General features: G+C 39.7%; 5 protein-coding genes across 6 annotated transcripts; 2 read left to right on the forward strand and 3 right to left on the reverse strand.

Annotated features, from left to right (window-relative positions):
- Positions 1-26,737: 26,737 nt before the first annotated feature.
- Positions 26,738-44,967, forward strand: glis3 (GLIS family zinc finger 3). Its single transcript, XM_060896521.1, has 11 exons — positions 26,738-26,948; positions 27,920-28,322; positions 29,558-29,735; positions 29,854-31,021; positions 37,439-37,600; positions 37,694-37,804; positions 40,003-40,135; positions 40,216-40,321; positions 42,482-42,630; positions 43,140-43,319; positions 43,431-44,967. Exons 2-11 carry the CDS (start codon positions 27,971-27,973, stop codon positions 43,550-43,552), a joined length of 2,661 nt encoding a protein of 886 aa, XP_060752504.1. The 5' UTR covers positions 26,738-26,948; positions 27,920-27,970; the 3' UTR covers positions 43,553-44,967.
- A 1,150-nt stretch (positions 44,968-46,117) lies between these two features.
- On the forward strand, positions 46,118-64,557 carry rfx3 (regulatory factor X, 3 (influences HLA class II expression)). 2 transcript variants are annotated; one of them, XM_060896166.1, is made up of 17 exons: positions 46,118-46,465; positions 52,562-52,686; positions 52,770-52,858; positions 55,042-55,309; positions 56,107-56,181; positions 56,651-56,832; positions 56,920-57,039; positions 57,187-57,311; positions 57,397-57,512; positions 57,670-57,785; positions 57,870-58,024; positions 58,294-58,391; positions 58,561-58,710; positions 59,399-59,607; positions 59,874-60,027; positions 60,507-60,549; positions 60,696-64,557. In XM_060896166.1, the coding sequence occupies exons 2-17, from the start codon at positions 52,567-52,569 to the stop codon at positions 60,935-60,937; spliced, it is 2,262 nt and encodes a 753-aa protein (XP_060752149.1). In that variant the 5' UTR covers positions 46,118-46,465; positions 52,562-52,566; the 3' UTR covers positions 60,938-64,557. The 2 variants fall into 2 exon arrangements, with proteins under 2 accessions (XP_060752149.1, XP_060752150.1); XM_060896167.1 differs by lacking the exons at positions 46,118-46,465; positions 56,107-56,181.
- Positions 64,558-65,172: 615 nt separating this feature from the next.
- Positions 65,173-74,997, reverse strand: smad4a (SMAD family member 4a). Its single transcript, XM_060896168.1, has 12 exons — positions 74,853-74,997; positions 72,279-72,627; positions 71,543-71,717; positions 71,432-71,458; positions 71,088-71,297; positions 69,569-69,691; positions 69,269-69,376; positions 69,136-69,186; positions 68,185-68,368; positions 67,639-67,807; positions 67,353-67,491; positions 65,173-67,031 (listed from the first exon to the last, which is right to left on the reverse strand). Exons 2-12 carry the CDS (start codon positions 72,516-72,518, stop codon positions 66,820-66,822), a joined length of 1,638 nt encoding a protein of 545 aa, XP_060752151.1. The 5' UTR covers positions 72,519-72,627; positions 74,853-74,997; the 3' UTR covers positions 65,173-66,819.
- Positions 74,998-78,566: 3,569 nt separating this feature from the next.
- Positions 78,567-80,977, reverse strand: LOC132863383 (bone morphogenetic protein 10-like). Its single transcript, XM_060896169.1, has 2 exons — positions 80,362-80,977; positions 78,567-80,101 (listed from the first exon to the last, which is right to left on the reverse strand). The coding sequence occupies exons 1-2, from the start codon at positions 80,711-80,713 to the stop codon at positions 79,107-79,109; spliced, it is 1,347 nt and encodes a 448-aa protein (XP_060752152.1). The 5' UTR covers positions 80,714-80,977; the 3' UTR covers positions 78,567-79,106.
- Positions 80,978-90,945: 9,968 nt separating this feature from the next.
- Positions 90,946-94,636, reverse strand: npffr1l3 (neuropeptide FF receptor 1 like 3). The gene is made up of 3 exons (XM_060896031.1): positions 94,360-94,636; positions 93,642-93,741; positions 90,946-91,888 (listed from the first exon to the last, which is right to left on the reverse strand). The coding sequence occupies exons 1-3, from the start codon at positions 94,622-94,624 to the stop codon at positions 90,946-90,948; spliced, it is 1,308 nt and encodes a 435-aa protein (XP_060752014.1). The 5' UTR covers positions 94,625-94,636.
- Positions 94,637-103,963: the final 9,327 nt, after the last annotated feature.

Genomic DNA, 103,963 nt, shown 5'->3' on the forward strand with positions numbered 1-103,963 from the left:
CATAAATGCTATGGAACCTTTGGCAGCATGTACAGAGGAGAAGAAAAACCATTAAGCAAAGTCAATTCAGACCGACTTATCTAGGAAAGAAAAAAGTCAGCCTAGACCGTAACCCGTTAATTAGAAAGACAAGATGGACAAGTCATTACTTCGAGTGCGGCAGCTACCCAGGTTTCCTCCCCCAATCGTTTGCGTGAAAAGTAAACGACTGATTCATAAGGTTATTGACTGGGTGACATTATTGAACAATGGCTTAATGAGGCAGACAGCTTTGATAGCTGTGTGTGCAGAAAATTGTTGTTTATAAATTGCAAAAGGAAGACCATTTTCTCACTAGCCCACTAGCTAGCACTTCCCGAGAAACTCATCTATAACCGTCCGTCTGTCCTTGCCTGCAAAAGTCCCTTAAGGGCCTAGCACAAATGTCACTTTCATTCCAGTAGCCTGCGCACACACCTACGGAAATCCACACACACACAGAGACACACACCTGGGGGTGAGTAAGGATATGATACAAAAGATGCCTACGGATATCTCCTTCACGATAAGGCAGCATCAAGGTTATACGTCCATGCTTCAGAGGACTTTGTCGTAAATCATTGTGAAATTGCTATGATGGGTGTTCACAGAGGCCCCCTCCCCTCGTCTGTGTGTGTGTGTGTGTGTGTGTGTGTGTGTCATAAATAACCCACTAACCTGACCATTTCATCCATTATCATGACTCGTGTGCCTCTGACATCTCTCCTCATTAGCCCCATCTCTCTTTGTCTCTTTTGTCTCGATCTCCTCATCAGTGTATGTTTCCTTTGTGTCTCCTGTTATGAGGCCACGCTTTTGTCAGCCATCACACTTGAGACTGATGACAACAATGGGACCAAAAAATGCGAGGGGGAACTTTTAGGTCTTGTTTGAGCGTGAAATTTGATCCGTGTGATCAGCTTGTTGTTGCCCCGGTGCATGCTAGCTTCAAGTGAATACATAAACACACACACACACACACACACACACTCACCTGTCCTTATGTTTCACAGCAGGGAACACTTGGTAGCACTGGCAGCATGTGTGTTTGGGTCCTAGTGTTAGGGCTGTTGTGTGTGTGTGTGTGTGTGTGTGTGTGTGTGTGTGGAGAGAGAGACAGAGAGTGAGATCACATGGAGCTAGCATGGACTGAGGCAATGACAAGGTGTTCACATTGCACATGTCAAATATAAATTGCTTTGACCTTTTCCCTTTTGGACTCATGGCTCAGTGTCAGCAAGGGGCATTTTTTCATATGAACCAAAAATAGTGCTAAAGTCTGCAAAATATTAGCAAGACGAGGAAAAAAATAAGGTGCAGCTTGCCCTCAAACTCGTAGGTCATGTAAAAAGTTCACATTGAACTATTAAATGTAACGCAGCCTCAGCTAGATGACGACTAAACACTAAATATGGCATTAAACCTAACGAGAGCGAAATGAAATAAACGAAAATTGTGCTTATCGGGCGAATACCAAACCAATTAGAAATAGTGACCACAAAAAAACACAATTTATCGATATGCTTTGTGTCCAAACGGGTGCAGAGCTCTGAGCACTTCTCGAAATGAAAGGCCATTTATTATGTATCTATATAGATCTATATTCTTTTCTTCTATTCTGATGAAAAATGCTTGCCCTTGATATCCAGTGAAATTCTCCTGAAATGAAGCCACCTTTTAGAAGCCCATTGATTTGAGTGCTGGAAAAGCCAATACTAGGCTTCGTGTTTAAAGGCTGCAGAGGAAGCCTTGAAAATGCAAGTGTACAATGTACAAATGGCCCATAATTTAGGAAATTGCAAGCCTTAAATCCCCTCGCAGGGCCGCGGAAAATTTTTTGCTACTGAATTCTTTTGGCCGGGTTGTTTTGTGTGTCGGGTTATTCAGAGCTCTATTCACGAGAAATTATACCGAATTTCAGACTCGGGCTTTAAATGGGTAGAAAGTCGTTTGGGAAGCCGATTAAATCTCATATATCAGTCAGGACCATACAAATAGAAATGGTGGTGAATAGGAATGACCTCTGGACGCCAGCAACAGAGCTTGTTAGACCTTGAGTTTGTCTGTGATTTGGCTTTTGTGTCTGCTGAGAAGGGCTGCACTGTAGAAGCCTTGGGCACAAAGGAGATGAGAGCAGAACCAGGTTGCACATGTGAGCCTTTTTTCCGGATCGTAATCCGCTGTAATAAATGCATAATAGAGTACGTCGCTTCTGAAAGCGAGTTTGTCATGTCTTCAGACAAACACCCGAGCGATTGTTACTCCACTTTTGTACTGAAGCCGTTTTCCCCACGATTCACTTGTCTTACGTTTGTTCCTGTCATGTTCAGGGGTGTCTGGTCTGAACGTACTAGCACGAGCTAAAAAATCATCAGAATAAGGTTTCATTTTAGGCAGGATGTTAGCAGTAATGATGGCTTTTCAAGCTTCACTGCTCTTCAGCTTCGTGCACCACTCTCTAAAGTCAGATCTTTCCTGACCGTGTATACTGCTGTGCTTTATGGCTACAGTACATTCATTTGACATGACTTACAGTATGAAACAGCACAAAAGAAGGGAGTGAAGACGTAGTGCACTTGACCAGTGGATGGCTGTTAAAGTGGCCTTCACTCAAGTCTGGCTCTACAATTACTACATAAGTGTTATTTTCACTCCCGGGCCCCTGTGTCCGAACACACAGCTACACTTCTTCTTCATGCATTACTTCCATTAGGCGCAGTGCATTCTCGCTCCTGCAAGTGCAACAAGCTTTTTTTCCCCACTCTCACTCTCTCTTTGCCATGTGTTGCCATGCCAACATAAAATCCCTCAACAATCTAGGGAAGATGGATTTGTGACGAGTGTTTGAGGAAGGTTTGCATACAAGGCCAAGACTAGAATCGTGAGCATTTCGTTTAAAAAAAAAAAAAAGAAGAAATACATAAATCCCCTTTCTGTCATTTGGATTTTGGGCATCTTTTTATCATTGGGGGGAAAAAAAGGACCCCCCCCCAAAAAAAAAGGTAAATGACATGAGCCCTGGGAGAGACTGATGTCCCGTTCGATGCACCTCACGCCCCGTGTTCAGCGTGACCCTGACCAGGATAAAGTGTTTACTAAAAATGAGTGATAAATGGATTAATAAAGCAGCTCGGCCAAGTCAATAAGATCAGCTGAACATTTCAGCTCACATAAGGAGCCAACTCGTGCTTCCTTTAACAGTCCAGAAGGCCATGACAAGAAAGTCTTTAACAAGCCAACAAGTGTTGGCAGCGAAACCTGTATCTTAAACTTTTATTCAAAGTCTCATAAAGCCCTGACACAAGTGCACTCGTAGTCTTCTGTGACCATCTGGTCCAAACAGCCTCAGTATGAATCCATCCAGGCCTTGCTATGCCTGACACTGTATTTATCAGCTGCGATTACTGCCATGGCCTTATACAATATTCATGCAATAGACCAGACAGACGCCGATGCTCTCTCCTTCTCTCGCTCTTCTCGTGTTGCAGGCAGTAATTGAAATTTCTGAGGTGAAACGTGTTTAATAATGGAATTAATTTCCCATGAAAAGAGTTCAGACTGACAGTCAGGAAGAAAAAATGCTCCCTAGACTATGCACGGATTAGGAAGAAGGAAGAGAACTGTAAAGACTTTTGTGTTTTGTTTCTACCCCGTTGGTTGTGTAGGTTTTTTTTTATTTTTTTTTTTTCCCAGTGAATATTTTATAGAAGTGTTTGCAATAAAAGGGGCGGAAGATGGACTCTAAGTGAACCATTTCCTTTCTTTCAACTTTTATTGTGTTAGCCTGTCTGCTAGGAAACGCTCGACTCAACCCGGGCGTTTAGAGCGGTCTTGTAGACAGCACATTAATACAACAGAATTTACCGGGAGTTCATCACCTGCTCGCTCGCATCAAAAAAAAAAAAAAAAACAGGCACGATGGAAGGTTTTTCTCTCCTTCACTCTCTTGTTGCACTCTCTAGACTAAGATCCCTCACGCACCAGCAATACCCATGAGGACACTTCAAAGACTGTAATACTAACTCTGGATACTAACCCCAGGATCTTCTTTTACTTTGTTCCTATCGCACATTGCCATTCATCTCAGCAGTTGCAGAACTCAATCCGATATCCTGGTAACTCGTGAACTCGCTTTCACCAACCGTCGTCGTGGCGATCAAGGTGAAATCTGATACGATGAAGGATGGACAGCTGATGAAACGAGCGCAGGGAAGAATTCGTTGAAATGATGCGTTGAGGAACGAACGCTATGACCCGTAATCATTTGTAATGTTTTTTTGGTTTGACATGATTTATAGGATTGCATGGAAATTCACAAGCCTGGTCTGGGAGAGGAGCAATTCTGGGGCGCTGAATGACAGATGAGCTCAACTGTGTGTGTGTTCAACATGCTTTTTTTTTTTTTGCTCATGACCAATCAGAATTACTGGATGTGAATGTGTGAGGTGTTTTGTTCTGTAGGGTCATTCTACAGTATACGGAGTTGCTCACATTTGCAGGTCCAGGTTCTAGCCAGCACATAAGCACATGGAAGTGGCAATAATGAACTACATTACAAATGCCTTATGTGTAAAGAGGCTCCTTATTTAACCAAAGCACTGAATTAATGAATCATGGTCGTTTGAAAAATATGCCATTACCAGTATTTCTTCATAATACTTTTATTCAAGCTCATTTACAAGAGAAATATCATTCCAGATACAGGAGCTTGAGGGTTTTGCTCAGAAGTCCATTAGTGGCTCAGTGCCAATACTGAGTTATGAAGAAACCTAAATGGTAGCTAACAAATCTGGCATGGATGATCATGATTTTTTTTGTTTTGTTGTTGTTGTTGTTTATTTTTCCCCCCATTTTTCTTCCAGATTTGGTCTTGGCTAATTCTCTCTGTCCAGCCAATTCTACCAATCAGACAACATCTACCAACTGTTGTTTGGGAAGATGAAGGCTAACACACGCTTCCTTGTGAACCAGCCAGCCACATCTTTTTGAACTGCTGCTCATGCTGTGTCACGGGGCGGCATAACAGTCTCTGAGGAGGGAATGTATGCCATCCCTCCTGTCTAGGGAGCATGGCCAGTTTTGCTCTTTTGGACTCCTGGCCAAAGATGGATGGCGTATCTTGTGTGTGCAAGTAACAAGCGTTTATAAAATACATAGATTATTTAGAATTCCTGTATATACATTTTCATTCATTCACTCATTCATTCATTCATTTTCTACCACTTATCCGAACTACCTCGGGTCACGGGGAGCCTGTGCCTATCTCAGGCGTCATCGGGCATCAAGGCAGGATACACCCTGGACGGAGTGCCAACCCATCGCAGGGCACACACACACTCTCATTCACTCATGCACTCACACACTACGGACAATTTTCCAGAGATGCCAATCAATCTACCATGCATGTCTTTGGACCGGGGGAGGAAACCGGATATATACATTTTAGAAAACAAAAAAAGAATTGTCCAGTGTCTTGAACTGCCAGCCTCAGGTGACCATTAACTTTGCTTTTTCTCTGCATGTTGCAACTCAGACTCAAACTCAGGCCTTAAGTGCTGTGATTTAAGCAGCACCCCTAGCCTAGAAGCAATTCTTATAATAAAACCAAAAATAGGTATCTGAGTGAAAGCCTCGGTCCCCCACAACCGAAGCTAATAATCAAATTCACTTGACCTTTTGAAACAGTTAATTTCAAGCAGCTTTTTCCCTCCTGTGTGAGTGCCTGCGATGAATAGAGTGCAAATTAAAGAGCATCAGCATCCTGCCAAGAAAAAGGAGCGCAGCCTACAGAGGCTCTCGGCACAGCGTGATTTCTGAACAGGAGAGGATTCTGGGAGGGGAGGGGGGGGGGGGTGAGTGGCTGGGCCTTGATAAAAAAAAAAAAAAGTGTAAGAAACCTTGAGAATCAGTCTGCATGCAATCACGCTCGCACCTTAACTTGTTTAGAAAGCAGAGGACGAAGCCTTTTTCCTGCCTTTTGTTTACTCACCACCTGTTATTTAACGCTGATGGCTCATCTAATGTGGCAGCATGGTTAAGCGGGCAGCAGAGAAGAATAGGTTCCAGCTGGGCGATGTGTTCACAGCACTTTGATCCCACACAGATATTAGTTTAATGAAATGTGTGCAGATTGTAATTGTGGTAATGGAGGGGCCTTCCCCCGAGGAGGCCGGAGGAAAAGGCAGAGGCTCCCATTTATAAATAAACAAGCGATGGAGGGTGGAGAACAGAGTGTGAGCGTATATTTGTGTGTGTGTGTGTGTGTGTGTGAGCGCGTGTGTGGCAAGATGTGTGTGAAAGAAAGCAAGACTGAAGTAAAACTAATGCTAATGTAGAGTTTATAAATACCCTGCAAACACAGTCAGCGAATGAATCATCTCGCCAGGCTTCATTAATGCGAGCCACATGCAGAGAGGAATCGAGTGCTTTCTCCTCAGCATTCATACCTTTTGGCTTTGAATATGAGCGTTTCACACTCAATTGAATCTTTAGTTAATGTTTAATAAAGCAGAGACCTATCGGATGTTCAACGCTTGTCGGAAAAGTAATAATAAAAACGTATCTTCTCCTTCTGCCTTTTCACAGCGACCAGTAAATTCCACAGTTCATTTTCCTCCGTAAAAATAAAATTTGTTAATCTAGACAGATTCACTGCATGGTAGATGCTTGTTTTTTTTTTTTTCCTACGGAGAAGCATGTGCTACACACTCCCACACTCAGGTTCAGTTCATGCAATATACCTAATTTTTTACAGAGGGATAAAATCACAGGATCTGCTAGAAACTGGCTGAAGTGGAAGAATTGTAGAAAAAGAGGTGGAAAGGGAGGGAACGAGGGTGCAGGGAACAAGAGGGTGAACTCGGTCGCATCCTAATGCATCGTGATTGCATCTCCTCGTAAAATGTCAAGTGCATTTCCATTTAAAGTGCTTGGCTAAACACCCATGAAGTGGGACACACACTCACACATATACACACACACACATACACACACATACAAACACAGACTTGAGTCGTAATGCATGAAAGCATTATTAGGGAGTCTCTTAAGCCCCCCGTGCCCATAAGCAAGTCAGATTCTCTTCTCTTCGTGAACAATGCCTGCTAAAGTTACACATCTCCCTTAAGGTATCAAGGAAGGTTGGCACTCTTGGATCCCCAGCTGACTGAAAGCAAACGAATAAAAACGTTGAATAAATCTAAAATGCATCGCCGAGGGCAAGCTCTCGAGCCGAGATGAATCATCCGTGTTGATTTTGTCACCCGAGAAAAGGGACATCTGTGGTCTTAACATCATCTAACAACAAAGAGAACAAGTAGTGCTGGGTCTTTTGATGAAATTCTAAATGCAAACATGCTGTTTGAGCAACGGTGGCTTAAAACAACTGCAAATAAAGCAATTAGTAATGCATGACATTAAACGGCCAGCCTTGGATCGCGTGCGTCCGGAATGCGAAAAGGGCCTCTCGCGCCATCCATCACGCAACAGCGTCCTTCCACCTTTCCTCCTGCAGTCCGTAAACAACATAAATAACACGCCATATGGACACATCATAATAGAGATTTATTCAGCGACACAATTCAGTCATGCATCAGCATCCTCGTTTGATTCGTTCCATTTAATTAGTTTCTGCGTGTAAGAAAATGTCGAGTGTAATGAAAAGGTAAAGAAGAGCACGCACGTGTTATAAATAAGGTAGGAAGGGCTAAACAATGACAGGACTTTAATGTTCAATTAGGTTAAAAGGGTCTGGGAAACAGTGGCAGGATGGCAACGGTGTAAGCACGTCGCTCGATCAGGCCCTGAGCGGCATTGATTAAAAGCTAAACGGATCCATTACTAGCGTCAGCGCATTGCTTATCAACAGCTCTGTCCATCTTAATCACCATCTCACTCACCTGTCTGCTGTGTTCCTGAGAAAGACACTGAGCATGGCAGTGCTGCTTTAACACCTTGTGATGTCTCAAAGTTTTGTAGCCTCCAGAAAGAAGTAATTAATGTGCTGATACTCAGGACATCATCTGACAGAGTCCTAGGTTTCAGATGCAGTTCGCTTTGCTTCATAAAAGCAGAACGTAGTAGTTAGTGGTCATAGTTTTTGTTTTGCATGTAATCCGACTGTCAGTTTCCCTCTTCACGTTGTGGAACACAGGCGCTCGTGTATTTGTTTTGGTCACCGGTTTGTTGCCTGATTGTGTTTTGTGCTAGTTCTTGATTAGTTTGTCTTCTCTGTGTATAATTATTGTCCAAGACTTGTTTCTGTGCCTCAGAGTGATTTCTAGTCCATTGTTCTTTGTTTCATCATTCGTCCTGTTTTTCATTATTCATGTTTATAACCACAGCAGTCTTGAATTCTGAATTTAATGTGGTCAAAAAGCACTGATTACTTTCCTATAAAAACAGCTCTGACGGTTGTTTAGGCTCCTATGATTATATAATGCGATTGTTCTAATGTGTTATTGTTACAGTAAGAACAACTCACACAGGGATTTGCATGGGAAAAGCTTTCTTTATCAGAGTGTAAAAACATACGTGGAATTGTTAATATGCTGTAGTTTTTTCTTTTTAATGATGAAGAGCATCATGTCATCACTTTGTGATGGTTAGCAAGTTAGTTGTGCTAGCATGACAGCACTTATTCTCTATATTTTTATATAACAGCATGCCCTCGTTCAGTTTTATTCATTGCTCAACTTGCCTTTGTTTTGACCCCCATTATGGTCTTATGATCCTTGGATTTGCCCCAGTAAAGCATCTCTTGTCTGTCACATTTCCTATTAATTTTGCATGAGATCGACTGCATTCACAAATATCTCTGCTTGTATTACATTTTGCGAGTGTCGTACAACATATTCTCAGTAATGGATTGACCTCTAAGAAGTTTTCTCCTCTCCAGCAGCCACTTCCATTTCTCTAGCCTTCTATGATCAGGTCTGAAAAAAAGATTCTGTTTCTAAATGTGCTGTTTGCATGTGGCCAGTTCACCAATCAGAAGGGTCAGGCTTGAAGCAGCTTGTATCGAGCATATGTCCCTCACTGGGTTGATGGAAATGGAAATTGCATGGCCAAGTCTCTGTGCCCCTTCTCCTCCGGCTGTGTCGGTCTCTTCTGTGCCCCTGCTGAGTGATCGCTGCCTCCCTGGCGCGGCCTGTCAACACCTCCTTCTAATCAAATGGCTGCCTGCACTTCTCCAAGGAGAGCTCAGAGGAAATGGACAGCATTTCCCAGCAGCTCCAACAAGGTGTCCAGAGCTTCCGCTGGGAGAAAGCAAATGAGCTGTGGGGTCCCTACAACGAAGAAGCCGATGACACATGTTGTGCTAACACATACTGCGCAGCATCTGCTTCAGCCTTGGGGGTAGCCTACAAGTTGACTGGAGAATTTCTGTCAGAAGTTGACTTCGAAATCTCGGCCTACTTCCCAGAAATAAGCTTTCTCATCAATTTACATTCTTTTTTTTATTTTTTTTTTTTAAATAAAAATCAACAGCATAAATACAGTAGTGACTACAACCAATAGGGAGCAAGTTATTCTTAACTTATGAAAAGATATCAGTTCACGCCATGTTAGGCACACATATAGCTGTTACCGTTAGAATGAAATATATACGGTGTAGTATGTATACTGTATGTGTATCTGGTGTCCTGTGATGGACTGGATTACCATTCAGGTACATCCCCACCTCACACCCAGTGTTCCCTGGATAGACGGCGGATCTACCACCACCCTGACCAGGATAACGCAGTTAGTACGGATAAATTGGTCCGATAATATAAGTGTAATGAAAGAGACTCGAATCCAGAAGCAGACAGGTTTAATCCAGGGTCATAATACAGAATGTGGTGGGGAAAGCAAGTGTTAAATCCTAACAAGGCAGAAACAGAAAAAACAGCCTTAGCACATACTGAACACAGAGGAAAAGCTTTGTGTGTGTGTGTGTGTTTTTTTCTGTGTGGGTGATGTGAGAAGTGCAAAACCAGACCTGTGGTATGACATTTCTTTTAAATAAGATAAATATTAACAAACCGAGTATACCAGGTGAATGGCGTTTCCAATACACACAACACACAAGTTTGGTTTAGACTAAAAACAAAACTAATGTACTGACACGTTCAAGTGTAAATCAGCCCAATGTTTGCAAGTTTGCAAGCGAAATTAGAACATTTAACATGACATAAACCCACGTCTGGTGTTATTAATCAACTCCAACTTTTTAAACTCAACAGATAATATGGATGAAAAACTAACAGCCCAAGAGCTCATTGATCTTTAGCCTCACATTCGGTTTCCTTAGAGCTAGAAATCTTTGGGCCTTTTTACACCCGGTCACTTCATGTGTTTTCTCTGATCCGATAGCTATCTGATTTGTTAAAACTGTTCCATTTACATTAGGCCACATAAACGCGTCTCGGCGAATCGGATATCGATCCGATCTTTCTGCTCCCGCCCAAAATGCAAAAATATTTTAGCTCATTTCCGGGGTAATTGAAATGGAACACGCTTTGGTGTATGTGGTTTTCAGAACGCGATCAAAAAGAAGACAAAAAAACTCGTAGCTTTTACTGTTTGCTCCATTTTTGCTCCAACGAGACACCTGGGTGAAAGATCACCTGCGAGTGACATACGTCCGTTTGGGAGGAGTATAGCGCTGACGTATGTGGCTTGAACAACCACATTCATTTACACCTGTCCAGTTTCATCTGAAATGCGTCCCAGACCACCTCCTGAAGTGGTTTGTACCATTGGATTTATACTCAGACGGATATAAATATCCAAAAAGGATATCCAAAACGTTTTGGGGGGCATTTAGACCTGGTCTTTTTACCATCAGGTAGCTATCGGATCACAGAAAACGCATGAAGTGACCAGGTGTAAAAAGCCCCTGTGTGTAACGACCAGTTCGTCCAAGATTTCACAAATGTGCAATTGTAGAAATAAACTCAAACTCCACAGAATTTGCAGAAGATTGAAATTTTTCAAATTTTGCGTTGTCACACTGCACATTTAATCAAAGCTCACATCACATCACGTGAATCCAACATGCATACAACTCTTTAAAAAAATAAAATACACAAGGGGCAAGTAAGCAGATAGAAAACAACCACAATAAAACAAATGTTAATTCAATGTAAATTAAATCTCTAACTAATAATGTTTAGGGATTTCTGACTTCAGGATTCTGCTCTATTGAATATCTTTCCACTACCTTCTAGCAATACCCAGAGTGCTGGAAGTTAGCCGTGTCAACGCTTTGCTCATGAATAATAGCAGAACTGAGCTCAGGATTCACCACAGGTTAGGTACAGTGTTGGGAGTAATGCAGTTCCATTGCCAGATCATAGTCATAAAGAGAGATCTGACTCATACCTCATTACCGTAAGCTTTGTCATGAGATGTAAATTCCCCAGAGGAGCCTGAAGTAAAAGCCAGGATACCAATGGGAAGCTGGAGGAAGTTGGCAGGGACTGAGATAGCTCAGCTTTCCTACTTCTGTGACCCTGAATAACGGTGACATGGAAGATGGAGATTGTTGAGAGATCATTTGAATGGCAACAGCCATCTGTGGCCTGGTGTTCAAGAGAGCCATGCAGCCTACGATGGAGGCGTATCGTTCTTCATTCTCCTTTAAATGCTGGTTAGTTACAGACGTCTGGTAGCTTGTGTACTGTATACAAACTAGCAGTCAAGCATGTTCAGCTGTCTTGTGCTGTATGAAAAGACGAAACCAGCTTTAGAAGTGCAGAAATAGAAGAATAAAGCATATATTAGCCATGGCTCTTCAGGAGTGTTAGATGTAGTGTGAAAGAAGAGTATTTTGGGTAGAAATAAAATCAACGGCACACACCATCACCCTTTTTTCTCTGCCTTTCTTTGTTGGTTAACAAACCTAACTGTACTAGTCTTTCATTAGATACTTAAACTGCTTACAAGCTAAGAAACACACACGAGCTTTAAAGCGTGCACAATCAACAAGGAAGGTTTTTTTTTCTTTTATGGATGAAGTGTTTTTCATCTGTGGCACTCTACATAGTCGAGATTTTGCCTTCATCCTTGTAATGGCTCCTGGATTCCTCTAAGTGCATTGTGTGTTCTTACTGTACCTCATGTGGCTTCACATTGTTCCTGCTATAGACTACATCAGATATTGTCTAACAGGACTTTTTTCTTTTATCAGATCCAAGGCAGTGACTCACATCTCTAAAAATATCCACAATCATCATTAATTTTGTCATGCCAGAACACGAGCCGTTGGCACAAAACGAAATAACTTATTTCTAAAATTAGCCTCATGATGAAACGTCTCATTATTAAAACGGATGAGTGTTCCATGCAATGCCATAATCTTCACTTCAGAAGCAGATCTTTGCAGGTCCCAACACTAGAAGAGGCGACGAGAGTCCTTTAATCGTAATATTCTAGTAATTAAGCAGCACGTCCCATAGGATGCTTACTAAACAGTGCTTCATTAAACGAGCAACCTGGGCTCTGACACCGCAGATCAATGCACAGATGCACGTCTTCCTTTTCCTTATGATTACCCGTAATGGGTATAAGAGCTGCAGGGGGACCTACAGTAAGTTTCAAATGCATTGTCAGTTAATTATTCTTTGTATAACAGCCTTGTAGATGGTGCAGAACTAGTTGTTAATAGCTGTGGAGCTTGCGATGTGAAGTGGGTTAATTACCACTCTCGCTTTATTCATATCAGCTCAGACAACAGGCCACTCCAGAAATCCTATAAATAGCATTGCACAAACAGAGGCAAAGGGATTTTAGGTCTGCATTTGCCATCATTTGACCAGATAACTCAAGATGACATAAGAACTGGGACCCATTGGCACAACTATTAAAGAGGACTGGTACTCCTGGAACCACGTTCATCACCAGTCACAAGGAAATCTGAAAAGCAGCATGTATACATGTAGAATTATACACTAGCATAATCCCTGAGAGCAAATGGTGGTAAACTGATTACATCTCTTTCTTGTTTGTTCCTTTAATGCACTTGGATGAAAAATAATAAGCCGTGACTCACAAATGCCATCTCCTAGTCAAAAATCTTGTCTTGTTAATCAGGCCTGACAAGCGGTCGTAAAAGACTTTATCATTTGGCCGCAGGAGCAGAACAAGGCGACTTGGGGATAGGAAGCATCTTTAAGGCCTGCTGAGACTCCATAGGGGATATCGAGCGTTTGAGATGGAGAAACATGCAATTCAAAGACGGGTCGGTGGGCGGCTAAAGTTAATTACCCAGGTAAGCCTGAGGGCGAGTGCGAAATGCCTGTGGACGCAGGAGCGGCAGACGGCAGATGACCCCGAGCTAGCACGGCCCTGCTTACCCAGTCAGAAAATTTGATTGCTTTTTTTGAATTTCACTGCAAATGTTCTTATTTTAGCTCTGGGACATGGCATCGCCCAGAACATATTAGAATAAGTGCATGTTCCTGAAGTGGTGTTAGCGAGGGAAAGGCGGAGCATTGCTAGTTGATGTGCAGCACACGTGATGGAAATAACAGTGAAAGCATTATTAGAAAGGAATAGCAGACAAACTCAAACATGGGATGTGAGTTAATAGTCAAAGGGTCTCATAGAGAATATATTTAATAATCTATAATATGAGAATTGTGTCATTGATGATACATCCATTTAAACCTGATTCTATACCATTTATTCTGCAAAGGGTTGCAGGGAACCTGTAGCCTCTCCCAGGGGCCATATATTACTACAGTATTTATGCTAATATGTAACTCAAAAACCTTTCCCAAAACCAGGCCTGGAACAACTTCCTGTTTTCCCCCAAGTTGACAATGCTGAATGATTTATCAGGCAGGAATCAATGTAAAATTCAGCTTAAAAACCTTTACCAAAAACCCTTATATGAGTGTGCAATGGGAAATATTTGAGCTATTGATTCTGTAAGTTTTAGCCAATTTAGCATATAGAAAATACCTTTATGATTTTTGTCTCTTAAAAAGAAAAGAAAAAGTGAATACCTGCCAACAAAACCCGTCCCATCAGACCCTTATGACCTGAGCTCCTTGGTTCAAGGTAAGCAACATCACAGAAGTGAAAAACTCTGTTATTACCAATGTTCATAGTCATGCCCATACATTTCTTTGTTTGGGAAAGGAGTGATAACAGGGCTGAAACAACAAAAAGGAAAATAGAGAGAAAAAAGAAAACAGCCATGGGTAATCAATGACCGCAGGCCAGTAGGAAGAAAACACATTTGTAAAGTGTGTTCAGTCATCTGTAAGTCCATCTCATGGACAAGATGCCAGTTTGTTTCAGCCAGCATTTAAATCCACACCAGCTCCTTTAAACACTTAAGGCGTTCTCAAAATGATGGACGCTTCAGACGTTTCTTAAAAATATAGCCAATGTGGTTTATATCACCTCTGTATAACAAGAGCTTAAGCCACTATACCCACCCAGCCTTACTACATTTTGACATGTGCAGCAGCATACATACATTTTAAACTGCAAACATCCCGGTTCAAAAGAAAGACAAACTGAGAGAAACTCACTTGTGGTGTGTGCGTTTATAGGCATCTGGATGCAAAGGTTTTATCGCTTCTGCTTGGAGCTCGCTCCACTCGTCCCTCACCTCACCTGCTGCGCTCGATGCTCCCGCATTGTATTTTCACTTCCTATTGACTCTCCCTGTTTGGCTTTATCATTTACAGTTGTAGAAGAGTAATGATTTATAATCCCGCTATCTGGTGTCACCCAGAAGAAGATGGGTTTCCTCAATCCTTGAACCTTTTGAAGGTTTCTTTCTAATATCATCTCAAAGAGTTGGCTTCTGTTGGCTTCTGCTGCCCCTGACTTGCTCCGTAGGGATCTAAAGGTGTGTAACGTCCAGATTTCCTGCAAAGTTGCTCTGTCACAGAGTCTTTTTTTTAAAAGCATGACCAAAATATAAATGTAATTAAATCGGCTTGTAGAGCGGTTGTTTTTGGTACAACGGCTGTTAAATTGTTGATTTGTTGATATGTAGTAAACACTGTGATCACTGCAATATTTTTATAAAATGGGAGAATCAGTATTTTCCATCACACTGTTTGCAAAATTCACCTTTTACTGCATTCTAAGTTTCTCCCTTTAATTCTGCTCCTCATACCTGGATGTAAACAACCCATGTCACCATGTTTATGTCCCTGAACCTGCCAGCTCTTGGTTGTCACTGTGATCTTAGAGTAGTTGCCAGACATGTTCCTCAAACAGTCCTACATAGCCAGAAGAAGAGTGACTTGGATCTGTCTTGTCGAGCTTCATCAATTCTGAAAAGCAAAGGACTTCACAAGTCCCTCGTCCATCAATGCGACAGTGCGCAGAGCAACGAGCAAAAAAAAAAAAACACATCAGCCTCATGGCCTCCCCTGCAGTGAGAACACTGACACCCAGCACTTTGTGAAGCCTTAACAAGCCGAACTCGCCTCGCGCTGACCTCAAGAGTCTGTCAGCTTCTCTGGGATTTAAGCGTCACTCACTCGGGCTAATGCAGAGAACGTACAGAGGGCAGACTTCCATCTGCTGTAAACTAAAATAGCTGATTAAGATGGAAAGCTGACAGCAAGGGCGCCTCGGTCTCGGCCGACTTATGATTAAATAAAAGCAAAACAGAAAGCGAACCTTCAAGAAGCTTTTAAGCACTTGCAACATTTGTAGTGATTACCAAGAATGATTGAGGCTCAAGTCCCTGCAAACAATTTGACATACTGTACTGTACACTCACTGGCCAGTTCATTAGGAATGCCTGTGCATCTGCGCATCCGATAATTTATCAAATCAGTCAGCTGCACAGTGCATAAAACCATACAGGTCAAGAGATTCGGTTAATGTTTACATCATGCATCAGAATGGTGGGGGGAAAAAACTGACTTTGACTATGCTGTGCTTGGACCGGTTTAAGTTTTGCTGAGATTTTCTCACAGAATACCGCACAAAAACATCTCGCAGTTCTGAGGGCAGAAGTGCCTTTATAATGAGAGAGGTCAGAGGAGAACGGCCAGACTGCAGGTTTGTAGGCTTACAGTAAATCACAAAACCATTCTTTGTAACTCTGCCAAGCAAAAAGCATCTCAGTACAACGCTTGAGTTGGACGACCACATCAGTGAGTGTGTTCCGAATTTATTCCATCCATCAGCATGCATTTATTTTACGTTAAGGTACAAGGTTCACATCCTGGTAATTGAAGGGAAAGCATAAATCATTGTAGGTGAGGTGTGAATTAGTAGCACATTAAGCTGACCTCTGAGAAGGCTGGGGTCGGGTCAAACGGGGCGAAAAAACAATTAGTCTTTCAGGAAAATCCAGAGTTGACGAGTGAGGTGCCAAAAAAATAGTTTCATTTAGTCATTACTCTTCAAGCACTGCCTTCGCCCCGTGTGAACAATGTACTCCTATGTCCTGGAACAGCCTTAGGGCCACTCATCATGCCTTAATTCAGTTCCTGCCCTTTCAGTTGCCCTCGCACACCTGCCACACACACAAGTCCATCAAAAAGTAAGAGGGAGAGTGTTCGAGATCAGAGATAAGAACATTACGAAATCCATCTGAGGACGGATAAAGTCTAGACAGACTCAATGCGCTTCCACTAAGTCGTATAAAGTCTGCTTCTATCACTCATCCCCTGGATTACAATAACATGCTGAAATTTTTAAACGTCAGCAAAAAAGACGGGGAGAAATTTTTTGTTGTTGTTTTTTTTTTCATATATTTCCAATATTCTGGAAGACAACTGTAACTAAATGAAAGCGCAGTACACTACATAATGCAGAAAGAAAAACAAGGCTCAATGTATGAAATTGGGTGTAATGTGTGAAATGGCTTTACAGCACCGTGCTGCTGAATTCTCAGTTCTGATTGGTCAGGAGGTATTGATTCATTTTCTGTAAAAGCAGATCTGACAGCAGTGCTGGCTGGAATAAAAGTCACTGTTTTATATTAAAGTACTCGTTCTAATATGTTTCTATAGTGACAGCTCATTCATAAGGCTTTGTATGGTGGAAGCTCTAAAAGTGAATAATACATCTAAATAATTAGGCTCCATGATGTAATAATTAGGGTTGCAAAATTCCGGGAATTTTCAAGGCTGGAAACTTTCCATGGGAATTAACGGGAATATATGGGAATTAACGGGAATATATGGGAATTAACGGGAATATATGGGAATTAACGGGAATATATGGGAATTAACGGGAATATATGGGAATTAACGGGAATATATGGGAATTAACGGGAATATATGGAAATAAACTGGGAATTTAAAAAAAAAATGCAGAGTTGCCTATAACAAGGAACTTAATTGTAGTTAAAAAAATCTTAACAGCATAATTTTGTTTAAAACTACGGAAGCGTATTGCATTCACTTGAGTAAAAAAAAATCTACTCTGTTTTTCTGAATTAACGACTTAATTTTTCAGGAAAAACATTTTTTTGCTCTGTTTTTCTGAATTAACGACTTACTTATCTCAAAATTATAAGATAATTTTTCAGGAAAAAAAAAATTTTGCTCTGTTTTTCTGAATTAACGACTTAATGTGGATTGCATGGAAGTAAACATGTCCCGCCTTTCAAGTTTAATCAGTTGAACCGATATGGTATGCTTCACGGATATAAGATGATGCATCTGAAATGCATTCAGACTGGCTATGTGGTGACACAAGAGACAATCAGGCAATTGTTGAAAATACTGGATCTCCATGGAGTGCAACTGAGGCGCCGGAATCGTCTTCGGCGACGTTTGTATCATAATCCAGGCCCGAACTTTTTATGGCATGTTGATTCATATGATAAACTCAAACCATATGGGATCTGCATGAATGGTGCAATCGACGGGTTTTCATGAATGGTGATACGGCTACCGTGAAGCAGACCATATCGGTTCAACTGATATAGAAACACAGCAACGTCAAGCAGATCAGAATGTTCTTTTCGTCTGAACAGGCGCAAAGTCTTGAGGTGTCTGCGCAAAGTTGATGCACTAATAACAACACCATTTATATTACTTAAAGACAGCAGTATCTCCCAATGTCTCAAACCCAAAGTAAAATAAAACCGGATTAAACTTGAAAGGCGGGACATGTTTACTTCCATGCAATCCACATTAAGTCGTTAATTCAGAAAAACAGAGCAAAAAAATTTTTTTCCTGAAAAATTATCTCATAATTTTGAGATAAGTAAGTCGTTAATTCAGAAAAACAGAGTAAAAATTTTTTTTCCTGAATAAAACAACAAGATTTAATGCAATTTAATTTGTACCCTGCATTCCTTGGTCACTTGCACACAGCACACTGCTTACTGGAGGGCCATTGAGGCCAAACCCCCTGCATGTACTTGCATTCTCCCATAACATGCACAGTAACACTTTATTTTAGGGTCATTTAACTAGTCGCTTATTAGCATGAATATTAATAGAATATTGGCTATTTATTAGTACTTATTAAGCACATATTAATCTGCATTACCTTATTCTACATTCTTAATTGTACCCAATACCTAAACTTAATAACTACCTTACTAACTCTTAATAAGCAGTAAATTAGCGTTACCACATCCACAGATAATTTGATGTCCCTCCCTCCCCCCCTCACTCACACCCCCCTGAAATAAAAAAAAATCCTCTATACAATAATGTTTATTACAATTATTAAGTTTAGTATGTTTATTACAAGCATAATAATGTTTATTATACTTTTGTGTTACTCAATGAAATAATCAACTAAAGTTCTACTTACGATTAAATCAGTCAAGACGTCATTTTTAAAATTTGTATTACCTTGCATGCGTCTCTGCTTATGACCAAACAAAACGTTTATTTATGTTTGTATATGCTATAGTTTATATACATTTCCCTATATTTCCTGTAAATTCCGATAAATTCCCGTAAATTTCCATAAATCTCCATAAAGTTCCCAATTTTTAATTTTTCCGAAATTTACCGGAAACTTTCCGCCCCTTTGCAACCCTAGTAATAATTAATTAGCATGAACGTCACACTTGGGATCACTAGCTTCATCTAGCTTGCAGCTTGATCGCAGTTTGACTAGCTTTTGCCATCTGATAGCTGGACAAAATAGGCTGGATTTTTCAGAAGATTTAGCTAATGTGCTCCAGCAATAACCCCTTATTTCATCTCTACATATTCAGTGTAATCGCTAGTTAGCTAGCTTAAACAAATCTGGCAACTAAGGATGATTACTACTGTATAGTACTACGTGGACATTTAGTGTAGTGACGATCACCATGATGGTGATTTCACCCAATGAACAGGATCTATGAAAGGCTCGTCAGCGCTTGCTAGCACCAAGTGAATCAGTGCTGAGGCTTTCAATCCTGAGGAAGTTTTATCACCTACTGAATGAGGAAAATGCTAAAATAAATGCTGTTCCCATCCTGTTATTGTTGGATAGAGCAAGTAGAAATCTGTTGTGTACCCTTGAAAGGTCATGAAAGGTGTTTGACTTTATCTTAGCATTCATGAAGCCACGCATGAATCTGTTTAGCGGTGCATACCCTACATTATCATATTGGAATAGGGAAGCAACATGTCTGACAGCAGACACCACAAGTCAAAGTGTGAAAGATTTCGATGCAGTTTTCATGCTCTTTGCTCCCCGTTATACGTCCTGCATGTAAGTAGTTCCCAAACAATTCCTGCCATAAATTTTCGCATTGAGAATGAATCGTTTTCATCAGGGCTGAGTCACAGGGCTTTCAATATCGTGATTAATTCTGAGGCTATAATTTTGTGTCATATTTTAACTGCCTTATTAAGTGTCCATCTATTCCTGTCATCTCTTCTGTTTTTCTATTTACTCTGTCCATATCTGGATTGTCGCTTTGCTATATTAAACACTGACAGACCATTTTATCGCTTTTCTTGTTGTTGTTTTAAAGAAAGTGTTCGAATTGATTGTCAGCTTGCTTGTACAGACTGCATATTAGCACTCAAACTAATGTGACTCACCTGATTAGCTAGGCTATAATTATGATTTAGTTACTTAGATTAGATACGTAGTTAGCCCTGGATCTTTATACGTGTTGTAATTTGATCTCATGCACTAATAAGGATAAATTACATGGAACTGTTGCTAAGGAAACTTTAAGAATTGCTAAGAATGTTGAACTTTTACATTGTACTGTAATATATAGTGTAAGGAACAGAACACTTGTCAGGTCTTGTTTCTTCGCTAAACGCTAAGATCCGTATTGGGTTTAAATGGGTCTAAACAACAGTCTGGCTCATTTACCTGCTAAACAGCTCCTTGGGTACGAGCCCAGATGTACTTAAATGCTAAACCTTTAGGCACAAAACTGGCCGGCTGTTGAATGTCTATGCAATATGTCATGCAAAGAAGATATCTGGTAGATATCCCAGTGTGCACATGCTGCAAATCAATAATTACTCAGTGACCTCATTTCCAGTATATCTGAAGCAATCATCAGCCCTCAATTAAAATCATCTGTGCAAAGGCTTGTAAAGACAACAATTTATTTTGGCATTAGGTCAGAGCGGTGCATGCGTATGAGGTCCGATTGCATTCCAGCGGTGAGGCGCTATGGTACCGCAGCGTTCTCGGGGTGATGCGTGACCTCCAGGTAGCGTCCCCTGGCCAGAGTGGGCACGTTAATGACCATCTGCTCAGTAAGACCCAGTCAACATCTCTTTAATGAAGACGAATGGGAGGACCAGGAGGAAGCCAGCAGGGGGCTAATGACGCACCTTCATCTGCTAACCTGCCACCCTACTGTGAGTGATGGGTGGATGCACTCCGTGCTCTATACCACTACTTCCAGAACCTCTGTTAAAGTCTCCCAACTCTTCAGGTCTGTCTGTTTGGACTACTCATGGACTAGGACTGTAGTATTGAGAAGATTAGCTGTTTTCTGGAACTTGCTGTTTAGTAGGTTTGCCATTTCAATTCTTTTAGAAGAATATTACTGGATCTTATTGTAATGTACAGGACACATAAACATTAAGCATATAAACACAGCATGGTATTTATTAGGTCAAATCAAAATATCTGTAGAAGAAATGAAAGAAAAACAAGCCTCGGACTAATGCTGCCCTCACATGCTATCAGAATTATAATAAATACCAGTTACCTACTAGGATGTTACCCATGAATGACCCCTCACATCGTAATTATGACTGGGAAACTTGAAGATCATTCTGATATGGAGGCGTCCAAAACTCCTAACGTGGCAAAACAGAATACAGGTTCTCTTCTGAATTAAAGGTTTTTTAGTTTACTGAATGCAGCTAGGGGGCACGGTGGCTTAGTGGTTAGCATGTTCACCTCACACCTCCATGGTTGGGGGTTCGATTCCCGCCTCCGCCTTGTGTGCGTGGAGTTTGCATGTTCTCCCCGTGCCTCGGGGGTTTCCTCCGGGTACTCCGGTTTCCTCCCCCGGTCCAAAGACATGCATGGTAGGTTGATTGGCATCTTTGGAAAATTGTCCGTAGTGTGTGATTGTGTGAGTGAATGAGAGTGTGTGTGCCCTGCGATGGGTTGGCACTCCGTCCAGGGTGTATCCTGCCTTGATGCCCGATGACGCCTGAGATAGGCACAGGCTCCACGTTACCCGAGGTAGTTCGGATAAGCGGTAGAAAATGAGTGAGTGAATGCAGCTAACTGTTAGCACTTGGAGGACATACTGTATAAATGTCATAATCATTTATGTAGAGCAGAAACCATTCCATTCATCTTGTACATTTTTACACAATGGAAATAGCTTAAATTTATTATCAGCACGATAGCTAATATGAGTTATAGTGTTGAAAAAAAGAAAAATGTATAAATGAACCCGGGCTTCATCCATGTTTTGTGTTCTTTCTGATAGCAAAGCATGTGAACAGGACAAATGAATATTACATCGATCGTTCTGATTTGACTTTGCAACAAGGAACAGAAACAGCAGAAAAACGGCTCAAACACAGCACAGGTGAAGACATTAAGAAAATCAACCAATGGTTCAGGAGACAGAACTAGAGCAGAAACAAAAAGGCACGGCTTAACAACCACATGACGTGTACAGATGTGCCGTGCTGCACACCACACACTAGAGAGGGGGAACCTGATTGTGACACTTTCCAGACCTCATTATGGGGATTAAGGTCACGACTGAGGGAAAGGCTTCCGCTCAGGAAACATCGCATTGCTGAACTACGGATAAAGTAACGATGTAAACATACTGTGAACATTTCTTCAGCGTGAACCTGCATTATGTTACAGTATACAATTAGATCACAGAGCAGTTTCTTCTATAGAATCTTCCAGAGTTTTTCTGTGCAACATTGCAACAACCTTCTGGAAATTATTGAGCCATATAAAGTCTAGCACAATAGCGTGTGTGTGTGTGTGTGTGTGTGTGCTGTGTGTGTGTCCTCAGTACAATCACATCATATTATTCCTACATACACTCTATGTAAAAGGAGCAGCATTAATCTTATTGTTGTTGTTGTTCTAACCCTTAACACCTCAGAAATAGCATGTTGATGGTGAAGGAATGGAAATTGCAAAGCATCGCTACTGTTTGGCTTGAACTCGAGTGATTTATTTTAATGTTGATTCTGAGCCCTGGTTCACAGATTTGGACCTCTACTTAGCTGGTAGAAAAGCTGTTCTATTGTCTGTGAAATATGTGCCAGAAATATGTGTCTGTTACATTTTGTGCCAGATATCAACCAACAGGCAGATACAAGGTAATAGCTAAGAGCTAATATCTGAAATGATAATATGGTTGTTTTTAATTAGAAATAAAACGGCACCCAAAAGTAGAGAGAGAGAGAGAGAGAGAGAGAGAGAGAGACTTACAGAATGTGTTCTGTCACAATATTTGTGATAAACAGCCCCCACCACACACACAAACACATCTGTCCCGTTTAAAATATCTGTCTACTTTATTGCATTTTATGAAAAGTGCACTGACATGTATCTCAGAGCTTTATGAGAAGTGTCAGAATTGAGGCAGAGAATTTCACAGGATGTTTACTGTCATTCTCAGATTTCAGATTTATCGCTTCCCCCCCCCACAAAAGTAACCACCACAAAGCATTTCACTGCTAGCAAAGTGACAATGATCTAGCAGTGGCACATATATGACTAGCTAAGCCTTATGATATCGCTGTCATTTTCATTTATATGTTTGATCTAAAGTGAATCTCCATTCATTTGTTTCTGTCCGCGAGTGTGGCGTGATTGCGCGCGGGTTACTTTGTCATTTTCACATTGCTCACGCATTGTTGCAAATCCTTTCGAGTCAAGAAAGTCAGCGGAGAGATGAAACTATAATCGCTGGTCCATAGAATGAGCTTTAGAACATCAAAATGGCGGAATTACTTTCGAACTTCGGGGCAAAACCTGTCAAATGTGTCCTTCAAATGAACAGTAACGACTATCTAAACAAGGGAGATAATGAGTCAGCACCAGTCCATCAGTGTCATGCACACTGAAAGACAAAGATAATACATTAGGTAGCATGCATGATAGGAGAGAAGTATGGCTTCATCAGTATGACTGTTCGCCGTGTCCAAAAACTGTCTGTTGCTGCAAAAAAAGGAAAAAAAAAAGTTGTCGATTAAAGGAATTCTTTACAACCAAAAAATGCTAACATGGCTAGATAGTATGGGTGTGTTAGCTCGATCGCGTATACAGAATGCAAACTGGACAGTATGACTTCCGCCGTTATTAGCAAGCTTAGATATTTTTTGCAGACTGACAGAAAGAAAGAAGGCAGGGAAACTTTCTCGTTTCTGTCTTGATGAGACTATCTGAACAGAGCTGCTGCTGCTCATTACCTTGACATTCACACAGCGGGTGACATTAGCCATGCTAGAGAGAATTAAGCTCTCTGAACCTTTAAAAAGCGGAGGTTTGCTCGTACTGCTAATCACTAAACCTGACGCTGTTTCTTCTTGAGAAAATGGTGCATCACAGACACACAGGTAATGAGGGAGAGACCTTTGGTTGTGAAAGGCCACGGGCTTAGCCGACGGTGGTGAGGGACGTTCGAGAGGTCACTCCTAAAATCCATAGATAATTTCACAATCGCATCATGACGAATCTCGATACACATGTTGCTATCAACAGCACATTCACTGAGGGCTTTTACAGCCCAGGTGCAAAGAAATGAAAAAATTAATGAAAGACAGAAATTGATTAGCCACCTCGCCTCTAGCACCACATGGCCCAAAATAGAATAACAATTTGCATTCGATGCGGACGCTGCTCCGGACTGACAATTTGCACTTGATGTGGACCGGGGAAAAGAGTTGAATAATAACAGCCTGCTTTTTTTTTTTTTTTTTAAGTGAACTCTGCCACATGAAGACTTGCCTGCCAATTACTAGTGGTCGTTTTCATTAGCACAGAAATAGATGAATTAGATGATTGGCCACTTCCAGAAATAATACAGTAGCTATAATGACCCCTTGCTGTCTTCACCCTCGCTGTCTCGCCCCCTAACACAATCATAGCACAGCCATCCCCTGCTGAGGCATGTGTGGAGCTCGGGATTAGATGGGTGAAGAGCGATCACAGTCATCTAACAGACGTCCACCGTGGCTGGTTTCTGTACTTATACTGCACTCTACTGGACAAGGCCTTCAGTGTCATCCTTCATCTTTGAGGATCATGAAGTAGAAAAACATATTTCTGTTTTCTTACAGCAATGATTAAATCCATGCCTAGTAAAATTACAGAGGAAGCCTGGAAAACACGAATCAGCCCACCGTAATAATACCTTCAGCGTGAAATCTGACAGCAATATGGCATCTCCAAAGAAAAGCAACCATGAATGACTAAACATGTAATAAACCTTCTGCCAGGCAATTTCCATTAGAGGTCAACGTTTATTTTAATCCCGTATCATCATCAACATAATAATCAACACCACCATGATCATCATCATCATCATCCTCAAGCCTACAAGCGCACATATACCATGACTTTCTCCTACAATCATGCACGTCAAGCATCCTTCATATTATGACAAGCTGGAGTCTGAGAGGTGCCTGTTTTTTATTTCCTTGACTTTATACAGCCTTTGTTCATGAAAAAGTCCTCACAAACCACCATAGAATAAACAATGAAGTTGCCATGACAACAAGGAGCAGCAATCACTGTGCAAACATGCAGAAAGGCAACAGCAGCAGAAAGAAAAGGACCATTAAACAGACATCATTTATCTTTGGAACGCCAGTTATGCTTTGGGGGGGAAAAAAAAGCACATCCAGAACATTCCAGGGTTATGAAATTTGATGTGAACCTTGCTGTCATGTTACATAATAATTAAACACTACATAGTGTATATATTAAACACTGAATGTGTAAGTGTCTAGCAATGGTCTCTGATTCAGTCAGAATGTTTAATAGAACCTGTTGAATGAACACCTACAATGTTTACATGTCTACAGTGTAGATCATGTGGAAATGTCTTTGGTTGTCAAACATCCAGTTCTTCAATCATTCCATCATCTTCGTGAACCACTTATGTCCTCATCAGGGTCAGAATTTTTATGGACATCAAGCTTTCTGTTCGCATGAACCTGTCATATTAATACAAATCTAAGGGCAGCTCCATCACTGACTGGTTTGGGAACTGCACCATCTCTGATCGCAAGACCATGCAGCGGATAGTGAGGACAGCTGAGAAGATCATTGGAGTCTCTCTTCCCTCTATCATGGACATTTACACCACACGCTGCATCCGCAAAGCCAACAGCATTGTGGATGACCCCACACACCCCTCACACACACTCTTCACTCTCCTGCCGTCTGGAAAAAGGTACCGAAGCATTCGGGCCCTCACGACCAGACTGTGTAACAGTTTCTTCCCACAAGCCATCAGACCTCTCAATAACTGAACTGAACTGTACAGAGCACAACATACACACGCACATCATCTGTATGGACTGCACAGACCTACAACAAATACACACACACACACATCAAACTGTTTACATGCTGTTTCCATCCATCAAACTGTTTGCATGCTGTTTTGCACACTTTTTTGCTCTTTTGCACATACTGTACAATATCTCAGTCATTTTGCACATACTATACAATATTTCAGTCGTTTGCTGTTTTTGCTGCTAAGAAACTGTGTTCATTCTAGTATTACTGTCAATACAATCAATATTGTTTGAATATTCAGTATTCTGTTTCTGTTTATTGTCTTTTGTGTATTTTTTGTACTTTTTGTACTGCCTTGTAACTTTTTGTCTGCACTATCTTTTGTCCTGCACTGTCTTTTGTCCTACACTGCCTTGTCTGTCTTGTCCTGCACTAGGAGGCACTTTATGTGGCTAGGACTGACAGTCCTTAGCCCTGTCTTTGTTTTATGTAACACCAAAATCCTGGAGAAACGTTGTCTCATTTCAAAGTGTACTGCAACAGCTACATATGGTTGAAATGACAATAAAAGCTTCTTGACTTGACTTGACTTGACTTGACTTGACTTGAGATGCTGCACAACTGTCCTGAACACCTTCCATTCGTGTCGCATTACAGGGAAATGGATCAAAATCCTTGTGCATGATCATCATAGTGTGCGGTTTTTTTGGACATGAACTTCACTGAGAGTAAAAGGTTTGTAAAGTGTAAAAAAGTGACCGGACCTGGAACCCTGAACTCTTTACCCGCCCCTGGCAACGGCGCGCGCTTCTACACACACATACACACACACACACACACGCGCGCGCGCATAGCTTAATGTTTCATTACGCAGAACCTCATCAGAGTTAGCGATAAAACAACAGCCGAACTTTTCACTTTCCGAGCTTTCTTTCTTTTCTTGCGACAGGTGAAGTAACGTGACACGTGACCGCAGCTGCGTGAACAGGGACCGACTCATGATGTTCTCACACGCGCTTTCACATGAGAAAGTTCATCTCCAGGCTTCCTGAAGACTTTCGCGGGTGAGACATCTTTATTTTTATTGACTTATTTTTATAAACACTATTTGTCCAGAACCCTTACTAAGAACCCCTAAAATCTGTTTATATACACTTGTTGATAATTGTGCACTAGCCAGCTAATTAGTAAAGTATTATTATTATTATTATTATTATTATTATTATTATTATTATTATTATTATTGATTTAATTTCAGTTCCAGAAAATGTGAACAGTAAATGTATATAAATCAAAAATCAAAATGAATTGAGGCAAAAGTAATGCCTGGCTTCTTCGCTCCTGAGCTCAGGTTCCTGTCCATGAGAAGTTTTGCACAGTTCTTCATGTCTGTGGAGGCTTCCTAAGGGTTCACCAGGTTTCTTCACTTTTATATTAAAAAAATGACATTTGTATATTTGACATTTGTGCATTGTGCCCTGTGATAGACTGCTGTCACAGATGTTTTTTCTGCCACGCACCCCATGTACTCTTTCCTAAGATCCACTAACTCAGGCTCTAGATCCACCACAAGCCTGACCAGTATTAAACAGGTCCTGAAAAAGAACGAATGAATAAAATCTTCATTCTAGAATGATACTTTCAATGATTTAAATATTGTTATGCGTGAACACATCGATGTGATTATAGTTCACTAATTCATTCATTCTGGTCAGGCTCGCAGTGGATCCAGATCCTATTCTGAGAACAATGAACATGAGGCAGGAATACAGCTTGAACCTTGAATATGATACCATTCAGCTGTGGATATGATACTATTCTATACATATTTGCAGACTTTTACACATCTAGGAGCAATTTAGTGTAGCCAATCCACACGCGTTTTGGGCAATGTGAGGAAACCTGGAAACCTTAGGAAAGCTTAGGAACAAATTTGAGCTCTGAGTTAAAAATGCTTCCCTCTGCATCTTAAAACCCCAAGAGCATAATATCCATGTGTTACAATGGCTGCTGTTCTCATAACGTGTCTTCACAGCATGACACCTCTGGGACATTTGTATCTTTGCCTGAAGTGGAACTAAGGGAAATGAATGGAAAAGGCTGCAACCTGCTGGTCTCTCCAACCAGCATGCCAAAGTCTCTGGGTACCACAACTGGACAGCAGGTACCTCACATCCGAGTGCATGCTGGTAGTTCCTGCGCTTCCTCTCAGCAGAGAACCCCATGTCCTGGCAGTGAAATGTGCACCGGAGCTGTGACACCTGGGAGTACTGTGTTTCTACCTGCTCTGAGCCTTCACAGGCAAGTGTTGACCAATGGGAAGCATCATGGCACCTTCAGAGTCCCACAATCTTCATGGCAACAAGTGTCTTCACTTCCTGTCCCAACTTGCAGTTCCAATACAGCGAGATTAAATGGCTCACAGAGTGTTAATAAAGGTACTAAACTGAAAAACATATGCTGCCATAAATATTTTTTTTTATATATGCAAATGACACTGAAACATCAAAAATGTACCTGTGAAGGAAGGACAAGCTTTACAGGGATTTTCATGATCAGACATACTGTATTACCATGTTGGGCTACATAAAAGTGTAGCTGATGTTTATAATATACTGTACATATAATTCATAATTCAACAGAGCCTAATTTCACTGCTGTTTTCTGCTTTCACTGATTCATCACTGTTACCATATTTCTCAGCCCAGTGAACTGGAACATGAGACACACTTGGTCCCCCAGAGATATAGGACAGTTCAACATCCTCTTTTAAAAAAAAATAAATAAATAAATATACCTTAAAATTTACCACTCAACAACGTAAATACATGTCAGGCCACCAGAAAGCAAAGTGGCTGTCAAGATGTGATATATGCACCGGTATATAACTTTTGAAAACAACAGATGCTGAAAGTATTGAGCTCTGTGAAAAGAATTTCCCTGACATTTCAACTTTAATTGTGTAACTGTAGAAATGTTTTCCATCTAATTTCAGATCACAAGTTTTTTCTGCCCGAAACAAGTGCATTGTTGAGTTATATACTGGAGTTTATGTTTGACTTCATTTTAATTCTACCCCACAGCCCAGTTTCTTTTGTGCAAAATATTATGTCTCGAAACTAACCAAGCAAAATGCTTTCTACAGTTTTTTTTGTCTCTCGGGCAAAAGAGAGAAAGAAAATTGGTTATTGATTAACAGATCAGAAAGTGTTTGCAAGCGCTACATCTGTAAGTCTGCGAATTTCATGAGTATGTGCGCTTCTCTTTAAGGGAATTCAAAAAGGCATCCTGTTGTGTTTAATTCTTCTAGTAACATTTATGTTAAATGGATATGGTCAAAATCTGATCATTTTTGTCCTTTCTAAGGCTTTGTACCTTATTTAAAGCAAGGTTAGAATATATAGGTTGAAACTGTTTTGTTTGATATTCGTATGTTTTAAAGAATGGATTAAATGCCGCATCCATGACCTTAGTAAAGATTATGCTAGTTGATGGTTGCATTTTATTCAAGGAGCATTAGGTTTAACATTAACTTGCATAAGTTGTTTTTCTTCTCTATTACTCTACATTCTTAATCATTAATGTTTAGGATGACAGACATTTGTAATGTAGAAAGTAAGACCAACATTAATTTAGTATTTTGTGCAATAAACATAACCTCTTTTATTTGCAGGTTCTCACTCATTGGGGACCAGCAGAAAGCTGTTGAGCGAGTATGGCAGATCAAACCTGCAAGTGACAAGCAGTGCTATGGTTGTACAGAGTGTGAATCCCGTGTCCACTATCCAAACCTCTGCTTCGCACTGCCCTCCTCCATCTCTGGGCCTTTTTGTGCCCTTCACAGATGCCAGGTAAACTAGTTCAAATATGAAAGGGATGCAAGATGTTAAACCATATTCAACTGAATTGGATCAGTCATGGATGTAACTGAGGAACAGAGCTCATAATTGTGTAAATGTGCTGGCACAGGTCTGTGTTGTCCAGAGAGTCCCTGGCTTCCACCACCCTCAGCATTGCAGAGAGCCAGTCAATACGCAGCAGCAAGTTGGACTGGCCTTATGGCTATCGTGTGCTGCCACCACTTGGACAGCAGAGCAGCTTTAGCCAGACAGCTGAAGGTCCGGAACTTCCAAACCTTCCACCAGGTACTGCCATGTCTGGAAACACCAGTAGCTCCAATACAACGTCACTTCCTGCTTACCTGTTCAAGGACGACATCAACAGCCCCCGCCAATCCAGCCGCTCCAAAAAAAGAGCCCTCTCCATCTCGCCTCTGTCTGATGGCCTTGGCATTGACTTCAACTCCATTATCCGGACATCACCAACCTCTTTGGTGGCATACATAATTGGTTCCCAAAGTTCCCCGGCCTCACAGCCTACTCCCTCACCGCTGCAGTCTGACGTATGTGGGCATCTCCTGGGTGTCCGAGGAAGTTGTATCCCCAATCCCAGTTTTGGTTACCCAGCTTCCAAAGCCAGTTCCACTCTTGATCAAACCATATCAAGAAACCACCATTCTGAAAGACTGAGTCTCTGCATGCAGAGGTTAGAAGAACAGGGTGCACGTTACAACCAAACAGGAGGAACTAATTTAGTAGTGGAGCATCAGCTTCTGCCAGGACAGGAAATCCTTATAAGCAACATTGCAGCAGGAGATAATGTTCCTCATTTCAGTCTGGAAAGCACTACACACCTTCAGTTTGAAATTTCAGCCACCGTTAGGTCACCAAGCCCACGTAGGGGACCTCCACCTCCCTATCACTCCCACCATATACACCGACTACCAGGTGGCCACATGGAGAGTGCTCAGAATCCCGCAGACCCACACTCTACACCTCCTTCAGACAAACCCGGTGTTCTGCCCCTGGCATTGTGTCCAATGTTAGAGGAGGAAGAGGGGGAAATCGATGATTTTAATGGGGTACACTGTTGCCGTTGGCTGGATTGTAGTGCCACATACAGTCACCAAGAGGAGCTGGTCAAGCACATTGAGAAATTACATATTGATCAGCGCAAAGGAGAGGACTTCATCTGCTTCTGGACAGGGTGTCCACGCAGACACAAGCCTTTCAATGCTCGTTACAAACTCTTAATCCACATGCGGGTACATTCGGGGGAGAAACCTAACAGATGTACGGTATGCAGAGTACAGCTGAGTGTTAGCAGAGTATTAGATGATTGCTTGTTCAATTTTGGTTCTCCTGTTATTCACATTAGCACATATAATGTCGTAGATCTTAAAGACACGGTGTGCAAATATATCTTTAATGTCTCTGAATCATGTCTATCGGAAAGGAGTGTAGAAATCTGACATTAATGGTTCTTTAGAGGGCCAATTTAACAAGGCTGCCAAAGCATCTCAAGGGGCTTTCACTTTAAATGAAAGTCTGCCACTCCACATCATTTAAGATGGTAGTTTAAAGTCTATTGTACATTTTGATGTGTTGTCATTGCTGGGCTCAGGCAGGATGCTTCGACTGTGTAGGTATTTTCCTCTTGTATGTCTGGCCATCAGCTTATTAAGAGTCTCTTATAACTGACAAGGGAGCTCTGGCAATTATGTCGTTATTAAAAAAAAAAAAAAGGCACAAAAGGGCCTTCACTTAAGCACTGGCAGAAAAACGGTCTGCTTCCTTTTAGCAACTTTTTTCAGCTGGAAAAGCTGTCAGCAGTCAAGTGGCTTCCATAGGGCATGACATAACCTGAGATGGATTGTTAGGTACAGTACTAGTGCTAGGTTACCTCTCTCCTTTCTCACACACTTTTAGTAAAAGGCTTGCCTGGACACTGCAGATAAGAAATTGCCACTGTAGCGCAGTCCCTGCTGTGACATTCCACAGGTTCAGGTTAGTAAAGTGCCAATATACAGCCATTCCTTTTCTCATCTGATCTCGGCAATCATTAATGGTGCACATACCTATGGTCGACCTTTCACTCCAAACACTTACTCATTACTTAAAACTGTTCCTGTTGCCATGGAGCCTGGAACAGTTGAATGGTTTTGTCGAGCACATAATTATAGACCGAAGAGGTAAAAAATACATGGTCACAGTGAGTTCTTGCAGAAAATCTCAGAGATTTCATATCTGCCAACCTTGAAAAGTTTTCGCTTTTAGAAACCTACTGCAACATGGGTATATATATATATATATATATATATATATATATATATATATATATATATATATATATATATATATATATATATGTGTAAGAAAATCATGATAAGCAGGTAATGAGGCATCAGGTTAAATATTACTTTTATGACTAATATTGGTTGGATGGAATAGGCTTTATATGGTGCAGCTTTCAATACCCATTAAACCAGAAACTCAGAGTCATAATGCAACAAGAAATAAAAGAGGTTGGGATCCATTTTGGTTTATGTATTAAATTTGGCTGAAGGCAATGAATACCAGCGTATTTTCAAGAACACAGAACAGGGAAGCAATTAATTCCAGATAGGCTGTGGGGAGATTTACAACGAATACAATGCATATGCTCTGTGTTTACTCTAGTTCCACCACTGTGTACCATAGTGTAATGTTTATATTATATAAATAGCTTGAGACCCAAAATGACCCAAAAAACCTAGAAATATCACTTAGCGGATATTTTATCAGGGTTGGGTCTGTAATATCTGTAAGATATCACCTCCATGATAAAACTATCACATTCGGGGTACTAATTAAGAGGGCATGAGAATGGGTTTCTTTAAGGTTTCTTTTGCCGTGAACCCAGATGTTTTCACATGGCACATGGCGATATGATCACGGTTTAACAAGAGCCGATTAAGAAGAAACTGAAATTCTTTTGTGCCATGTGCAAATTTGACAAAAAGTGAGGCTATAAGCTCGCAATAAAATGATCAGTATACAGTAATCTGGCATTAAGATAAACATTTTTACTACTTGTCGAATAGTACTTGACGATTGCAAACAAATTCTGCAAACAAACTACAGTATAACTGCTTGTGTTCCCCATGAATTATACAATAAGAGCCGCTAACGATGCACTCGCAATAAAGAAAATAACTATGTTCTGTTTACATCATTAGTCAGGGCGAAGAATATGTTTATGATTAGGGATTCATAAAGTCTACAACAGCAAAATCAGGCTGAAAATTCTACAGTGTAAAACCAGTCTGCCATTTACTTTCTTTTTCCTTCTAATGTGCTGCGTGAAGACGGCATGTAGCAGATCCGATTTATACCAACTATATTCCGAACGACTTTTAAAGCAGCCATTATTCTGTGACTTGTGGAAATGTTTACGAGTTGTTTTCGAGTCTGTAGAAGATGCTTGGAACAACCTACCAGTCCATTTCTTTATAATACTGCACAACCTACACAATGAACCAAAGAAAATTCAGTTAAACGTATTAGAATGTCTTCCCGCCCAAGACTTTGACGCTCTGCTGAATAGTTAAACCACTTCTCTGAAGACTGAGTGACAGACAGACCGTACAGGAAAGACCAAGCTGATATATGAGATTTAGGATCATAATCAAACAGCTCACGTTACACGTTACAATTGAAGGGAGGGAGGCAAAGCACGTTTCAACTTGTTCTCATTCAGCTATAACTGACACCGTTTTTAACCGTTTTCCCTACGGACGCAGTTTCCGGATGTTTCACCTGCTGAAGCGTTTGATTTCGTGTGTCCTCCTGACTAGACGTGATGAAGTTTGGCGTTGCCTTTTCAGGTGCAACTACAAGAAACTTCCTTTCTTTGAAGGTTGTATTTAAGCTGTAAAATTATACCTTTCCTTCACAACAGAAATATCATATTAGTTATTATATTTGTTCCCTGTAGCTTTTATGAAATTATAGTGTAGCAGACAATAGACCGTATTTAAGAACTGACAGCTAGAGATTTATACCCGAAGAGCAGGTATTGGTGTTCAGAGTTACCATAGTAGCAGAGAGAGAAACTCTGGCCTGTTTGCCAGAAATAGCAGAAAGCAAGGATCTTTAAGGATTGCTTTTAAGTTGTTTGTCTCTTCCAGGAACTCATGTACTGAGTGCCTTGTGGATTTTTAGTCACTTTCAGCAGCCAGGGTTAGTCCTGTTTCTTCACCATTAAGGAAACACAGAAGTCTTGCTTTTCTCAGAATTTCAAACCAAAAAGATTTGAGGTAACGCAGTCAAAGCCACCCTGAGACACTAGAAATCATGTCTGGAACTGGAAAGTTTAATGGCGTTAAACATATGTATGGCAGGAAGGGGAACGTCATCTACAGACACCGTCGTGCTTTTTCTCTTCGTTTGTGATGTGCCTTCATGTGAATACAGGGCACGTTGTCCGTCAGACAGTGTTCTTATTGCCAAAACAGCTCACCTCTGGATAATTCTGCTTCATGTAACAGTCAGGACTAAAACACGAGCATGCTGTTATAGGAAAATAATCAGTGTCATGTGGTGTGATATAATGTCCTCTGCACTCTGATGTAACATTACGGTTACCACCCAGATGTTGTCCTATAACAGCATGTGCCGGAGAATTAGACTTCTCGTTCCACAGCAGTTTGCCAACAATTACTATATGCTATTTAATCAACAGCTAAAAAGTTTTACGTTTTATCCGTTCGTAATTACGAAAGTTGGTTCCTATTATCATATAGATAAAGGTATTTGTTCTGTGACCAGACTTTAATTTAACAAAAACATGCAGCTTGGCTTGTCACAGAGAAATTAGAAAGTGCAAGAAACTGAAGATGTTCTGATGGTGGACCACATACTGAGTTACAATGTGCTAACTCCTTGAACAGAGCTTCACCAAGAACTGTTTCTTATTAACAATTTTTTTCATCTGCTCACTTTTAGCCTTCGTTTACACGGGGAGTCCGTTTTAAGAGTGCCTGTGAATTAGTTGTTAATATAGAAACATGTTATTAGAGTATATGCATTAATGTAAACCTGTGATTTGAAGGATCGCTGCTGCTGTAGAACATTCACCAAGCTTCCAACAACCTTACAATTACCTTATTATTCACAACAATTGAAAATTTTCCAAAGAGCGCCATGGCGCTAAAAGAAACAGACAAAAATGCTACTGTTGTGGTAGAAAAAGGAGGAGAGGGAGAGATGTTACCAGGCTGACTGCTGGCATTGGGATGGCACTGGCATTGTGTGGCAGCGTGTGGCAGGCTGCCATAGTTATTGGACTGACTGCAGCTTTGAGGAGACACACTGCTGTCTTTTCAGACCTTCGGTCTCTCAGAGGATCCAGCACAGTCCGGAGCTTTATTAAATAAACCTGAAAGGCTACTCCGAGTGCACCTGTTTGATGTTGCACGTGTTCTTGGCCATAGCGCTGAGCTGAATTCTGACTGATTCGAGTCATTTCTTTCACCTTGCGTTCCACTTAGGAAAGATTTTTTAGGGTGTCCTACGGTGTAAACGGTGATTAAAAAGGTATTTCTATTCCCAGCACCTTTTGAGGGGTCTTGGGAAGAAACAAGAAAATTTAGCACAGAAGATTAAGCACTTTCTTTAATATTGTTGTTTTTTTTTTTAAACATCTCAGTCATTTAATGTCACATTTTCACTGCAGATATTTATTTGTAGTTGTTATTTCGAAGTTAGACCTTGTGCGTAATTGTTGCGGGGATTTATTTTATTGATGCTTTGAAAAATTGCTCTCCTTTTGTGAGAAAGGACTGTGAATTAGCATGTGCTTCCCTTCCCTTGGCTCCTTTGACGACTGATTGTTTAATCCCAGTCCAAGACACTCAGCATCTCAAACAAACACCGTGTAATGAGAGGCCATTTGACGCAAAGCCACAATGGAATGGCCAAGCTAAAAAAATAAACGCCAAGTTGTAGTAGTACCCACTTTAACTTCCGTGCACAAAGGCTAGCTGGTTATCATTAAATGTCAACAGCACAAATGGCAGTCTAAAATTATTACACAGCTATAATTTGATGCCATTTCTTTGAAGAAGAAAAAAAACACTTATTGACAAGAAGATAAAGGGATTGTTCTTTTTAGAGTTAATAATAATTGCGTACCAGTTGAGACTAGTTGTATTTGGAGGATAAAGTCCCACAAAAATTGTGTATTTCTCCAGAAAGATACAGATGGATGACAACAGCGGCTTTGTTATAGGGAGCATTTATTTTTTAACACTTCGAACCAGTTTGTCCCCTTTGATAGGCATGTGACTGAGTTTTTCTTACTTGTTGACAGGAAGGTTCACTGGCGACATGCTGTGGTCTTCAGAGTCCCCTGATCTCAACTGAGTGGAACATTTATGGGACGTTTTAGGTTGATTTGTTAGACAGTGCTCTCCATTACCATCATCAAAACACCAACTGAGGGAAAATCTTTTGGAATTACGGTTTCACTTATTACAATTGCTATAGGACAGCTTCAGAGACTTGAGGACTGATGCTTTGGCAGCTTGTGGAAGCCCAAAACTTACTTAGGCCATTTATGGTTTTGCATGAATTTATCATCTATGTGTTGTTTCCTTTGCTTTAAAAATCCGTAGACAGAAGAGAAAGGGCAGTCCGAAGTGGAGTGTTTTCTTTTCCAATAAATCATAATACATATATAGTCATTAACAATAATATAAATCACAACATTATTTAAGATTTGTAAAAAAAAAAAAAAATTGTTCTGGATGTGTCAGGATTCCTATTTGGCGATCTAGATATTCCTGTAGATATCAGCGTTGCCAAATGGGATTGACGTTTTCCAGTCTAATCGTGGTTGAAAGCCTTTCAAATTGACTCCAAATGTCGAACTGAGGTTTGTAACCCAATTACAGCAACTAAATTGTATCTATCAGTAGCAGGTTATTTGTGTCCACACCAAAAAGGGGATTTAAGGATTTAATGCCATCGTTTGGAGTTTCTCATCTCGCTACTGATCACAGCCGTTTGTGCTGCAAGCGTACTCTCACACTCCAGATATTTCTATTCATTTATATTTATATATTCCTGTCTTATGAAAACAGGAAATGAAGAATATTTGACAAAAGGATTCAAGTCCAAGCAAGTGTAATGAACACTTAAGAAAGAATCTCAGCCATCCTGATTGTGCACATGAAAACGATGAGACGTCACATCATAATAGCCAGTTCTGTTTCCACTGCATGTCTAAACAAGGTCATCAGTTCTCAATAGCTTTTATGCACTCACAGCCAAGTTAATAGACATTCCTCACTTGACCATGGAGAGGACAAAGAGCAGAGGCTTTGCATACCTTAAGGGTGAGCTCACTGTAAAGCTATCATTGTGGGATTTTTTTGTAAGGAAAAGGGAAAATGCAAAACTTGCTCACTAATTTGTCACTTACATTAATGATAAACAGTAAAATGACTTGGAAATGTCTTCACCTCAATGGCAGAGCACTGGCACTGTGGGTAGTGGGTAATGAACTCATCAAGGAGACAATTAATTGATTTGAACAGTAAAATACTGACCCCTCCTGGTTGAAGCATGTGGAGACAACACTGTTTGGTCCTCGGGTCAAGTTCTTATTCTGTACAAAAAAAAAAATTTGATGTGAACATTTCAAATGATGTCTCCCTTTTTTTTAATACCAGTTTGAAGGCTGTCAGAAGGCGTTCTCCCGCCTAGAGAACCTCAAAATCCATGTTCGGAGCCACACAGGAGAGAAACCGTACATGTGTCAGCACCATGGCTGTCAGAAAGCTTTCAGTAACTCCAGCGACCGTGCCAAGCACCAGCGCACACATGTCGACACGGTGAGTCTACACTTCAAATCCAGAACACATTAACGTCCAAAGGTGCTGGAGGTCCAGTTCTGAATTACTGCAACTGCTACCTGTGTGTTACAGAAACCGTACGCATGTCAGGTTCAAGGCTGCCAAAAGCGCTACACCGATCCCAGCTCTTTGCGAAAGCACGTCAAATCGCACTCCACCAAGGAGCAGCAGGCCAGGAAGAAGGTGAGAATAAGCACTAGGGGGAACATCACACCTGTGCTGCAGTTGCTAATCTTATACGTCAATCTGAAGAGAATTCAACGCAAACTAAATCATTCCTAAACACGTCGGCCATCGCTTAATGATAAGTCTTTAGATAATGTGCTTTTCCGTTCTGCCGACATGCTTGTCTTTTAATATACCATCATATGCTTATGATACATAACAACCGTTTGCAAGGGCAGACTTCGAACTCGTGTAGGAGCTGTGCTCATTATCACGGGAAGGAAAAACAAATGGCATCACCATAGATACAGCTACTTAGAGTATGCTGCTTTTGGACTGGAAAAGAAAACAGAGTTTTTTTTTTTTCTTCAGCATATGTTTTCTGTGGATAATGTCACTGATGTGCTTGAAATAGCTGCCGTTAATTCTAGCATGCATGCCATGCCAAATGTCAAACTGTTTATAGAGCTTTCATGGAATCTATACTCATGTCAAACTGATAATATCTTAAATAGGGTTTAGGAATTAGGAATCTTTAAAATCGTATTAAGTCTTAAAGTTTGACATAGTCAGTTGTTCCTCAGGGTCAAAATAATGCTTACTTGTACAAAAGAGAAGCAATCAGGCTTCAATCAAGTCAATCAAAGGCTTCATCTATCTAGTCCCCAAAGCGCTCACTACATTACGTACTTCAGCATAAATATATCCTCCATCTGTCTATTTATTTGCTTAAAGTTATTAACCAGGGGTTCTCAGGATTGTCTGCATAAGGCTGATACGGATTTTCATTCCAATCGAACAGGAATCACATTTGAGTAATACACTTGTAAAGACCATGATCAGTTAAGGAAATAAACGGAATCCGACAGGCAAATGTACAGCCACACTAGCTCAGTCTGACTAGTTCAGTCATTTTAAAGGTACATTAAATATGTTTGGTAAACAAAAGTTTTCTATTAATAATCCATTTCAAACAAAGATGAAACAGGTTAGAAGATATAATGTGATATACACCGTGTAGCTCAAATGTGAACTGTGAAAGCAGCTGAAAGTACGTTTATTACAGGCTGTAAAGCCTGAACGTACAATTTGGTGAAACCAAATTTTGAGAAAACGTACAATTTGGTGAAAGTTACAAATGTAAATGCATATTAATACACTCAGATAAATCCAGTGTCATTTCGATGGTTTGGGGTTTTAGAGGATGACGCCACCAACAATCAAGCAACCAATTAACCAACATGATAAGATCACATGTTTTTAGAACCCTGAATAAAATCGAACACTTTGCTCACACATTTACATTTACATTTACAGCATTTGGCAGACGCTCTTATCCAGAACGATGTACATAAGTGCTTAAATCTCTAACATTGAATACATTAATGCTGGCTCACTAGGTTACATACTTAAGATACCATGAGTTTAAAACATTTGTTCAAAGTTACAATGAAAAAGTGTCAAAGGTTGTGTTTGTTTTTGGATTTTTGATTTTTTTTTAATGCAAAAGATAAGGAAAGAAGTGCTAGTTGAAGTGTTTCCTGAATAAGTAGGTCTTCAACCGCCGCTTGAAAATAGCCTGAGCCTCAAACCCACAACGCTGGTGTTTTACCACAGACACATTACCGCTGCCTGTATATATATATATATATATATATTTACTTCACTTATAATTCCCATCAGTGTAACTGGTTTATTTTAATACCATCTGATTTAATGAAACTTTTAATCAGACTTCAAGTGAATAGAAACTAAATTAAATTTTGTTTAAGAAATGAACTCATGTTTTGTTGAGTTGTGCTTTAACTGTAGTCAGGATTTAAATAAAACCATTTCCACATCATTTTGGTGAATATACGTAGAAGGCCCACAATAACCTTGTTTATTTGTTTTTGTTTGTTTGTTTTGTTTATGACTACCACATATTCACTCTCTCACATATTGATGTCTTTCCAACCTATTCCTGCCTGGCACAAATCAGGCGTCTTCTTATCTCAGTTTATTCCCTTTCGTATCATTTCCTCTTCTTTTCCAGGTGTTTTTGTATTTGAAGTACAGCTAAGCTCGTCTAAACAACATAATTATCCTTTAGAACATCAATATTAACATTTAGCTTTCTGTGGAAAATGAATAATGCTGCCTACTATACTATGCAGTACTATAGCCCTTAGAAAGTTCATTGCATAATTAGTTTCTCTTTACTACGTATATAACAGCTGAGATCCAGCACTGAGATCTGCCAGGAAGGACTTTCTGAGTGTTTAACTATCCAGCCTCTGCAGCACAGCCTGTCGCCTATGGAGCTGATCGAGAGCCGTTCTCCTTGTCTTCCTGCTGACGTGTACACAGGTACAACCGTTCTGCTTGCACTGACTGGGACTGTTTAAATGTGCACTGGAGACATTGGGTGTGTTTCGTCTGTTTGCTAGGTTTGTTCTCCTTGGACCAGCCCAGCCAAGTCACTCCTGGTCAGATTCAGCATTCCTCCTGTGGCTCTCACGTCCCAATATCTGCACTACCTCCACCTAACAGCAGGTACTTTATCATTCTAAAGGATAATAGAAACACCTAGAAAGATATAGATGTTGCCTGAATGAGCAGGTGTTCTGGTGTTCCTGTTAATGCTGAGTGGTGAGTAAAAGTAATTCTTGAACCCGAACGCACAAGTTGTAGAATAGTTAACCCTAATAACGAGTCCATTCGCTGTTAGACACAGGGATAAAGTGTCTCTATAAATCACAAACAAATTTTGCTGACAGGAAACTGTGAGTGAAATTTAGTGGAAGTTTAGTCACAAGAGAACCTGAGCTATAACTAATAAAGGCTGGCACTTAAAATTAACACTCTAATGAGGCCAAAAATTTGTCACTGTCAAATGGAACAATGTGTAATGACTTTGAATTCTGCCCAGAAATTCATTAATTTGTTCACTCACTTGTCCCCAACGGGAGAAGCAGAACATTTCCATTCACAGTGGCCATTATAGCAAATGAACAATAATGAAGGTTTTAAAATGAGTACTCTGAACCGTAGTAGTCGGTGTTCCTCCAAAAGGTTCCAGCTGGGCTTAAAGCCGCTCACTGCTTTGGAGATAGAAAGAACTAAAGGAAAGAAAAATAAAAAGGAAGAGTCTGCTCATGTTAAATCACATCAGGTACATTTTTATTCACTCGGCTGATTAGAGCAGGCACAGAAATATTAGTTGCCACATTAAGCTGCCTTTATTTCTATAGACCAGTATCTGTGTATCTTTGCGAAAGGTGATGAATTAGTTCGCATAATCCTCGCTTTTCTCATCAGTGCCGTATGTTTTTACACCCCCGCCCCTCAGCAGTACACAGTGTTTTGGTCCAATCTCAATGAAGGAACCTGCAATGGACAGAATTGCTATTTAGTTTGCATTCTTCTTGCGTTCACCTTGACAATGTGGGTTGCTATGACAGATTGAAATGCCCCAACAATCTTTCTCTTTCTCTTGCTCTCTGATTTGCAACAAAGTCCTTGGCCGTTGGTTGTCATGGATTTATGGCAGCAAGCTTATAGAATAATCTGGTCAAAATAGAGTGCCATTTTTCTGCCCTGTGAAAGACACCAGACAGGCTTTTGTGAGTCGTAAGCGTCTACTATAGCAAAGCTTTTTTGTTATGAAGTTTACAATTTGGGATTGCCAGCGACGCTGTTAGACAGCCAGTCCATAGAGATCTATTTCTTCAGTGCTGCAGTTCAAAAGCGGTGAGAGGGAACCGCTGTGGTATTACTAGGGCCAGATGCTCATGGTTACGCTCGACACCAGCGGTACGTGTGCCATGCAATGTGCGTCTCTATAAAGAGAATCAGCTAGTAAGTGCAAATTGTCCTCTGCCTCATTGGTCTTAAGACTCTGTTTTCGTTGAAGCTATAACCATTGACCAGAGTGAAGCCGAAATTCAATCATTTACTAATTCAGACCATTAGGACACATGGGATGAGGCAAGCAGATTGGTGTAATTGCTGTTCTATGTGTTAAATCAGTTGTAAAATTCTTCTTTGTGTCCAGTTGTGCTTCTTTCTTTCCCATTATCCACTATATGTTCAGCTCTAAATCTGTAGTTCTAATATTGTAACACAGGAACCCAGGAACACAGGAAATGCAGGAACCCTGAAAAAAGTCATACCATAATTTCTCTCATTAATTAATCATAAGACTCTAGAACATTTTCGGTCTAAGAGTAACTCATGAAGCATTTCAGCAGGTCCCAAACTTAAAATGTATGACAAATCCTTGACAAATTGCCGTGGTACAAAAAATAAAGAGATAAAGCCAAAGAGGGTGTTCTGTTATGAGAAAATAATCAACAACAGTCTGATGTGTGTGGCTCTTTTTTTTCCTATGACAGTATGTTTTACACCACGGCGATTCATCTACTATTACATTTGTTTTATTTAAGTAATGATATACTTTTTCTCAGTTTATGCGCACACTTAAAGCTCGTTCCTGTCATCACTCATGCCGTAACAGCTACAAAGATTTGTTGTCTCTTTTGTGTCACTTGCAACCTCCTCTGCCCTGAAGAATCCCCTGTGGCGGAAAACGTTCAGTTACAAAGCACCGACACTGGAGACTCCTTTGTTAAATATGTTAAACAGACAATCTTAGATTAGATTATATGGAGCGTTTTAGAAGTTACTACAGACAGACGCATTCATTTTTTGTAGGTTTGATGCTCCTGTTGCACAGCATCTGACTCACCAGGCCACGCCTTCAGTTCCTCATTCGCACCACCACATGGTGGCAGCACAAAAAAACAGCAGACTTCCAGGATACCCAGAGCCCACGGCAGCATCGCTTCATCCACCTCAGGAGAGTAAGTTCATAGTCAATGGCAATTTCTTGTAATATTTCTTTTTTACACCCAGTATAGAATATTATTTTGGAAAAAAAAGACTATTTATTCAGATTTCTAATCATTTTCAACAAAGGATCTCAGTAACTGTAGGGTATTTGCACCAAGACTAAAGCGAATGCATATTCAACACAGCTTTCCTGATGCATATTGACTTTTTATGGCCAGGCCGAAAAAGTTCAGCTGAATGATTCATGAATTTGTGCTTCCATTTCAGGAGCAACAGATGGCTGTCTGTTAGGCAAAGTCAAAAATAGGTCTTCTCTGATCCAGACTTTATCTCGTGTTGGCTAGGATGACTCCTAATGTTTTCCAAGCTCAAAGGAAATAATCTGTTCAAATTCATGCCACGCTTGTGCTGATTTGAGAGGCATGGCAAAGTGGTGCTTAGATAAATTAGAACGAGCTGTTTAAAGAACAAATTTCAGCTCCCAAAATAACTAATGTGTGTTTTTCACAACACTCCTCAGGTTTCCCGAGTCATACCCAGACGGTGTGCTCGCCCTCGTACGGCGAGTCGCCACAGACAGGAAAGCAGATCTCTGCCTGTTCCATGATGCAGATCCCCTTGTTCGAGGACAGTCTGGGTTCCTCAGGCACAGCTCAAAAGGAACCTCAGCTGATCCACCAAGCTCTGTCGAGTATCACAGGTGTGCATTCATTTACCTTTTTTTTTTTGGTAAGAATTGTATATACGTCACACAGATACCATACATATTTTTTCATTCATCCTAATGACCCGTGTGTGTGTGTGACTACAGAGTTTGATCCACAGGATCGATCTGAGGATTCTTTAGGTCAACGGGAGCATTCGGCATCAGACGATAACTACCTTCACATACACACACAGCACATGGTGCGACGCCTAAACCAGCTCTCATGAGTCCACACCGAGGGCCAGCCTTGATCATACACATATCTATACGGAGTTCTTTGTGGTTATCTTTTAGTCATGGGATCAAAAATTAACAAAAGAATTTGTACTTGAATTTATCTAAATTTTTATAACTGGATGGTGTGAACTACAGTTCTGGATGTTTCATATTGCTGTTTTTATATGTTGCAACTTTTGAAATTGTTTTATTTTTTTTTTTTAAAAATCGAAAATCTGAGTCCTGTGAAAACTTGTTTGTATTTTGTGACACAGGAAGGCAATACACACGCTGTGTGAGAATGCTGGACAGCTGAAGCTAGATATCCACTGAGATTAGCAGCATAGCTAGTTAGCATGTAAGTATTTTATACTGTTAATGTAAAGATATGTGACAGAACATTTTGGAGTAACAACATTTCACTCAGCTTTGTTGGTAAATTAATGGCTTACACTCATTACGCGTAGCTTAAACGTTTGAATGTAAGTTTAATCCAGTTATCTTTGATAACTATCAGTTATAAGGTATTTCTGTGTGGAAATGTATGTAAACAACAACAGTGCCTCAGAAATGATCTATCACATTAAGCACTAATTAAGCACATAATGAAGTCTTCAGATACCGTTATTCTGTATTTTTTTTCATTTCTTTAAGCCGGCAATCATGGCAGTACCGATACTGAACGTTTTCTGTCTCACACCCTAGAAGAACAGTTTGAGGGCATGCGGTTCAGCTAAATTACACTGAGAAAACCTTACATGCAAATGTCGACAGTGACTAAATGAAATTGCATTTAAAAGCTCTAATTACAATGTTTTGTATAACCAGTAGCATTAGAGTCAAAACCTCCATTATCTTGGCCCTGTTATATCAGGTGAATCTGGGGAGAAAAAAAAAAAGCATTTAAAGATGTAATCATCAAGATCATGGATGCACGACTGTGTCTTGTAAGGTGTTGTTTTGCTGAAGGGTAATTTTCACATCATGCAATTTCACACCTTATTATGAGCCAAATAGTCTGCTTGTTATTCTGTTATTCTGTGCTAGTGACCAGAAGGTTATTTCAAATCATACCAAATGTTTGTGGGGTTAGAACTGATTAAAATGAAAGGGAGGATATGGGGGAAAAGACTCTGTACTACTTCTGTACTGCAATTTTCACACGGAGTACAGTTTATTCTTGCCAACAAGAGCAGATTGCAACAACTTCAGTCAATAGTTGCTGGTTTATATAGCAGTTTTATGTGAAGAGGAGGATGATGATGACGATGATAGGTCTTGAGAGTTCTTCACATGAATGCTTCATGAGGCTTTCTTTATCCATGCAGTAGCCATTGCCTTCTAGTCAACAATAACTTTGATCTTGCCTCAGCAAACCTTTTATTGAGTCTACTATATAACATGTTTATCTTACTTTCGTTTAACATTTGTAGCTCATGCAAGTACATGCTAGTACCATATATATATACAAAGCACCATATATGCATTTATTCAACCTGTTCCAGTGTCACAAATTAAAATCTATTCAAAATTGAAAATCGTAGCTCTCCTGAGAACCGGTGTCATCTGTGTGTGTGTGTGTGTGTGTGATAGAGAGTTTACTGCCATGCATGTTTTTTATCTCTATGGGTTGTAGATAACCTTGTCTTTCACCATGGTCTATTTACTATTTATCTGTAAATCTATTTTTCCAAGCTTCTGTTGCCAAATTATGCAAAACACTGGAGTCACAATGGCAGCAGAAATTAAGACAAATTACATCCTGTGCTCGTTTGCATGTGTGTTGTTTCAGTCACAGTGTCACGTGCTCTTTATTAAACTTAGGTCAGTTCTCTGTATTTTTTCAGTACAGCTTTAACCATGATAATCTAATTGTTTATTAAATGTGTTGAATTAAGGATATTAGGATTAATGTATTTGATGCACCCAGAATGGTGCATTAAATTACTGTATGATATATATATACATATATAAAATAATACTGTATGATATTTATATGATATTATACACACACACTTTATATATACACTATATACACTATATATATATATATATATATTTTAATACCTATATATATATATATATATATATATATATATATATATATATATATATATATATATATATATATATATAAACACGTGATGTTTATAGATATATAGATATGTAATTATCTATACACGGATTTTTTTATTTAAATTATTTATTTATGTACTTTTTGGAGAACATTCTCTTGAGAACACTCCACTGAACACTACACTGTACACTACACTGTACACTACAACACCTAACAGTATGCACAGAGAAGCCCAGGGCATCATTGGCTGGGCCACTGTTTAGTAGTGAAGTGTTCAGTGCTCGGGTTCTTTCTCTGTTCACTCTACCGACCTTGATGGTGCTGATGACGTCACTGGGGACGTCCCGCCCTGATGGAGCTAAAACAAACAATGTGGAAATCACAAACAATTCTGGTGTTAACGCACATTTATGTTATCGGAGTTTCTGCTGCTGGATGACGTTTAGCCGTTTAAATTGTATGTTTACGCGTCTTTTTTGACTGCGTTTCCGAGCTGTGTTTATAATTCAGTCACATCAATAAAGCCCATAAATTCGGATTTTTCTTTCTGAAGTGTTGGCGATTTGTCACTTTATTATTTATTACGTTCACTAAAAGTGTCCGCGCTGTTAATCGTGTTCTCTTCCGTGCTTCGTCCCGTCGTGACGTTTCATCCCCTTCCATCTATTGTTAGGTTGTGACCACGATGCGCTTTATAGCAACCGTTGCCCTGTGATCCGGCGCCATAGTCACCGTAGTCGTGGCGACTGTAACCCACCAACAACAACAACCAGCACCTCGCGCTCCATCCTTACCGCCTCTGCCATCCTCATCCTCATCCTCATCCTCATCTCCACGCACCGTCCAGGTGAATATATCTTCCTTTCGTGTGTGTGTTTGTGTGTGTGTCGTGTCTCCGTCTGTAACAGCTTGCGCACGCCGACGCTTTGCTACCCGAACGAAGAATCTGCCGTGTTGTTGATCGTGGCCACGTTTCCAGATGCTGCTAAGTCGGCTAGCGACGTGGATACGGTTTCATCGCCGCTAACGCTAGCTTAGCCGCGCGCGTACGTGTCCGTCTCGTGCGCCCCTTTCTGTCGAACACTGTGAGGAAAAATACGTCTTTCATCACTGAATTATGATTCGTATCGAATATAAGGTCTGAACAGAACGTGTTTCACCTGTTCCCGGTGTATTTGTGTGGATGTTTTGAAGCTCAGCAGCTCCCAGCATCATTACTCCCTCAGGCAGGAGCAGGTGTTCGGAGCAGCAGCTCGAAAGCTAAACTGCTAGCAAGCTGAAGTTAACGGATAACGGCTAGAAAGGCTAGTTTTGTTCTGTTTGACGCCTTTTTTTTGCTCCGTGTAACGCTTTAATTCCTGTAAAATGGCTGCTTTTGTCGGTGTACGTTGTCGCGTTGACGTTTGTCATTCCTGTAGCTAATACTCTGACTGGCTAACGTTCAGGAGCAGGTGTCTGAACCAGGCTAATGAACCGGCAGCGGGTTTTTGTTAGACATAAGGACGTTACATGTACGTGTTCGGGTGAAATGACATTAATAGACACGGTCTAATGTTACAGAGAAGTCAGGCAGGTGTCTTGGGGGCAAAACTAGAGCAGTATTTGCTCGGTATCTATTGTTACAGCGGTGTCTTATCGCTGCTGTTAGCTTAGCATAGGCTAGCTACACAGAGTTCACCGTTTGGTCTTTTGTTTTGGTGCTTGACAAATAAGGTCGTGTTTTTGTTTCTCTGGTTTGTTTGTTTGTTAAACAGTTCGCAAGATTGTCAGAAAGTTCCCGAGGGGTGAAAGCTGGAAGTTCTTTAATCACATGAAGATGATGATGATTGTAATTTAATATTCTCTAGATCACCTTCACAGTCTATGGATTTTGTTCCTGTGCTTTTATTCTTGTGTTGTTGTGTTTTTTTTTTCTTTAATTCTTTGTTCTGTGTGTGTGTGTGTGTGTGTGTGTCTGTGTGTGCGCATCTGCTCAACAGCTGGATCGTTTACTAGATGTAAATACCAATGCCAATACCATTACTTGTGCGATGAATGGATCTTCTCTGTGTCTCTTTGGGTTATAACTTTACACATTTTCCTAGCAGTGAAGGATGTTTTTAGTCTTCAGGAGTTTTGGTTCAGTTCACATCTGTAATGTTCAGAGACCTAATTGTGTTTGTAACGCAACATCTGGATCATTAACAGTGCAATAGTCAGTATTTTTCCCCTTGTTTGTACAAATAATATGGATGATATGTGAAAACTACAGATGAACCCTTAGCAAAAGTCTATAAAGTTGCTGAGAGCTCATTTAGAAAATTGACATCTGGTTGGTTATTTATTTATTAATTTTATTTTATCTTAATGCCCCTCCTGTCAGTCATTTTATAGCCATTCTACTCTAAGTAGGCCACTGTAGTTCATGGGGGCAGGACTTTGTGAACATGGGTATGGATTATTCAAATATCCAACACACCTAACCATAAAAATGACTAATCTTACCTAATGCATCTTTAATACCACAGTGGATAAAACATACTGCTACTCTGGCTCATGGCGTTTCTACGTATCAGTCGTTCTGCAACAGAGCCAATTCTGTGTGTACAAAATTATCGTTTGAGATATTGATATATACGTGTGTGTGTGTAATATACGCATTGTAATCTGTTGGATAAAACCTCATTTGTCTCACGTGCTTATAGAGATTGTGGAATCTTTGGCACTTGAATCAAAGTTTCTTGGCATCTCGACAGATCCTGATGTATTGCACACATTTCCGTTCAGTTATTTATTTATTTTTCACAGATCAAAATTCCTTACCATCTCAATTTTGCGAACGGTTTCTCGGGATTGCATCATAATCGTTAGTGAGACGTGCTGCCGCCTCTTCGGTCCCCCTGTTGTCTTCATTAGGCGGAGAAACAGCTGTGCTCCACGAGCAGGTTGCAAGGACCTCGACAGGTGCTCACTAGGCCTACCTGGAGGGGGAGGACTGGCAAACGAATCATTCAGACCCTCTATTTCAAGTGTGTTGCTTGATTCTCAACAGTAACAGCATACCCCTGTGGGGTCACGTTAAGCTAGGGTTCAAGTTGTTCAGACGAGGACTAATTTAAAAAAAACAACAACAGAATGTACCGCTAGTGATGGCATCACACAATTGTTGATTTAAATAGAATAGGATTGGTTATCTATAGCACTATAACTAATGAGCAGCTTTTATATCTGTGATTTGTCTCACAGAAAGGTGAGGAATAAACTCTTTTTTTCTTTGCAGACTAAGCATTTTTGGGGTGATTCAGGTTTTTCAGTCCATCACCTTCCCCCACATGTCCATACCCGAGGACAGGATGTGAGAAAGGGCTAGTTATCAGATCTCATTACTACTCGCCCCAAAGGCAGGCAGATGAAAAAACAGGTGGCATGGCCCTATTTTTCTTTGTATCCCGTTCCTTTTTTCGAATCACTAAGAGCCCCCGAGTTCATATTTATTATTAACCAGTTTTGAGCTTGCACGTTTGCACGACAGGGACATGCTAAGTTAGGTGAATCTGCCTGATCTCTTTTGTAATGAGGTGTAAGAAGAAATAATTGTGCAGTTAGGTCATCGTTAAGTGTGTGTGTGTTTTACAGGAGCTCTTGTAAGATTCAATGTGCTGGAGTAAGAGCCTAATGATGTAAGAGCTTTGAAGGCAACCTTTCCAGCAGTGGTAAAAATTGGTCAATGAAGGGGGTTGCACATGATGAAGATGTGTGTGTGTGTGTGTGTGTGAGAGAGAGAAAGAGAGATGGAGGAAGGGAGGGAGAGTAAGAGCGAGCAATGCCCTCCTCTTGGCCCTTTGTTAGCACTTGGCTTTTGAGGCAGGCTGAGTTCGGGATTTAAGTGGGCCACAGGGGAGCGCGTGAATGCACGGAAGGTGCAGAAGGCCTTGGGGACGAGGGGGGTGCAAGTAGCATGCTGGAGAACCCGGGCAGGTGCCTGTTTGTGGCAAGTTTTCCATCACTTCTCATCAGGGTGAGCCAGGGAGCAGGTGGCCTTTGTTTGGAGGCTCTAGTTTATTGTACATGAGAATTCTGCAGGTCAGCCTGGCTCTGCTTTCATGCTGTTGTTTCAATAGCTTAGAATCTGCTTTTTTTTATTATTTTTTTTATTTAATTTGTTCTGGTATTAGAATAAAATCCCATTTTGTGCACGCTCCTAAACACGTTGCGAAAATGCTTTCCTGAACAAATAAACCTCCGCTATTAACGTTTGCCTGAACACAACAGCACCTGTATCCTCCAGGTAAATGATAAACAGGAGGTGAGGAGAAGGTGGAGGGAGACGTGTTGCCATGAGCTCAGCCTCTAGGGAAAGTCTTTCGGGCTGTCTGTAAGCAGAGGGGGTAATTATCCAGGAAAGACCTAGAGTGTAATAAGTCTTTCCAGCATCGACGTAAACTTTATTCCTCGTGAAACTCAGGATGAGGCTACAAAGCTTTACGCTACATGGTTTCATAAAGGTACAGTGCTGACCAATCCTGATTGCAGGTCCAAACCCAGATCCTTACCACCATCTGGGTTCTCTGTAATTTTAGAACAAAATAATGTTGTGTGGCAGAACGTATCCTTACTCTGCAGGGTGGATATTTTAAAATACTAAATCCACACTTCTCTAATGAAGAACAGGCAGTGGTCACCGGTCATACAGGTGAGCTGAAGGCGATACGTGCAGCGTACACGTCCCCTTATTCATATCCTCTCTCTTCCAACTGTTTGTATTGGTGTGGCAAGTGCCTGAGAGAGACTGTCTCTCTCACACGAGCGCTTCATCGAAGTGAATCATGATCCAGATTTTTCATACACCCTGCGCGCAGTAGGCTGACTGATGAATCACAGGGCTCTGTGATAATCTTGGATTTTGTAGACGTGTAATTTCGGTTCGCCTGCAGCCAGTTAGAGCAAGGGTTTATAAAGGCTGGAGCGCGAGACCCAAGGCGCGGAAACGCTTAATTATTAACTGCCTTTATTACTGGGGACACCGCGACAGGCTCCATTCATTCCCGCATTCAGTGTGTGAAAAGAAGCCTGGTTCGTTTTCACTTATTTTATCCATGTTCTAATACCTTACAGCTTCCTTCTACACACCAGTTCTTGTCAGAACCAACACATGATGAAATATTTCACGGTTTGAATTTCCAAGGCTGCTCTTGCAGAATAATGGGTGAGTCACGGTTGCCGCTGCACTCGAGTAGCACAGCTGGGCCAGGTGTCGGTAACGTCACAGATACAGCGACTCTTCAGGGCTTGAGCAGATGGACACAAGCTGATAAGCACTTTCTCATTCTCAGCCATGCGCTTTCTGCTCCATCTTCTTTTTTTTACCTAACATTTACACGGCGTTTGCGCTCACGCGTGCGTGCGTTTAGACCGCCGCTTCAACAAGAGATAGAAGCCGAGGCGTAGGCAGCGTAGGTAATCTTCATCATTTCATGCACCTAATTTGATTTTAGCTGCAAACTTGTAGCTGCTTTTCCAGATTTAGTAATAAAGCAGCGTCAGATCGTTAAGGGAATGAGTGTGGGGTTTGTGTGCAGGTTTTATTACGTGCTCCTTATGAATTGGAGTCTTTCTGGCATGTATTTTATTGTGCAAAGTGGTAGTGAGTTAAAGATAAGTAGTAAATTATGCAAATAAATCTGTGCTAAACGAGTAAATGAGATGCTTAGGGTCACGCTGGAGCCAGGAACTCTGCTGGGGTGCTAGATTTCACATCTTCACTTGCTGGTAGAGGAGATATATATACTTTTTGTTTGTTTGTTTTAATCAGAGCTTGAGCATTGCTACAAACCCTGTTTATCATAATGCATGACTTCTTTTTATATTGCATCATGAAAATAGGTTTGTAAAATAGCTCTGACTGTCTGGCTCTAACCCTCCTCCAATAATGAAATTATTGATAGAAAAATGGATTTCGCAGCTTGCCACTGTATACTCTAAGAAATAGGCTTATTAGATTTAAGGGCCGGATCAATGTACTGAAATGCCACATATTCTGATAATCATTTATCACCAGGTCACAATTCCAATTGTATTGTTGCATTGCCCAGCAGTAAATGACCCCCTTCTTAAAGACACTGGGTGTTTATCTCAAATTAAAGAACCCCTCAATCTATTGTGGAAAAGCCTTTGATCACTGTACAGTATGTATTGTACTGCCTCATAGAATCACAAGACATCTTTTGACTATTTATAGCACTTGATGCTGCAGTAAGCCTTCAAATGAAACACCACTAACCTGCTTTATTTGCTCACACATGTAAAATTGAAATGATTATGTATACCATTCAGCCTTAAAGACCGCATCTGTGGATTCCCATAAAGTATAATGTGGTGTAATTGGTATACAGACAATGTTTGATTCACTGAGGCAGCCTTGTATAAACCCTCAAAATAATGGCTGTCAAGAGCCCCGTTTACACCCTGCACTAACGGAGAGTAGCACTGCTGCTGAACTGGATGCTTAAGCAGATCTAAACGCAGTCTATACAGAATGCTCAGAAGGAGACGGTCTCTGATACGTTGGAATCGTGGACTTGTTTTTACGGTACAACAGTGTGTACAGTGCTTGTGGTGATGTCAGGTGAGATCCAGTCACATAAATGTAGATAACGCATAATAATAGCACGTGTGATGATGCATTATCTTGATATATCGGTTTCTAACCTGTGTTCTGTGAGCTTTTAGACCAAAGTGTTCTTCTAAACTGTGGCTTTGATGTGTTTTTTGGTTTTGTGGTCTGGCGCCATGAACCTGTAACAATCCTACGTCCTCGGTAAATTGTGTCATATCACATACGATGTGCGGTAACACGAGCTGTACAATTTTTGTCAAGTGTCATCGTGTTAAGAAGTCATTTTAAAACGGATGATATTTAAAGGTTATTAAATTCACCACTACTCCTTCTCCTTCTCCTGCGTAGGCGCCATGCAAACCCCAGAGGCTGGCGCTGACTCCTCGTCCACAGTGCCCCTCCAGACCAGCGTGCCTGTGCAGCCTGCTGTTACTACCCAGCAGGTGCCCACTCAGGTGCCAGTACAGCAACAGGTCAGCTGTTCCACCACCTCTGGTGCTGCTACTAATCAGAGTATATTAAGTATTTAAATGCTTATATGCATGTTCTCTCACAGGCACAGACTGTTCAACAGGTCCAGCATGTGTACCCGTCCCAGGTGCAGTATGTGGAGGAGAACAGCGGCGTCTACACCAACGGAACCATGTAAGTGGGCCGACGTGTCCAAAACATCTCAATACAAAAGTCTCAGAATAGGAAAAGGAGCAAAAACTGCTCCTGTGTATGATGGAGTCCATCAGGCAAAAACAAGTTGGCCAAATAAGAACCTGGTAGGTTATTTAAAATGATCAGATTTGAGGATCTGCTTGACTTTGCAGTTAATACAGAAGCAAACGATAAAAAAAATTAGCCTACCTTTCATAGTATCTTAATTGTCTCTGAATATTCATGCATATAGATGGTAACTGTGTGCTAGTCTTGTATGGAAGCTTTGTTTCGCACTTTTTGTTGCATCAGCATTTCTACATTCTGCATGTTCTTGATTCTCAAAAGATTTCCTGTCATCATTTAATTAATTAAATAATTAATCTGTCTAGTAAAATTCCCACACCTGCAATCAAACCTACTGTATCCCATCTTAAACAGGGATAAAAGAAAGAAGTGATCCCTAATGCACTAATACGTGTCTAGTGAGAGAATGTTTGTGTTCCCATGCACCAGCATAGCCCTGTTAATAACACGATAAGGTAGGTCAGGTGTTAAACCTTGTAATTGAACAGCACATGGAAAAATCCTCTTTAAGAAAATCTTTCTCCTATAGAAACTTTTAAGGCGAACGTCTGTTTCCGCCATCAAGCACAACATCAAATAGAGTCTGATCCACCACTCGGTGCCCAGCTTAAGGGTTTGTTCGATTGTCCAACGACAAAAGATTGAGACATTCGTTGCATTTGGCTTGAGTGTCTTTGCCTTCTTTTTTTTTGAGCGGGGGTGGGGGTGGGGGAATGAGGAAGGCACGAGGAAGGCGAGAAACCGTCCTGTCACTAAAACATGTTGGCGCCGACGCCACTTCAGCCCCAGCGGGGGTGTAAAATTGTGCAGTCACCTGATGCTGACTGCAAGTTTTGACGAGGTCTTAAAGAAGCTGAGCTGCGTTCGAGAGCTGGAGAGCACTTCACTAAGCTTGTGCGCATGAAGCGAAGGACATGCAGCAGAGTTACACCTCGTACACTGAAACCTTTTTTACCAAATGGCACATCTGACCTCTTTTTTTATAGTGTATATATACTACGGGGTATCATAAACACTTCATAGAGGTTATTTTTATTTAATTTCATTTATAGCAGTCCCAGGGAACATATCAAGGATACGCCTTCACTGATACTGGGCCTGAAGGCAACAATAGACAGAGGCAATACAAACAAAAAAAAGTCACACCAGTTCACAAGCGCACATTTCTTATAATAAGAAGCAGTTTTTAAGCAAAATGAAAACATTATGATGATAAGTGCATGTTGTAAATATCATAAAAAGGTGTCTGACAAAGCAGAGTGAGAGCAGGGATTAACACGCACCTTGAGTTCTTTATGTATCCATGAGAATCAGAAACAAAGCCTTTATTAAAATGCAGCTAGATGCTTTCAAAGACATCATTTGTGCGAAGAGATGTTGTTTTTATTATTATTAACATCGTTTGTTTGTTTTGGTTATTTTCTTTCCCTTCACACATTTTTAAATCCTCATTGCATCATCTTTTATGGTCATAGGTTAAAATAGTGCCCAGCCTACTGGTGGCTGGTAAAGTGAGAGAAAAGAGATGCCAATTAAATTGTCAGCTGGTAGAAATGTTCTGCTGTACTTGAGCAAAGCTACAAGGGAACCTCATGTGTGCTCTAAAATGTGACTTGGCAGAAACGTACTGTTGCAGAGAGCTGGCGTCGTGACTGCTTTGCTTTGTGCTTTTCACATTAATATTCACAATAATGTGTGTTAGGCACAAGGAGAAATCAAAACATTTTCTATATATTTTTATGACATTATTTACAGTGCACTATGTCCATACTACATGTTAAACTCTATTGACTCCCAAAAGAGATGGAGGAGGAGAAATCCTGAAAAATGCAGGTTTAAACAAGCAAAACACCCACCGAGACCCAATGTTGTGGTGGGAGCTGGATCACAATTCCATAAAAAAAAGTGTGAGACTTATATGCTATTATCGTCTAAGCAAAATCTAAGCAATATCAAGACCTATCCGTGGCACGTTCCCAGTTGAACTCGAAAGTGATATACTATATGTAAAATAGATGCAAAGCTAAATCCGCACAGAAAGACGTTTGACTTCTCGTTATATTGTATCATATCTGCTCCGTTTTTTTTTCCTTCAGACGCGCGTACTCGTACTCTGAGCCGCAGCTGTACAGTCAGAACAACAGCGGGAGCTACTTTGACACGCAAGGCGCCGTGCCCCAAGTGAGCACAGTGGTGACGACTCACAGTCTGGCCAACAACGGCAGCACTAACGGCGGCCTGGCTATGGGCCTCACGGGGGGTCAGATCATCAGCAGCTCAGGGGCCTATCTGATCGGGTCCAACTCCATGGATGGCTCTGCCCCTCACGCCGGAGCGCAGACCACTAGGGCTTCTCCTGCTACGGTACAACAAAACCCAGTGATCAAATCCTCATTACCTGCTTTCTCTCACTGTAAGGGAGGATGAACACTTAACCCTATGTTCTGTTTGAGTTCAACAAATCTAGTGAAAATTGAAACGACGCAAATTGACGTGCAAGAGTTTCACAAAATTTGATGTATTTTAAAGAGATTTCTTCATTCTCTTCACAGCTGTGTAAACACAAGCATGAGAAGTGATTGGTGAAAAATTTAAAATAAGAATTGCATTTTTGCAAATGTATAGCCAAAAAAAAAAAAGAAAGAAAGAAAAAGATTCCTGGGGAGAACATGAGGGTTTTAATGAATTAAGAACACGTATATCTTTATACTAATTTCCTCCTGGAGCAGTGAGCTGGAAGATGATTACTAGATCAGTTTTGACCTCTGGTGGTAAGGTGCGGTAGTGTTCTGTGTAAGATCAGTGCGTGTGTTGCTTTGCAGAAATGTTGCACTGTTTCAAAGGAGCACTTCTCCTAAACATGTTTATCTGAAGAAAACCACACCTGCTGGCACCATTCCCATTTTTGGGTGAATTATTCCTTTGAGTAGTGTGTATGTGAATGGTTTTACTGACGTGAATCTGCTGTGCTGTGTTGCTCTGTGTCACTTTTGGTGGTTGGGAAGCTTGATGCGGTTTTATTTTTCTGCTAATCTGTACTGATTGCTGCATATCTTAGTGGTTTTCAGTACGGGTCTCTGTCGCTACAGCCTTTGTTTTATTTCCCCCCCTTTCTTTTTTGTTTTCCCCTCCATTTTTCCTTTTGCTCTTTGGTCTATCAGATTGAAATGGCGATTGAGACGCTCCAAAAGTCTGAGGGTTTGTCCAGTCAGAGAAGTTCACTGCTCAACAGCCACGTAAGTCACAAAAACATGCCGATGCCTTGTTCCTTCTTCATTGTCTTCTTTCCCTCCCCCGTTTTTGCGCTCTTGTCGATTTCTCCCTCTTTAGGTGGTGGGGCTTGGGCAGCATTCTTTCTTTTGTTTTGACACTTTCTTGGATGTCTCTTATCAGATTGTAATCTTGCAAGTAATGCTGTGTGATGCACTAATATAAGATGCTTTGATAACGCGAACGCAAATGACTGCAAATTCAGCACTTATTTACAGATTTATTATGCCATTACTTTCCACAATTTTAAAGAAATTGGGACAAAACTGAATCGCCCAGCCCTACTTGCAAAATTGAGAGTAATGTAAATAGTCACTCTAGTTTTTCCTCTCCTTTTATGGCTTCTGATGTTGAAGTGAAAGTTAGAATGCTTTACATTTGTGAAGCTGTTTAACTAAATAAATAACTAAACCTCATGACAATGTTGTCCTACAGCTGCAGTGGCTTCTGGATAACTATGAGACTGCAGAGGGGGTGAGTCTGCCTCGTTCCACACTCTACAACCACTACCTGCGCCACTGCCAGGAGCAAAAGCTCGATCCGGTCAACGCTGCATCATTCGGGAAACTCATCCGCTCCATCTTCATGGGCCTGCGCACACGCCGCCTTGGAACCAGGTACTTTCACCTGAAGCCTCCTCACGAGCCTTTTCTGCGTTAATGCAGTCCACAAGTCGATCAGCTAACACTGCATTTTGAACGCAGGGGGAACTCCAAATATCATTATTACGGGATACGTGTGAAGCCAGACTCGCCTCTGAACCGGCTGCAGGAGGACATGCAGTACATGGCACTGAGACAGCAGCCTGTGCATCAGAAACAGAGGTGTGCTCTTTTTAACTATTTTTCCCCCCTTATATATAAAAAAAAAAAAAAATTGGTGCTTCCTGTTACTACTTTAGGTAATACTATGAGACTCCAATAAACTTTTATAAACTATTAATAAACTATTAATTTCCTGTGCTTTTACAGGTTCAAGTCTGTTCAGAAGGCAGATGGCTTTTTAGGAGACAACTACGCAAGCAGCGGCCATCACAATCCTAATGCGGCCGAACAGACAGTCCTTGCGCAGAGCCAACACCATCAGCAATTCCTGGGTAAGGAGGCCGAAAAGAAGAGTAGATTAAATCTATGATGATTTAATTATTGAATGATTTTAACGGACACGTTTCAAACGTGCAGACGCATCTCGGGCCATTCCCGAGTTTGTAGAGCTCGATCTTGGAGATAACGGAATGGACGGTATCAGCATGGAAGACATCAAAGCTCTTCAGATACTTTACAGAGAGCACTGCGAGGTAAGAGGTTTTGGAGGTTACACATTTCTTGATTTAGTTTTTCTTTTGTCCTTTAAGTGGTAGGCATTACTCTACACCATGGTACAATAATGACATTACCATCCACTGGCCTATTTTTTGTTTATTCTTTTGTGCTCGTTTCCCATTTGGCTCGCAGGCAATCTTGGACGTAGTGGTAAACCTTCAGTTTAGCTTGATCGAGAAGCTCTGGCAGACATTTTGGCGCTATTCCCCTTCCAACTCAATAGAGGGCATCACTATGACTGAAAACGGGTACGTTGCTCTACATTACTACCGGCCCTGTACCAGTAGCACATAAAAACACACAGATTAAAATTGTGTGTTTATAATGTACAGCGGGATGAGTGAGATTGAAGGACGTCTGCCACGTGCCAGACTCTTGCTGCTGTGCCACAGTGAAGCTGTGCTGAAGTGGATGAACACCTGCGATCACCTGATGTACCAGGCTCTAGTGGAGATCCTCATCCCTGATGTCCTCAGACCCATTCCTAGTAAGCAAAACCCTTTCCTCTGACAGAGCTTCTCAGGTTGTGCACCAAGGGACTACTTTAAAGGTACCTTAAATTCCACTAAGCCCTCATGGCGTTATTGATGATCTGAGTAATTAAATCATTGAATGGGTTTAATCCAAATCTCAAACAAGCTAATAAGCACTTTAATGGTTTTTTTTTAACCACAGACACTATGTGTAGCAGTGCTGAAAATAATGACGAGTATATACTGTACATAGTCATCATACATAGTTTTGTCACCTCTCCAGGTGCCTTGACTCAAGCCATCCGTAACTTTGCCAAAAGCCTTGAGGGCTGGCTCACCAACGCCATGAACGCCGTTCCACAGAAAATGATCCAGACCAAGGTTGGCCAACACTGCTGTTTGTTCTAAACCAAAAAGATGATGTCTATTTCTCCCGTACACACCTTAAACCACGTGACCTTGGCTAATAGCTATAATCACAGGTTATTTGACATTTGATGTACAACACTAGCACCATGTTCTCAGTGTAACTCTGTTGTCTGTGCCACAGGTATCCGCTGTTAGTGCCTTTGCGCAGACCCTGCGCAGATACACGTCTCTGAACCACCTGGCCCAGGCAGCACGTGCTGTCCTGCAGAACACCTCACAGATCAACCAGATGCTCAGTGACCTGAACCGTGTGGATTTCGCCAACGTGCAGGTGCATCTCAATTCACATCCCTATAAGCACATGCTAGAGGAGTTGTTAACAATTCAATTTCTGGTACATCACACACTCGGACTCCAACTATGTTGAACTATAAATAACAATAATGCCCACATCTGAATTTGATTCATTGCTTCTATATTTTTAATTCTCCTGCCCTTGTTATTAATGACTCCTTCAAGAATCAATTAGCCATGTAGAACAATCCTCCAAAGGAGACAAAGTGCATCAGAGGGCGAAATTTGAGCTGTGGTGATGGCTTCAAAATGGATTTTGCCTCTTTGCCAACATATTCTTTATAGTGGAACCAATTTTTTTTTTACTGGAGTAACACTAAAACTTTTCAGTGCAGAAGCATACAGCAAAACTGAGACCATTTATGCTCATGGTTTAAAAAAAAAAAAAAATCTGGCAAATGAAATGGAAAGAAATACACTTTTACTTTGTTCAATAAATTGATGTCATTTGTTTTGCACCGTTTATTTTCCTTGTATTGAATTTAAGATAGTACTGAAGTAAAAGATGCTAAAACATGATAATACATTTTAAATAATTGAAATACAGAGTCTACTTTGCTTCTGGATATGTCTGGCTTCTTTGTTCATTTCTGTGAAAACGTGTCAGAAGTAGGCTGTAATTGTGGTAGAGGTACCAACATGTTTGTGTGGATTTGGTTTTGCAGGAGCAGGCATCATGGGTCTGCCAGTGTGAGGAGGGCATGGTGCAGCGACTCGAGCAGGACTTCAAAGCTACGCTGCAGCAGCAGAGCTCCTTAGAGCAGTGGGCCGCCTGGCTCGACAACGTGGTCAGTCAGGTCCTCAAGCCCTATGAGGACAGGCCGAGTTTCCCTAAAGCGGCACGCCAGTTCCTGCTCAAGTGGTCCTTTTATAGGCAAGCTCCGGCTCCTCATACTACACAGGCTTCTATCTACTCCTTCAATAGTGTCGTTGTTGCCATTATTTTCCGGTTAAGTTTCTATTATGTGAGTGTATCAAGCCAACATTATCGAGCATATAACATCAGGGACTTGTGTTCTACTGAGTTAGAATGCAGGGAAGTGACCTACCATGATTTCTATGCATAAGATGTATATATTTAATTCTGACCAACCCAAAAACTGGAAGATACAATTTAAACAATTTTTTGCTCCTCTGCAGCTCGATGGTGATCAGAGACTTGACCCTGCGCAGTGCTGCCAGCTTCGGCTCCTTCCACCTGATCAGGCTGCTGTATGACGAGTACATGTTCTACCTGGTAGAGCACCGTGTCGCCCAGGCGACCGGAGAGACACCCATTGGGGTTATGGGAGAGGTTTGTAGTTACTTTAATTTTGGCCTGTTATTATGCCCCAGCACTGTTGAATTCGTCTATTTAATTGGTCAGAAGGTCTTGATTAGAACTGATTATTCAATTTAAAAGTTTCTCAATAAACTCCTTTTAATATGCCATTGCTTCTATGGCTAATTCAAACAGAATCTTGTTCTACGAATGTCCTACAGCATTAAATGTAATAATAATCAACTTTTGATGTGTTAAGCACCTCATACTGATTATTCTCTTCAGTGACTGAGCTGTTGGTAGACATGATGTCAGATATTTTTGTTGGCGCTCTTACTACATGAGCTGTAGTAAGACTTTGTCTTCCAAACTTCTGTCTTCAATACTAACTGAAGGGTCACTCATTTTTATGCATGTCAATCATAATTAAATGCCCCGTGTTTGCAGGTCTAAGTGTTGTAAAATCCTGTGCACTTTTATGTTTCTTTATTTAACTGTTATCCTTGTTGCAGTTTGATGACCTGAATACCATGTCACCCACCAACATTGACAAAGGTAGGCATGCTTTACAACCATAGCCTATAATTTGAATTCTGGTTTCTCCTGCTGTCTGTTTCATAAATGGAATTTGCCAGCTCAGGTAAGAGGCACATTTTAAAGCAAGAATTTGGCATAATTGTTGTGTGTGTTCCATATATCAGACGAAGTAAGCGAGATGGACAGTGAGCTTGAGGAGGAGATGCAGGAGGTGGGTGAGCCGCTGCCCAAGCAAGAGAAAGCAGAGGCTGAGGTGATTCAGGTGTTGCAGGTGGGGACTATGGAGGACGGAAGCAGCGCTGTGGTGGGCGTGGTGCAGCCAGAAATGCTGGGTACTATAGGGCTGCAGCAGCAGTCCACCATCCGTCACTGCGGTGGGGCCGGGAACGCCTATGCCTCTGTGTGACACTTTCACCAGCTCTCTCTAAAAAAGTTTTTTCTTATCCCTCCACTTGACGCCTCTTAGTTGTACTCATTTACATCTTTCTGTCATCATGTAACATGCTCTCTTATATTCAGCAGGGTCTGATCACAACACTATAGCAGCAGATACTTCAGTCCTGCACTGCCATTATAAGAACTTGGTTTATGTGGTCAGTCTGTTGGAGTCAGAGCAACCCTTGAAGCAAGAAGGTGCTCAATGTTAACGTCTGTATGCTGAAAAGAATGGGTCAGTTTTTATTTTTTCCTTCCCTCAGCTGACCAAGAACCCCAATCCAAGCCACTAGCTCCACAGGAAAAACAACCACCACTGAATTTCATTGTATTTGTATTGTTGGTCATTGTTTTTTGTTGTTCCCTATGTGGCTTTGCATCAGAGTTGGAAATCTTGCTGTGTATTGTGCTGCTATAACCTCAAGCGAGCTGTCCAGCCTCTTCCTTGAGCCGTTTTCCTTGCCTTCTGTTTTAAATCAGTCTGGTCTTAGGAGAGAATTCATTTTACATCTCTACGTATCCAGTGCAGACCTGGTGAGTTTGCTGGTTTTGGTAGATTTCGTTTTTTTATTGAGTGATTGAACCAAAAAAAAAAAAAGTAAAAACAAAACATTGGAAGTGTTGAGATTGGCTGTTCCAGGCTGTTGTATAGCTTCATGTCCTCGATTGCATCTGTGCTGTCATAAAACTGAGCTAATGTCAGGGATTTAATGTACCTCGGGTTCATGCTAGTGCCTTAACCCAGCAACAGCTTTTATATTTTGTCGAAGCTACTGCAACGCACTGAGGAGGGCCATTTCTACTAGAACAGTTGCTGCCAATAAATAAATAAATAAATAAATAAATAGTCACTGCTAGATATCTAACACTGGATCTGTAATCCGTCATCAGTGTGAGTTGTCGATTATTTGTTTAGTAATGGATTTACGTGTGTGTCTTAAATTGTTTGTGTAACAGTCACCCTACCTCACACCAGTGGTGCCAGCTGTTGGACGAACGCCTCAAGTTTTGTTGTGCGTTACGTCGTACTGTTTAAACTTGTCAGTTCATCACACTGTCATTCCCTTTGTTTCACACTGGATATCTGTACAGGGGACCAAATCTTGCGCTGATATAAATATTGCTATATATATATATGTAGGCTAAATCATTTCATACTTGTCATTTAGTTGATACGACGCAGGTGGTGTTGCTTTGATTCATCAATCCGTGCACTGACTGTGAAGGGAGTTCCTACTGTATGCCAGTTTATTCAGTAACAGGAGATTTGGGGGAGTGGCTGGTTCATCAGAGAGAGAGATATTTAAATATATTTAAAACTGAGAAACTAGTCTGTGTAATAGCACTCCAGTTAAAGGCACAGACCATATTAACTGACTGCTTTATTAATGATTAATAGTGGTATTTTGGACTTATTGATTGTTCTGTACGTTTAACAAAAACCCACTGGAAAACAATATTGCCTTTACTACTTTTTTTTTTTTTTTAATTAAGTACACTAGCTTTCCTGACTCCTCTAGAAGGCGTTAAAGTGTCTGTCAAACTAACCGAAGCAGGAGCTTTGACTGTTTCTTTTCAACTTGCTGTGCAATCTATGAACTGGAATAGGAAAAAGTCGTTTTCTATACAGCAGAGAGCCTAAATCTAACCAAAAGCAAGGCAGCTGACAGGAACATATAGAGATTGTGTAATGGAGTGTGGAAGTCTCCGCCATTGAACATGTTTTAATTTAGATCCTTTGTGTGAATGTGACATTTTGTCGTATCCTCTTGTGCCTGGAGCGAGGAGTTTTTAGCCATGAGTTAGTTTTATTTTTTTTTTTTTTTAAAAAAGTGCTTTTGGTCTTGCATGCTTTTTATTGTGCTGCTAGAATGTCAAGATTTTGCAGTTGTTTTTTACTTTTATTCAAGATATTGTCAGTGCACAATAATTTATTTCTTGCCATATTAACAAGCCTACTATTTTTAAGTCAAGTTACAAAATATTTATTTGATTTGACTGAAAATGGCCCTACCCTTGGTTTGTCACACTGAAGTTGGCCTTGCTAGATTAGCTTGCACTAGAGGGGTTAGTGAGGCGTCACTTTTTTGTTTTGTTTTGTTTTTTTAATGACACAGCTAAGTTCTAAGCAGTAGCTTTACTTGAATTTAACCCTCAACGCAGTTTTGGATGTATCCAAGCTATGAGTCATCCCTTAAAAAAAGCCCCATCCCAAATTGCATACCTCTAGTGTTGGATTATGTTAAAATCTGCCACCGTACACTGTCAAGAATTAGTAGCAACACTTACTGATTTTAGTGAACGCTTAAATCCAGCAACCAAACTAATACAGTTCATGTACCATAGAAATGTTAAAGTATTGTTATATTTGTTGTCTTTCCCTGACTAATCTGAGTTTCAGAAATATGATGGCATATTGTTTGGGAACTAGACACTGACTCTACTTCACAGAGCTTTTTTTTTTTTGCCCCCTCCAAAGCCAGATGAGTTTTGGACATATGCCACATAGCACCACTGTGTGGTTTTTAAACAGAGCCAGTCCATCACTTAAAGGCTGTGACAAACACAAACATATCAAATACCCCGAGCTGGAGTGAACAGGAAAAGGCTCTTCTAGTTCTAGCAAGGCAGCTTCACTGGGAAAGAGACTTCAGTGCCTTGAATTTTACTAAGACCTCCAGGAGCAGACAAAATGTTTGCCAATTTCTGCAATTATCTCAACTATAAGTGCAGAAACACAGAGGCGTTTATGCTGCATGCTTAAAACAAGATCTACTCTTACATGTGGTTCAGGTGCCCGTACTGTCCAACGTCCCTCCCCATCCACACAGACACCTGCCACAGATATGCACACTTGCATTTAGAGGTACATCACTGACTTCATCTCACTATTGTGGTGACTAATAACTGTATTATTATCTTACAATGGGAGTCTACCACTATGACCGCTGCACTATCCCAGTCATCACAACTTTTCTTTCCTCTTTCTATTATTTGTAGTGTGATTAAAGTCTTTATGCTTCGGGAATATTTTAAGTGCCATTTGACAGTTTACGTAGTGCACCGTGGCCTGCTGTAGCGCGTTCTAATGCAAGCACAAGCGTTGTGGTACTCTCGAGCGACTCTGCTCGGAAAAAGCAGTCGCAGTTGTAAATATTGAGCTTAAACGGATGGTTATTTATTTACTTACCCTTTCTTTAACCACTGAAGTGTACATTGTGATTCTTTTCTGCCCTCTTTCTCTTACAATGTATTGTACTTTACATTTTTTTTTTGTTTTTTTTGTGTTTGTTCCAATTTCTCTTAGTAAATTATATTCTCTGAAAACTTGGTAAGAGCTAACCACTATGTGTAGAGTGATTTGTATTGTGTATTTTACATGAAGGATGAGAAAACTGGGGAACTTTTATATTTATAAAGGCATATATTAACAACATTTAGTGTGTCGGTTACGAGATAAAAATAGAACTATCCAAGACACATGTAGTTTGGTTTTTCTGAATATTTCAGACTTGAGCTCAGGCTAGCTTCTTAGTGTTGTTTACTTACTTGTGGCTTGTCTTTCAATTAATAAACTTTTCCTCGTTGAAAGCTCTGTCTCACGGCTGGTGTTGCTGGCATTGCACAATGCATAAAATGCTACACAACAATATTAAAAAAAAAAATTCAATTAACATTTTGGAATGATTTGTGACCCATGTACACTCACCAGCTAAAATCTGTATTCTTAAATGCTTTTCTGCTCACCGGGGCTGTAAATAGTGGTGGCGTTACCATATCCTTCCTGTCTGCTTGAACCAGTCTGTCCATTTCCTCTTACATCACTGCCACTCCCTGGATGGTTTTTGCACCATTCTGTGTAAACTCCTGTGAGAAAAACTTGAGCGAATACTCAAATTAACCTGTTTGACACCAACACCACTGCCAAAGTCATTGAGAGCACATTTGGTGTTTCGGGTGAACCGAAGCTCTTCACCTGCCACAACTGTGTACCCGGATACATAAAGGCTCATTAAATCGGATCCATTTTTGAACGGTCCAAATTTGACAGCCACAGGACTTCACCTCAATGTTAATTCATCTGATATATTTTCATACACCACGTGCTAATTGGGTCTCTCAACTTTAGCTGAGCAGGAACGTGTATAAAGTGTAATCAAACAAACAAACACACGTTAATGACAAAAACACACGAGACAGCAGAAATTGTTCATCCTATTTTGAAATATATATTTCAGTTAACTGATAAAATCAATTATCTACCTGAAAGAACAAACGTTCCAATGGAAACTGCAATCCACATTTTAATACAAATTGCTATAGGACATATCAGGCTGCATATCATAAAAGTAGCAAAAGGTAAGAGCACTAAAACAGGCCATGCCAACGGGATTGTCTAAACTGTCAGTGTGTACTTAAAGCAAAAGAGCCGGGGCGTACATACGCAGGCTTTAAGTAATACTGACCTTAATCTCGGTTCTCTCTCTCATATGGCTTCCTGGTTGCATAGAAAACATGTTTGTTTTCTAGTTTCATTCTTATTAACATATGGATGAGATTTAATCACAGAACAATGGGAATTTTAAAAAGATATGAACTTGAGTTTGGTACTCCAGCGAGAGAAAGAGGTATCCTTTATGAGGCTTGCTTCAAGGCCAAGAATGAAGTGGAAATCACTGCAAGCCCTTTCAACAAGCATTTAGACATACAAAGCGCACATGTATGGGTATTACTCTCAAAAAAGAAATCTGGTAATGTTGAATAATGAAGCTGTGAATGAACCCTAGTGAAGGTAGGGAAGGGGGAGAAAAAAAAAAAACACATTGTGCCCAAACAAACAAAGTTAAAGTTTTATATACTGCAATCAGCACAATCGTTGCTTCCCCTCAAATCTTCCTATGTCTTACCTGTAGTACACTGTGTTATATCAGGGTCAAAACAATGCTACATGGTTTAATAAGCTAAGGGTGGCTCGATTTATGAAACAGCAGTTAATGGTACAGTCGATCATCTCAAAGTGTGACAATGCCGTATTTTTATTTCTAAGGATATTTTTAAAAAATCTGCAATGTTGTCATCGGGGCTAGTTTGTTTGTTTTAGGCATCTGCTTATATAGGGTACTAAGTTTTCAGCCCTTCCTAAAATGTTACTCTGAAAGCAAACTTGATCTCGAAAGAGGATGTGGGTTTGGTCTGGGTGAAAGAAGCAGAAAGCTCAAATTTACAGACAAAAAAAAACTAAAGAGTTGTATAGTTAATGAGAAGGGCCTAGTTCCTGCACTATTAATACACAGGTCAGTAACGTCATGGCCCAATATGGCATAAATGTAATTCATTAAACATTCCCCTGTAAAGCAGTGATTAGTTATTGGTAGCACAGACATGCAAAACTGTCCCTGAACGTCTTTGTGTTGCACGCTGTGGAAACTACATCCATGAATTCTGGAAAAACACCTTTAGTCTGTATAAAGAAATGATGTCCGTTATGCACTTCCAGATTTTACAATACCTGCATGTGAACTACGTAAAGCATTACCTCACATAATACACAAAACTCAATTCCTCCTTTGTTAATACAACTTCTGCACCATTGTTAGGGCCTTGAGAACAGCTACAATAAGGTGTTTGGATGAAATCATGGAGCATCTTTTAACTATTATTACTTACAGAAAAAAAGTCAAAATTTGTGTTGTGCCAACATCCTTGATCTCGCCTTTTGTTTAACAAGAGGTTGAGGATCAGCTTTGAACTCATCCACGCTGTCGCACAGTTCAGCGGCATTAGTTACCTGATTGTTGAAAAACAAAACCTCTCAATTCAGTGCCTGGCTCTAACAGGGAGACAATGCTGTGCTCAGTCCAGCGGCTGTGGGTCGGCTATGGGCATTGTGTGCAGCACCTCGTCCAGCAGCTGCAAGGCTCGGTGCAGGTGAATCTCGATCCAGCATGGTGTCTCCTTAATGCTCTGCCTTGGGTAATCAGGACCCCAGCCTTTCACGAAGCTCATGCGCAGGATGCACAGCCGCCGCAGATCATCCACACCGATGCCGGCGGCAGCAGACAGACCTGAGACACAGCAGACACGCAGTTATCAGCAGTAACAAAACAACGTATATGGGAAACGTTGGGGAACAGAAAATATATTCGTAGCATTGTGCATTTCCTGTTGTATTTTTTGGCACACTGCTCGTTTCAGTTCCTAAACATTAATTGCAAAAAAGGAAAAACATTTAGACACTTTACATTTAGAAACGTATGACACTTTGGTCTGAAAGGGAAAAGCGTGTAAAAAACATTTTTTCCTTGTGAGTGAGCACTGTAAAGGTTCGATGTTAACGAGCTTAAATCACTAACTATTTTAGAGAAACTGAAGAATGTTTTACTTACTGATTGCCGGAGCGATACCACCCACAGATCCGGGCCCAGGGATGTTTCCAGCCACCGCTGCTGCCTGCGCCGCAGCTGCTGCCTGAGCCGTAGCCGCCTGCTGCTGCATCTGCCGGTGGCACTGACGTAGGTCAAACACCTGCATTACAGCAATAAGGGAACAAAAGCAGTGGCAGAACTAATGAGCCAGCTGGCTATGTTTTGATCGAATTTTTAAAAAAATCCTTTAGTGAGAAATTTTCTACATCTGTCCAAACTTGGACAAGTAGGGACAAATAAAGCTCACCTTGATGTATGCACTTGGGTAGATCTTATGCACAGCATCTCCAGGGGCACGGCCGGCCTCCCGATCTAAGTAGTAGCTCTGCACGAAGACGGCATGGTCACTGAGGCAGCGCACCCACACATCACCCTCACCTTTACACTCCAGCTGAACACCCTTACCAATGTGCAGCCTGGGAATAAACAAATGTGTTAATCCTCCTGCCTCTGAATGTATTAAAATGTACAATAAACTTGATTTTTACAACGTGAAGCCTGAGTTGTCTTAGAAAAATAAAGGATCTGATCTACTATATTCCCTCCACATCTCATAACATTATATACATTTTTGCCTGGTTTAATTTTCACTAAAATTAATATACTAAATATTTTAAAAAGTCTCAATTATTTTCTACCAGGTCAGAGAGATGCTGGCTCAAGTTTCAAGATACAACACAATCGAGAAAATTCAAAAGGCAAAACACATCCTGCTCACATAATAATGACGGAACTCTGCAAAACACATAACAGTTGATATCATTTGAAAATGAGGGGAAGCCATTACTCAGACCTCGCTCTTTCAATGGCCTCAGTCCTGTGCACGTTGCTAAGCTGGCCCAGACAAAAGCGATCTCCTCCTGATGGGTCCACATAGCCATCCACGGTCACAACAGGGCAGTTTGAGGGAACTTTAAAAGTCTCACCGACCTGCACGTCCATCTCAAAATAGGCAATGGAGCACCAGTAGTCAGGAGCTAGTCAAGAAAAAACATGCAATTAAAAACAAAATCCAGTAGACGTCTTGCTACTCATCCCAGGGGTTTTATAATCACTTTACAGTTAATTCCATTTACTATCAAATAATCCATTAACCTGGACAGCTGAGACCCATCATACTCATTAACGACTGTACTCTAAGGTACCCAATATTCAATTCCAACTCAGAGTGCCATGATCTGATTATTAATGCATTCCTTAAGCATCCTTGTGGAACTCTGGATGTCTTGGATTTCTATAGCTTACGTTGTCTCTCTTCCCCAGCAGAAGTATTTAAGCTCATCAATCATGAAAAACACCAGGCATATTTCCATCAGGGCTGTTAAAATAAATTCTACTGTTCCAGGATAATCTCTCATGATTTGAATTACTTTGTTTTCTGAGTAGAGTTTATCTGTCTTCTCTTAAGATGCCTAAAAAAAAGCAAAAAATATATACTGGTGGTATAAAAGCTATTAAGCTAATTCACATCTGAACACAAGAATGTTGCATCCCCATCCCTTTATTTATTTACTAAATGTTTGGTACAATTAATATTATTAAAATAGTCTATTAACGTCCTATAGGTCTATGTTGATGTCTGATCACATTTTACATATTCACAGACGTGTGATTTCATAAAAGAACAGACTTCCCTCCCTTTTTGAAATCATAGAACCAAACTATACAGTACATGTGTGTCTATAAATGGAATTTACAAACCTCTGTAAAGCTTAAACAAGTAAAATCTATTGGAAGTGGTTACCTGGGTGGTTTGATATAGGTGGCTGAAATCCTATTTCATTGTGTACAGGCCCTGAGGGGAGGAAATAAACAACAATCAGATATACTAGACTGAGCTGGGATTCTACTTGAGCACTATAAGAGATTGAGCTTACAGTAGTGTCCTGGATGGTGCATGGGTGGATGATGTTGTATATGGCCATTTTGTTGTGGAGGCACGCTTGGGGTGAAACTGCTGCTTCTTGCCCAAGTGGAGGTTGCGTCTAAAGAGCACAAGCGAAATAAACAAAGGCAAACACACAATTTCCTCAAGCATGTGTGTTTTCAGATAAACAAGCCACCAAATCAAATTAAAAGAAAATGAGCTTGCATAAAAGAGGAGAAAAAGGGCTACTGCTAGAGGAAGTTGGGAAAGGAGATGGTTAGTGGAAGGCTCTGGTTGGGAAGAATCTTACTGTGATGATAAGTGGAGGAGTTTCCTGGTGGGAAGCCGTTCTGTTGTGTCCCCTGCCCTGTCCCTGATGCAATCTTTAGCAGCCCCTCGCTGCTACGGCTCCCTGAGAGAATACTGGGCTGAGCTGAAAGAAATTGGGATTTTAATTCTTCTACATGCTTCAGAAAACAGACCTGAGAGTCGCAGAAAATGGCAGGATTTCAGTAAACAATAACTTCAGAAATATGCAATTTTCAAAATATTGTATTTAAATACATATACAAGACCAAGAACATCATCCATCCTAATATAAAAGCTTTTCTGAATGACCTTTGTATTTATAACAGGCTAAAAATTACACTCTATAGGTGTTTCTCAGTAATTATATATAAAAAAATTATACACCTCCATAAAACCCGACGCTTTCAACTCGTCACTCAAAAATAAATAAAAGTACTTATAACAATCATTATCAAGGAAAAATGTATTTAACTGTGCTCAGAAAAAGATTATTTTACAGTAAAGATATGCGGATGCCTCCAAATAAAACTGATAATGCTACAAGATAATTTATGCCCTTTTCCAAACTAAGGACAACAAATGATTAACAGGAAAAAACTAATTAACAAGAACATTAAGAGCACTGTATAGAAGTACAAAACTCAACTCAAACTTAATAATGATGTGCTGAAGTTTCTGAAGTCTATAAAACTTGCCTATGAGAACCAATAGACTGACAGGTTGAATATTCAGTACAATATGTTCATAGTACATATATAATCATCTGTATAGTACATAAACATCTCATAGTACATAAACATCTGTAAATTACTGTTTATAGTAATAGCCATATATTTTGTTACAGCACATATCCTTCTGTAAATTTCAGTTTATAGTAATAGCCATCTGAATATTATGTTCATAGTTCATACACATCTGTAAATTACTCCTATATTACCATTTTATTTAATTTATTTAGCTCATGCAAACACTGTATATCCTGCTCTTGCTGCTATTGAACTCTGGTTAGACCTAAACTGCATTTCGTTGCCTTGTACTTGTACATGTGTAATGACAAGGTTGAATCTAATCTAATGGAACATGATTACAGCAAACAAATGCATCTTCTGAGACATGAAAATGCATTACATCTTTTCAAACCGCTGCTGACATCACACAGTAGCTGGAGGTGATTCTGCTCTGATACCCATGATTAGGCAACAACGCACTGGAAGAGCAGCGTTATCCTTTTATTTCCTTTTAATTTTACTGCTAGAATTCAAGCTCAAATACTCGGGAGGCAGAAAAGGCAGATATATTTTGTCCAGTGACACATAATACATCTAAGAAACCAAGTGACACTGCCAAATGAGCCAACGGTCACTTTAAGGCAAACACGGTGAACACCGACTGCTCTGTCCTCATGCCCTCAGCGGGTAAGAAAAGCTAAAACGTGAAAAGGGGATTGTACGAGAAGAAAAAGAAGTGCACTTAAAGAAATGAGAAGCACTCGATAAGAGGTGGTGTCAAATGAGTCTTACTTGAGGATCCCACTGGGATACTGGAGAAGGCAGAGGTGGAGGCCGAGCTGCTGCCTTCAGCAGGAGGAAGTAGGGCAGGACTGCTGAAGGCCGGCTCAGGCATGTTTCTCGAAGGAGGGTGCTGGATGGTCTGGATGTGTCCATCAGAACTGGTTAAAGATGATGGGCAATCATAGTCATACTCGTCTTTGACCATGAGGACAGAGGAACCTGGCATGGGTAAAGACATATACTGTTTAAATCTACTGTAAAATCAAATATTTAATAGTCATTGCTCAGTGAAACTCAACACCATCTAGTTTCAAAATATGAAATGAAAATTGGGATCAAATAAAGTGACTCACTAGGACCCAGTGTAAGTCCAGACAGGTCTGTGTAGGAAAAACACAGTACACAGCTTAACACACGCATAAACTGCAAACCACATCATGGGTAAAACGTGAAATCTGACTGACCTATACCTGGTGAAACCACCCGCTCGTAGTGGTAAGGGTTCACGCAGACGCTGTCACACTTCAGGTCAAAGGCAAACTGGCAGTATTTGACGTGCTTCAACTCATTCTTGTGGAGGTCGGGCCACCGCCATAGGCGGGCGTAGATCACGTGAGGGAAACCTTTACGTCCAGCCACCTTATAGACAATAGAGAAGACATTTGAGCCTGTAAACCAAAACTGACAAGCAACAAGGAAACAAAAAACTTCGGTATAGAATTACAAGAAGCATGTGTCATTGTATGCACTGAGACAGAAATACTGTGGTATCTATGATTTCCAGTTTATTATGGCATAAGAGAATATACAAGCAACTATAAAGCAAAAAAATAAATGACATGTTAGAAATACATATGTTTTCATACAAAAGGACGTCTTCAGGACAAAGGGCATTATGGTTTCTTCATAATGTTTCTCTTACTTTTTCTTTCTCTTATTAAAAAAGACTTCTAAAGTATTAAGTGATAAATATAACAACAGGAAACAATCTTTTTTCTGGGACATTACATATAACTAAACACGGATAAAAATCGGGATCTGCCAGTCTTTAATAACTACATCAAGTCAGCATCTTGGTCTGGTCAGACGGAAATAATTAGGTGAATGCCCCTTCTAGTTTAGCAATTTGTTCAATTCTATACTCAGACAATAAACCCATAAGATCGCCACCCTGCCTTGTCATCGTACAGTCCAGCTCACCTGAAGCCGGCCATCCAGAGTGCGTTGGATGGTCACACACTTGCTGGGATGAGCCCCGTTGGTGGTGATGGCTGTGATAAGTGAGTCAAGTTCATCCTTCTTCTCTTTCAGCTTTTTCACCAGGCTCTCAATGGCTCGTTTGGCAAAAGTCTCACTCTCACCGCCCTGCCTGTGGCACATCAAGCTGTGCACGATGCTCAGGCAGGCATCGTTACTGGTTGGTGTGTTTGTGATTGACATCCTGACTGACCGCTCTAGTCTGTGAGCCTCTTTACTATGGTCTCATCAGATATTCAGAGACGAAAAAGCATCAACAGGCTGCGTTCTGGTGCTCCATTCAATTCTCTACCTGAAAGAAACACAGCAGAGGTGTTGTCTAGATTCATTAGAATGCTTTGCACTTCATTAAAACTACCTTACATGCAAGAAAAAAAATCAACCCTAAATTTTTTATTTCTGACCCTAAAAATTCTCTTTCTTTAATGTGTGATGGTTGATTTCCATTTTGTATAAAACCTTCCTAAATTACTCAAAATTCAACATTTGTTCAACATCTGATGCTAGTGGGCCAGTGGAATTTATCCTTTTAATCAATCAGCGGACACGAGTTGGTTAAATCTATAAATCACAAACTATACAATTCACTGCAATGGGGAGAGAAAATTTAATCTCATGATCCTTAATAACTGAACTGTACTGAGCACAAAACACACACAAACTGTATGGACTGCACAGATTTACACTAAATACACACACTTCCAATATATATCCATCAACCTGTTTACATGCTGTTTTTTGCTATTTGCACATTCTGTCTGACATTTCAGTTGATTGCTGTTTTGCAAAAAAAAAATCCTTTACAACGTCTCAGGTAACTGCTGCTATAACTCTGTTCATTCCAGTATTTCTGCACACGCAATACTGTCTGAACATACAGTATTTATACCGGTCGGCGATGCTTCTGTTCGGACAAAAGACAGTGCAGGACTGTCTTTCTGTCTTGTCCTGCACTGTCTTTCTGTCTTGTCCTGCACTGTCTTTCCGTCTTGTCCTGCACTGTCTTTCCGTCTTGTCCTGCACTGTCTTTCTGTCTTGTCCTGCACTGTCTTTCTGTCTTGTCCTGCACTGTTTGCACTTTATGTATCTAGGACTATTTACTAAGTTCTTAGCCCTGTCTTTGTTTTATGTAACACCCTGGTCCTGGAGAAGCCTTGTCTCATTTCACTGTGTACTGCAACAGCTATATATGGTTGAAATGACAACAAAAGCTTCTTGATAGCAAAACTATCATCATTGCTGGAGAACGACTCTCACCCCCTGTATGAAACGGTTTCAGCTATGAGCAGCTCCTTCAGTGACAGACTGTTACATCCTAAGTGTCTGTAGGAGCGATACAGATGCTCTTTTCTCCTTGCTGCTATTAGACTTTACAATCAGAGCTGCTCCCAGTGAACCAGTCACCATAATACAAACCGTTATTACTGTTTCACTGCAATAATAAACAACAACAAGTATTTTAATCATGTGCAATAACAAATTTTGAAAACTGTGCAATATGCCTTCAGTGTAACCGATACTCTTTATATATTTTTGATTTTGTATATACTGTATATTGTATTGTGTCTTTATTCTTTTTATATATTTTTGCTTCTGTAACAGAGAAATTTCCCCATTGTGGTCCGGATAAAGGTCTTATCTTGACTTGACTAATGTTAACCTGCTAGCTTGTTGTTAAGGAAACATATTTACTAACACAGCAAGCTTCCTCTCATCATCTCTACCTCAAGAGCACAACCTCCTCCTCTGTCTCTCTCCTCCTCATCTGTACACCAAACCGAGTCATTAACACAACATTGCTAACTTCACTAAAGCTTTTCGGCTTAATTCAGCAAATTCAAACCGCGTCACACCTCAACAGGAACTCGAGCAAATTAGTTTATCTACGTGGTTAAATAAACTTGTAGCTTTTCTCATTCGAGTCATTTCACACGTATATAAAAAGATAAACATTCGGTTTAAAAAAAAAAACAAAAACAAATAAATCATAACGGTAGCTAGACAGCTAAAGTAGGTTAGATAGCTCGTGTATCCTCACACAGAGAACTAATTAGAATAGAAACTACTACATACAGACTTTAAAAACAGACCAGCGAGACTCAGTAAATAAATTATATCAGTTTCACTGCAGTGTGTTCGATGTAATCTGAGTTATCGGACACTCGCTGTTAGCCGCCCTCAAAGCTAACATGTACAACTGCTGGAGCTAAAAAAGCGTTAGCTAACGTCCAAGCTAACGTGCTAACGGCTAACACAAACTTCAGTACATATCATTACGTTGCTATTAAAGTCGTTTTCCGCTTTATATATTCTGAAAAATTCACCAGGGTTAAAAAAAACTGCAACGTTACATTGATAATTCGCCGATGAGCGAATAACGAGCTAGCTAAGCTAAGTTATGCTAAGCTATGCTATGCTAAGCTACGCTAAGCAGCATAGCTACACTTTCTGCAGTTTAAGGTGCACCCAGGGATGGCGTCTAGTCAGTAAAACGAGGAGAAAAAAACACACACACACCCTACATTTGTGTTGGAAAGATGTCCGAGATGTGAAGAAAATAAAACGCTATATTACGCGTGAACGAAAAGATGTGGCACTTCTGAACAAACATAAACACGCGAGCCTCGGCGTTCGTGCACCCAGCTGCTGCTTTGATTTTCCGTAGCAATATGGCGAATTGCGCATGCCCACAAAAGGGGGGGGGGGGAATACATAACACGACGTTGAGCGAGGAGTTATAAAGCCGCAGTCCGTTAGAGGGCGCTCTTGTGTTAACGCATAAGTGTGGAATAATGCCAAAAGTATTGGGGACAGTATGTGATCGCATAGAAGAAAAAAAGGACTGGCTATAAATTTAACCAATTAACTTTTAATAATTAACGGTTAAATAATTAACTGTTTAACCACTTCATGCATTTAGCTAAAATTAAACTTGTTAGACAAGTCACACCTTTAAGGGCTGGAATATTATCTATATAAAGGGGGAAATGTTAAAAAATATGACACAGATTTAAATTAAACAATTTAAATGTTATGGAGAACTTACAAAGAAAGCATTGCCATTTTTTAGTGTTAAAAACTGCAGCACCACTTCATCCCCTTCATCCCCTTGACCCCTTCATCCCCTTGCTTCCCTTCATCCCCTTGCCACTTTCAACCCTTTCATCCCCTTGCCCCCTTCATCCCATTGCCCCTTCATTCCCTTCATCCATTTGCCCCTTCATCCCCTTGCCCCCTTTCATCGCCTTGCCCCTTCATCCCCTTGCCCCTTCATACCCTTCATCCCCTTGCCCCCTTCATCGCCTTGCCCCTTCATCCCCTTGCCCCTTCATCCCCTTCATCCACTTGGCCCTTCATCCCCTTGCCCCCTTCATCCCCTTGCCCCTCCATACCCTTCATCCCCTTGCCCCTTCATACCCTTCACCCCCTTGCCCCTTCATACCCTTCATCCCCTTGCCCCTTCATCCATTTCATCCCCTTTCCCCCTTAATACCCTTCATCCCCTTGCCCCTTTATATCCTTCATCCCCTTTCCCCTTCATCCCCTTCATCCCCTTGCCCTCCTTCATTCAGAGTAGGTGCACTGAATGTGTGTGAGGTTTCATGGGTTTAAAGTGAAGAAATAAGCCGTGACATGGTGACCATGCCTTGTAGCTGGAACAGCAGATGAAAAATAGTTTCAGTCTTCTCTCTGTAAAGCTTTGCTTCGAGGAAATCACTGCATTTAAATAGTAAATTAAACTGCACATAGGTGATTGGTCAACAGGAGCTGATTCATTTTTGGACAGTAGATCTCAAGAGCCAGGTTGTGCACAGGCTTATATTTAATGCTTTTTTCCAATACGTTGACATTTCTAGTGTAACACTAATTTCTAGAAACACTAGGGACTTGTACAGCAGACACTTCACACAAAGATTAAATATAAATGGATTTTAAAAAAAAGATTGAGCTTTCAAACCATCATTCTACATCAAATGTTAATGGCCTTGGCATTAAACCTGTGAATACTACTGGATGACTGAAAAGCCTTAAATAATGAGAGCTGTATGGCTTTTATTTGCTATTTAAAGAGATTTTGTAGGTAGATCCGGATATTTGCATAACCTAACCTCCATCTGAGCAGACATACACTCAAGGTAAGAGAAAGGGTCAGAACATTGGATCAGCCTTATTTGGCTTAAATGCTTCTTCACGTCAGCGTGATGGTGTTGGGTAACTCACTGGGGGACAGAGATGGGGATTTAAGAGGAGGAAGTGGTTATAGGTGTGAACACACACTGGAATCCGGCGGCACTGTGACCTAGCTGGACCCCCACTTGGATTGAGGTCGTCATCTTGAGTGATGGCGTGCAAGCTTCCCAGTTCTGACACCTCCTTATCACGGCCGTGTGGAAGAGAGTGTGGCAGAGGCTCGCATGGCATGTGGCGCTTCGTGATTATGGACAGCCTGCGATAGATTATGACAAATCAATCAGAGGAACAAGCGAGAACTTGAACATCAGGTTACTTTTTCAGGTGTACACTTTGTTTAAATGTTACAATTACACGCAGATCATTTTGTCCTGTTAAAGCAAGTCAACAGTGAGAATCTCATTGTTATAGGCCTAATATATGGAACCTTTTTGCCTCGAACAAATCTTCCAATACATTGAAGACATTTTCAAAATCGGAACAGACGAAACCAATAAGGATTAAAACACTCAGAAACGTGTTGTTATAGGAAAAAAAATCAATTTCAGTGTAGTGTGCTGTGGTGTGATATGAAGTATGATGGCTACTGTCATCACACTGAAGATGATTTCACTGTTACGGCACATCTCCAAGGAGTTAGTTTCCTTTGATCCACAAAAATCTGCAGATTAAAATTAGTTTTACTGAATGAACTTGTTACACTTTTGATTCCTTTGTGCTTCTGTTTAACGTTGAAGAACGTCTGTGAGACCATTTAATTTCTGTTATCACTTACAATGTAGAGCTATAAGCAGTCTTTCCCTTACTGCTTTCACCTTTTCACTCTATTGAAGGAAAGAAGACAAAAAACACAGTTTATGTAACTGTGAAACTGCAAAGTCTTTGTCCTGAACGAATATAAATCTATCATTTGGATTACAGCCAGCTACAGCTGTCCGAATTGCTATATAGTTATTAAAAATCAATGCACACCTGACTGATCAGATTTGCAAATTTCACAGCAAACAGTTCTGTGCAGCATCAACAGTGTTCCCTAACTGTAAATGTATGAACAAAAAACATTAAAAACACGAACAAAACAAAACATTAAAAACACGACAAACTAATAAACTGACAATTTGCGGCTTGTGTATGAAGCTGCGTTCGATATAAGTGCCACTTTACTAATGACCTGAAGTGTTTAAAACCGGCTGAGGAAAAACTCCGGCAATTAACGCCTAAAGAAAGTTTCATATGAGCACAAATGATGCAGGACTACGACTGAAATGGTCTAATTGGAGCCATAGTGAATTAGCTAATTAAATGTTGACCTAATGCCAGTTTTGTTGGAGTCATATTTTGTTGCAGCCAAATTTAACTTTAACAATCATCTAATAAGCAGGAAGTTTTATGCAAACAAATCAACCCGGCAAGAACCTATACCCTTTCTGCATGACAAGATGAGAAACAAGATGATGTAAGATCCAAACTGACTAGAACTGTAGTAGAGTTTTCAGGATGATTGAACAATTTCCCAGCTAATTTTCTTATACAAGAACTGATGAATTTTTTATAATCTTAAGAATCTATATGTGTCATTGACATATCTGTAATTCATTGTAGCAGATGGTAACATGTCTAATACAAGCTTAATAAATATTGCTCAGATGGATATAGATTGGAACAACTATGGCAATATTACCAGCTGTAATTCAATCTACATGTTTGCCTTAATGAGCTCATATCTAATGGTTGATATGGTGAAGCTTTCTGTATGTATTCTATGGTTATTGTAACATTAAAGAAAGGAGTCTCCAGTTTCAGCACCTTTATGTATTTAGATGACACCGGAAAGACTTTCTTTCTTTCTTTCTTTCTTTCTTTCTTTTTTCTTACTAACTTCAAGTTAGGAGAAACTGTTTCCATCTTATATAATGCACTCGTGTCAGTAACGAATAAAAATTGTTATTGTTGTGGTAAAAGAGGAATAAAACACTTGCTGTTATAAGATGATAAGCAACTTTGTGGTGGTAACAGTACCTCTGCCTCATCACACCAACCCACTGTTGTTGTTTATTTTCCTATAACAGCACATCCCAAGTGTTTTATTTCTTACTTATCAACTGCCGTTGAAATGATTCAGATGTAATGAAGGCTGTTGGTAGGTTGTGTTTTGAACCAAGGTTATTTTTCACTTTATTATAAGTATGAAATGGGATTGAAAACACTATATTCTAGACTGCAACAAATATTTTTGTACAATAGAAAAGCACTAGCCTACACTATAAAAAGCAGATATACATTAAGTGAAATGTCAAAATGAATGTCTCTTTTGCTCCATGATGTTTATCCATTCCATGCCAGGTTACAGTGTCTGTATACTTCACATAGCAGCATGCTACTGTGCTACTGACGATACTTTTTTTATACTTCTACCAAGAGTTGCTAGATATGGTGTTAATTAGCACACAAAGGCAACATCATTGTTGATCCTGGTTACTTGTTCATATTTGAACATTTATGTCATCTTCTCAGGCCTCTCAATCTTGTCTGTTTGGCTTCTCGGCTTCCCGGGTGAGAGTTTATGAGAGTTTTGAGATTTCATCTGCAGCCGCACTCTGCCACCACCATGCCTTCGTATTTGTGCTGGAAAATGACATGGCCGTTCTCATTTTCGTACAGCAGAGAGATTGGTTCCAGCTTGGTGGGCACGCAACATGCTCGTGAGACTTTTTGAGGGCTTTTCAAATTGAGTAGTGTTTGGATAATGGCGTGCTTGGTGGGCGTCACTTGCGGAAGTAATGGATAATCGCACTCTCCGTGACAAGTGTAGGCTTCGAAGCCTGGAGGTGCAACGATCCACGAGTCCCAGCCTATCTCTTTAAAATCCACATAGAGTGCAGTCCTCTTGCACGGGTTTCCCTTGGCGTTGCGGCGGGTTCGAGGCGCACTGTCGTAGATCATGTTAGAACGCATTTGCATTAAATGGGCCTCATTTTCTTCTTTGCTGTCGTCATCTTTTTCACCCACCAACTCAAATTCATTGAGCTCTAACAAGCCAGTGTTGTTTTCTGTGACTGTCTTCTTTGACCGGTCCTTTTCACTTTCATTATCTGAGAATACAATCAGCACTGGCTCATGCTTTCCTCCCACACTCCTTTCAATGTCCAGGCTGATAAATATAGCACTCTTGTCTTCATCAAGGAGTTCACGCTGATTCTCACTTTCGATCTGCACCTCAAGCCAGTGGCTTGTGCTCTCCAGGTTTCTCCAGCGTAGAACAGAGTCAGTCAGATCAAACACCTCCCATCTGCTCTCTTTAAGCTGGCCATGCCTTACTGCCAGCTCCTGCATACCAGTCAAATTGTTCTCCAAAGTTCCCCCCTCAGAATTTTGAAATGACAGACCACCTTCTACTTGCCTCTCAAAAACTGTTACCTTCCAGTCCACACCATAGCTGCGCTGAGGATCTCTATGTACCAGCATGTAAAGGCGGAGCTCGGCGGCAATAATATACTCTTGACGTGGGACAGAGACGTTGAACATGAGAGGGAGCGTCCTCACACCTCTTCTTGTCATGCTATAGGGGGAGGAATCTGTAAATAACACATTGCCACTGATTACTAATAGCATGTGATTCTACATGATTAGAATCAGAATGCGGTGTACAGTTATGTTAGATAATCCAATTCATCAACAGTCTATTTACACAGAAATACACTGAAAGGATAAACTGTTGTCATCTCTTGCAAGTCAAAAAAAAAAAAAGTTTAATGTATTTATTGCAGCCAGGTAAGATATAATATATTTAACCAAAATTTATCAATAATGAAGAAACAAACGTTCTACTACCTACCCTCATTCTTGAAACTCCGTGCAATATTTGCTGCAGGTCTGGTGCTATGATCCTTAGCGTAGTGGTTGTACAGTTCCAGCATGTACTCTGGTGGCTCAGTATGGACAGCCCGGGGCCTCAGCTTTGGCTCTTGCTCTGTTAAATTTAACATGTAGAGAAACTGACCTAGAACTGCCTGAACGTCAACATTATCATCCTGGTCCAGCAAAGATGTATCCGCCGCTCCAAGACCTCCTGAAAATGGTTCCTTCAGGGAAGGAATTGGACTCAGTTGACCCCAGCGATGTAGAAGCAAGATGAAAAGGATTAAAGTCCTAACATACCGAAGCATGAACATCTCTAAGACAGCCATTAGTTGAGATCAAACCTTCTTCTCTAGGAGTAATATAGAGATTATAGACGGAATAATCCTGGTCTCCTAAGTAAATCGTCCAACGGTTTCTGTCCAGACTGATATGGGGTGTGTTGGAGAGAAAGGGGTGAACAAACAGTCTTGTCCTTGTTGATCTTGTGATCAACCATAGAGGGCAGGTCATTGCTGTCAGCCTCATCGTGCTGACAAGTTTGGAGATGTTGCCACTCGCTTGGGCCCTGGCCCTCTTATAACATGGGTGGCGAGAGCCATAGAGTTCACCACTCATCCTGTATCTTCTTTCCATGCATGCCTTGCTCTGTGACTTTCAGCTCAAATTTAACATCTCACCAGAAAAACGTTCTTTCAAAGCACTCAGGTCACGTTTCATCTGATATAGCAAATTTCTGTTCATGTGACTTTTCATGTTATAAAGCACATTTACGTTCATCGCGCTGCAATGCCTGTCTTATCAGCTAGTTCATGTTTGTGTATTGGTTGCATAGGCAACTGAAGCCCACTTGTGAACAGCACATAACATAAATACAATCCACATACAAGCTTGCAAACAACATGCCAGTATCTTAAGTGTGGTTCTTTTATACATTCAAATTCCGGAATCATACAAGGCACGACAATTAATAACTTCCAGCCGTGTTGATGGATTCTTTAATTGTGTGGGATAATTAAGAGATCGTCATATAGCTTCTTCAAAAGGTTCGACAAAAATCCTACAGAGTTTTCTCCCGAGGAAAAGGCACATTATTATAAAAAAAGAGTGAAAATACACTTGTGAACAATAAGTCGGATCCTCAGAGGTTATTTGGTTTGTTAGAGGACCTCACAACTGAATGTAAAAACTTTCTAGAAAAATCTAGATAAAGAAATGAAAAATTAAAATTTACACTCATCCACATTTGCTCAAGTTTTGCAAAACAATAATAATTTAACAGATATTTATAACCATCAATTAGCATTGAACAATAATAATTTAACAGAGATTTATAACCATCAATTAGCATTTAAACCGTATGTCAAGGTCTATACATGAGGTTCAGGCAAAATATCTGGCAAATTAATCTCATTTTCACTTGAACAAGTTCATGAATTTGTATCAGTCTATATTTTATGGTTTAAAAAATATACAAAAACAAGAATAACTAACAGCATGTCCAGAAGACTTCTACTTGTAACACAGAAATGCATCAATTCTAACAATTTCTTAGTTATTAGTTTAGTTTAAATTAGCTTTATTTTTGACTGGTACAGAAAAAAAAACGCTTGAGATTCCTTCCATAAATAATAAATGAACATCTGCTCACAGAAAACATCACAATATACTGTAAATAATTACCCATGCTGATTTAATCCATTTCCCCATGAATTGAATTAATCAACCAATCAGAATTAAGAATGGTTAGAAACAGAAATAAGAAATTAGAAATGTTATTTATCCAGTTATATAGCATGTACAGTTGAACTGGGGACTGATGCTACTGTAACTTAAACTTCCCTGCAAAACTTTGAACCTCTTCATTAACTACAAACAGAAACAAAATCATTTCCTAATCATCACATTGCATGGCATATTACGGAAGTATATTTAAATGCTCAGTGCTTTTTATCCCCTTTTCTGAGCACCAAACAAGGCACGACAATAGCGCTAATCACGAACACAGTACCACAAATGGAAAAGCACTCATGAGGAACACAACAACATCAAGCATGAAAACGCATGAACAAAGCACAATGAACCCGTGAATAGCAGGACGCCAGCATGCCGACAGCACTTGAGGTTTAATGAGAAAACTCTTCAAGCAAAAAAACGACGGTGGTCAATGAAGCGATTTAAGTCAACTGAAACAAACGAGTGAGCCGGCGGTCTGCATGACTTTGCCTTGACATTGATGCATATGAATTATTTTCACTGGGGAATTTGTTTGCTAAATGCTTCCACTGTCTGCATGAGACCTGAACCTGTTGTGTATTTTCACTCGCAGTCATCACAGGAAGTGACTGATATTAATAAGACTCTAATATGACTTCATCCCTCATCATGTCCCCTGTAGAAATGAGGTTTGTTAGATGACCATGTAAATGCCTGTGGATGTGTTTAATATGTTGAATTTGTTTAAGGTACAAAATAAAGAATTTTGAGATTATGCCAGTAAAATTCACTGCCAAACAGAAATTCCAAAAACATTGCGAGAAGGACAATTTATCTTAATTATCTTCTGAAATGCATGAAGCTCGTGGTCGAAACCTCACAACAGGGTCAACAAAACAAAATTTTAATGAAGAGAACTGAAAAGTATTATTTAGTTTTTTTTGGATTATTAGTATTCTATTTGTGATTCATAAATAGTGCAAAACAATGTGCTATCTTAAAAATAGTAAATACATTTATTCTCTGTCAAAAAAAAATTGATTTGGGGAAAATAATCAATTGAGAAATAATGAAGTCTGTGGCAGCACATGAGGCATCATGTTTAACCTCAACCAGAGCTCCGACTTCTGTGCGCTCTCTCTCTCTCTTCTCTCTCTCTGTCTCGCGCTCTCTCTCTCTCCTCTCTCTCTCTCTGTCTCGCGCTCTCTCTCTCTCTTTCTCTCTCTCTCTCTCTCTCTCTCTCTCTCTCTCACTCTCTCTCTTTCTCTTTCTCTCTCTCTCTCTCACTCACTCACTCTCACTCACTCTCTCTGTCTCTCTCTCTCTCTCAGTCTCTCTGTCTGTCTCTCTCTCACTCACTCTCTCTCTCTCTCACTCTCTCTCTTTCTCTTTCTCTCTCTCTCTCACTCACTCACTCTCACTCACTCTCTCTGTCTCTCTCTCTCTCTTTCTCTCTCTCTCTCTCAGTCTCTCTGTCTGTCTCTCTCTCACTCACTCTCTTTGTCTCTCTCTCTCTCTCTTTCTCTCTCTCTCAGTCTCTCTGTCTGTCTCTCTCTCACTCACTCTCTCTGTCTCTCTCTCTCTCTTTCTCTCTCTCTCTCTCAGTCTCTCTGTCTGTCTCTCTCACTCACTCTCTTTGTCTCTCTCTCTCTCTCAGTCTCTCTGTCTGTCTCTCTCTCACTCACTCTCTCTCTTTCTCTCTCTCACTCACTCTCTCTGTCTCTCTCTCTCTTTCTCTCTCTCTCAGTCTCTCTGTCTGTCTCTCTCTCTCTCACTCACTCTCTCTGTCTCTCTCTCTTTCTCTCTCTCTCAATCTCTCTGTCTGTCTCTCGCTCTCTGTCTCTCTCTCTAGTTTGCAGTGTCACTGGGCTGGTTACATTTTTAATGCTACTGACTAGCTAACTTCCTTTAAATGGCTATAACATGGTGCATAACCCTGTAACCTATAATGAGTGTTGGTGATTTTATTCCAGAGGTATATTTTTATTCACAAGGGCAGATGATTCCTGGTAATAATGCCAGTATAATGCTCTCCATAAAAGAATGCCATCACGTGACCAGCATGTACTCTATATATTATATCCCTAAAGGTTGTACAGATTGGGACACCTGGTGTTCAAACATTGGAATTGCATCAGAGGCATAATTTCCACTAGCACTTGTCTCTCTCTCTCTCTCTCTCTCTCTCTCTCTCTCTCTCTCTCTCTCTCTCTCTTTCTCTCTCTCTCTCTCAGCAAATTAAACCTAATTGGCAGTGACATGTCAGAAACAGTCAAAGCTCCATGGTTACATGTGAGTTGAGCACCATGGCTGTTATGACCATCATTATAACTCTGTACTTTCATTCATTACTCTTACATTAAAATAATTCTTAACCTAACGATATCAAGCATCATTCATTCCAACGCACACCTCGAGCACAAACTTCTTAAAGTGTGTGTGATAAAGTGACTTCAGGATTATAACACGACATGGTACAAGGATGAACAAAAAGAAGGATAGTTTAAAAGCATCATTAGTCTTTAATATAGTGCTGGGAAGGATAATTACAGGCTATTTAATTAAAAGTGGATAAAGGATGATGGTAAAGGATGATGATGTTTCCTGTTTTCATGTGTGTTTTGTTAGGCCACTAACCCTTTACATTTTCTAACACGTTCACATTAACATTTCTGTTATGGCCATCAGTTCCTCTGGCACAAGTTCAACCTCCGTTATTATTTTGTCAATTCACAAGTACAGCTCCAGGATGATTGCAAATTTGGTGCCTGCTCTTAGTGTAAGACCTTTTCTTTTTCAAAATTTTTTTTTTTTAGTAGAGACGGTAGTACTTTTCCCCATCGAGCGATCGTTTTTATGATTATAGCTATTGGAGTTCATCAGTCACGATGGCTTTATTAACATCACCCTCATCCAAAGCGTGTGATTTTACTGAAATGATCACTTGAGCCAATCAATAAAAAATAAACAACAAAAAAAAGAATACAAGCCAGATACAAGGATTTCTACAGACGTTAGAATAATTATTGCTTGTGACACTAATAATTATCTTGGGACAAATAGAATAGAGCCTTTATTTTCTGACATATACTTTACAGCACAGTGAACCTCTTTCTTCACAACTTTTGGAGGTTGGGGTCAGATCACAGGGTCAGAAATGATACAGTACCACTGGGGTAGAGAGGGTTAAGGGCTCGACAGCTTGGCAGTGCTGGACACACACATACACACATACAGACACACACACAAAAGCATCCTTGGAAATCCTTCCTAGAAGCATTCTTCCTATTTTTAAAAAAGAATAACATTAAAATCATTAAAACATATTGAAAGCAAACTGTCACTAAGGTGCAGTGGACTTTAACAAGAATCATAGCAAGCACATCACACACACACTGTTGGCAAACTTATAAATGCTGCGGATTAACCGACACATGAAAGTCCCTTGAACACTGACATGCACTGACATCGAGAAAAGAACTCACGGTCAACGGTGACCAAAGATGCTAGAAGAGATTATTTCTCCAAATCTAATCTAAGAACTAACCACAAAAACAATTAACATAACCAATAACATTTTAACAACGGTTTAATTGAGATTATTCTTGTTTCTTTTTTTACTGTATGTAAGTAAACCCAGAGCGTGCAACCTCTAACATCTTAAATAGATACACAAGTACATTAGTGATTAACACAAAGGTCTGAGGGTGGCCACAGAAACAGACGTTTCCTGATGGATACTAATAACAGCACAGGCATCTTCTTCTTATATCATCTTTAAAAGCATAAACACTAAGAAGGAGAGGTTTTTTTTCTTCTTTGGTCCTAATTGCTCTTCTTTTTGAAGTTTTCGAGCAACAAACATTACGAGACAAAAGCTATTGTACGTGTACATTTGTTCTCCAAGCCACAAAAGATGTGCACATAATGTTCAGAGATTAATCGAATGATGTACCTTAAATACATTTTAAAGGAACGTCGACTACTTAATAAAAAGGTAGTCAACAGAATCGTTACCATCAATGCTAGCTTTTTGTACATTTTTACTGACTATGGAAGCTACCTTTTTTCCTGACTAGCAGTCATTTAATCAATGTTTTAAATGATCTCAAACAAAGATATCTCATTTTTCTTCGCTGATAATGGCTTTAAAGTGTAGCAGGGTTGAAAGTAACAGAAAAAAATGGCATTAACTCAAATTAATTTGGCTAATAGCACAAGGGCATTAAGGACAATTCATAAAAATGTACTTTTAATTATAATTCTATTATACAGCATTGAGTATATTCAATCTATAATTGAATTAAAATGATAGGGTTAGGATTCCAACCCTAGGACTTAGGACTTAGGATTGATTTTTCTTCTTCTGATGGTCTTTAGGAAAATCAGACTGATGCAACACATGACTTGTGGTTTAAATATTAATGTGCAAAATAAGAGTTTTTCAATGTAGAGGTTAGTTCAATATTTCTTCTTGTCTTGCCGTTCTTTTTTGTTGCTACTTGGTTTACACTCATTGCTGCTCCTAATTGGTCCTCATTCCTGCGTAAGCGGGAAAAAAAAAACAATTGCACCCTGGTCGCTCTCCAGAGAACATGAGTGTATTTTAGGACTCCATCAGACTGACCTGTGGGTTGCAGAAGAGTAACGCTGACAATCATCTCCCAAGGGATAAATAGCAATCGGCCATTATTTAGTTTCTCCTACAGAAGAATGAGTCATAACTCATTCCATGGTAATGGCACAAACTTTCCTTGAATGCGGTGTGACTCGACATCGGTTTAAACCTGACACATGAATGAAATACAGTTCATCCTGTTACACAAAAGATGTTCAGTGGATAATTTTCAGGTTCAGTGGTTAATTAACAGGTTCAATGGATAATCTTCACACTTGAAAAGCATTGGTCTTCGTTAACATAACAACATCTTTTACCAGTGCTAAGGATTTTTACAGAATTTATTGCAGAATGACATCATCGATTTTAACCATTTATGGTAATGTTAATAAAGGAATTTCAACAAAACTCATTAGTTCCTATTCTTACTTGCATTATACTATATACAGTATAATGCAAGTAAGAATTTATAGTAAATATGAACAATCATTCTTTCACCAGCCGGTGTTTTTTTTTTCTCTTGAATTTAATGAGACAAAAATAATCAGAACTGTGTCAGAAAAAAACCCTTTAAAGTTACTGACACTGGAGACTCCTTCCATAAATGTGAACTAAATGTCTCCTCACACAAGACAGCAACTGCACGGTTGTTTATATGTTTATTCAAATCATCTGCTGTACAATTCCATGTGTATGTTACTACAGCCGTGACAACATATTAGAACAAGTGCATTAATATAAGCCTGAAATGCTGCTCAAGAAATTGAAACAGAATTGAAAATGGTATAAATTATTCCAAAATATTCCAAATGAAGTCTGCTATCACAATAGTGTTATTAAAAATGAAACCAAAAATAATTCAAGACAAGTTGATTTTTGTTTTTCCACATTAGTACATCTAAGACATCTTGCAGCTTACTTGCACATATAAAGAAAAAGACATGCAATAATCTTCCACATGCATTCTTTCAGCACACTGCAACTTTCAACTTTAATAAAGACAAATTCTGTCTGGACTTTTTCTAGCAATGTGTGACCAGGCTAATGAGACCACCTTCTGCTTCAACATGGTCTCTTATAACAAGGCTTGTCCAATTAATCAACTATCCGCAATGCAAGGGCAATGGTTTAACCCTGTACTTCACTGTCAGGGGTAAGCTTAATAGGTTCATATTGACAGCGTTGGTGGACAAGCTGGAGGACACATCCTATACTCGAGGACAAGACAAGGTGAGATACAAAAGTACCTTTTGTTCCACTGTGCTTCACAGCAATCAGGAAAACACTGTACAGCTACACGATATGACACAAGACCATAATCACCTGACGTAACAGTCCTTGCAGTATCATCATGTGAATTATACACCATGCAGCTGATGCAAAAGCGATGAAAACGCCACTCAACTGGCAAACCACAATGAGCATGGAAACAACTACATTAGACGGTGTTGCAATCCATATTAGAAAATAAAGCTCCTGCGACAAAAAAAGCAAGAAAATAAAAACTGAGTAATTTGATTTGTAGAGTTTAAAAGTTCTTTTTAAAGCAAACATTTTGTTTTAAAACTTTAAGATTTGTGAATGTGAAATAAATTAGCGAATTATGAATTAGCACGTCGAATTAGCACGAGTTTTGCATGTGCCCCATGTGTAAAAACACGCCACATGGTGAACTGGCTATGATCAATTTCCCCTAGGTGTGACATGGCCTGGTGTCAGTCCCAGGGTGAATCCTTGCCTCACACCCAGTCATCCCAGAATAGGCTCCTGATCCTTCACAATCCTGAGCAGGACAAAGTGCTTGCTAAAGATGAATAAATAAAAGAATTTAGGATTTTAAAGGCAAGTAATAGTCCAGTATTGCACATAGTCCAATTATAATTTTTTTTATAAATGAAAGTGAAATATAGTCTGATTTTTACAGGCTGTAGATTTGTATGCACAAGATTTTTATGAGTGTCATCTGGACTCTTGTATGATTATGGGAATTTTTAAGGAAGACACATGATGGATTAGGAAGATCATACACCCCAGGCTTTCGATGTCTTCCAGCAATGTATATGGCATGGTGGGAGTGTCATGACAGCTTAAAAACCAGCTATGTGAATTTAAATAAAGCATGATTTCCAACAGAGACTCACAAACTCCCATCCAAAAGGAATCTCTAATACCTGTCATTAAGTGAACAAAGCCATCATTGGTATGAGCATGTTTCTCGTTACTGTGCATGAACCTCCAAGTACAGTGAACAAGCCTGTGACCAGACCTGTCATTACTAAGAATAGAACTGTTATTAGTGTGAACAGACTTGTCATTAGTGAGTACCTGTGAACAGAGCGATCATTAGTGAGAATAGACTTCTTATTAGTGTGAACAGACCTGTCATTTGTGTTGGACAATGCTGTCATAAATAATTAGTGCTGTCATCAATGTGATTAGGCATATCATTACTGTGACTAGTCTTGTCATTACTGTAAACAGAACCGTCATTAGTATGAACCTGTAATTTATGTTGGACTGACAGAGGTAGCCTGTCATTAATGTGATCAGACCTGATAATACTGTGACTGGCCCTGTCATTACTGTAAAAACAGACCTGTAATTTATGTTCAAGAGTCCGGTCATTAATGCCATTAGAACGGTCATTATTGTGATTGGACCGGTCATTACTGTGACTAGACCTGTCATGAGTAATGTAATTTGTATTTAACAGACTTACAATTTTGCCACTTTTACTAAAACGCTTGTGCTGAAGAATCTGTGGGTTTAGGTAAAGTATGAGCAGTGTACAAGCATAACAAAGAATGATGGGAGAAAAAAATTACACAAATTCTGATTTTCATTAAGCATGCAAGGCAATAGATCAGCAATTCCTTTAATATGGGACCATGGCTCAAATTTGTTTTGAATAAGAACACATTACACATTCAATCTAAAATTAAACATGTCATTATTGTGACTAGACCTGTCATTACTATGAAAAGACCTGTCATAGGGCTGAAAAAAACTGCAATTACTGCACTCGGAACTGTAAACAGAAACGATTCAATAATAATAAAAAAAAAAAAAAATCAGCAATGTGCCTGATTCATCATGACCTGGAACACAACATCAAAGAGTCATATTTGTAGGAATAATTAGGGAGGATTATATTTTACATCAGGTAAAAGTCTTCAGCACACAGATTATGAACTGTCCCTGGACCAGATAAGGTCAAATGTAATGCCACTTTTGCTGCTTTCACTAACACTCCTGTGCTAAGAGATATGTGGGTTTAGGAGAGGACTCGGCAATGCATATGCACAGTGAAGAGTGATGGGAAAAAATTCCACGGGTTCTGATTTTCATTAAGCTTGCGTGGCCATGTACGAGACATTCGTTTGATTTAGGACTATTTAGTACAAGTGTGGCTCGAAATTGTTTTTGAAAAAAGTATGCAATATTACACATCTGTGCACATTTTCGGAGCAATAAGATATAAGACACTTCAAATTTGTAATAGAATGTGCTATTATTACTTTCCTGCCCATACAGGATCAACCCTTTGCTCGTGTGACCGATTTTACACATAGCTTTGAGCTGTTCACCAGGGCAATAAGAAAGCAATATATACATTTGCTAATGTTTTTCTGATGCATGAGTGACAGGGAAAGCCAAAGCAAAGTAGGAAAAGTGACTGATTTGAAGAAATTACTGCAGGAACAAGGCAGATTTTAAAGAAGCAGCAAAAAAGCAGACATAGCAGTGTATAATGAGTTTGGCAGAAAGCTTAGAAGCATATTATTTTCATATGAAAGTAAATACATTCATTTTGTTCTTATGCCACCAAATTACACTATTGTGTGTAAAACTAATATTTATAGCACTGGAATGAAGTAAGGAATGAACAAAGGGTTGCGAGTCCCATGATGCTTATACACAATTCCAAGTTCATTTACCTTGGGACTTATTTTCTGTTACCTGACTGGTAAATTATGTGATAAATGACTTGCTTACAGGAATGTAAGGTCTGATCTGCTTTATACTCTGCCAATGTGAGACATTTATACAAATGTCGCCTGAATAATACAAGCAATTTGTTTCTTGGGTTTTTGGCTTATGGCCATTAATTAATTTCACTTTAATTTTATGTTCTTTTTCTCCATCGTTGGCTGAAGTCACTTTGCTTATAGAAACATAACGTTCAACACCTATTATGACCATGTGCTTTGCTTCGAGGTGAACCGCTTAAAGTTCCCAGGCCTGGTACACTGTAGGTCCTGTTGGAGAGATTCGTTCCATGTCTTCCAGAAGCTCTCTTTTGTTCGCTGATCCTCCTTCTGCCCTCGAGATTTTCTTTTCCTTTGACACTTTCCTGTGTTCCATCTCCAGACGCACGCAACCTGTTAGGTCGTTGTCAGTGTAGATTTTGTTTTTAACTCCTAGGTTCAGAGCATTGGCACTGAGAGATTTGTCCAAGTGGGAGCAAGTCTTGTTGGCCCTCTTCACCTTCTTGAGATGGACCTGTGAAGGCCTGCCAAAGCAGCAGGATGGTCGCTGCATCCATGCAGCCTGAAATCCTTGCCTGAAATTTTTGTTGTAGTAGCCATAGATGATGGGATTGACACTAGAGTTGGAGAAGGCCAACCAGTGGAAGAAAGGGAAAATGTAACCTGTCAGAAGATCTAGCTGGTCTCCTTCAGGACGTGCGTAGTCAGTTAGCAGCATCAAGGTCCACAGAGGCAGCCAGGACAGCATGAAGAGAAGGGCCACAACAATGAGCATTTTGATAACTTTGATCTTCCTGTGTGATATAGGTGACTTCCCATGAGGCGTGCCATCAGGTTGGTTCACTTTGACCAGGAAGGTGGTCGAGTACAGTTTAGCTCCAATGCGCCCATACATAATGATAATAAGAATGAGGGGAATCAGGTATATATGAGCAAACAGAACTGTGGTGTACACTTTCCGCATCTCAGGCTCAGGCCATGTTTCATAGCAAGAATAAAGAGGATAAGTCAGGTTGTAGTTGTCATCTTGAACCATAAAGTGGCTTTGTTCTTGCTGGACGGTCAACATCAGAGCCGAAGGGAACATTATGACCAGAGCCAACAGCCATATCATCCCAATGATTGCCTTTGCCACAAAAAGTGTTAGTTTTGGCTTAAAGGGATAAACTACACTGCGAAACCTGGGGTTGAAACAAAGAAGTGTGAGGAATTAAAACTCACAATCAGTTATAAAGTCATTTTTAGAGTTTCTCAGTAATTCGACAAATAATAAAATCCTTTTCATTTATTCAGGGGATGTTATATGTTGAACCACTTAAGTAGATCATGGCATGTACAAAATCATTTAAATAATTAACACATTTAAAGGACATTTAAAAATAATACTTTCAGGGTGGACTTATTTTTATACTGTTTCCATTTAACTCACGTTCGCATTCACAGTCACATTAATCGCATGATTAATCTACTAAACCTCTTAGTTACAGTATTTACAGCATTTTGAATCAGAAAATCACCAAAATCTGTAAAGTCTATCATTTAAATAAAATGTGTGCAAGCAGAGAAATGACAAAAATGAATGAAATGAAATTCATTTCCATTCACAATGTATTTACAATGTACGTGTCTGTGCACAAAATAGTGCACAGATCAAGGTGCACAGATCAACTTTTGTAAACATCATTTTTTTCTTTCAGCTAAAATAACATGAATTATTCAGGAGTTTTAATGATTTATTTAAGTATCTTTCAGTGTATTGTGTTTGAAAATTGTTTAATCATTCATATCACATCGCGGGATTAAATAGTGTCACAAGTGTTCATTAGTGCTGTAACAAGACCAATGATGAGAACAATGTGGTATTCTGTTATTATTGGGATATTACAGACATCTGGTGATTTTATGGATAAAAGCTTGCTCTGTCTTTTAATTTATTCATGCATTATAGCCTGTACATATATAATTATATATAAGCATATATAAGTATGATTCCTGTTGCATATGACATTTGGCTTTTGAAGATTGAGGAAATTAATTCTAGTTTTAACATGCAATCTTTTATTTGCAGAAAAAAGATTAAAAAAGTCATTAACATTTCTCTTTGAAATCATGATCTATATTTAACTCTGACAAGTCCTATTAGTGAAATCAGCCGCTACCTTGCCTTGCCTATGTAACTTTTTTATGGATTGTAATATTATCATTTCTTTATCTTGTTAGATTTCTTTAGATTAATACCAACATCTGGTCAGAATTTCAAGTGAATTGTTTTAAAGAAACTCACTCTCTCACTCACTCATTTTCTACCGCTTATCCGAACTACCTCGGGTCACGGGGAGCCTGTGCCATCTCAGGCGTCATCGGGCATCAAGGCAGGATACACCCTGGACGGAGTGCCAACCCATCGCAGGGCACACACACACACACTCTCATTCACTCACGCAATCACACACTAGGGACAATTTTCCAGAGATGCCAATCAATCTACCATGCATGTCTTTGGACCGGGGGAGGAAACCGGAGGAAACCCCCGAGGCACGGGGAGAACATGCAAACTCCACACACATAAGGCGGAGGTGGGAATCGAACCCCCAACCCTGGAGGTGTGAGGCGAACGTGCTAACCACTAAGCCACCGTGTCCCCTATTTTAAAGAAACTATGTTTATTAAAAAACAATGTTGACATGTTGAATACTTATTTTCCTCACTGCATACTACTTCTACACACTTATTGTGCCTGTCCCTCTTCCTACCTACGCAGTTATGCTGTGATTCTAAATAGTGCACAGATCAAGGATTAGAAGCTATTAGAGGTAAGAGATGAAAATGACATGTCCCATCACTCATGACCATAGCGTGTGGTGCCCCCAGATAAAAAATCTGACATTTTAAATGATAGTTTGAATGCACAGGCAATAGCACATGGACACTTACCTGTCTACTGCAATGGCCACCAGTGTGAAGACGGAGGCACAGACAGACATTCCTTGCACAAGGCCACTCAGCTTACATATTATGTTACTGAAAGGCCAACCTGTCCAATGACAAAAGCACTGTATGTACATTAAAAAGGGAGAATAATTTCTCTTCACTCTTGATTTTTCAAAAACATTCAACAAATTGCATGTTTGGGATTTGTGGTATGGATGTGGTTGCCTAGTGGCTAAGGTGTTGGACTAATGATTAGAGGGTCCTGAGTTTGAATCCCAGGTCCACCAAGGTGCCACTGCTGGGCACGTGAGCGAAGCTCTTAACCTTCAATTGCTCAGTTGTATAAAATGAAATAATAAAGTCACTCTGGATAAAGGTGTCTGCTGTAAATGTAAACCAAAGACTTACCCTTGAATAATGCCATAAACAAGCACAAAACATACACTTAACTTAATAATAGAAAAACAATCAAAAACTCCACAAAGAAAACAGATTGCATAGTGCAAGGTGTCAAATTATATATACATTTAACTTCTGTCTAAAATTTTATGTTATGTGTTGAAACCTGTTTATGGACCTCGTTTATATATTACCTGCATCGTTAGCACAAATCTCTCTACTTCAGCTTGTAGGATTGTATCATTCATAGGCAAATATATGCAACTGTACATCCGTACAAAGTTAGTTCTCCTTCCAAAATCCTCATAAATAATGCACTTGCCTGTTATGAGATTGTCCACCAAAGTGGTAGGAATGCAGAAGATCCCCACAAGCAGATCGCTGATGGAAAGGTTTAAGATGAAGACGTTAGTGACCGTCCACATGTGCCTCTTCTTCAGGACTATGAGACACAGCACACTGTTACCGATCATGCAGAGCAGGAAGATGAACAAGTAAGCCAGGACGAACACAGCAGCCATGCCTAGTGAGTGCTGGAAGTATGGAGAGAATAGTATCTCCTCAGTGAGATTGGTGTTGTTGGTCATGTTAAGGTCAGGGAGGAAAATTGTTGGTAGCGCCACTGTCTCTCCATCCATATTAGCTGTCTCTCTCAGATACTTCTTCCATAGGTGAGAGAAGAAAATCTGATAATAAAAAAACAACAACATACAAATATGAAGGGGAAAAGAGGAGATATCCAAACACTAACATGCAACTATGAATTATTGACCTCCAACCAGACTACAGGTATTGTTACTAAAATTCATTGTCCACTTTATTAGGTATACCTGTAGAGTCATGTAAATCTCAATAAGCCATTCAACCTCACAAATGTGGGAAGCTGAAGAACAGACCAGAAAATTATCCAATCTTCAACTGTCTAGTTTTCATTAATGTGTACCCTGAAATCTTTATTCTTGGCTTACTAGAGTGGAACCAAATGTTCTTCTAATCTTTAGAGGATCTTGCATAAACAATGTCACAGTCAAATTAACTGAGATCACATTTTCCCCATTCTGGTTTGATGTGAAAGCTCTTGACCTGTATCTGGTGCTGCTGCCACATGATTGATGAAGGGTTGATTGGATACTTGCAGGTGTATTTTAATAATAATATGAGTGGATTTCACATGCACTAATGTGCATACAATTCTCTGCATTATCATGACACATTGTCAGATTCTTAATAACCGGAGGAGAAGCTCAATCACTGTGATGATAATAATCAGGATAAGATGAAAGAATATGATAATTATCAAAAGGCAAATATCAATGGAAAATCAAGATATAGGCACCGCAAATCCCCCTGATTTCATTCAATATGCTTAAGAGTGAATTTTTAAGGTGGCTCCAAAACACTGGACTTAACACAAGTTTTTATTAACTTTTTATACATTGGATAAATAAATAGGTTATTTTGTCTTTTATTTATTCCTAAATGCTAGGCTCAATCATCATAGTAAAGAAATGAAGAAGAAGAACATGCTAAAGTGTAAAATATATCAGATTGGAGAGTCACCACTATGATGCTTTAATCATACCATTTGCACTTAAATCCGAATATCTTATTGTATCTGCTGAACCACTCAGCAAATATATAAATAATGAATATCTAAAATACGCATAAAATAAATTACAGAATGACTTTTGGTTGATTTAAGTCCTCTCTAAAAAGCACTACATACAGTACAGGAAGTTTCTATATCTAAGTAAATAACACAACATTTTTGTAAACTGCTGCAGTTTATTTTTCTATTTTATTTTACTGTTGTTTCTTTTTTTTTTTTTACTACTGTTGTAAGAAACAAAATAAAGATTCCTACCTGGCAATAATGATGATGATGATGATGATGGTATCAGATGTGTCGGACTGCGCGCGCTCTGCCGCAGAGCGAGTTCAGGGACAGCGCGCTGGATTGTCCACGCCCACTGCGTTCTAGACCACGCCCACACGAGCAAAAACAAACCCAGCTAAACAATCCAAAACCCAGTGATCACAGCAGAAAGTCAAGATCAGATTATTATTATTATTATTCTTATTATTATTATTATTATTATTATTATTATTATTATTATTATTATCAGTATTACTATTATAATTATATTACTATTATTATTATTATTATTATTATTATTATTATTATTATTATTATTATTTTTATTATTATTATTATTATTATTATTATTATTATCAGTATTACTATTATAATTATATTACTATTATTATTATTATTATTATTATTATTATTATTATTATTTTTATTATTATTATTATTATTATTATTATTAATAATAATAATAATAATAATAATAATGATGATGGGTTTTCTTATTCTTAGCATTATTACAATAAATATAATAAATTAATTTACAGCTTAGCCTTTAATATAAAACCATCCTTAGCTAGTACAAGGCTCTAAGAAAAATTAGGTTAAAACCCTGTTAGAGAAGAGTTAGCAACAGTACTGTCAGGTTTGTTTGTTTGTTTGTTTGTTTGTTTGGTTGTTTTTTTATGATTTTTATCATTTTAATGAATGCTAAGTTTAATTAGCTAATTTTAATGCTAATTTTAGTAAGGAATAAAATACTAGTGGTGTTATTATAGAAATATAATCACAGAGTGGTGGGATGAAAAAGTATTTTATTCTTTTATACTACAGCGATTTGCCAACAATTGCATTTTTTTTTTATTGATGAATGAATCAAGTTATCACTTACGTTAAAACATCTATTAATGTTCCTAAATGGTCATTTCCTCAACAGCCACCCTTCAAGATTTCAACAACAGCTGTGGTATAATGATGGGCAATGTCCAATAGTGACCCAAATATGTACCTTTCCAGCAACACTGCTACACATTTAAATAGTTTTTGTTTCTGTTTACTCTTAAAGTACATCATGAATAACCACAGTAATGTTTTATCACCAGAAATTATTCAGCATCTCCGGTGTTAAATAAACACTAAATACATTTGGGGACACATGGTATTAATTGTGCGGTTTGTAATTTCTAAGTGTTCCGGCACCTACAGTGATCATACAATTTTAAACATACCTTTTGTTATAAAATGCAATGGCTCAGGCTGGGATTGTTTTAGGCTTCTCTTTACAGTTTTCCATGACATAAATGAACACCATCACAGCTAACTAGCTGTTAACACATCTAACAGCCAACATTAGTAGCCTCGATATCAAGTTTGAGCTTAGAACTGAGAAAAAAATTAAATTGCTTCTTTACAACATGAAATAGTTCCATTTTAATGATACTTTGTCAGTCTGTTGTTAGAATAAAGGTGTCAGGATGAGAAAGAATCGGTCTTATAAACATTAATTTGAATGTAATTGGATGGATCAGACTCCATGATCAGACTTATTTAGAGCATTTCGACGATGTCCTTAAGCAGAGTAACTTACAGACTTTTATGCTTTGTGGTCTGAAAATGTATGAAAATCATACATACCTAATGCAAGTTCATCTGGTCAGGGTCTGGTCAGGGTCTGGTCATAGCAATGAGCTAAAAACCTGTGAGAAGGAATTTACAAGTTATTACAGCATGAAAATAAAACACACAGGTAATTTCATTACAGCCCATTCAGGTAGATGCTCAGGTCATCTTATGCTTGCTAATATTATGAACAGCAGCTACGTTAATTCCTCTCCACTTGCTTCTCCTTTTCTGCCCATCTTGAGACATATAGACATTGTACCAGCTCCAGTTGTGTTCCGCTTCATGAAGATTACGGACCTTCAAAGAGAAGAGACCAACCCTGTGAGGATCCCGAGGCATTGTACCAGCTCCAGTTGTCTTACACTTCATTCAGATTTCGGACATTCAAAGAAAAGTCGCTGACCCCATGGAGGACTTTGAGGAGTACAACCTCTTAATCAATATACAAATAACACTCCACAAATGCTGTATCTCCGTCATTGAGCATTTGAAGGCTTCGGCACGAAGTCGGGTGATTAGATAATTTATGAGTTTTTCAGGAGCTTCTGGTTACACAACTCCAATTGACTGTAGCCTATATGACTGATGAAAGGACATTATTTCTATCATACTCTCATGGTAATTTATATTCGCAGTCTCTGGTGCCACCAAAATAAAGATGAGGTTCTTTTTTGAGTTCCTCTCAAAGTTTCTTCTTCATAGCATCTTAGGGAGATTTTCCTTGCCACAGTCACCTAAGGCTTGCTCATTAGGGATAATTAGTTATACAAATATTATGTTCTGTAAAGCTGCTTTGAGCTATGCAAATAAAATTGAATTGAAACGTTGAATTTCAAGGCTTAATTTAGCCCCGACCATTTTATTGCTCATGTAGACGGGAACAACTTGAAACTGGTTCCTTTTGCTGCAGGGAAAACTGATGTGACCTTCTTAGTCTTAGAGTCCACAAATCACTCAGAATTAAATAAGCTAACTCCACAGGCCTCTCCATATGCATTCAATCCATGACACAAAAGTAAGTGAACAATCCTAATTAACTCTAAAAAAAGTCCACACAGCCATGTATTATTTTAGCTACAATATTGTGGTCACCAACAAATATTTAGATCTAGCACTATCAGACTGGGTAACTAATTGGGCCCTTGATGTACCCTTCAGGGGGGCACAGTGGCTTAGTGGTTAGCACGTTCGCCTCACACCTCCAGGGTCGGGGTTCGATTCCCGCCCCCACCTTGTGTGTGTGGAGTTTGCATGTTCTCCCCGTGCCTCGGGGGTTTCCTCCGGGTACTCCGGTTTCCTCCCCCAGTCCAAAGACATGCATGGTAGGTTGATTGGCATCTCTGGAAAATTGTCCCTAGTGTGTGATTGTGTGAGTGAGTGAGAGTGTGTGTGCCCTGTGATGGGTTGGCACTCCGTCCAGGGTGTATCCTGCCTTGATGCCCGATGGTGCCTGAGATAGGCACAGGCTCCCCGTGACCCGAGGTAGTTCGGATAAGCGGTAGAAAATGAATGAATGAATGAATGTACCCTTCATGACTTCTCTTTAAGTGGGATATAACTTTAGGCACAAAAATGGATAAATGGATAAATGGCATATCCTGCTTTCGTGTAGGACCTCATTGTAGCATACTGTATCTGTCATAGAAAGTAAAGGAACCGCTGAATCTAGATAGAGAACCTCTAGATAGAGAACAATCACAGTAGGCAACTGCCACAGCCATCATGGACTAAAGGAGGCTCTGAAAACTGATGAACTAAGTTCAGTTATGTGCTTGTTAAACAAAGCCATGGCCTGCAGGTATCTGTTTAAATGAATAGCTTCATCTATGTGGACCAGTTGTCATCTCTCTCATTTTCTCCTTGCGTTGCACCCCAATTAATCCCAATTAAATCCCTGTCCACACATAATGTTGCACATTTTAATTAAAACACAAATAAATAAATAACAGGCAGGCAATCAATATTTCTGACCAAGAGCACTGATCAAATTTAGCATAATAGAGGGAGCAGACTAAAATGTAGACAAGCTTACAACATGATGAAGTTATTCAGGTAAAGTGATGTTGTTATGGCAACTAGAATGATGGTTATAGAATGGATAACCTGAGGTATGATACATAATGCATGTGTGATATGACAGTTGCGGCCTGAAGCTCGCAGCCTTTAAAAGTTCTTAAAATTTCAGATTGTTCACATCTTTCTCAGAATTCAGTTCTCCAGTGTGTATAACTTGCATGCAGAATAAGCAGAGCTCCAATAAGCAAGAACTTCAATCCATATAAATCCTAGTTCCGATGATTACGTTCATGGTAATAAAAATGTATGCAATGGCATATTGCCATTATTTACAACTATTGCTGTAAAAAAAATGTAAACAATTTTTTACCTTTTAGAGGCAAAGTCCAACTGCAAAGATCTTTAATCAAATTCAATTCATTCCTATTCTCACACATTCTGTCAAAAATAAATAAATAACAACAGTACGAATCTGTGTACAACACTGCCATCCAATGGTCACTTATAGCAAATGCAACCCAGACTTTATACTGCACGTGTAAAAATGGTGTGATGTCTATTCTAAATTAAAATGTAAAATTATTACATATAATGCACAGGTTTATGGTTTATATCCATGGTGTTGATTTATATGTTATACTGCCTGACACAGATTTACAGTTCCTTTGCATTTCTGAGTGATTTTCTAGCCCAGCCATTGTCCTTTCCATTGCCCCGAGCTGTAGATGGCTTGTATGGCTGTCTCCTAGAGACAAACATACAGCTTTATCATATTGTGCAGTGTATAACCTCAGCCTTTCAAATAGCCTTTTGAAGCACTCTAAAATGCTTCATTCTGAATAGTCCGAAGGTGTTGATTAACGTTTCATAAAAGCAGCTCTGACAGTATTTCTGGATATAATTTTTATATGTGCTCCCTTTAATAACACTTTCTTGTTTCTGTAGCAACCACTTAAACTGGGATTTGTATGACAGAAAAACAGAGCAGGAAATATCATTTAACTTAACTATAAATCATTAAAATATATTTTATTTGTCTTTATTTGAAAAATAAAAAAAAAATGTGGTAGTTGATGTGGAGTAAGAGCAATAAAAGACTACAGGTCATGCTGTTATAGTAAAATAATCACCCTAGGGATGGTAAATTGTAATAAATACGAGGCAAAAAGAATATACTGTACGCATATTCTATGCTATTTTAGTTATCTGACTTTTTTGAGTAGTAATGCTCTGGCAAAGTAGATCCGGGTCGAGTTTGGGATTCCTGAATGGATTCCACTGGCTCAAAGATCACAGCATAGTGCTAGTGTCCTGAAATGTTTGCCCTCTGTCTGCTGGTCTGAATTGTTTTCAAGCCAAAGGGCAAAAAGTCAAAATTAGGACTTGGAAAGCAGCTGATTTTGATGGAGCTGGCGTTCGTCTGTACTGGCTGTAGTTGCTGGAAGCCTGTTCTAGAGTGTTGAGGGCATGTGGTATGTTGGGTTCTGGTTGTCTGATCTCATCAGCTGGACTAGGCATGCTTGGAGCTGAGTCCTGCCTGTCTATGATTTTATGTTTGCCATCATGCTTGTTGATATGAAAAGAATTCTGTGTGAACTTGTGGATGGATGTTGAGTCATAGCAGAGATTTAATCGTAGCTTGAGAAAAGGTTCAAATCTCTGAGATTCTACGTGATGGTAAATGGAGGAGAGTTGAGAAGATCTGTTATGTTCTTGGTTAGACATCTCTAAAGTACCTGGTCTCATGTTTGTGGATCTTTGCAGATGCTTTCTTCCATTTTAGAGATTCAGAGCAGCATTTTGGTCTCGACTGTAGTCTTCAGATTGTCCAGTCTTGCATAACTTTACTGGCATTTGAAAGTTTTTTGTGTTCTTTTGAAAGCAGGAGGCTTCGCGGATCTTCCGGGCAATGTTATACACTGGAAAGAAGCCTCTGATCTCATTTCTGTTTGTAAAGAACTGTCTGAAGCTGTCTGGTTGATTTGTTTGAAACATTGTTTGGTTTCATGAGAATCTGTATTACTCTGAGTTCTTGGGGCACACTGGGATATTTTTGGTGTCATATCTAACTTGTCTGCTTGATGCTCCCCGTTTTTCTCAAGGTCATTCAAATTTTCCCACTGAAGATTTTGCTTGGTTGCGGCAGAGCTTCTGGGACATCTTGTCAGTTTCTTGGTTTATTTGTAGACATAAGGAGTGCTTGGGCATTTTGAATGGTTTTGTGAAGATAAACTAAAGCCTGACTTGCTGACCACATCAGATTTTTTATTAATACAATAGGAGTGGGTAAATCTTTTAATTCCTCTGTTGTCAAACTTCCAGAAGAGGATTTCATGATATCTCCTGTTAAATTGTTACCTGCATTATTAAGTATGCAGATTTTGAGTTATTTTATAAAAAATTACTTTTTTTTTCTTTTAAAAAAAAAAATTGGCAAAAATATTGTATACACAATTCGTATTAAAATATTTCTAAGCTCCATATTGGGTGTGATTTATTTATTATGCATGACATTATCCAGACTTGACTTTTCAGCCTTCCATTAATATATTCATATTTAAATAGTTTCATCTGGCACCCAGTTTTTATGCATGAATTACTCATTTATTTAATCTACCACATTAAGCCTGAAACATTCAATCAATGTACCTGACCTATATACAAGCAAACAGCACACATGAATACTCTCTCTGTTTCCAAACCTAATCTTTAGATCTTTTATCTAAAGATTTATTACTTAATCACTAAATAGTAAACTTATTTATTGATCCTGAATTAGAAATTTCTCCTTCAGTGGCCTTTGCTGTTCTTTTAGCTTTCCTGTCAAGTTAATAAAACGTGCATATCCGGTCATGTGACCTTACAGACAGAACGTAAACAAAATATGAGTTATATATTCAGTATTTATCTATAGCTATTTGTTGTCGTGTATGTGACATTACATGGACAGTGTGTTTTCTGAATGCGCAAATGCTTTAGAAAATGTTTTGTTTCCTACTACTGCCCATTATTAGCGTTAGCCTTATTAGACAGCTACACTTGTTTAACGGACAAAACTACTCTACGGAAATGACACAGCTTTGTGATTAGCTTGGTATAAAACTACTGAAATAAGAATTGATGGAAAAAGAAATGAAATTTGTTGTGGTCAAAATATTTTACTAGTCAAGCATGACATTTCCATGGACCTCTCTAGCCTTTATGATATAATTTTGCATTAGCAAGAATACTTGATTAAGCATCAGCCAATACCTTAAGCTTTTTTCCCTATACAATGAATTACAGTAAGTATCCATTTTATAGAAAGTAGATCCATTTCCAAGGTAGAATCAGATGTTTTGTGATTTCGGCCTAATTTGTGTTACCTGTGTATATCATACGAAACTGAAGACAAAGATGTTATCTAAATTGTATTCATGGTTGACTTGACAGGTATCATGGTCAACGGGATCATATATGTCCTGAGTGATAAAACTAATATTTTATACATTTTTCAATTAATGTTATTATTTACCACATTTCGTTTGTGGTATATATCACCCAGCATATACCTCTTCAATTGAGTTCCAGAAACATATGAACTCGAGTCAACTAGCTAGTCAATTTTCTTTGTAGTTTATGCTTCCTTTGTCTGTCTAAATCCTAATGATTCATGGACAAAGCTACACAATCAGGGGAAGCATTGTATAGTCCACTTATTTATTTATTGAAAGTCTATGTACAGTATGCTATTGCATAGTTTGTATAGTCTGTACTAGCTGTATAGTCTGTTCTTTCTCCGGCCTATGTATCTGTCAAATACATAGAGTGTATTGTTTGTACTGATGGCATAGTCCGTACCTGCCCCTGCTTCGTTGTTGTTATATGTTTTATGTCTGTATTTATGTTGCACCGTTGACCTGCGAGACACGACATCTCGTTCCACTGCATGTCCCAACATGTAGCGGAATGACAATAAAGCCAACTTGAACTTGAACTCAAATATCAGTTCATAGTCTTGACAAAAATGAAGCAGTGTTGTGTCTTCAGTGCTTGAGTGTAACGTTTATGAAACACATACAGGGTTTAAATTACACTTTAAATTACTAATTGCCTCATGTCCAGATTTTTGCTCATTTAGAAACAATAAGCTTGAAGGGAATAATCAAATCATTCTTGTGGTTTCTGCTATTAATTGAAATACTGATTACTTTAGCCAGTCTGGCTTTATATATATATATATATATATATATATATATATATATATATATATATATATATATATATATATATATATATATATATAGATGCATAATTGACAACAGGATAGGGTTCATTTGATACATGTCATTTGCCCATAAAGACATGGTTTCTTTATTCGTTTTCCTTACACACTTAATTTCCTTTATTATATAATTCCGTTAGCCAATCTATTTATTGT

Source organism: Tachysurus vachellii, chromosome 20, assembly GCF_030014155.1.
Source record: "Tachysurus vachellii isolate PV-2020 chromosome 20, HZAU_Pvac_v1, whole genome shotgun sequence".
In the NCBI taxonomy this organism is placed as follows: Eukaryota; Metazoa; Chordata; class Actinopteri; order Siluriformes; family Bagridae; genus Tachysurus; species Tachysurus vachellii.

Excerpts from the sequence above, each read along its gene's own strand:
- glis3 (XM_060896521.1), top strand. The coding sequence starts at position 27,971 with ATGAATGGAAAAGGCTGCAACCTGCTGGTCTCTCCAACCAGCATGCCA. Across the intron at positions 31,022-37,438 it reads AGAAACCTAACAGATGTACG|TTTGAAGGCTGTCAGAAGGC; the intron begins GTATGCAGAGTA and ends TTTTAATACCAG. Across the intron at positions 40,322-42,481 it reads CTACCTCCACCTAACAGCAG|GTTTGATGCTCCTGTTGCAC; the intron begins GTACTTTATCAT and ends CATTTTTTGTAG.
- rfx3 (XM_060896166.1), top strand. The coding sequence starts at position 52,567 with ATGCAAACCCCAGAGGCTGGCGCTGACTCCTCGTCCACAGTGCCCCTC. Across the intron at positions 52,687-52,769 it reads AGGTGCCAGTACAGCAACAG|GCACAGACTGTTCAACAGGT; the intron begins GTCAGCTGTTCC and ends GTTCTCTCACAG. Across the intron at positions 57,513-57,669 it reads TTTACAGAGAGCACTGCGAG|GCAATCTTGGACGTAGTGGT; the intron begins GTAAGAGGTTTT and ends TTTGGCTCGCAG.
- smad4a (XM_060896168.1), bottom strand. The coding sequence starts at position 72,518 with ATGTCAATCACAAACACACCAACCAGTAACGATGCCTGCCTGAGCATC. Across the intron at positions 71,459-71,542 it reads GGTGGTTTCACCAGGTATAG|ACCTGTCTGGACTTACACTG; the intron begins GTCAGTCAGATT and ends TTTCCTACACAG. Across the intron at positions 71,298-71,431 it reads TGGACTTACACTGGGTCCTA|GTTCCTCTGTCCTCATGGTC; the intron begins GTGAGTCACTTT and ends TACCCATGCCAG.
- LOC132863383 (XM_060896169.1), bottom strand. The coding sequence starts at position 80,713 with ATGGCTGTCTTAGAGATGTTCATGCTTCGGTATGTTAGGACTTTAATC. Across the intron at positions 80,102-80,361 it reads ACGGAGTTTCAAGAATGAGG|ATTCCTCCCCCTATAGCATG; the intron begins GTAGGTAGTAGA and ends TGTTATTTACAG.
- npffr1l3 (XM_060896031.1), bottom strand. The coding sequence starts at position 94,624 with ATGACCAACAACACCAATCTCACTGAGGAGATACTATTCTCTCCATAC. Across the intron at positions 93,742-94,359 it reads GGTGGACAATCTCATAACAG|GTTGGCCTTTCAGTAACATA; the intron begins GCAAGTGCATTA and ends GTCATTGGACAG. Across the intron at positions 91,889-93,641 it reads GTGGCCATTGCAGTAGACAG|GTTTCGCAGTGTAGTTTATC; the intron begins GTAAGTGTCCAT and ends TTTCAACCCCAG.